The following is a 112,276-nucleotide window of genomic DNA, read 5'->3' as shown; positions in this document are numbered from 1 at the left end:
GGCTTAGGCAATCCACTCACCTCAGCCTCCCAAAGGTGCGGGATTACAGGCTGAGCCACATTTTAATCATTCTTTTTAAAGAGACAAGGTCTTGCTACATTACCCAGGTGGAGTACAGTGGATATTCACAGGATATTATGCACTACAGTCTTCAGTTTCTGAGCTCAAGCCATCCTCCTGCCTCAGCCTCCTTAACAGTTGGGACTACAGGCATGCATCACCGTGCCCAGCTTCTAGTCAACTAATTTTTTGACAGAAGTGCAAAAGCAACACAGTGGAGGAAAGATAATCTTTACAACAAATGTCACCAAAACTGAACCTTGATCTCAGTTTCACACCTTATACAAAAATTACCTTAAAATGAATCATACATTTAAGTGTAACATTTCAGAAAAAAAAGTAAGAACAATTTTGCTACCTAGGGCTTAGCGACTAATTCTTAGACATCAAAAGCATGATCCATGAAGGAAAAAAATTAACATATTGAACTTCATCAAAATTTAAAAATTTTGCTCTGTGAAAGATTACATAAAGAATACGAAAATACAAGCTACAGACTGGGAGAAAATATTTGCAGACCACATGTCTGACCAAGAATGTATCTAGAATACATAAAGTCTCAAAACTCAACGGGAATAAAACAAATAATCTAATTTTAAAATGGGCAAAGGACATGAAGTGACATTTCACTGAAGATGATATACAGATGGCAAATAAGCATTAAAAAAATATTCAACATCACTAAACATCAGGGAAATGTAAATGAAGACCATGAGCTATTATTATGCACCAACTGAAACAGCTACAGTTTTTAAAAAAAAAAATAGTGACAGCTGGGCTTGGTGGCTCAGCCTGTAATCCCAGCATTTTGTGAGGCAGAGGGGAGTGAATTGCCTGAGAATGCGGGTTTGAGACCCGCCTGGGCAACTTGACGAGACCTCATTTCTACACTACATCAAAAATTAGCCGGGCGTGGCACCGCGCACCTGTAGTTCCAGCTACTTGGAAGGCTGAGGTGGAAGGATCGCCGGAGCCCAGCAGGTCGAGGCTGCGGTGGCCGGGAACGGCCACTGCACTCCAGGCTGGGTGACAGAGTGAGACTCCAACTAAAATAAATAAATAAATAATGACAACAGCAAATACAGGTGAGAAACTGGATCATTCATACAGTACTGGTGAGGATGTCAATGGTACAGTCACTCTGGAAAACAAGTTGGCAGTTTCTTTAGACGCTAAGCACAATTGTACTCCTGGACATTTATACCAGAGAAATGAACATTTATGTCCACGCAAAGACTATACATGAATGTTCATAGCAGCTTTATTTCTAAAGGCCAAAAACTGGAAACAACCAAAATGTCCTTTAGTAGGTAGATGGTTAAATAAACTGTGGTATATCCATATCATGGAATATACATAGCAATAAAAAGGAACAAACTATTGATTCATGCAACAACTTGGATGATTGCAAGGGCATTGGGCAGAGTGAGAAAGGTCAATCTTGGAGATTACATATTATAGGGTTCTATTTATATGCCATTCCCCAAATGGCAAAATTATAGAGATGGAGAACAAGTTAGTGGTTGCCAGGGTTTAGGGGAGAGGGAAGTGGGTATGAATCTAAAGAGGTAGCATGAGACATTGTTGTGGTGTTGGGCTAGTCCTGTATTGTGAGTGCAGTGGTGGTTATGCAAATTACATAGGTGATAGATGGCATAGGCACAAGAAATTTCAAGGGCCCCATGAATAACCAAAACAATCTCGAAAAATAAGAATAAAGTTGGAGGATTCACACTTCCTGATCTCAAAACTTACTATAAACTTACGGTAATCAAAACAGTGTGGTACTGGCAGATGTATAGACAAATGGAATAGAATAGAGTACAGAAGCAAATTCTTACACATGTGATCAAAGGTTTTTTTCTTTTTTTTGAGTTGGAGTCTCACTCTCGTCGCCCAGGCTGGAGTGCAGTGGCATGCTCACGGCCACCGCAGCCTTGACCTGCTGGGTTCAGGTGATCCTTCTGCTTCAGCCTTCCAAGTAGCTGGAACTACAGACGCACACAACCACACCTGGCTAGTTTTTGTGATTTATTGTAGAGACGAGGGCTCACCAAGTTGTCCAGGCTGGTCTCGAACCCCTGGGCTCAGGCAATCCTCTTGCCTTGGCCTTCCAAAGTGTTGGGATTACAGGCTGAGCCACCGCACCAGGCCAAAGTTTTTCAATTAGGGTGCCAAGACCTTTCAAAGTGGAAAGGACAGCCTTTTCCACAAATGATGCTGGGAAAATGGGATATCAATTTTGTTTTGTAAAATATACATGACATAAAATGTTATGCTTGTCTAGAGGTGTTTAGCTCAGAAACTGTTTTGTGTCAGGCATGGGAAGGTGGTGCTTCTGGGTTTCAAAACTGGTTTGCTCCACTTCAACATAAGAAGATGTGGAATCTCATCTCGAAAGCACCAGGCCCTTGAGGAAGACAAAGCCTGGGACTCAGAGGGGTGATGTAACCAGCCCACATACACAAAATGAAATCGGTGTCAGCCCTGTCTCAGGAGCCTCTCACTTTGAGAGTGACTGAGCATTGCTGGTCAGAACCTAAGCTCTGTGCATGTGTGCTCTTACTGTTTGCCGTTATTTTAGTGTTAAGATTCAAGCAATGAAACTATATCCTTAAGCTACCTGCTAAAACCAAATTCTTTCATGGTCTCACCAAATATATGCCACCCCCTCAAATCCTTTATTTTAGGCCTACAGTGTTCAATACAGAAGCTATTAGCCACACATGGCTATTGAGTACTTGAAATTTGGCAACTGCAACAGAGACAGAGAGAGAGAGAGAGAGAGAGAGAGAGAGAGAGAGAGAACTGTGTCTATGACTTTTAAAAAAAAATTGTAGTAAAGTATACATAACATTGAATTTTTTTAAAAATTGTGGTAAAATATACATAACATTCAATTCACCATTTTAATCATTATAAATGTACAATTCAGAGGCACTAAATATGTTTGCATTGCTGTTCAACCATCATCGTCACTATCCATCACCAGAACATTTTATTTCCCTTTTTTTCCCCCGAGTTGGAGTCTTACTCCATTGCCCAGGCTGGAGAGCAGTGGCATGCTCACAGCCACCCCTGTGTCAATCTGCTGGGTTCCAGCGATCTCTCCGCCTCAGCCTTCCAAGTATAGGCACATGCTACCATGCCTGGCTACTTTTTGATTTATTGTAGAGATGAAGTCTCACCATGTTGCCAAGGGGTCTTGAACCCGCGGGCTCAGACAGTCCTCTCACCTTGGCCTCCCAAAGTGCTGGGATTATAGGCTTGAGCCACTGTACCTGGCCAACTCACCAGAACTTTTTCACCAACCCAAACTGAACCTCTGTCTCCCTTAAACATCAACTCTCCATTCCCCACTCTCCTAGCACCCAGTAACTACTATTCCACTTTGTCTGAAGTCTGTTATTCCAGGAACCTCATATAAGTGAAACCACATATTTGTTCTTTTGTACGTGGCATATTTTACTTAGCACACTGTTTGCAAGGTTCATTCATGTTGTAGTGTGTATTGGAATTTCATAGCACAAAAGGCTAATATTCCACTGTGTGCATAGATCATATTTTGTTCATGGATTCATCCATCAGTGGACATTTGGCTACTGTAAAAAAGTGTTGCTATGAACATAGGTGTACAAAAAATACCTCTTTGACATCCTGCTTTCAATTCTTTTGAAAGTGGAATTACCAGATCATATAACAATTCTATCTTTAATTTTTTAAGGAACGGCTATGGCATCTTCCATGTTCCTACCAGCAATGTACAAGGGTTACAATTTCTCCACATCCTTACCAACATCTATTTTCTAGTTTTGTTTTTATATTTTTTATTTTTATTTATTTATTTATTTTGAGTTGGAGTCTCACTCTGTCACCCTGTCGCCCAGACTGGAATGCAGTGGCACATTCCCGGTCACCACAGCCTCGACCTGCTTGTCTCTGGCGATCCTTCTACCTCAGCCTTCCAAGTAACTGGAACTACAGGAGCGCGCTACCACCCTGGCTAATTTTGGATTTATTGTAGAGATGAGGTCTCGCCAAGTTGCCCAGGCGGGTCTTGAACCCGAGGGCTCAGGCAATCCACTCATCTCAGTCTCCCAAAGTGCGGGATTACAGGCTGAGCCACCGAGCCTGGCTTTTTATTTTTAATAGTAGCCATCCTGATGGGTGTGAAGTGGCATCTCATTGTGGTTTTGATTTGCATTTCCTTAATGATTTGTGATTTTGAGCATCTTTTCATGTGCTTTGGAGAAATGTCTATTCAAGTCCTTTGCTCATTTTTTAATTGGATTATTTGGTGTTTTGTTGTTCCCTTGTGGGAGTCCTTTATATGTTCTGGGTATTAATCCCTTATCTAACATATGATTAGCAAATATTTTCTCCCCTTTTGTGGGTTGTCTTTTCACTCCCTTAACGGTGTCCTTTGATGTACAAAAGTCTTTAATGTTGATAAAGTCCACTTATTTTTTTCTTTTGTTGCCAGGGCCTTTGGTGTTATATTCAAGAAATTGCTGCCAAATTCAATGTCTTGCAGCTTTCCCCATTTTCTTCTAAGAGTTTTATAGTTTTAGTTCTTGAGTTTAGGTTTTTGACCAATTTTGAGTTAATTTTTGTATCTTGTGTAAGGTAAGGGATCAACTTCATTGTTTTGTAAAACATACATAATCGGACATTTACCATTTTACTTTTAAGTATACCATCCAGTGGTATGGTATACTTCATTGTTTGAGCTTCATTGTTTGAGTTTTAACAATAAAATAGTGGTAAACAGTAAGAGCATACATGAACAGAGCTTAGTTCTGACCAGCAATGCCCAGTCATTTTCAAAGTAGAGAGCAGGGCTGGCACCCGTCTCATTCTGTGCAATTTGGGTAGGTCATGTCATCCCTCTGAGCCACAGGCTTTGTCCTCCTAAGAATGCCTGCTGTCTTCTAGTGAGATTCCACATCTTCTTATGTTGAAGTGGAACAAACCAGTTTCTGACCCCAGAAGCACCACATTCTCATGCCTGACACAGTTTCTGGAAGCCAAACACCTCTAGAAAGAGATGACACAGCAGGGTGAAGGTGAGATGAGTTGCGGGGCTCACTCTGAAGGATCATTAGGTGGTGATGGGGAATGACTGGTGGGCAAGAGGTGGGAGGATGCAGAGCCAAGCTGGCAGCAGGCTTTGAAACAGAGAGGTAGTGGCCCAAAGTAGAGAAACAGAGGCTAAGCTTAGACAGAAGCCACCGGAAGGAAGACAGACACCAGTTCTCTTCTAACTCATATACTTACTTCCTACGGATAAATCAGCCTGCAGGACCCAGGGGAAAAGAGGGGGGGTGATGGCAGGTCCTCCAGTAGCAGAGGGTATCTGCACTGAATGTCAATGAACCCCAGAGGAACCAAGCGTGGTGACTGGGAATAGAACTAACCTCAATGCCATGGCACTGCTTGATCTGCACAGAGCTCCAGGATGGGGGCACCATTTGTGTGTGTGTGTGCGTGCGCATGCATGTGTGGCATGAATTAGGTGTGAGGTGGAAGGGTGGAGTGGAGGAAGAAAGCTCTGTCTGCCGAGGCATCTGCTCCAAGCTAGGATATACTTGTTCAGGTCATGCCCGAAGTCAATACAGAGCAAAAAATATGAAGGGGATTCCATCGCAAAACATGCTTTTAAAAATTTGATTTATAATTGACGATGTTTCATGATGATTTCAAGTCCTTATACAGAAACTACATCAGGAAAATCATAGCTTTGAGGCTGTGGAATAGAAAGAAAGCCTTGCACTCTGAAAGTGGGCACCAGTGGTCCTTGGCCAGGAAATGGCCTTTGATAGGCATTATCTCACAGGTACAGTAAAACAAACCAAGCAACTTTTTTTTGAAGACACAAGCATGTCTTGAGCCACAAGTACTCCCAAGTAATCATCAAGGATACCCATGTTCACATACACACAAATGTCAGGATTGAATGATTCTCTGTATGATCCTATGTGGTACCCAACAGGAGAGAGCTCAGTGAATGTGTTTCAATGACATTTAAGTGTATGCTTCTTTCTTTCACATCCATGCCCTGGGGAAAGTCCAGGGGCCACTGCCATGGAAGTAGGGAAAGAGGAGGGCTGAACTGGCAGGAAGATAAACTGGGAAGTTGGAGAACTGCACAGAGCAAGGGTTTTCAAAACCTGGATGTCGCTTAATGAAGTTGAGCAAAGTGGTACCACTCTGGGGCTCTGTCCTCCTCTTGGCAGATCCATCAGCAGGAAGGACTGAGGTTGGAAGGGTGGGGCTGGGTCCCGGAGACGAGTGCTATTCCTGCAGGCCAACTTCCCATCAAGGCCACCAGGGCGTGCTCCCAAGCCCCACAGCATAGGCACGTGCTACTAGAGGAATCCAAGCCTAGGATCGCTACTTATAACTAAAGTCAAAATAGCCAGACCAAGGATGCTCTACTACCCGTGGAGAAATGCTACTGAGCAGATAAAACATGTCACGGGGTGCTCAGGTTCTGACTGCAGCACTGGGCACAGGGCTGAGTGACTCATGCTGGGATGCAGAAAGCAGGAAGACTTGCAGAAAAGGTGGGTCAGGAAAGAGATGTACACAGGCGGACGCAGAGTGAGGCACTCATCCATGGAAATCGTGGCGTGAAGGTGTGAGGTTATCCTGGCAGGGCGGTGGGGACTGGCTAACAGATGTAACATCTGTACACTGAGAATACATCATCCTTTCCAGCAAGCACAGAAACCCCCTTCCCCCACACCGTCCAGGCCCCTGAAGTGGCAACTTAATTCTCTTTAAAGAGAGAACAGAGAGGGAATGGAGAGGGGAAGAGAAGACAGAAATTGTTGGAGAAAGAGAAACATGTAAATGAGTTCCAGGAAAACACACCAAAATTGAAACCACCGTGAGCCAGAGAAGCTAACGCCTGGCTACCATTTGCTTCAGCAGCTCAATTTCCCTGATCATCTTAATGTATTTCCTCTCAATAGCCTGTCATTTTCCACCAGGATATTTTTGTGGCCCAATTTCCCTGTTCTGCTCTGCAGTGACTGATAGGGCCAGCACCCTCAGGAGTCTGTGCACACGCAGCACTGCAGCGTGGCTCTGCCTCCCAGAAGAGGTCGTGGAATGACGAGACCACGAGTATCTATCTTGTTAGTACAGGCACCATGAGAATAAACCACACCACTAAATAAATGGCTTAATTTTATTTCAAAATTGTACAAAATGGCCATAAGCGGCTATAAAAAACTTTGTCTTTAGAACATGTGGAAATTCAGAAAGAACAACAAAAACAGGTATCGTTCACAGTGTAATGGAAAAGCTTTCTCTGAGACAGAAATTACAACTCTTCCTTCCTTTTCCCTAGTCTTTCATGGTCTCCCTCCCGGAGGGTTCGAATAAAATTGGTAAATCCCAATTCCTGCAAGGAAGAGGAGAGAAAGAGAAGGAACTCAAACCCTGGGTCTATTGTACACCCTTCCTCTCTCCCCTCCCCTCCCCTCTAGGTGCTCAATCCTGCAGCAGAGCAAGGTAGGCAGACCGCTGCAATGTCAGGAGGGCCAGCTTGGCTTCTGAGGCCAGGCCTGAGAAGCAGACCAGGGAACTCTGGGCATCCTGGGGTCCATCCCGGCTCTGGGGGCAGGACGTGTGGGACAACTCCTTAGGACTCTCTTCCAGGCCCAGGCACACTTGGACTCTGAGTGCAGAGTGTTCCAGCTGACTTCTGTGGCTTCTGGAAGCCACCCTGAGCTGCCCCTCCCCAGTGGCTGTTTCTCTGCCCATCAGCAGAGCGTGCTCCGGGCACTCACCGTGCGGTCGCTGTCATACTTTTCTGCAAACTTCCCATAGTGGTAGTAGTGGAAGGTGGGGTAGGCCTTGACGGCCTCCTGCTGACACAGATCTTGGTTCTTGTCTTTGACACAGTCGACAGCAGCACAGGCAATCTAGGGGGCAAAGTGAGGCCAAGTCAGCACAGGACATCTCTAGGAAGAAGCCTGGACCTCTCCACATAGACTACATGTCTGGCCCATGCCACGGGCTTGCTGTGATTTTTTTTTTCCCCAGTAGCAGGGATGAGCTGAACCAAAGCTTCTCAGCTTAAAGCTCCCTTGACACCGATGGTGCTTGTTTTCAATTTCCAAGGCAGATGAGTAAGGCTAGGGGACTTGGCGTGGAGTGTCTTCACACTACCTTTTGAAATTGAGAGTATAATGACCATAAAGGGAATGATGACTTGAAAGCATCTGCAAACCCCACAGGCTCTGTGATGTTTTCTGTGAGGCACTGGGATTCATTCGTTTATCAGCTAATACTTCCCAAATGGCTATTTGGTGGGGGAGTCTAATAGCAAGGTTGGGAGCAGGAGCTCTGCAGTTAGGTTTCCCAAGTACACTCTTGGCTTGTCTGCACATCAAGACTTAAGGAAAACCACTTAGCCTCTTGGTGCCTCAATTTTCCTGGCTGTAAAATAACATATAATAACAATACCTGGGTTATCAGGGTATTATGAAGATATTCTGCCCCATATCAGGATATTATGAAGACTGAGTAAGGGAATCCAAGTGAGGTCAATCAGCACAGGACCTGGCACAGGACTCGTGGTCAGGAAATGGCAACTACTATTACAGCCACTCCTTCCGGCCCCACCCCCAAGCTTTGTCCCTGCTAGGCTCAGCGTCTGGGCACAGAGTTGGGTAGAGAGACAATTCCAACACGGTTTGATGTGAGGTCTGAGGAAGGCAGTCCAAGTGCCAAGAGAACCCAGGTGAGTAGAGCAAAGGCACGTGGCAGATTTGCCATTGAGCTGAGGCAAAGAAGGAGGAGGAAGCCAGGGAGCATACTCAGAAACTAGGGAGGAGTACAGCATAACTCAAGCCATCCATTTTTGATTGGAAAGAGGTTCCCCCATTGGCCACTGGTCTCTTCTTGCCCACCTAACAAATCCCATGTGCTGGGTAGCTTTTCCTCATCATGTGTTGTTCTTTTCAAAATAAGAGGATACAAAGCAAAATGGGCAACTTTTTTCCTCTTGAGGGTCACAAACCAGGGAAGGGGGAGAAGGAAGGCAATTAATGACACCATTCAACACAGAAGCACCAGGGAAGAGGGCTAGGGCGGATTCTGATGAGAGGGGAGTCCTCTCTCCAGGCAGCACTGCCTGAAGCCCCATCGGGTGCCAAGCCTGCTCTAGGTGTGGGGTGAGCCATGGTGACCTTGACAGAGCCCAGCCATCAAGGAACAGTCACATAACAAATGAGATCATTTCAGATAGAGCCCAATGAATGCTTGGAAGGAATGAAAAGAGGGTGATTCAGTGAGATAATTTAAAAGTGTTGAATAACCATGATTCACACAGTTCTTTGGCTGCTGGTGATTCACATTTGGACAGAAGCAGGAGAGCCCTGCAGGCCACCGATGGCCATATTTCTGGTCCCATACCTGGTGTCCAGGTGAGCAGCCAGAGTGAGGAGCGAGGTGCGCCCTCCCTGCCACCCTCACCCTGCCCTTCTACTTTTCAGCCACATAACGTTCTGTGTGGCAAGGCTTAGAGCAGAGTTTGCAAACTCGCTGCACACAATCCGTATCTGGCTCTCAGTCCTGTTCTATTTGGCCCACATAGGATTTAACAAAAAAAATAAATCTGAATTAGCTGCCAACACAGAAAAGGAGCCAGGAGATTTAATATAAAAATGTGGCTTTCCAGCTCCTCTTTAAAAGTCAGAAGACTTGATGGCACTTACCCTGCATTCCCATAGGTGACAACCAGCTGGAGCAGAGAGGCAGCTGTCTCCTCCAGGCAGGCTACACGGGCCCTCACCCACCTCCACCTGGAGCTCAGTGCACCCAGGTCGCCTGGCTGGCTCCTCCAGGCTTCTTTCTGAGAACTGCAGCCCACCCTCTGAAGCACTTTCTGAATTATTTAGACACGTGAGGTGGACACTCCTCTGGCAGTCTGCAGGGTTCCATTCCATGGGGCAGGCGCTATGGGGCCCAGCCCAAGGGACACAGGCGTCCACGCACTCTCCCTCTGCACAGCCAGCGACTGAGAGGCCTCTGTGTCCAGCTGGGGCCAGGAGCTGATGCTCTGCCACACTGTGAAAGTGCTGGATGAACACTGCTCCAGGCTGCTGCTCTCCTGGCATCCGCTTTAAATAATGAATTTAATTTGTATACATGCCCTGGAGTCGTTGGAAATGTAATGTGTGGTTTTATAAGTCTACTAAATTAAAAATGTGTACTTATTCTGAATCACCTAAACTAGCTGCCCGCCACATACCTGGAATGCAACGTCCAGCTAATCCACATTCAGTTTCTACGGAAGAGGAGACAAACGCGGCCTTCCCCAAAGGCAGAAGTTTAGACTCTTTGGAAAGAAGGAAGCAGATAAGCCTCTTCCCAGCTGCCACAATTCCACCTGGCTACATGCCGGTCCCTCGCACCCAACTCAAGATCTGTACAGGTCAATCACCCACAGCACAGAATGAACAACTATGACTTCTAGATTTGTTCTGTGGTGACTGGCACATGCTGTCGGTGCCCTGCCACATGCCCTAGGCCCAGCACTTGCCACCACACCTGCTACGCTCGGCCTGAGAGCTTCCTCCCAGCCACAAGGAGCTGGACGTAAGGCCAATGACAGATAGGAATTGAGGTGCCCTGGCTTCCTCGACCTTCAAGTAGGACAACTCTGGAACAGTTCCTGGTGAGGCCTCTTGTGGGGCTGAGCCTCAGTCACCCAGTTACCTGCCACAGCACACCTGCTTTGGTTCCTTTCCTTTCCTGTCTCATGTCCTCATTCCCCTCTGGTACTTTCTGAGATCACCTCCCAAATACATTCCCTGCATACAAGTCCCAGGAACAGGGCCAGCTTCTGGGAGGGCTCACACTCTAACAATGCCTATTGATTCAATTCTGCCTCGGTTCCTTTCCAGCTGAGGAACTTTGGGCTAGTCATTTAACATGAGCTTTAATCTCTTCATCTGCAAAATGAGGAGTGTAATAAGACCTAGTTGAGCAAGCTGCCGTGAGGATGACATGACATAATGCTTTTAGAGAAAGAAGAGTTCTCAGTAAATACCAACTATATTACTGTTCCTTCATTCAGTCAACAGAGGTCTAAGGTATCCAGACTACAGGGAATTCAAGGACAAATGAGGTCCCTGCCCTCAGGGAGCTTTCACTCGTGATGGGCAGTAGCCAACCTTGTAAGCCAGAGGACCTACAACCACACGGCCAGATTCCAGTAGTGATGTGCGCTGACCACAGAGGAGGGGCTCCCACTGCCTCAGGCCTCCTTCCAGGGATGACCTTCACCAGGCAAAGAGCAGCAGTCCCAGCCCCACCCCACCCCACCCCACCCCAGGCTGGGGACAGCTGGATGTGCAGTGAAAGGTCAGCCCCACTTCACCAACCCCCCAGGGGTCCTTGTCCTCCCTGCCCCTTCAATAACACCATCCACCCCAACACTAACAGTTTGCAGCCCTTTCGCCACCAGCATGTCAACTGACAAAGTCCCCAAGTAAGCTCCCAGGAGGGGGTGGAGGCTCCCCAGCTAAAATATGGGCTGCCGCACACAGCTTTATTGATTCAGTAAAATAAATCTCTGCAGGAGCTAATATTGACTTTGGCTATGAAAATGGAAGTGAAAAACCAACTGCATATTGATTGGGGAAGAAACAGGGACCAGCTTCTGGGTGGAAAAAAAACACAGTTCCAGCGAAGAGGTGGCAGCACAGAGCACCAGAAGAAGCGGGAGTCAGGAGACCCAGTTCTGGCTGTCAATGACCTGCTGGGCATCCCTGGGCAAGGGGCACAGCTCCCCCTCTGGACCTGGGTACCTCATGAGTAAAGGAAGAGGTGGCCAGGCCAGCAGTCCCCACACACCAGCCTGTGGCAGCACAAAAGCCAGCTCTTAAAAACCACAAGCTTCCGAAACCGTCCCCCAGACACTCAATCTAAGAGTTGTAGGATGGCACTCAGCAATTGTAGCACCATGCCTGGAGTACAGTGATCACCATTAACTTGACCCGCCCCCACCCCCAGGCCAGATGGCTGGCTTCCTTGATGTTATGAGTCCCAACTCCAGGACCCCTAGGCAGGCCAGCTGCCTTGGACAGAGAAGTTAAGGAGTGTGTTCCTGAAAACGAGTAAGGGTGATCCCTGGCTCAGAATAAAGGAAGTTAGAAGGACTTAAAGAACATAAACCCAAGAAAAGCCAGTAACATTACTGGCCCCAGATAAGACAATCAAGCAAAGGTGTCAAGGAAATGGGACCCTTGTGCATTGGTAGGGGAGGTGTGAGGTGAACAGGGAAGAGAAGGGCTGGCTTTTGGCTGCCCGCTGTGGGCCTGGCAAGCCTGGCCTCACCTGGACTGACGTGGGTCAGGCCACAGGACAACCTGAACAGTGGTCTGGTGAGCAGAGGTGCCATGTCAGTGTGGGCTGTCCCTTCAGGGTTTCCTAGCCAACCTGGAACCTCAGCTGGACCATGCTCCCTGACTCGGCACTCCCCAGCATGGCAGGGAGAGGCAAGCACAAGCTCCATGTATCAGTGACGCCTCAGGATCCCTTCCCAGATCTTCTGGATCCCACAGCCTTTCTCTTGCTGCCCAGAGCATGCAGCGTCTGTGTGAGGGGTGGTGGAAGTGGACATGGGGTGACTGCTGTTCCCGTGCTGGGGATGGATAGCCCTGCTGTGCTGGATATCCCAGAGCCCCCTGAGCAAAAACAAACACCCTGTGGTGTGCACAGGTCCTGGGTGGTACCAGTGGACGGGAATGGTGTAGGACATGGACACCAGAAGCCCCTCCCGCCATACCCATTTCAGTGCAGAGAAGTGGCAGGCAGAGGAAGAAAGTGCTTCTGGTCCTGGTGCTCCTTCTAGTTGGGGTGAGGGTGTCTTGGAGGCATAGCCGGGGGCTGGATAACTACAGGACTCCCTGAGTCTAGGCAGGGTCCTGGGGTCTGGGCAAAGTGGGAATCTGGTCCCTAGTTGTTGTCCCTCCATACATGTGTCTGTCCCCAGGCTGGCTTCCTCTGACTTCCTGTCCCTGCACGGTTCTCATGATCCCATCTCTGCTACTTCCTCTGGGCCCATCAAGGTGGCCCTAGCAGTTCTATCTCTGCCTCCACCAGGCCTGGAGGAAACCTTCAAGCCTGACTGCCTTTTGGTCCTCATCAAAGTCTGCAAGCCCTGCCCTCCACTCAGCCTTTGGATGGTCATCCAGCTCTGCTTATGAGTGCTGCTTCTACGACACCAGCTGACCTTTTCTGCCTCAGATGAACCTCCATCTCCACCTACTTGGTCTGTTTATCATCCAGGACTCTCTGCTTAGCGCGTACCTGGTTTTGGTTCCTTCCAGCCCGCCCTGGTCCCACCTAAGGATTGCACCTAGGAAAGCAAGACACCCCCACACACGACTCTGGGTCTCAGTGTGTATGAGTACATGTCCCCACATAGCCATGGCCTCCTGGGGTCTGTTAAGAGAGGGTCTCAAGGCAAGGAAGAATCTTTGTAATCATCTGTGCCAGCACTCCGCCTGGTGCACGTGAGAAGGGAACTCAAGGACTGGGAGTTGATCTCATTTCCCTGAGTTCAGGGGTCTTTCCCTGCCCCAAGCCCTCTCCTGGCAGCAGCCCCTACTGCCCTGGCTGCTGGAGCTGCCCGGGGGCTGCAACTGAGGGCCGCGCCTGTAGGCCGGCACTCTAATCCAATCTGCAGCTCTAGCTTGTTAATTTTATGCTTCATCAGTCGGCAGCTGCAGGAGACTCACTTAGGCAGCACGAGGCTCCACGACACAGCCTTGCTCTCCTCCACCGTAGCCTCCTCCAGTTGACTTTTGTTGGATTTTTTAATTTGTATTTTTAATTACATAAGAAATGCATGACTATAATCCTACCGTAAAAATGTTCAAGCGCTAAAAAAATAAACGAATTGACCCTTTTTACCATCCCTCCCCTCCAAGTAAGTGCTGTAACGGTTCAGTGTAGCCCTTTGCGTTGATCTTGTAGCATAAATCCAACCTGCTCTAGCTTGCCTTATGAAGAGAAAGTCCCAGTGCCCAAGGAATCCCTACTTACTGGTTTCAGCAGAATTTCACCTGTTAGGGAAGGGACCTGAATGGCAAGGAGGAAGGTGCAAGGATCAGCTGGAGGCAGATCAAGAGATGAAGAGGCGTAGGTATCCTTACCTTTCGGTCATCTTTGAAGGTGTCAGCAGTAGCAGTAAAGTGCGGAATGACCTTCTTACAGTGTGGACACCCTGCATGAGGGAGAGTGAGAGCACACAGGATGGCGTTACACGTGCACAGAGGCTGCAGAGCCAGGGGTGTTTCCTGGACCCTCTCGAGAGGTCTTTCTGGGAGCCCCACCCTTCCTACCCCAGTGCAAGGTCCATGTGTCAACCCTGCCACTCTTAACCACCCTCATCCCCACCCGTGTGTGATTGATCTGTCAGTGCGCTCCTGCCTGGGCTGGGGGGATGGTCACTGTGGTCTGGTTCTGCCGGCTCCTTTCATAGAGGCTGTCCTCAGGACAGAGCAAGAGCCTGGTGCAAGGCGTAGAGGGAGCTTTGGGTTTGGGAAAGAAAGACATGTGCTTGGGATTCTCCAAGTCAGTTATCTTCTCTTGCTCCAGTGGCAATGGCACATCTCTCCATTTCATGATGGAGAGGAAGTGGTGCTGAGAAAGGTGAGGGATGGGTGGGGGTGGCATCCTTGTTTATTTGGTGATATATTCTGTCTGAAATGGGAGCAGGGGTACCTACTGTGCCAGAGCCCCTGCTGCTCTTGCTTTGCAGCTAGCTGCCACATTCCTAGTACTCCCACCTCCACCCCAACCCTAGGCTGTGCCAAATGAGGCCCCTGATCCTCAGGTTCTGTCTACCCTTTGCTTTACAATCAACCTGACCTTCAAAGCCAGGAATGGGGGCCAAGGTAAGAGAAAGATGAGCTAGAAGAAGTCAACGGATAGTCCCTGACACTTCCTGTTACAGGGAGAAGGCCTGTCACCCACCCCCATCTTGTCTCTTGTTCTGAGCTGAATCATCCTGAGCCCCCTCAGTTCTAACCACAATGTCTCAGGAGCAGGGCAGGGAACTGTGTGGGGCCACTTTCTCTTCCTGTTCAGGTGAGCCCAGGAAATTGCAGGCTGTGCTGGTGAACAGAACTGCCAAGAAGGCAGAAGGGCTCTGAGGGGAGGATTTCCATGATCGTGGGGAGGTCTGGCTCCACCTCACAATCTCCTGACGTCAGCGAGCGCACAGGCCTCCAAAGACAGAAATGACATGGTGGTGGGAATAGAAACGGCTTTGCTCATCTGCTTTCTCCTCTTAAAAATAAGAGAAGAATGACTGGCGTTTCAAAGGGTTTTGTGAAACCAAATTAAGGCTAAGCTACAAGTTTAATTTGAATCTAGTGCTTGAGCTGGTTCCTGGGATGGGCAGGACCACCCACATGGCCTGGCTGGTGGAGGGGCCAGCTGGCCCAGGGCAGCGTAGGGGGCAATGGGGAAGGGGTTTAGAGGGATTTTCCCAACATCTGTCGCAGAAGAGACCTGGGCTGGTGATGGATTATAACAGAACCAAAGGAAACAAAGTGCTAGGCACAGCCTAACTCAAGGCAGAGACTGGACAGATGATTTTTTTAATTGCCTAAAACGGTAATTACAAGTAATACGTCACTAATTTGACCTAACAGAGAGGAAAATAGCTCAAATTCATGAAAATATCACACTATAAAGGAATGATGTTATCTAATTTTCAGAACACTTAAAGAGCACAGTCTACTGGTTAACCAGCTACGTCCCAGATCCTGCAGGCAGCGGCAGGCCCCTCGCAAGGGGCATATGCCCATAACAGCATTAGGCTGGTTGAAAATAACCCCCCCTTCCTCAAAATCTAGTTTCACTATTAATTTTTCCTTTTTAACCTCTTTGCTTACTGCAAGTCTAAAGGTAACTGTCAGCCTAGCACAAATTCCTGTTACCATCAATTTAAAATATCTAGGCCTCAGATTAATGGCCTTCTGTTGCATCTAATTTTCTCATTATCCAAAAGAAAGAGCAGGGCCAGTAAATAATGGGAGGGAAGGCTGCTTTAGAAAATGCAAGAAGATGTTTCCCAGAGGTGTCAGGTGGACCAGAAGCTGGCACGATTTTTAAAAATTTGGCCTTTTTTTTTTTTTAAGGCATTGCCTCTTTGTAGCAGGAGACCAAGGAAACCTCCCAGACTGGGGACAGAGTAACAAAGACCGAGGACAGGATGGAAAATTCCAATTCTGGAGACTCAGCAGAGCTGGCTTAAGAAGGGCAGTCACCATGACCAGACCATTCAGAGTAAAGGGAACAATGAAACAGCAGGAGGAAGATCTGCATTGAAGCTGGGGAGGCAGGAAGTATGGGGCAGATATGGTGGGAGCGGGGATGGGGTGGGTGAAGAGACGTGGGAAGAGGTGAAATGTTAAGGGGGTGGATATAAGGGGAGCAAGAATACGGGGGCTGGCTTTTTAAAAAGTTATATATCTTTATCAGGTTCTTTACCGCCTGACTTTTCTGTAGCGTTTGGATTCTTTATACCTAAATAGCTATAAAAAAAAAAGTATCATTTTTTTTCACTGAAAAAATTAAAAGGTTTTTTTTTTTTTTGGTCCTCGGATAGTCTCCCCCCTTTAACCCGCTGATAAAGACGTGTCTCCCTAGACGTATTAGGGCAAGATTTAGGGACAGAATAATGCAGTAAGAGAAATGAAAGAACTCTAAGGACCAAGCCCTTTGCCAGGGGTTGAGTCACTTGGTGACACTGCTCGGAACAGGCTGCCTTGAGAATTTTGTCAGGGTCGACCGTGAGCCCCTTGAGGCCTGGCAGGGACAAGTCTCCTTCCTTTGTCTCCGGGCCCAAGACATGGCTCAACACAGAGCTGTTATTTGATGAAGAAAGGAAGGAAGGAAGGAAGGACATAGTCGTAGCACTTTAGTAGCCCAGCAGGGTAGGTGTCACTATCCCAGATTCCCTGGGGATTCAGGAACCTGCCTGCGCCAGCAGCCAGCGGGGCCTTTGTGTCTGCCGCAAATTCCATTTAGTCAGAAAGGAGCTGAAGGGGGATAGAGGGGGCAGTATTTAGTCTGGACTTTGTAAAGTCTACCCTGGGGCAGGTCAAGGATTCCCATTTCTGTAGCCAGTAATGCTGAGAAGACTCTCACTTGCTGAATCCTGCTTGTGACAGAGAGAGAAGAGTCTGTGGGAGGGGCCTGTCACTAACTTGCTACACAGCCTTGGGCTAAGCTCAGCCCTCCACTTCCCCTGCCCAGGACAATGTCAACATCTCAAAATCCACTCAGGGCTTCTGAGCACACTCTACGGACAGATGAGGACAGCGGGAAGCTCTCTAAGAAACTGAGAGAGAACAAATCCTGCCCCGAGAAGACAGAAAGACAGGGGCAGGGAGGCCCCCTCATGGAGGGGCTGAGGCTGTGGAAGGCCCCGCCCAGACATGGTGAGCCCAGGGAAACTTCACGGATTGCTGACACTCGAAGGGGGGGGGGCGGGCGCGCCAACAGGAGGGCCCGCTACAACTGAGTGGGTTTATGACTAGATGGAGCTGCCTGGCTTCTCTACAGACCTGCAGCTTTTATTATCTTCACTCCATTAAGCTGAGCTGTAACCTGGGGGAGAGAGAGAAGGGCAACAGAAGAGTGGGAAAGTCTAAGAACCTTTCCTTTTAAGTAGCAATTAACAACTTCCAAATGGGAATGCACAAGAACCCGAGGTCACAAACACCAACGCCAGCAGACGTGTCACTTCCTCAACTTAAGCTTTGATTAAAACAAGATCACAGGGGGACAAATGTGCCTGTGCCTGTACCAGAGCTCCGGGGCCACCTGGGAAGGCCAGGAGAGGGGCTCCAAGATGTATGGTCAGGAGACAGACTCCAAGGTGGAAGTCAGAGCGGGGGGGCTCCAAGGTGCAGAAGGTGAAGTTAGTAGCTGGAGGAGGAGGTAGCCGGAGTGTGGGGGGGAAGGGACGGGCAGCATGATGGAACCCAGGGACTAGAGGGGCCTGGTGTGTACCACAAACTGAGGTTGAAGGCTTTAGAACAGACATGAGAAAGGTTTCCCCACGTGAGGGAGCACCTGACAGAGTTAACAAAAGGAGGACTTGGGTTTTAGAGACCTCTCAGCCTGGAATGAAATCAGGGAGCCTGGCTCACAGTGCGATGATCCTGGAGCCGACTAGTGGTTGCCATGGTCCCTGGGGTGGGGGTGGGGGATCTCTTGGTTCAGTGGGACCAACCCCGCTTACCTCGTCCATGAGCAAGTATTCGAACTACTTACAAGGGGCATAGAACATGACCAAGGTGTGTTTCTTCTTCTTCAGGGTCTCCCGGAAGTTGTCCCCCACCAGATGCAACACACTTGTCTGCTGCTCTTCCCAAGTGGGCTCTGGGGGTGGGGGAGCCTCGGGGCTGCAAGAAGCCAGGGGTGAGGGGGCAGCCATGAGGAGAGACTTGTGGAGGGCAAGCAAATCAACCCCCCACATCCAACCACTCAGGGAACACGCATGATAAAGTCTGCATTCCTTCTAAAATTCCTAAATTTTGAAACCTCAGTTTAAACAGGAACAAATCTGTAGCATCAGCAAAGATACTCGATACTCTGATTCCCTCTGAGGAGCCTGTTAAGGAGGCATTTTGTAAAGATGTGAATGACCTGATCTCATTTCAGGGCAGAGCAGCCTCTCTAAGTATGGGCTACCATCCCCTGACAAGAACCTCCTCCACCCGGGCTCCCCAGCCCCTCCTTCCTGCCTCCTCTGGGACCCTAAGTGAGTGTTCAATATCTTCTGCTCCTAGGCCTTTGTTCTGGTGGACAGAGCATGGGCTGAGAAGTGGAGGAGACCTGGGTTCAAATCCAGATTACTTACCAACTGTGTGACCTTAGGTAACTTACTAAACTCTTCTGAGCCTCCATTTTCTTTTCTGTTACATGAGCACAACAGTACCTTCCTACGGGATCTTTTTGAAGAGCAGAGACAGTGCATGTAAAGCACCTAGTCAGTCAAGGCTCTCTTACTGAGAGCCTAGATGCTCTAATAAATGCCAGGCATTGAACAGATGTTTGCCATTTCCAGTATCTTGCTATCCACTGGGTCCCTCCACTCTGCCTTGCACAGGTATGGATCCTTAGGGTCTTTCAAAAGCCTTTGGTGCCTTGCACCACCCTACAAAAGCCCCTCTCTCTCCTTCCCTTTTCAGAGGCATCTCTGGAGAAGGAGGACCCCACGTCCTTCCCTCGCACTCAAGCCACAGCCCCAGCACAACCTGGCTTCCGCTGACCAGGCCTGGCACCCAGCTGAGTGTGGCCTTCTCTCTTCTCCTAACTCTACTCTGTGCCCCTGCAATTCCCAAAAGACCTCCTCTCCCTGCATGGCTCCAGCGATCCCTGTGGCTGAGGATAACCTGAACCCTGACCTCTCCTCCAAGTCCCTCTTTTCCAGGTGTTTCTCAGGCATTTCCAGTTGAAGGTCTCACTGTCGCCTCAAACCTACCATGACTTAGAACACATGACTCTTCCCTCCTCTTCCCCAATCAGTTCTCCTCTGACAACTCCTCCTGTGCTGATGACTGAGACTGGACCCCCCTAGCCTCCCTGTCTTCCTCCCTCCAGGTACCTGGATCCATGGTTGACACCACGCTTCTGACCTTTCAGCTTTGCCCATTCCCCGAATGCTGCCTCCCCAGTGACCCACAGCCTGCCACCTGTGCATGCCCATGAAAACATCATCCGCCTCACCCGGCACCGTCTGCTCGCCCTGCTTCTGGATGACAAGACTCAGTTCTCCATCCTGGCACCATCTGTTGTTCATGCTCCACCTGAAGGATCCCTTCCAAGTGTCCCTAGGCAGGGCCCTTAACCTCTCTGAACCTAAGTTTCTTCACCAATTAAACAGGAATAAAAACTCAAGCCTTAGTAGGACTTGAGGACAAAATGGTGCAAGAGATAGGAAAGCATTCTGTAGAGGCTGAGTGGTCTTTTCAGTTATACATTGACATTGTCAGTTAAAGCCCCACGTGACGGTTAGAATCAGACATAAAAACAGCTTCAACTTTTCTGAGTATTTCCACATCATGCACCGTGCTCATAAGTGCTTTTCACAACAGTCTCCTTTTATTTTCTATAGGAAAGCATTGTCTCCATTTTACAGATGGGAAAGTGGGCCTTAGAGGGGTCAAGTAAATGGCTCAGGGTCACGAGCTGAGCGCAAGTCTCTCAGACTCCAAAGTCCATGTATGCTCTTAACCTCAAAAGCACTTACACCTAAAAGCAGTTAGCCCAAGGGCTTTTCAGGCACTCAGTAGCAGCCACTACACACAGGAAGGACAGAGGCTCTCCAGGCTCGTTATTTGTGTCCAGGACTCCCCAGCACTGATAAGTACTATCAATGCTCCCAGTTCCCTTGGCTCTCTAACCACAAGGGCTAGCATCACGAGGCCCTGGCCTTTATCCCTCACCATACCCAGGCCCTTCTGGTGAACCAGCCCCAGCACCAGAGCAAGGCTGGAAAAGAGTCCATGAACAAACCACCTACTTCAGACACCAGACGGCTTCGAGGAGTGAGCGTCTCGGCTCTTTCAGTGGCAAACCACCACTCTCCTCTGGTCCCAACGACAAAGGCCTGTCACTTAGAATCTTCCCCCAGTGGACCAGCAGGACAAAGTGGGAGAAGCTGAGGCCAGGTCCTCACTACCCCACTCACCTTTTACCTGAGGCCTCTCCTGAACCGACTGGCAACTCTGCTCCCATTTCCTAAGATGGCGCTTCTTAGAACACCATGGGTCCCATTCATACCCCCTGAATCAAAGCTTCACGGACAGCAATCTCAGAATCTGCACTTTAAATACGCACTTCATACCAGGTGATGCTCATGTACAACTAAGCTTGAGGACCAGTGTCCTAACAAAGTAATTCAGACTGTATGGGTTGAATTTGTCTCCCTCAAATTCCTATGTTGAAATCCTACTCACTTCCTCAGGTTGGAATTATATTTGAACACAGAACTTTTAAAGAGATATATGAGAAAAACTAATACAAGATGACAGGGGAGGGGAATGCAATATGACCAGTGTCCTTATAAGACATACACAGGCAGAAGATGGCCAAGAAGAGAAGCCTCAGAAAAAAACCAGCCCTGCCAACATCTTGATCCTGACTTCTAGCCTCCAGAACTGTAAGAAAATAAACTGTTAGCCCACCCAGTCCATGTAACCTTGTTATGATGATCCCAGCGCACTAATATACAGGATGATGGGGTCTTTGGAATCTTTAACCTCGCCCCCAAACACCACAGCCTGCACTATGGACACTACAGGAGGCTCAGCCAATCACTAGAGTCTCCATTTGTCTCCTTCATTTGTTCAAAGAGATGGAACAAAACACACACGATGAAACCTTGGGCTGAGACAGGGACTGAGAAAAAAAACACACAGTTTAGTGGGTCCGATAAAACTGCTTCCAGAAGGGCCGCCAGTGATCTGCTGGCATAGGACACGTAGTCAGCACATCAGGAGTGGCTTTAGGGTTGAGGAAGTCAAATTCATCTTGGCTCCTGTGGCCCTGAGCCAAGGACAGCAGACTATAAAGTTTATTTCACCTCCTCAAGGTGGTCTCCAGTGGCTGCCAGCCAGCAGTCAAGACATGCTGTCCAGATAATCAAAACTTACTTTTGCATCCACTCAATAAACTTCTTCTTGGTTCTGAGCACAGGCACTGCATATTTCTCTCCATTCTTAAAATAATTCAGTGTAGGAAACTCTGAGATGTAGAATCTTTCTGCCAGGGCCTTGTTGACAGTGGCATCAACAGCTGCAAGGACACCAGAGCTCTGGGATGGGGGAAAGGTCAACCATGCAATACAGCCTCAGACGCGGTGCTAGTGGAACAGAGGAGCCCAGACGCTAGCCCTCCCACCCATCCTGGCTCTGCCAGAATTTAACTGGGGGTGGGCTCCCACATTCCAAGAAACAACTGAATGTTGGCATGTCCATCATTTCTCATTTCTGGGCTGAGGTAAGGCTTTCAAATCTGCCCCACCAACCATGTTAACTGAGGCCTGTTCCCACTAGCCAGGGTCCCAGAGAAAAGAGGGAGTAATTAGATGTCACCTGGACAGGCACAGGAATTGTGGTCCCATAGTCCTTATCACCCTTCTGTCCCTGGCAGGGACCCCACCTGTGTGACTAGGACATGCGTACTTGGGGACTCAGAAGGACCACAGGTCTCCAGAGACTGGGAGAGCTACAGCAGGATTTTTAGGAGACAATCGCTGTAGCAACTCCACATGTCAGTGATTCTTTACAAGAGAATGGTGAGGGGTAAGGAAAGGAAACTTACGTCCGCTTCTCCATGGAGGACTTCCGCTGCCTTCTCAAACTCTGGCTTCATTTTCTTACAGTGTCCACACCCTGCAGGGAGAGATTAAGAGAAACCATTTCCATGGCGTGGAAGGCTTGGGATGCTCCCCTGGCCACCTCTGAAGGTAGCTCCCCATTCCCAGACTCCGGGAGTAGCTGAGAGAATACCTGGGGATACCTGGGAGAAAAGAAAAATAAGTGCGCCTGATCAAAGAAATCCTTGCTAAATTCACCAGGATTAGGGTGGGGTAGGACGGAGGTATCCAGGAGTCAAAAATAAAATATGACATAAGCAATGCCTTTGTGTGCCTTAGTAGCCCATGGTACTAATCAGTGCCTTATATATTCATGAAAGCCTCACAAAGTAGGACCTGACATTATCTCCACTCTGCAGATGAGAAAAGTGAGGCAGCAAGACGAGCAACTGCCCAAGACTACCCACACAGACACAGAGCTGGACCGAAAACCCAAGCAATCTGGCTGGAGGCCTGGCCGCAGGCAGCATGTGCTTCCTGGCACCAAGCTACTATCACCATCATCAACTTCTCTGGGCAGAAGGGAGTATGGAGTACTTTGAGCTGGGAATAAAAACTGCCAGAAGCACAAGTATGGGAAAAAAATTAAGTTCCAATTGTTCCCACATGATATGATGGGATCTTCTTGGGACAGAAGGCTTTGTCCTTTCCTTACAACCGCATGAATACAGTAAGGTGTCATGAATAAAACATTTTTGATACATTAAACAGAAAATAAGCACTTTGTGTAGATGACGGATGCTGGAATTTGTAAACTGTTTTCATTTTGATAGAAAGAGTGCTTTCTGGACTTTGATGCCGGAGGGGCTGGGGGGTGAGGGGTCCAGAAACCATTTCCATGGCGTGGAGGGCCTGGGATGCTCCCCTGGCCACCTCTGAAGGTAGTTAGTTCCCCATTCCCAGACTCTGGGAGTAGCTGAGAGAACCTGGGGATACCTGGAGAAAAGAAAAATAAGTGTGCCAGATGAGGCTAAAGCTGCTGGAAAGATGAGCCTGGCTGTGCAGGGGCTACATGTTAACCAGGCTTAGTGGTTGATAGGAGGGTGTGCTGTGTCTTAGGAGCTAAGAACACTGCAATTCTACTACTGATGGATGGAAAAGAAAGAAGAAAGAAAGACAGAAAGTCAACCGGTATTACCAGAGGAATCCCCCCATGCCCTCCCAGAAGCCACCTGAGCCATGGAATCAGCTTTCCCGCCTCCATCTGAGCACTTGGCTGGGATGAATGCTCCTGTCTGCTCCAAGGTTGATCCTGCAGAGCACAGCTCCAGGTGGTACCAAGACATGAACATGTCTCATTCTGAATCTCTTCATCCCATTCCTGCCTGTATCTGACTTTCTTAGTCCATCCTCATCCTGTCCCTCCCAGGGACAAGCAGCTCCAGAGTTCCTACCCCTACTTACTGATAACAGAAAACCTAACTGATCATCAAGCTTCTAGGCAGTGTTGTCAAGCTCCTCCTCTGGACAGAGCATGACGCAGTCAAGGAAATGGACCCTGATGGAATGCAGTCCAGGGAGTGGCTACAGTTCTCAGCTGCACCAACATGTTGGTTCTTCCCAAATGGGCATAAGGAAGAAGGATGTGGGTAACCCTGAACTTGGAGGTTCCCCAGTGCCCAGTGGGCATGAAGAGGAGAAACTGCTGGGCATACAGGCACCCCTGCTATTGTTATGTAAGAAGCGCCTTACTCCTGTTGGGCTACAATGCAGAAGAAAAGAGAGAAATAGTGTCAGACCTTGGGATCTTCTAGCCTGATGGCTGTGGTCGTTGATCCACAGGGGAATGCAGTGCATACACAATGCCTTATAGAGATGAACGGAAAAGGAGTACTCTTTGTCCCCCAGCCTCCTGGGGAGCTGGAAGCTCCTTCCTTGTACTTGCACTGCACGCTCATCATGCTAGGCTCTAAGCACCAGATTGTGACTCCTTAAAGGTGAGATCTGGGGGATTTTTTTTAACCTTGTGCCTCCTCATTGGTGAAGCAAAAGGATCACCATTTAATAGTTACACGATAAATATTCACTGGCCAGCAGTGAAAAGAACAGACCTAATTAAATAATTGGTAGACACCTACTAGAGTGATCAGGGATTTGAGAAGACCTCCTGGAGGAGGCAGCCTAGAGGAACAAGGGTGTCCCTGAGCCCTATTCAGTGGGATCCTGCTGCCAGGGTGAGCAAGGTTGCCCCAAAAAGTATTCCTAAATCTCCTCTGGGACTGCTGGGCTCCTGCCCCACCCTTTGCTTCCTCAGGACCCTCCCTGACCACCTTGTCCAAAGGCACCTCACCCCATCACACCCTCTCCCATATCTTGTTTTATTTTCTGAATTGTACTCAAAAGAGTTGGTGTAATCTCACTTGTTCACTGCCCATCCCCTTACCTGGAATGCATGTTCCATAAGCACAGGTAGAGGCTCTGCTATCTAAGTCACCACCGCATCCCTGATATTGACCACACTGCCCCACGCACTTTCTGAATGAATTAACCTCATGCTTCGATAGTTAGGTTTACACCTGTGCATACAAGGTTTAACAGGAACAAATGCTTCATGGGCAAGGGCCATGGCTTGCACCCAAATTGTTGCTAATTTGACTAAACACCACTCGTTAGTAGAACTGGCAGCCAGGTCTGTTCCTGTGCACATCCCTTCCTCCCTCCCCCAACTCCCCCTATTTCTCACTAGGTCTGGAAAACGTCTTCAGAGATCTCCAACATCTAAGGATATTGCTCTAAACTTTTCCATGCATACCCCAGCGTTCTCTTGGTATCATTAAGGTTTTCAAGTCTAGCATCAATTCTCTCTGTCCCTTGAACAAGACATTAAGGCTAAGCAATAAACTTCTGCAAACAGAGTTCAGGATGAGGAGCCTGACCAGGCTCAGCAGGCTCAGAGGAGGAGACAGGTCTGGCTGAGCAAACGCATCCCTCCCTGACACCTGCCTGCCCGGGGGAGGTGTGGGTGAGGGATGGAGCTGGCCAACCCAAGCCCCAGTCTCCTGGGCCTGGCCTTGGCCTTCAGGATGTCCCTGGCTGTGTGGGCAGCAGGATAGCCAGAGGAGGAGGGTTACACGCGGGGAGCAGGATTCCGGCCCACTGCATTTAGTGTCCTGATTGTGATTTGATAGGCCATTAAGTTTTATTGCCAAACTTCCTTGTTGGGTTTTTATCATCTGTGTAAGTGCACTCACTCTTATTTCCATGATCTGGCATACAGGTCTGCACATCAACCCCTCCATCATGCTCCTTTCTGGCTGTGGGAATGCTGGCCTCCTGTCAACCCCAAGCCCTCAGATTCCTCTGGATTTCATTACAGTCAATTATACTTATGATTTTATTACAGACCAGTGATGGGGCTTTCCTGGATGCTGGGAAACCAGAGCTTCCTGGTAGTCCGGTAATGGGGTAATGTCTGGGCCTCGGGATGAGCCTGGTTCCTGCTTTGCTGGAACTTGGCTTAGGGCATGTCAGGGAGGGTGGGTTTTCTATAAATGCGTGCAGAAATGTTGATGTGTTCACGTTGTGAAGGACCCCATGGAGACCTTGGGGCTCTTTCAAGGCACCAAAGCAGACTCATGGCAAGCACAGGCATTTCGAGCAGCCTCGCGCTGCAGATGCCGCCATTTATCACACAGCCCCTCTTTCCATGCAGAGAGGGTTTGGTTTTTCCTTTATGTTAGTGCAAAATGTGGATAACAAGCTTTTAAAATTTTACTTCCAGGCTTCTATCCTGAGGAAATAATCTGACATGTAGACAAATATTTATTCATGAAAATGTTCTCTGTAGCATAATTTATAATGGAAAATACGGTAAACAACTCAAGCCTTCAACATTATGGCGCTGGTTAAGCAATTTATGGTGCCATTATACAATGGAATATTATGTGGCCACAAAAAGCATGTAAAAAAGCATTTTTAATAACATGAAAATACTTACAAGATAGTGTTAAGAGGAAAATGTAAAGGAAGAAGATGCATGGGAAAAAAAAGGCTTACAGAAATCAAATTAAATCCCATCCTCCCACCTGATACAACCAACAAATGAAAAAAATCCAGATGAGCTAAAGAAAGAAATGAAAAACCAACATTACAACAAAATATAGGGAAAATTCTTTTCATATTTTAGAGGTAGATTTTCTAAGCAACCCATAAATTCCAGAGATCAGGATGGGAAAAGACAGACTTGTAGAATAGCTCAGTGGTTAGGCCGTGGCCTCCAGGACTGCCTGGGTTTTAAACCTGGCTGTGCTTTTTGGCTGTGTGACCTCTGGCAAGTTTCTTAATCTCTTGGTAGCCTCCCCTTCCTTACCTATAAAATGGGAATAATGATGACATCAATTTCACAGGACTTGTGAAAATTAAATGACCTAATATATGGAAAGTTCCTAAAGCAATGCCTGATCCATAGTGTGATTAGGGATCAATAAATATTATAGGATGGGCACAGTGGCTCATGCCTGTAAGCCCAGCACTTTAGGAGACCATGGCAGGAGGGGTTACTCAAGCCTAGAAGTTTGAGACTAGCCTAGGCAACATAGCAAGACCATGACTCTACAAAAAATCAAAAAATTAGCCAGGTATGGTGGCATGTGCTAATACTTTCAGCTACTCAGAAGGCTGAGGAGAACAGTTTGCCTGAGACCAGGAGGTCAGGGCTGCCGTGAGCTACGATGTGTAGCACTGCACTCCAGCCTAGGCTAAAGAGTGGGATACAGACTAAAAACAAATAGATAAACAAACACCAGCCTGGGTAAAAGAGACCCCAACTCAAAAACAAACAAACAAATAAATATTATACCTATTACTTGGCTACAAAGCCTTTAAAGCTTTGTACAATGACTGGCACCATAGACAAAGCAAGTAACAGCCTAAGAAAGGGAATATCGAAAGCACAGAAAACAAGTAAAGATGAATATCCATAATTATAGAGTGCTAGGTCAAAAAGAAAAAGACAAACAACCCAATAGAAAAATGAGCAAAGGGTACGAATTGGTGATCCACCCAAGAGACATGAAAGGCTGATTATCACATGAAAAGATGCTCAACTTCCCTAGGGGCCAGAGAGATGTAGACGCATTGTTCTTTTGCCCAGCTTTGCAGAAATATAAAAGGTTGACAGTCCCATGGTTGCAGGGACACGGACTCTGACACACACTGCTGCACACAGGAAAACCCTTCTGGAGGGCAATCTGCCAGCATCTACCACAGCTCTCACACTCTTACTACCCGCCCCCACCGCCAAGCAACTTCACTTTTAGGCATTAATCACTAATGTTTAGATATGTTCCCATCCATACACACTCACAAATGCTCATTGTATTATTTGAAGGGTAAAAAGCTGGAAACAAAAGCCTATCAATAGGGGAATGGTTTAAGATGTATGACAAATTCAAATTATCAAATACTAGTAAGTGGTGAAAAAGATTGAGGTAGATGTATATGTCAACACCAACATTTACATGAAAAAAAAATCTATAAGATCTACTGGTAAGTGAAAAAAAGCAAATCATCTACCAACTGCTAGTTAGTGGTTGGCCCTGGGAAGGAATGGGGGAAGCAGCAAGGGAGTCTCACTGTTCGCACAGGTATCCCTTGAACTCTGCACTGCTAACTACAAGAATGCTATTAATATTATTCTTAAAGTATCTGTGCAATTAATAAAATAAAGTGATAGCATGAAAACATTTTATGGCATGATGGTTATACAAACTATATATGTGACAAAAAAAGGTCAGTTTTACTATATGTTAATTTTAAAGATAAGGGTTAACAACAAGGGGAAAAAATAAACAAAAAGAAAGACTAGGCTGGGTGTGGTGGCTTACACCTGTAATCCCAGCACTGAAGCTGAGGCAGGAAGATTGCTTGAGCCCAAGAATTTGAGATCAGTCTGGACAACATAGTAAGACCTCACCTCTACCAAAAAAAAAAAAAAAAAAAAAATTGAGCTGGGTGTGGTGGCATGCGCCTGTAGTCTCAGTTACTAGGAAGGCTGAGACAGAAGGATGGCTTGAGCCCAGGAGGTTTAGGCTGTAGTGAGTGGTGATCATGCCCCTGTACTCCAGCCAGGGCAACACATTGAGACCCCAACTCAAAAAGAAAAAAAAGACAAGTAAGAATGATGACAACAAGTTGCTGCCTCTGGATAATGGGATTATCAGCGGTGTTTTCCCTTGATCATTTATGTGTTCTCTGTACCTTCTAAATTTTCTACAAAGATTATATATCCCTTTCAGGATAAGACAAAAATAAAGTTACAAGATGAAAAACAAAAAAGATAATAGCAGAAAATCTGGAATCCCAGAGATAGCTCAGCTCCTGGAAGGCAGGCCAGGCTGCAGCCTCCAGCACACACCTAGTGGCGATCTGTGGTAAATAAAACATCTCACCTGGCACCTGCTGCCAAGGAAAAGGGGATAATGGGGCAAGTGGTCCCTCCAAGCCCCTGCAGCACTAGGCAGGGAAAGGGGAGGGGTGCTTTGGGACCCCAGCAGCTTCTTTCTTAGGCCCCAGCACCCACATGGGTGTCAACGGGCCCAGCAGAGAGTTAAGCTGCTCCTCAGAGACACCCTCCCTGGGACTGCCCACTTGGCTCCATGAACATGTCCACATGTATGATGCTTATTCAGGTGGTATTACAGCACTGTGTCCTTCCCCTGCCTTACACAGGCCTGGAGACACATGGGGAAAGACAACAAACTGTAAACAGTGACAAGAGAAGACCGGAGATGGTGGACAATCTGATTTTTCTCATATAGAACACTGCAGAAAAGCAAAAGGTACCATGGGGTAGCATCAGTCAGTCTCCTGCTGACACGCCCTTTGTGGACACCGTCTTTGTCCCCTGCGGGATGGAAGAACTGAGCCCGGTGCTGCACTCAAGGCCTCACACTGAGGGCCAGATGGCAGACAGGCACAAAGCCTCACTGACAAAGGGGGAGTGCTGAGAGAGGCTGCTCCGGGTTGTAAGGCCCAGGTCTGTCACACACAGACCATGTATGTGCCCCTTTCAGAGGCCTTCACTCACACTCAGCCTGTCCTCCCCAGGAGGCCCAGCCAAGCTGCTGGAGGGCAAGGTCTGGGGGGCAAACCTGGTTGTAAATCTCAGTGGGCCTGGGGCAGGACTGGAGCTCATCTATGTGAAAGGCCTAACACTGCCTCTGGCCCGTCTTACTTATTTAGGTGTACGGGTCGCTGAAGAATCTATGGAGGGCTTCCAAGGGGCTCCTGCTGAGAGAGAGAGAAGACTGAAGCGGTGAGAGAGGCTGAGGTGAGAAGAGAGTAAAGGAGCCCATGGAGATCTCAAGGTCAGTCCAACTCTAGGTGACGGGTAACATACAGCAACCAAGGGGATGGGGTGGGGTGGGGGCGGGGCTGCATGCCTTTCCTGCTAGGAGTCCAGCAAGGCGGCTCTGCAGACATCCTGTGAAACTTCCAGGCAGAAAAGCAAGTGACTAGCCTCTGGAGCATACAGGTGCCAGGGAGCACTCACCTGGGGCAGGCAGAGGCCAGGAGGAAAGCTGAAGACACTTTCCTTTCCTGGCCACTCTAAGCAGTACAGGGAGAGAAACCAACACTGAGCACATACTGTGTGCAAAGAAATAACACACAAAGAAAGACTGGGGTTCTCTCTGGGAGTCAGTATTAGAAAGCATTTTAATTTTCTCCTCTATACTCTCCTACATTATCCCTTGATACAATGTACATGCATTACTTTTATAATTAGCAAGGAGTCATAAAAACAAATTCAGTTTTTAGTTTGAGCCCTATTATTTTGGTCTGTTGGGATTTTTAAAATCTTAATACAATGTCTGATATTTTAACTGGCTCTCCTTCTTCCAACTCTAACCCTTACAAATGTAAAAGTATGCTTTTTTTTAAAGCATCAACAAAGTTACAATTAAAAGCAAGTACACATCCTCTAGACAGACCCAGGCCAGATTCACAGTCCCAATGCACCGAGGGGATGCTTTCCCCAGGGCAGTTCCATCCTGTTCCTTTCTCCTCATCACAGTCAGGAAAATAGCAACTCACTTTGTCAAATGTCTTGATAAAAGGATGACATGCTAATTCACCAAGCTAGTAATCCTGTAACAAGATAAACCAAACATATCTGGCCTCCTGGGTAGAATCTGTGGTGTACTGTGTTGACAGATCCCAACTTGTTTTTCTAAGTCTCCAAAGTTGTTTGTTTCCAAGCCGCCACAAACCTGGGACTGAAACCCATAATCTGTAATTTCCAGAATTCGCCCTTTCTGTACTTGGGAAACCTGGGATGGCACTGCCGGTCTCTGTCCTGACATTTGCTCTTTTCTCTGGGTCCCTCAAACACTGTAAAAGTGGTTTCCCAACCACTGGGAATTATCTGAAACCCTCTTGCACGAGTTACAAAGCCAGGCAGCTGAGAACTCTCTGTTCTCAGGTCGCCGGTCTTGAGTTCTGAACTCCTTTAAAACCACGTACAATCCATCTCTTCTCAGGCTAAACCATGCTCCCAGATAAAGAAGAAATGTGTAGGAAGATGATTTAATGCAGAGCTTTTACCATCTGATGGGAACGTTAACAGGCAGTTCCCCAGGATGTTAACTGTATGCTCTTGCCCTGATCCTTCTCACACACGCAGAGCCACGAGTGGTCAGGGGCTGGTGGGCTCTCTTGACTCAGACTGGAAGGAGATACATGAAGGTGAAGATGCTAGAGCTTCCTGGGGGGAGGGGGGACTGAAGACAGCCAGCCACTACCTGCCTTCGCAGCGGGGACAGGGATGCAAGCAGGAAGATTTCCGCTCTAGAGCCAACATCATAACTTTCTGCATGACTTGCTTCCAACAACAACTCTGAGACTGGCCAGGAGAGCGTATTTTAGCTAAGGAGACCATTATGCTTTTACCTGGCTGACCTAACTGTGGGCAGTTTTTCAGGCACCACTAACCTTGGGGGCACCCTCATTAAGGCCATAGCAGGCCTGGTGGTGACATGCTCCTAAGGCCTTATCTGTCACTGCCCTTAATCAGGAGAGTCCCACAAGACTGGAGGGTCTCTGACACTTAGTTCTGGGGGCTTGCCTGTTTTCTAAAAATTTAGAAGGAGAAGGGACATAGGAAATACCTTTCTTTTGGAATCTCTTAAGAATTCAGCACTGTAAGAAAGGAGTTTAAATCCACAGTAATGGTACCTTTATGAACAATTCTTGGACTAAGCAGACCCATGGACACTATGGGGGAAGGGAAGAGAGGCAAGTGACCAGGGGTCGGGCTTAGACCCTTTTCCTCCCAGATCCTAAGGCTCTTCAAGTCTGAAGCAGTTCAGGACTCACAGAGTAGTAGACAGTCCGCATTATTGCTCTGTGCCACAGTCTCCATATCCGTAAAAGAGGATTAATCCTACTCACTTTGTGGCACTGTGGGTAAAATGAAAGATGATCCTTCAGGAAGCCACTTGGTCATCACCATAGGGTGACACAACTGTTGGCATGAGGACCCTCAATGAGTAAGAGGATTAATAGCATTCTCTCCTCATGGAATATGTCTCTCTGTACTAGACTGTCCTCACGCACTGTGACATTGCGATTATGGCACTGATCCATGAAGCACATCCATCTTGCTTGTTGTTCTCCCTGCCCATCACAGTCTCTTCCTGGAGCGGCCGTCCCTGGCTCTCACACGGCCCTTGCTGGCTTTTCCAGGAATAGGCCTCTCCCTCTTGGAAACCAACTATGGTCAATTTTCCACTCTCTATGGGAGTAGAAGGGGACACTGGCCCAGAAAAATTCTGTGCTACAGACCATCCAGCCGTTATTGCAATCACATTTTGTAGCACTTATAACATTTTACTTCCCTGATTCACCGTGGTCATTTCAGGCAGAGACTGAAAGCAGGTGAAGCAGAAAAGAAGCCATTCAAGATGTTGGGACATCTGCGGCTCCAGCCTGGCCTCATTATGCCCTCTCAGCTAGGGGGTAGGTGCAGGCCACCCTCTCAGGGCTGTGGACCCTCCACTCCTTATAAGACAAGGGGTGGCCACTGTTCTAGGTAATATCTAAGGGTGCTTCCGGTCTAAATCCTCCTATGCAAGCTGACTTAGAGGAAGCCACTCAGACCCACGACTGGTGGGGCCTCACTAAGCTCCAGCTGAGGGACACGTGTAACCTGATCAGGACCTCTGTGCTGTGCTGACGGTGATGCACTGTGAGGGTGGGGACCTCACCTGTCACCACTGCATTCTCTGGCTTAGCACAGCTCCTGGCATCTAACAAGTAAGTGCTTGCTGGGCTTATGTGGCAAAGAGGCGGCCCATCCTATTCTGAGAGGGGAGGGTGTGGAGGGGAGGAGCAGAGTTCCACTCACATGGGGCGTGGAACATGACGAGGACAGAGGAGTGTTCCTTCACAAACTGGTCAAAGTCTTCATCGGTCAGGTGATAAACGGAGCCGCCCTCATCTGCCCAGGGAGTCTCGGGGACCTGGGGCTGTGGCGGCTGTGGACTAGAAGACCAAAAACAGGCAGAGCTCAGAGCAGGCCCTCAGGCCTGAGCAGCCCTTACAAAATCCAGCCCCCTGGACACAAAGTCCCCCTGGGCTTGGCATGACCCACTCCGGGGACTTGGCCCTTGACGAACTGGAAACTGTCCCTGGGGAGGAGTCGTGGGGTGAGTGGTATGGCCCTGCCACCTCCACCTTCCCTGCAAAGCCCCAGAGAAGAGCCTAGCTGGCATCCTGTTACAAATAGTGGCTTTTAGTTATAGCTCTCTAGGCGGTTTAGGAACCCTCACCTCCTCCCTGGAGTATGGGGGCTTGTTACCTTTCTCAAGCTTTCAGGCTTTCAGCAACCTGGAAAGACTCAAGAGCGCCCTTTGGCAAAGCTTACTGTTATGTTTAGAACTGCCCACAAGGCAGGGGAGGGAGGGAAGGGATGAGAGAGGGGAGTGGGCAAGGAGGAAAGAGAGAGGCCAGATGTTTGAGAAAGACCAAATCTGGGCCAGGCAAGGGGACGTTGCCACATGGGGGTGCAGAAGTGTTCACGGAGCAGCCTGGGAGGAAGGTCTAGCGAGGGACGCAAAGTTGGGGGTATCCTAACTATGCCAGTGCCTATGCTATGCCACTAATCCTTCCCCAGAGGCCAAAAACAACTTATCTGGTTCTCCCAGAGGCCAAATCGACTCTACCACTTGTCGGCTGCAAAACCTTAGGCCATTCACTGCCTGACCTCTCTGGAGCCTGTTTCTGCAGCATGACCACATGCTGGTATCTATGTCACCAGCTGTTATGAGGAGGGAGGCTCCTTTGCTCCAGAGTTCAGGAGGTGGCCAGTGACACAGGTAGCCAGTGACACAGACGCCCTCCTGCTTCACAGCCACAAGCACCTATGTTGAAGCGCCTTCACTGCAGCTTTGAAAAAACCCTTGAGGATGACAGATGTGAAAAGACAACCAACCATTGTTTCCTGGCTTTGAGAGCCCACAGGAGAAAAAATTTTAAAGTTCCAGCATCAGAGGGTCAGGGTCAGAGAATGCATGAGGGAGAGCAATGTGGCCGACACAATGGAATCTGCTGCACACACACACACACTCCCACCCTCTTGCCCTCTGCAGAAGCCTGGGTTTTGACATTGTGCTTTTGACTTGGGAGCTTCTGACTGAGCCCCACTAGTGGCCACAGCCTCCCTGGTCCCAAGAAATGGAAAGTGGCAGAGAGAGGGCAAATCAATCTCAGCCCATGCATATCCAATGACAGATGGAACTGGTGACAAAATAAAGCTTCAGAAGAATGAGTCACCAGCCAGACATGGTCTCAGATGAACATCACGAAATCTACTTTCCTATACTTGGGCTCAAATCAGTGACCCCACAAAACACCACCAATTCTACTTCAGGGAGATTTATCTTTACAATACATCTGTACACACACAAAATTATGTGCATTCAAAGGCATTCATTGTGGGTTACTTGTCATAGCAAAGCTGGAAGGACTGGTTAGGTAAACTGCTATCCATCCTCACACACTAGGGAGGGCTGAGCACTGTGAAGAAGAATTAACTGACATGGACAGAACAGTCTAGAGATTGCCAATTATTACATCAAAAGGGTAAGGTAAAATGTACTTATTCATATTTGTTTGTACCTGCATGAAGAAATACTTTAAGAGCATACAAAAAGCTAGTCAAAGTTGTTACCTCTGTAGGGAGAAAGAAGAGGAAGGAAGAAATAGGCGGAAGTGGGTCTTACCAATGTATACTTTTTAAGCATCTCTAAATTTTTTGCCACCATGGGAAAACCCGTCTTTACAAACAATTAAAAAAATTAGCCAGGTGTGCTGATACAGGCCTATAGTTCTAGCTATTCAGAAACTGAGATGGGAGGATCATTTGAGCCCAGAGTCCTGAGGCTGCAATGAGCTATGATTATGTCACTGCACTCTAGTCTGGGAGACAGAGCAAGACCTGGTCTCTTAAAAAAAAAAAATTGAACTGTAATACAAAATTTAAATGTAAAAAAATCCAGCAAGACCGTAAACACGGAATGGAAAAGCTGTGGCTTAGCAGGAGTCCAAGCATAGGAAAGCACCAGAGGAACTTCTAGTTAAACAGGAAGGAGGATACAATCCAACACCACTCAAATAACAGTTCAGGAGTTTAAAACAAAAAGTATGAACCCACAGGAGCAAAAAGAGCAGTAAAGACAAAGTAGAAGAGAGAAAAAGAGATCAGTTCAATTTTAGAAAATCAACTTAGCAAAACAGAAGGCAGAAACCTGAGGTGCTAGGTGGAAAAGCAGGTCGGGACCCAAGAACCACAGTCAGGCCAAAGACAAAGGCTCTGAAGGGCCTGGGGTTGCCACTCCTTAAAGCAGGGCCACAGCCTGGGGCACTGAACACAGAAGGTTTAGTTGAAAACTAGAGCAGTCAGAACCTTGGGTGCTAGGGAGCCCAGGAGTTTCTTTTCTGGAGAGGACCACAGAGTTGGGCACATTGGTAAGAGGATGTTCTGGAAAGAGAGGAGGGACTGAGTGGAAGTCAGAGCCCAAAACACTAAATTGTGCTTTTTACTGCCTGTCTCCCCTGACTGTGAGCTCCTTGAAGACTGGGCTCTTATCTCTACCTCTTATCTTAACACAGACACCCAATGAATGCTTGTTGAATAAATGACTGAATGAGAGAAAAGCAGAGAACTGGAGGTGTTTAATTTGGAGAAGAGAAGCCATAAAAGAGCACAGTGGCTATCTTCAAATATTTCAGACTGCATCAAGAAAAGAAACTAAGATGTATGGCCCCAAAGAGGAGACCCAACACCAGCAAGTGGAAGCTCCGAAGAAAGGAACTTCAGTTCAATATAAATAAGAACACTCTGTCTACAGCAGGTGAGGGGGAAAGAGAGCTGGGCTGGGAGCTGAAACACCTGGGGTTGAGTCCTATTTCCCCCACTATCCACTCCCAGAGCTTAGGCCATCAAACGACTTAAAACATCTACAAATAGTGCATTCTTAGTCCTTCCTTTATCTACCTACAGGCTTGGGTAGGTAGATAATGGATGTGAGGTGCTTTGTAAATGTATAAAGTACTACCCAAATATTCCTTGATGTCATTCATAACCTAAATTCTAAGAATCAAACATAATGGGCAACTTCAAAATGATTCAAATGGGACCAAGGAGATGCAGACATTCAAAGAGGGTTGCTGGGGCAGATCTGATGACTTTTCTGTTCCCTTCCAATCCTGAAAGTGATTTCATGTGCTCTGCGGCTTGGAGAGGGCAACTGTCCCAGCCAGGCTCTCTAGGATTGGGAGGGTTGCACCATCAGATCTTCATCTGAGGGAGAGGCATGTGCAATAGATGAGAGGTTGCAACTCTTAGCAACATGAGTCGGGAACGCTTGGTGTTTGTTAATTCAGTTCGTTTCTGGTTGGCATAAAATCCACACGGGCAGAAATGGGTAGCTGGGCCAAAATGGACTGCACCTATTGTGCCCCTCTACCTGCCTTCCAGCCCAGCTCACCAATGAGAGAGCAGTGAGGGGCAGGTGAGAAACATGGCCATTGGCAGCTCAAGGGGCACAACCTCCGTGGTCAGCACATCTACCCACCAGAGTCACATGTTGGAGGGCAGGATCCAGGTTCTTCTCTCCTAGGCATCTGAGAGTCATCGGGAGAATTCACTAAGTTGATTTACCCTCATCCTTCTATACTTGGCTGCACAGAACACTTGAGCAGCTAAGGGCCAACAGAGAAAGGCCCAGGGAAGTAGGAAAGGTGACATCATTCCTGCCCACCACGATTTTGGTAACAGCTTAAGACACGTGGGATGGGGAAAAACCACACACAGAGCTGGATATATGCAGGGAAAAAATCTGGAAGGAAATTCACCAAAATATCACAATATGTTATCTTTCAGTAATAGGGTGGGGGGATGGCTCTTCTTTATGTTTAACTATACTTTTTTTTTTAAAGAGATAGTGTCTCGCTCTGTTGCCTAGGCTGGAGTGCAATGGTGCAATTATACCTTACTGTAGCGTTAAACTCCTGGGCTTAAGTGAGCCTCTTGCCTCAGCTTCCTGTATAGCTAGAACTATAAGCGTGCACCACCATCCCTGGCTAATTTTGTAAACTTTTTGTAGAGACAGGGTCTTGCTATGTTGCCCAGGCTGGTCTTGAACTCCTGACCTCAAGTGATTCTTGGGCCTTGGCCTCCCATAGTACTGGGATTACAGGCGTGAGCTGCCATGCCTGGTCATCCTTTTTTTTTCTCTATAATAAACATGTCTTACTTGAATAACCCTAAAAATCAGAAAAGATTGCTAAAAATTAAGACAATTGGTAGCAGAGTGACACTGTTAGCTTGTGCAGAGGCTGAGGCTGTTAATAAGGGCTCTTTCCCGTGCGTGGGATAGGTAAGAGAGGGGGGTAGTAAGTGGCGGGGGGATGCCAGTCTAGGGCAGGAATCTGGAGGCAGCCATGGAGTGCAGGTCAGCCAGAGCAGCATGGTTAGGGGAGCCAGGGTGGGGTGCAATGAGAAGAGAGGGGTGGGAGGACAAGGTGGCAGACTCCAGTAGGGAGATAATAGCCTGTCTCAGAAATGCCATTGATGTGCTCTCTTTGTCTAGGGTTAGCAGGCAATTCTGAACACTTCTGAAAAAAAACTAAATCTCATCCTTCCAAAAAGATATGAGGGTGTTTTGAAATCAGAAAAGGTTAGAGAAGGGGAGGGAAGCAGACAGATTTTATGCTCTGGTGACAAATGAGATTGCTATTTGTTGAGATCTTCTCCCAAAGCAGAGTGAGATGTGTCTGGCTACAGAGAACACATGCTTATTATCAGATGAAAAAGGAAAACAGGAACGCAAAGGCCCAGGTTAAGACAATGAGCACATGATAATGGGCAGCAGCATCCCCAGGCAGGGGCTGGAAATGAGGGGTTGATGGGGACGGAGATGTGAGAAAGCTCCCAAGAAACAAAAGACGTGATGCAGATGTGGCACTAGCTTGTATCTTATCTCCTAGGCCTCTGGGAGTGGGCCGAACAGGAGGCTGAGATTTTCAACCTTCAGAAATCATAACAGTTTCTTGTGGGCTTTTTTTGGGGGGTACAAAATTCACCCTTTTTGCCTATTCTGAAAATACACATTTTCCATCTCCATGTCTTTGGATAACCAACTCTTTAACCTTGGAGCTGGCACACTGTGTCCCTAAAGGTAATGACGTCAATAAATATCTACCATGCTGGCAATCGAGGGAAGGGAAAGGGCTCCCAGCAGAGCTCGAGGGAGCTGAGCTGGGTTGTGGGGGCTACTGGGCAGCAGGGTCAGTGGCTGGGATCCACCTGGCCCTGCCACCACTTATCAGTGGCATGAGCCTCCTCACTGTGCCTCAGTGACCTTATTCATAAGATGAGAACAAAAACATCTTCCTTATAGCGCTGTTGTGAGATTTAAATGAGAATCCATGTAAAGTGCTTAGGATGGCATCAGCCACAAAGTAGAGTCCCAGAAATGTTAGCTGCTGTTATTCCAAGACCTGTACACAAATAACCATGAACCAGCCGTGCCTAGCAAGTGCCAAACTCGTGACACACAGAACGCAGTGCGAGCAGGGTACAGCAAGCAGGATGCGTGCTCAGCTGGGGTGGCCTGGGCTGGCTTCCGGAAGGGGACATCGTGAGCCCACCATGAAAGTGCTGGAAAAGTGCTGACAGGTGGAAACGGGGATGACAGGGCAGCAGGCCTAGCCCGGTAGGGACTCCAAGTGAGGGAGGTGCCAATGGGAGGTGGGGTTTGGATCCAATCACATTATAAAATGAGGATCATAGGCTGTTATAAAGCAGGGTCTGTAGGGAGTGAACAGTAAAGCACTCAGCAAATCTAAGGCACTTGAATATTTCTTATTAGTTTCTCAGCACCTAATACAGTGTTGTGTTTGAAATAAATGTTCAATTGGCATTTCTATTTTGCAGCGGAACCTCCCTCCAACTCGACATCCTAGGTGAGAAATATCTCCATCCATCGGATAGATAATGTGGGGGAGGGAAACTTGACATGAAATATGGGAAGAGTTCAGAGAGCCCTGACTATTCCAGTAGAGCTAGAAGGCTTGGGTGGTCCCTCTCCACCTCCAGAGTGTGGAGAAGGGAGGTGGGGGAGACAGACCCCTCAACCAACACATCAGGCAGGGTTCGAGCATCACAGGACAAAGTCACACCAAACCCTCACGACTCCTGCAACCTAAACTCACGTAGATGCCCACACTGACCTAGACTCAACTAGAAACAGCTATGCAGGCAGCATAATATTCTCTTCCCGAACCTCCAACCACAGCCCTGTGACCAAAGCGCCACCCCTGGGCCCAGCAGATGCCCCTCCCTGTGGATACACACCCCCAACACAAACACCTGACTTACTTCTTCATCCACTCCACGATGTCCTCAGCCGTGGACCCATAGTTGTCGTACTGGAACAGAAATTGTCCTTTCCTGTAAATCGTGGAGAAACAACGCAGACTCAGCTGGGGAGGCAAATGCCCTGATGAGATTATGGTCAACCTTCAGGAGGGATGAGAACTTTGGAAGGAAAGCGAGGGACGTACTCAAAGTAACAGATGGTTGGGTAGCCACGCACATTGTACTCCTCCTTGATGTTTTCAAATTCAGAGGGGTAGATGTTCATCCCTGCCAGCACCTGGGAGGAAGGAAAGAACAGACATGTAGAGCCTCACTGCCTGACACCCTCATCTTGTCTACATGCTGCCTGTACAGCTATCCCACCAGAAAGACATACAGGACAAAGTCTCACTGATTGATGTGCACCAGGGGCGCTGGAAGACAAGGCCAGCTAAGCCAGCAAGCATCGTGACCCAGCTCTGGAGAAGTCAGACAGCTGGGCCAGGCAACTGCACTCAGTACCTATGCTTGCTTTTGCCTCCCTACAGGAGGAAACACCCCAGGCAAAACCAAAGTTCTGAGGGTTGCAGAAGAAACTTGGCCTTGCTACCAACATGGAAGCAGTCTTAGAGGGACTACTGCCACACAAGAACATACTATGCCTTTTGCTCTGCCCATGTCCGTTCAGGTTGTATTCTTCTCCTAAAGTATGGAAATAAGTTAGTTTCATGTAGCACTCAGGCTCTGCACAGCATCCTCGGACACCTTCCTGGAAACCTCATGGCCTGCCTGCATCTGTCTACCTAGGCTTGATGTGCAATGTTCTCAGACCTCACAGCTCTTATGTGGCCAAGGAGACTGCATGGCTCTCACGATGCCTGCCTAACTCTCCTCCCTCTGGACCTTGCTATGCTTCCCCAGCTCTTTCCTCCTGTTGGTGACCATCACCAACAGTCTGGTTTGACTGTCTTCTCAGAATTCTGAACATGATTTGGCTCCAGGGGTCTGCATATCCACTACCCCTGAACTAGAGAGGAACATTTTAATAGCTGTGTTACTGATGACATAGTGGAATACTAAGAACAATCCCAAGAGAGAGTCCCTTAAAATTCCTTCTTTCCTAAAACAGGCATCTTCTTCTCCAGGGCTTGATGACAAACCAGAGGGAGGACTTTGAATCTGTTTTCACAAGAGAATACGGCTAGAATGGTCAGACACAGGAAGGCTGTTCCACAAAGTAGAGGTCATAGAAGTGAAAGGAAAGGAAGTTCAAAAAAGCCAGCAGCAGCTACAGAAGCAGAGAGAAGCCCAGGAAGCAGAATTTTACTGGACAATATATAAGAACACACAGGAAGAGAAACATGAAAATAATAATATTTCAGTGGGCAATGAACTTGATTCAGAAAACTACTTCCACACATGTAACCTTGGGCAAGTCACTCACACTCACTGCGGTTCCTTATTTGGAAGATGTGGCAATGAGACCATCACAGGGCTATTAGGAGAACTGAATGAGGTGACCCATGCTGCTGCTAACTGTCATGGTCTGTATTTCCCACCAGGTCTTCCTCATTACAGGAGCCACCTGTGCCTCTGGCCACTCCATCCCTAGAAGCATCTAAGCATGTCCTTCTAACTGTTTTTTTCTTAAGTATCTAGTGCAATGCTTGGCATACAGCAGACACGCAATAAATACCTTCTAAGTCATCAATTATTTTTTCAGCCCATTTTAGGATGCTAAAGGGAGAATAAACCTGAAACAGAACTTACTAGAAGCCCTGGAACCCTCTAAAAGCCATTCTGCTCATTTCCCAGACGGCTGCAGTGGCCTGTTCCCGTAATATTTGTCTACTTCAAAATTATTTTTTTCTGTCTAATTGATCTCCCCGTTGTCAGTGCACACTCAGCACAGATTAATCTTACACATCCTTCTCTTTCATTACATCACTTCCCTGCACAAAACCTTTCAATGCCATTGAATACAGGCTAAAATCCAACTCCACACTCAAAGCCCATATGGTCCCTATTTCATTTTTGAATCTTTCTTTCAAAACTCTTAATTGTACACCTGCTAGGATCTAGATTTTTATTCTCCCAGGAATGAGACAGTCTGAGATGTCTGCACAGGAAGGAAGTTGGACCACCTGCCTTCTCAGACACCTTGCCGAGCACAGTGGCACCATGTCACAGTGGCTAGAAGCGAGGGTTCAGAACACCTGGGTTAGAGCCCCAGCTATCACACAGCAGGTACATTTCCCTGAACAAGTCACAGTTGCCTCTCTTTAGCTCAGTTTCCTCATCTACAGCTGCCTCCTGTGGTGGTTGTGAAGATTAAATGAGATCATATAAGTATCTATAATATTCAAAATGTATTAGCTATTTTTATTTTTAACTTATTTTTTATTTTCTTGAGTCAGAGTCTCACTCTGTCACCCAGGATGGAGTGCAGTGGCAGGCTCACAGCCATAGCAGCTTTGACCTTTTGGGCTCAGGGATCCTTCACCTCAGCCTTCTAAGTAGTTGGAACTACAGGTGCGCACCACCACACCCAACTATTTTTTATTTATTTATTGTAGAGACGAGGCCTTGCCAAGTTACCCAGGCTGGTCTCAAACCACTGGGCTCAGGCAATCCCCTCGCCTCCACCTCCCAAAGTGCTGGAATTACAGGAGTGAGCCACTGTGCTTCACCGTATTAGCTATTTTTATTAATACTAATAAGAGGTTCTCTAATTCTGCCCACATTTCCAAAAGACTCACTGTTCTGGCCTGGCCCTCACTTGTGGTTTCCAGGCCCCTTGCTGAGGATGCTCGTTCCCCGCTTCCTGGCTAGCGCCAAAGACTCATGCTTTAAGGCAAATCAAATCTCACCTCTCTGGAAAGTCTTTCCAAGCTATCTTTGCTTGGAGTGAGCTCTTAATTCTCTGTAGCACTTCTGTGCCACTTTGGGGGCATCTTTTAGCAAATGAGACAAGTATTTTTTGAACAACTACACATACTTTTTGGAGTTGAAGTCTGTGAAGTCAAAGGAGGTGAAACACTTGATCTCAATCTAAGGAGAAAATAAGGCCACAACCACTAACTGAGCCAGGTGTGCTTGGGGCCATTCAGCTGGCACGACAAGCTCTTCTTCCTGTTTAGCCTTGCTGCCGGGAACAATCACAGAGGCTTCATGAGGTACTTAGCACATGGGCTAGTACTCAAAGGAGGGTAAGATTTCAGTAGATATCTCAGGAGGAGGAAATGGAGGCAAGGCAAAGCAAGATGTTGCCCAAGAAATGGAAAACACCTCCATCTAACTGGACTGTAGGATACACAAAAAGGAGAAGAGAGAAGGCAGAGCAAGTCAGCTGGGCTCACTCTGGAAAAGGCTTAAATGTTAAGAAATAGGGACTTTATTCAAGAGGCGATGGAGAATTGCTGAGAGTTTCTAAATAAGAAAGCAATAACCACCCAGCTGCATTTTTTGGTATTATTATTATTATTGTTGTTATTATCATTAGAGACAGACTCTTGCTCCGTTGCCCAGGCTGGAGTGCAGTGGTGCAATCACAGTTCACTGCAGCTTCAAATTCCTGGGCTCAAAGTGATCCTCCAACCTCAACCTCCTGCGTAACTGGAACTACACGTGTGTGCCATCCCACCTGACTAATTCTTTTTATTTTTTATTTTTGTAGAGGAAAGGTCTTGCTGTTACCCAGGTTGTTCTCAAACTCCTGGCCTCAAGTGATCCTCCTGCCTCAGCTTCCCAAAGCGCTAGAATTATAGGCATAAGCCACAGTGCCCGACCAAGCTGCATTTTTTTAAGTAGAAAGGACAAATTGTAAGGGAAAAGCTGTGGAAGGGAGCGAAGTCAGCAGTCTTCGGCAACTGCCAAGCATAGCTCACCAGACCGTGGACCTGGCTGGTGGGCAGGAGGAAGATGAAGGGAGCATGAGGAAGAGATGTCTGATGATGCCCCAGCAAAGGGATGTGGGTGGAGGAGCCAGGTCACTTGGGAAGGGTCTTGATGGAAAGCTGGCAGTCTGCCAGATGGAAAGAGACTGAATTTTATTTTAGACATCCTGCATTTAGGACACAGGGGTAAAAAACCCAGACCAAGATGTGAAGCAGGCTGTCTGATGTGTGGTACTGACGCTTAGGGGAAGGACTCAGGCCCCATGGAGCTATATTTTGTTGACACTATGGACAAAGATGAGATGGCTGAGGGACAGACCTTGCTCCAACGTGTTAGTAAGAAAGAAAGCAGAACCTTGGGAGCACCCCCATTTAGCAAGCATGATAAACATGGGTGCAGGGCAGCTGTGGGGGTGTCAGTTGTCTGTATCCATGAGTCATCTGTAGGTTACAGAGCTGTTTCTATACACCAGCCCATGCTCCTCACAGCAACCCAGCGAAGTGGGCAGGGCTGGCATTATCTTCTCCATTTTACAGGTGGAGAAATAGAGGCTCCAAGGCTAAGAGCTTGCCTAAGATTTTCCAGCCAGTGAGTGGGAGAGCCTGGTCTATACAAATCTATCACCACAAGGGTTCCACTGAATTTACACCCAGATGGTTATGGAATTTACACCCAGATGGGCCCCTCCTGGGCAAAGCTCAAAGGCTCAATGTAAATGTCGATAACTGGCAAGGTTGGGAAGAAGAGGCAGATGGGGACAGGGCTCGTTCTGATGGCTGCTCTGAGACGGGGGCAGCATGGCTGATGATGATGTCAATTAGCAGGAGTGGATGGGATGGATGCTGATGATTCACCAGACGTCAGTGACAGCAAAACAGAGGCAGATCTGAGTTTGGAAAATGGCAAAGTCTGTGCATCCCTGACCTGGCCTGGTGTCCTTCTTAATGACATCATCAGGTTGGATACCACCCAAGAAGTTTTGTAGAGGAGGAAGATTTTTGACCCTTGCCACAGAGCCAGCAAAAAGGGCTCAAAGATGACAGAGATGACGAGGAGACAAGAGGCCTGCATCCAGTTGGATTTCAGCAGTGGGGAGGGGGTGAACTTTGATTTCTGGGGAATAGCAGCCCATCTGTTAGTCCCATCTCTTCTCTGTGTGTCAGGACAGAAGCAACCCACACCTCTGGCCACCCAGCTTCTCCAGCCCCATCCCCAGTGTCTGAGCTTTCAGTCTCCTATGTAGGTGATGCCTGCAGTAGCCAGGGTGCTTCTCCCTTTTTGTAGCTGGGAGAGGGTTAGAACTTTTCCAAAGATGCTTTTCTAGGAGACTAAGGGAAAACAGAACAAATTAAGCCTCAAGTAAGAAAATACGCAAGCAAGAAGATATGAGTTCACACAATCCAGATGTCTTAGGCTGAGGTAACTAACACTTGGCCATCGCTGGGCATGCCCAGGTTCATGGACAGTGCCCCAAACTTTTCTATAATGCTGCTGAAGGAACTATAAGGGGTACCTTTTATATTTCTAAATCTGGGCCCAGGCAGGAGAAGCTTCTATTCTTTTTTTTTTTTCTTTATAGAGATAATGTCTTACTCTGTCACCTGGGCTAGAATATAGTGGCACAATCACAGCCTACTTTAACCTCGAACTCCTAGGCTCAAATGATTATCCTCTCTCAGCCTCCCAAGTAGCTAGGACTACAGGTGCACACCACCATGCCCAGATAAGTTTTTGTAAAGCCAAGGTCTCGCTATGTTGCCCAGGCTGGTCTCAAGTGATCCTCCCACCTTGGCCTCCCAAAGCACTGGGATTACAGCCATGAACCAACCCCCCGCCCCAGGCTGCAGCTGGTATTAGTACAAGTTATCTTCAGGGTTAACATTGTAAAAAAGCCTGCTATGAGCCCAGAGCCAAGGGAAGATCCCCATCCCAAAAATGCCTTTCCCACTACATCTCTGTCCTTAATAACAAATGCTCTGAATTCTTTTAAGAGGAAGAAACATCATTCTTAATATAAACATAGAGCTTAAAATAAGACATATCCAGGAGTTATAAGTTACACACTTACTCATTCATTCAGTAGCATGTATTGGGTACCTACTATGAACTTGGCCCTGTACTATGTGCTGAAGAAACAGACATGAATCGAACACAGCTCCTGAGCCCAAGAAACTCACATATCATAAATTGTATCAAATGGTGAACAGGGTGATCTGAAAAAAAAGCAAAGATGGATGAACCTGGCCATGCGTGGCAGGTACAAGCTCTGTGGTAGCATGGGAAGGGGCCCAGAGGAATACTGAATTTGGCAGTGGATATGGCATTGGCTGACAATGGCCCATAAGATGCATGCAACTGGCATCAAGTCCTCTTCTGCTTCAGCGGGGCTGGCCAGGACAACTTGTGATCTGATTTGGGGCTGGAGCTGTGTACCTTCCACAGCACCACAGAATCTAGCACAAGGTGCAGCCAGGGAGAACATGGTGGGTAATTAATTAAGTCTTTTCTCCAGGCTAAATAATCTTAAAATATGGTATCTATTGAGGCCCCTAAAATGTGAAGTGAAACTTCACTGGAGTGATGTATGTGTGCCTCAAGGCCAAACATCTCCAGGCAAGTTACTAAAAATTCATTAGTGGGAAACAAGCAGGACTTAGTGTCGCCCCAGAATGAGGTCAAAAGAGAAAGCTTGGTTTTTTGCAGCCCAATCTTGCAGCTGGCTAGCAGGGTTGCCTCCATGCCCAGGTGTTGCCACTGAAGGCTTTTTAAGTTGACTTTGAGCTAATCACCACTTAACTTGATCCATAAAGATTACGATGCAGTTTCAAGACCTCAGATCTCCGTTACTGGGATTCTGGCCAGTCCCACTGAGATGGCTCCTCTGATAACCTTTAATGAGAGGTGGGTGGATTTTTTCCAAGCTCCCTAGAGAAGCCAGCAGCTGTTTTTCTGTTGTCGCATATCCAGGAGTAAATGCAAAAAACAAACATATATCCAAAAAGAATTAAAAGCAAGATCTTAAAGAGATATTTGCACACACACATTTATAGCAAAAATATTCACTATAGCCAAGAGCTGGAAGCAATCCAAATGTCCATCGACCAATGAATTGATAAGCAAAATGTGGTATATACATACAGTGAAATATTATTCAGCCTTAAAAAAGGAAATCCTATGACATGTTCAACATGGATTGAACCTTGAGGATATGATGCTAAAGCAAAATAAGCCAGTTACAAAGGAACCAATACAGTATGACACCACTCATACAAGGGATCTAAAATAGTCAAAATCATAGAAACAGGTTGGATGCAAAAGTACAAACTACTAGGGAGGCTGAGTACTACTCAATACTACTCAAGCAAGTACATTGTGTATTGAGGCTGAGTACTGCTGAGCCAGAAGTTTGAGTTCAGCTTGGGCAGCATAGCAAGACCTTGCCTCTATAAATAAATAAACGTATTTTACTTACATATAAAAAAACAGAAGTAGGAAGGTGTCTCCAAGAGCAGGGGTAGAGTGGGAAGGGAGAATTAGTACATAGTGGGTAAGAATTTCCATTCTGCAAGATGAGAAAGTTCTAGAAAATGACTGCACAACAATGTAAACACACTCAACAATCCCTAACTGTACATTTAGAAAGGATTAAAATGGTCACTGGGTTTGTAGCTCATGCCTGTAATCCCAGCACTTTGGGAGGCTGAGGTAGGAGGTGGGGCCAGCCTGGGCAACATAGTGAGACTTTGTCTCTACAAAAAATAAAAAACATCAGCTGGGCATGATGGCACGTACCTGTAGTCCCAGTACTTGGGAGGCTGAGGCAAAAGGATCACTTTAGCCCAGGAGATAGAGGCTACAGTGAGCCATGATTGTGCTACTGTACTCTAGCCTGGGCAACAGAGTGAGACCCCCAACTCAAAAAGAAAAAAAATGATTAAGATGGTCAATGTAATGTTGTGTGACTTTAACCATAATTTTTTAAAATGGACAGACATATGGATGGCAGAGAACAAGAAAGCCTGGCAGGGTGGGGGACCAGAGATACTAGGGAGCATTCAGTGACTGGCCCTTGGCTCTTCCGGGAGAGGTCTGTTGCCTTTCCCATCTCTCTTCTCCCTCCTAAACACCCTAGGCTCCCCGATACCTTTGCCCCATCCTGGTTGCTCCTACTTCCCTGAAGGCCCGTTTCCTTAGTGGCTCCTCTTCCTCCTGCTGTCCGTCAAGGTGGACATCCCTAGGACACACTGGCTTCCGTTCTGTCTCCTCCCCTACTTTCCTGCACGCACTATACACTATTCTTTCTGCCCCATGGCAACCACAGAGTCTGGGAAACCTGGACAAGACACTGCCTTTGTGAGCCTGCTTCATGCTCCTAGTCTACTCTGGTGTCACCAAGCCCTCTGTTTTGCTACTGCCTCGGTCCACTTTAGAGCCCGGCCCCAATAATTCTGGACTCCTAATGTTCTGCACTTGGTTGCTAAACTCCTGACAATATCATATATGTGTCTTGCTGGCTTCCTATTTCATCAATGGCCTTTGACAAGTGCCAAATTCTCTTGGTCCCAGCAAGTTAGTGGCGTTTTCAACCTTCAGAGACTAGGTCTCTCACACCCTGACAAAGCTTCTATTCAGCAACAGTCCAGGCAGCAGGGTAGTCATCCTCATCATTTCAAAGCCTGCCCTCCCCACCCTGTCCCCAGCACCCTTTCCCCACCAAGCCTGAGAGTGACCCAGGGCTGCCTGGCACATGGGGCCTCACTTACGGAGTGGCCTCGCAGCTGGGTTGCAGCCTTCTGGAAATGCGGCATCATCCTCTTGCACATGCTGCACCCTGGTCACAAGCAGGAGAAAAACCACACCCGGTTACAGGGATGGCTGGGCACTCCACCCCCATGTTCTGTCTGCCTCCCCTTGGCTGTCCTCTACCCAACAGACACTCATCTAGCCCCGAGAAGCTCCCAAACCCTGGGAACACAAAAGGACTAGAAGGCAGAGGCCCTGGCCCCCAAAGAGCTTACAGTCTCGATGGCACAAACAAGGCAGTACCCGGCAGCCACTCTGTAAAAGTTGGACTGAATAAGAAGATGTGACACAACCGGAGAAGAGCAAAGCCTGGGATACCTTAGTGCTGATGATGAGCTCAACAGAAATCCAGGGAACCAGAACAGGTGTCAGGAGAGCAACCTCTCCACACACAGCTAAAAGCCACCCTCACTGCCCAGGCAGGGGCTGCAAATGAGCCAGAGTCAAATGCCATTAGGAAGAAAAATTTGTCACCACAAATACAATGACATTTGGAATTTCCATGCCTCCCTTCTCTTTCATTAACAAGGATAATTAGGCAATGGCTGGAGGCAGGCAGAGCATGAATGGTGCTGGCTTTGGCCCGTAGGAAGAGCACCGGGCCAGGATGCAGGACACCACATGGGCTCTAACCTTCACTCAACTTGCTGGTGGCCTTGGACAAGTCACCTCCTCTCTCTGGGTTAGTTTCTTCTGGCAAACAAAGGGGCTTGGACCAGACAACCTCAGGTCCCTTCTGACTCTGACAGTAGAGGATTCTGTGACAGCTTTGGCTCAGTCTCTTCTGGGTCTCTGCAGTCCTCTATGGTCACACTCCTCTCCTGGGGTGGTGAAGACCCCCAGCCCTGGGGGACTCGGGATCAGGATGACCATGTCTTAAGCATCCACTACAACTTCAGCATGACCTTAGTTTAAGCCCCTTCCCCTAAACTAGAGCAGGTAATGTTTCAGCACTGACCCCACGGGACATGTGTAGCAGTTTCCTCAGACACCAGAACTTCCAACATGCCAGGTTGTTACCCTTCCGGACAGTTGCTTTGCTGCAAAACTGTTGCTCAGACACATCTGAAGGCCACAGGAACCAAAGCTGCCTAGAACCATGTGTCAGGCTAGTTCTCATCTCAGCTTGGCACAGTGGGGACGGGGGCCATGTGGTGGCAGGCTGACCAGCTCTAATCTATGTTTAGCTAACGCTGTGCCAGGCCGGGAGCAAAGGAATATACATAGCTCAGGCGACTCTGACCTGTGACAGTAGAGAAGTGGGAGAAGGTTAACACTCCTCCTGGAGCACCAGAACCTCCCAGCACCAAGCCTACTGGATAAACGTAGATGCGAGACATCTGGACCTGAGACTCCAAAAATGCCCTGCAGCCCCCTCCTGACATTCCTGTCTGACAGACAGGAGGACTCACACACACACTGCAGCATATTAGCCCTGGGCTTAAGTACTACCATGAGTCCAGAAGGGCTAATGACCATTGTGAGGCCAGCCCATAGCTCGATCCCACAGCACCTGCCCCCGGAAGACAAGAAGCACCCCCTAAGAAGCTGCCACTTCAGTGTAGATACCACCAGTGGCATGAGGGAAGGAGGTAACACCTGTCAGGGAACATTGTTCCCACTGTGGGGATTCACAGAGAGGAGAATGGAAACAGGAACAGTGCTCCAGTGGGAAGACACTGGTGGAAGCTACGTGGTAGGGAAAACAGGAGGCTGCAGGTAGCACAGAGGAAGGAGCTCAGTTCCAGGAAGAATGACCCCGTCTCATCTCCCCTTGACACTTGCTGGCTGTGTGACCCTGGGCAAGTGACTCGGGCTCTCTGAGTCTCAGCTCCCCTATCTGTGCAGTGGAGACAGCACCTGCCCGAAAGAGCCTAATGCTCAGCAGGGGACATCTTAGTTCAACGCAAGGCCTGAGAGTCTGCTTCCCGGTCCATGGGAGGGGAAACACTTCTACAGAGGGAAGGAGATGGAGAAGTTATGGGGGGTAAGAGGTGATGGAGGAGTGATCAGAAACTACAGGCCATGCCAGTTTCCAATTTAACTTTACCAAAAATACAGCTGGCACTGTAATTCCTACCTGGGCTCATCCTCCAACCGATTCTGCTGGGAGGCAGGGGAAGAGGTAAGACTAATTATCACTCTCAAACCCCAAAAGTCAGGGCAGTCAGTCCTTTTATTTTCTTATTAATTCAGTGAGCAAACATTTACTGAATAAGCGCTAGGTCCTGGGGAGCGATTTCTTGTCACCACCAAAGGCTCCCACTGCTTTTGGGCCCATTCATCCCGCACGTGACCAAAGGATCACAGAATCCTAACAGACTTCCCAGTGGGGGCACTGCTGTGTATCCCAGGAACAGGCTTATGATGCCACAAAGGCTTGATGAGACTACTATTAAAAAAAGCACGGGTTTGTTTCATTTCAATACATGCATGCCTAACAAGAGTCCTGGGGTTCCCTGGGACCAATGAGGCCATCCAAGCAGAACCTCACCAGAACTTTAACTCAACCTCTGAGTTTTCTCCTCCCTCTCCCACTGCCAAAATGCTCTGTGACACCTGCGGTGCACCTAACGTCCCTATTCCAGCTTTCTATTATATAAAGATAATAACCGTGCTCCCTTATCTGCTGTGATGAGTAGATCGGCACCCTGCCAGACAGCCTAGGTGCATTGGGGAAGAGAGCACACTCAGGTGCAAACTGCCAGAGCACTGCTCTTTTAAATGATTAATGTCATTACACTGAGACCTGCATGGTTAAAGCATGATCCTGCCTTGTGACACAGGCTGCATACTGACATACTCTCCATTTTACAGCTTCATTTAACCAATGTGTTGAATCCTGAAGGGTTTTGAAATAAACCAAAGGCTGCCCCCGTCCCCAAGGGGCTATGTGCGCAGGATAATTCCTGAAGCAATTCATGGCTGGGTAGTTAATAAGATTCCTCCAAGAAGAAACAAAAAGGGGTGAAACCAACTAATGAACATTAATACAGAGAATGAGCTGGGGTTAAAGTGCAGGCCATTCTGGTCAGAGCCAGATCTATAGCAAGTGGGACACAAGGGCCTTTTCCCCACAGGCAGGCATACTCTGGGGCCTGGGGAAGAGGCCAGGGCTGGAGGACACCCAGCAATCAAAACAGAGCTGGGAGAAGCTGCTGTCATGGTGAATAAGCTACAAGGCTCAGGTCAGGCAGAATCACCACAACACCACAGAGGGGCATCTGGCTGAGGGGGAAGTGGGGGCTGTTGTCAGCGGGGTACGGATGAGAGGAGCCTTTGCTTAAAGAACTTAGGAAGCGGGATTTGAGACAGGTTTTTAAGAGTCAACAGAACCCTGATGCCACACAGCCTGTGACACCCGCCTGAGCCACACACACCTCGGCACACCCAGCTCACACCACATACAGCCCCTCTCTCACCAGCCTTCAAGCAGATACTGACACTGCTGGCTTCCCAAAGGGCACTGTCAGGATGGAAACGGGATTTTCAGTCTGTGGGCTGGGACTCATTAGACTGCAGGAATGACCAGACAGTGGCTATTTGAGGGATGCCATACTGTCTCTGTCACAACTATTCAACTCTGGTAGCATAGCTCACAAGCAGCCCTGACAATATATACATGTACGGGCCTGGCTGGGTTCCCATAAACTTTTATTTACCAAAAAAAAGGTGACCAGCCCATAGACCATGGTCTGCTGACTTTCTGTTAGAAGGTCATGAAGAAGTAGGAATAGCTGATAATTTTTAAATAAAACAGAATAGAAAATAGTGTACACTACATCTGGTAAAGAGCAGATGGCAAGTAGTGAAGGCAAGGATTGTTTCGTGAAACTTTTGTTTCAGCTTATTTACATATAATTTATATATACGTCTAGTACTTGCCTGCAATATAACGTATTTTTAATTCTGTGAAATGCAGTGAAAAAGTTTACAAGCCACTGCTCTGATCCAGTCCCTTCTCATACAGATGTGGAAACTGAGACCCACAGAGGTAATGGACTTGGCCAAGCTCACTCGGCTCACGGGGGGCACAGCAGAATTAGAGCCCAGGTCTTCTGGCTGTCATCTCAGTGATCTGCAGTTTCCCAGAGCCTCTTGCCTCATACAGGGACTGAGCCCAAACCCCAGGGCCCCATTTCTCCCCTGGTGGCACCAGCAGAGGGATGCGGGAGCCAGAGCTGGACGAGCTGCAACACACAGAGGAGACCCAGGTTCTGGATGGTGTGAGTAGCGTGAGTCAGGGGTGGCAGAACCACAGCAGCACCTCAGAGAATACACTCGACACCGAGGCATGGTGCCACCAGCAGGAAAGGGGACACATCGGGTGGGGTCTTCAGGCCTAGAGAAGGCAGGGAGTGGGGGAAGGTGGAGCTAACCAGACATGGTGGAGTGCAGGGTCAAGAGGGCAGAAGGACGTGATTCTAGTGAAGAGAAAGCCAAAGGAGAAGGTGGGAGCGGAGGAACCATATGAAAAGGCCAAGATGAAGGCAGAGAGGCATAGATGGAGAACCATGATTCAGAGTTGCAAGGAGCAACCCAGGTTTGTTACCCCCTTGCAAGCCCCAGCTGCCTGCCACTCACAGAGACTGGACCACTAACTGGCCTGAAGGAGAAAGTTCACTCACAGGGGGCATAAAACATCATCAGAAGTGGCTTCTCTTCCTTCTTCAGGAGCCGTCTGAAGTCCTGAGGCACAACGAGAGAATACCAGCAAGTCACACACAACATGGTAATGGGAACAGGATGCAACCCCCACCCCTGTGCCCACTCCCAATATACTCAACAGAAAACGAGGAGGGGAGAGGGGCAGAAGTGAGCACTTCAGAAAGCACGTGCATCTGACTTGGGGGTAGGTACAGAGCCATGGCACATCAGGAGTTGGAAGAACCTCAGAGAGGTTCTATTCCAGACCACCCTCATATGTTACAGATGGGAAAACTGAAGCCCTAAGTGACAAGTGATTTTCCCAAGGCCACCTGGTGAGAGGATGAAGTCAGGACATGGCTACTAGCTTTACTTTCAGCTCCACCTGGACCCTTAAAAGATGGCAAAGAGTTCTTTGTGTCCCGTGAGGCTGTGGAATAGACTGCCCCTTCTTCACATGGTTCATGGAGAGGTTTTGTTGTGGCGAGGTGGTTGTTTTCCTGTCTGCCCGACTTGGCCAGATGGGGATCTGCCATTGTGGGAAAGGGGGGTTAACCCATGCCCACTAATCTCTTGCTAATCTCTTCCCAGGCGCTGGCCCTACGACCTCCATTGATGTCCCCAGGAGTCCGCTGAGCCCACAGGGCGTAAGGAGGAGGGTTCCAGCTAAATGCATTGTTCGCATTTGTAAGATCCTTAAAACACTGCCTGGCATATTATTAAGCAATGTATAATGATCTTGTTAAATAAATACAATAAAGAGAAAAAGACAAATGATCACACTATGCTAACGTGAAGACTTAAGTGTGAGAGCTGATGATGGCCGGAAAAGGCAAATCTATCAAAGACTGCAAAGAAGCACGATGACAGAGCATATTTTGATTAAAATAAGCTGCTCTAACCAGTTTTTACAGAATAAAATTAGAGGGTTTTCTCTCTTGAATAATAAGGAAAACAAGAAAATTTCAAAATGCAGTTTTCTGGCAGCAGCAAGGCATTAGGTAAATAAATGATGGCACACCCGGCACAATGGAATATTACTGCATCATTAAAAGCCATGAAGAAGAATAGTTAATGTCACAATAAGATGCGCCTGTTACATTAAGTAGAGGGAAAAGCAAGTTACAAAACAGCATATAAAATGCAATGATGTCTTTGTGAGTAAAAAGACTATGTATGCATTACCTTGAAAGCCTGGAAGGCTACAAAAATATCAGCACTGGGTATCTCTCAACGGAAAGGTATGGAGTGATTTGTTTTTTTCTTTGATGCTTAAGCTGTCTTTTCTAAATTTTCGATAGCGAATGTGTGTTACTTAACATTTTTCAGTTAGGTAAAAAAGATTACACATTTTTGTGGATATCCAAAACATTTTATAATAAATTCTGGAAAAGTTTACTCTTGTTTATGTAACCAGAGGGTTATAGTGCTCATTTTATAATACAGAATTAGTAACCAAGATAGCTGACCCTAACTAGAGGTGGAGAATTTTCTTCTAGGATTCCTGGGGACAAAATCTAGTAAAAGATCTGAGAAGAAAAGATTTTTTTGAGACTGTAACAATTTGGTTTCATAACCTAAATAGTAACAGATTATTACACTCAAAAATGCTTAACTAGCTTCACAAAGTATGGAATTCCAGCCTACTGAATTAAATCAGCAATTCAAACTTATGTTTGGAACTTTTAGTTATTTTATGTGGAAATTCTATTAGCAGAAAAGCAGCTATACCTCATGTTTCTACATGAGAGAAAAGAGCACAAAGTGTAACAAGAGGATTACCTACAGGCATGAAGGAAGAATTTCTGGTTAACATTCCTACAGTCACAGAAAAACGAGCTTAGGAAGTTCAAGACATGATATCTGGGGGAAGGAGGCACCTGGCAATTCATTTCCAGAGAAACCACAAACATGACCATAAGAGCTGCACTTGGGTTAGGCTGCTTGTTCTGCATAGCCACGGGCACATGTGCCACCCTCTCCTGACACTTGTCCCTCTTCCCTGGCCCCCATGTGCTTTGTAAAAAGACTTTATCTTGGAGCCGACAATACTGGTACTTTCTATCCCAGGGAATGTTGATGCCCAACCACTGACCCAGCTGGTTGGCCCACGATGATCATGGGTGATCCCCCTCCAGAAGGTAAAAAAGGCATCATTTTCTTTGGGGCTAACAAGCATAAAAGTCAGTAATTGTAAATGAAAAGTGAGAGGAAGCAAAGGAAGATAAAAGCCATGTTTCATTTTATCAAGATAAAAATGAGCTGTCTCGCTCCACCTACAAAAAAGCTCTGCTGTCTTCACAGACTATCTGGAATGTCATAGAGGAGTTCTTGCCCATCCGAGGAAAAGGCGCAATTAAGCAAGATACCAAACACACACAGATCAGGTGGGCAGCCATGGAAGGAGGGGCAGGGTTGTGTGACACCATTTGAACTCTTGTTTATTTTATTTTTATAGAGAAGGGGGGGGTCTTGCTATGTTGCCCAGGCTGGCCTTGAACTCCTGAGCTCAAGTGATCCTCCCACCTTGGCCTCCCAAGTAGCTGGGACCACAGGCATGTGCCACCGTGCCCAGCCTGTCACAGCTTTTGTTAAATACTTGAGAACTAAAAGAGACTATAAACCAGACCCTCCCTTCCACACTCAACTCCTGGCCAAACCTGGAAATTGACGCTTAAGAGGGTAAATAATTTGTTCAAAGTTACAAAACTACTCAGAAATCCAAACCAAATCTCTTAGAGTACTCTTTTCTAAAAAACAAAATAAAATAAACAAAAAAATGCGAAGCCAATTCCAGTGACATTTGGATTACATAACAGATAAGAGGATATTTAAATCTACATTTATGTAAGGAAAATCTAAACATATTCCAATACATTAAATAAGGAGGGTAAAGAATGGAGAAAGTTCTCAGTCAGTCTGTGATCTCTTGTTGGTATATCATGGAGCTTGGCTGAAGAGTCAAATATTAGGGTCCTACCTAGCTTCCTTGGAAGAAAGTCAAGTGGTCCTGGAATATTCCCATTTCTCAGTTCCTCGGGAGGCCCTGGTACCAGGGAAGCTTCCACATACACCAGAAATGACAGGGAATAAATTACCTTTTCACTGTCAATGTGGACAACATCTTTGGCTCCAGGATCTTCTTCCCACAGTGGGGGCCCTTTTGGATCCTTCAGAAAGGCCACTATGGACTAAGGAAGAGAAGAGAAATGGTATTTCAGCCAGGAAAAGAGGAGTGGGGGGCAGGAACCTGCCCTGTTCCCCTGCCAGAACATCCAGGCACACCAAGCGCTGGGCATGAGACGGCATGCAGCAAAAGCTTGGAGGATGTGCTATTTCTACTGTCCACCCACATCACTGCTAAGTGCCCCAAAAATACACCTCCACCACTCCTACCAGGCTTTTTCAATCACATGACACCTTGCTCACTCTGGTCATCAGATTCAATCCTACTATGCTTCTTCATGGACAAAGAAGAGGAAACTTGAGGCAATGAGTTGTCTCCTTCACACCAAAGACACACTAGTGCTTCTATTAAATCTCATCTCCTCCAAGAAGTTTTTCTGACTAATTGAATAAAGGTCTCCAGTGTTGTCTAAAGGGGACATTTTCATATTCCTGCAGCCACTAAAACTGTCAATCTCAACAGCAGATAATCACACCACTTATTACCTGCTTGGTATTTCATGATCTAAACTGGTTTTGGAATGGATTAAATCCTGATCATCCTCTGCTGGGTGTGAATCAGTGGGGTCCAGGCCAGGAAGCCTCCAGGGCAGGGTGGTCACCAGTGTGGCCAGGCCCTTTTCTCTTTCTGAGGCCCCCTCCCTCTAGACTATCTGAACTACAGATCTGATAACTTGCCTTAAAGATAAAAGGCCTAGCTGGCTTTTGTTATGTGGACAATGTCTCAAAGCTCCACTCCCTTTGGGGGAGCCACATGGGGCAGGGAAGAGAGGGTACTGTCCTTCACTCACCCTCCCCATCTGCTGCACTTCACTGTCCAGGACAGAAGCAGCACTCCCTGTCCCCTCAGTCACTCTGGGAGATGGTAAACAAAGTCTGTGAGAACCAAAAACAGATACTAGACACTGGCAAAACCTGCATCCTTCCAACCCTGGAGGGGAGTTCTTGGCCCCTGTGTCAAAAGATGGAACCCTCCATGTCTCCCACTCTGATGAAGCAAGATTCTGCTACCTCTGTCAACTTTGACCAAGCTCCAGTGAGCAGATGTTGACCCGGGTGTGTGTGTGTGTGTGTGTGTGTGTGTGTGTGTGTGTGTGTGTGTGTGTGTGTGTGTGTGTGTGGTGTGTGTATGCATGTTTTGGGAGACAGGTAAGGAAAATGCCCTTTTAGCAAAGTTGTGCATTCCGCCCATCCATAGGTCACAGTCTAGGGTGCACAAGGGACTTCAGGTGTCTGTGAAACCCCAGACTCACATGAAAACATTTACTTTATTGTATGCACATGCACTGTTTTGGCGAGAAGGTCCATATTCAGTAGATACTCATGGATCAGGACCCAAAACAGGTTGGGAACCACAGCTCTAGGGGGCTCCTGTCCCCACACCCAGCACAAGTTGAGCTTGAGAGTCAGCACAGCTGCCTGTCCTCTACTCTCACCTTAGCATCAAGAGAAAAAGATGGATGTGGATGAAAAAAGGAAAGAAATTGTCTATTTAATGTGACAATGGACACATTCATGGTCACAACATTGTTTTTCAGGCAGGGATTACTCTCATGTAACTGAAGTTGAATAATCTCATCCATAGGTTCTAAGTTGATCTAACTGAACAAGACCTTGGGTGGAAAAGTCTACAGGGAGCAGTGACTGGAAGCCCACTCTCAGTCATTCTGTTCTGGGCTCTCTGAATCCCAGGGAAATTGCCAGACACTTTGCCTGGCCTTTGGAACATTTTCATGGCTATGAGCATGGCTCACAGCTAGTGGGCCTTGAAAGAAGGTCATTAGCCGGGCTCGGTGGCTCAGCCTATAATACCACGCCTTTGGGAGGCTGAGGTGAGTGGATTGCCTGAGCCCGCGGGTTCGAGACCCGCCTGGGCAGTGAGACCTCATCTCTACAGTAAATCAAAAAATCAGCCGGGCGTGGTAGCGCATGCCTGTAATTCCGGCTACTTGGAAGGCTGAGGCAGAAGGATCGCCGGAGCCCAGCAGGTCGAGGCTGCGGTGGCCGGGAGCGGCCACTGCACTCCAGTCTGGGCGACAGAGTGAGACTCCAACTCAAAAAAAAAAAGAAAGAAAGAAGGTCATCAGAGGGTCATCTGAATCTAGGCTTCCAGGCACCTCTGGCCTTCACCACTTATTTAATAAGGATCTGGGGGACACACGCTGACAAGCACACTGCGTATAGGAGGTTCCCCTCTTTGAGTGTCCTACCCTTTGCAAATGGGGAGTGGTAATAAGGTCTCACTCATCTGGTCTATGACCTCTCTAAGGGCCAGGGCACAGCCACTGTGACCTGGCCCCTGCCAACCATGCAGGATGACAGCAACAATAGCCAGAGCATGAGCCTGCAGATTGTATGCCCAACCTGTGTTCCAGAGAGGAGGTCTCCCATTTCCTGGGAGATAGGGTCCAGGAGAAACCCTAAATAAAAAGTTAATCAATGATTGAGGCAGGCCTTGATCTCAGCTGTCTTAAGCTGAAAAGGCAGAAGAAGCCAACAGGCAGTCAGGGAAACACTGCATCACCTTCCCCCAGCCCTGAAGAATTCCAGGAACTCTGCCCCAATCCCTCTTAGACCTGCAGGTTTTGGGGACCCTGGGACTAAGAACGCCCTCTCCATCTGAAGATGAAGACTCTGATCCCGTACAACGCTCAGTCCACTACTTCAGCTATTGAGGCAGAAATTAAAGGAAGGTTGAGAAAAAGCCGATTCCACACACCTGGTCTTTGTACGGAATGGGACAAAGGCCAGGATTCTGCCTCTCCCATTCAGACACTCAGTGACATGCTGGGGCCACCCTGGTTCCTTGCTACTTTCCTGCTACTACAGTTCTGAGCAGCCTCTACTTCCTGTTCCATGAGCCCAGGACAGATTCCTCAGAAGCCCTAGTTAAATGTAAAATAAACACAGCCTCCAAAAACAAAGCAAAAGCCCAGTCCCTTTTTCCATCATCATGTAAGCCCTCCCCCCATCCCTCCCAACTAAGCATTGTTCCTGGGGGGCATGTGTTCTCTCTGACGACTTCAGCTGACGTCTTAACACAGAATAAGAAGGGCTAAGCAATTCTAAGTGGAAGAACTTCCCAAGTTTCTGAGTAGGTGTTAAGATGATGAGTCATCAGGCTGAGTCTCTTTATAAGGCAAAAGCTGCAGTAACTTAAAAAAAAAGAATGAGTTAGTGGATACACAAGAAATGACCTGGAGAGTTGGTGGGGAGAGACAGAGGGAGCTGGACAGAGGAAGAGGAGCACTGACAGCTGCACAGACAGACAGACAGGAGAGAATGGAAGGAGACACAGATGGAGAAATGGGACAGCTAAAGCGACAGAAGCACCAGCTCTAATTCGGTCTGAGAAGGTGGAGAGTTAATGGAGTGAGTTCAGACATGTCGGGACCAGAAGAAACATGTGGTCCCAGCCAAGACAGGACAAGAAAGCAGAAGACAGGCTAGAGAGGAGAGTGCTGATGTTGAAGGAGGAAAGTCAAGAACAGAAGGACTCAGGATGAGGCAGCTGCTTTGTGATGACATCAGGTTACAGAATCTCCTATTTCTTTTCATTTATGCTTTTCCACCTAAATTGGATTGACAGCAGGGACACGTCAGTAACATCCCTACCTCATCTGGAACAAATCATATAATCCCAAAGGTTCCAACCTGCCCGTGTCCTGTACCCTGTGCTAACGTGGGCAACGTTCAGTCTCCTCAGCCTGGAGGTGGTCACTGTGGACACCACCACTGAGATGGTGGCTTTGAAACCACAGCAAAAGGAGACTCAGGCCTTTGGAGGGGAGAGGGGTGACATCACCTGCCTCACTGGACAACTGCTGATACATTCACAAACTTATCTCCATTCTGGGTCATCTCTGCTGTGTTAACAGTTGCAAACTTTTCCAGACATTCTGCTGACATATGCTCTAGAGACAAGAATCCCTCAGGTCATTCAGAAGAGCTATCTGTGCAATCTGCCCTTCCTTCTCTCAGAGAGAACCTGCTAGACTTTGGGTGTCCATTCGGACTCCACCTCTGCTGAGAACAAGGGAGGTAAATTTACCTTAAATGTCACAGCTCGGTTATATTCAGTATGAAATGCACCATCCCTGTCAAATGAGGAGAAAAAGGTGTTAACTTTAAGAATGTTGTGAAGATACATACTTTGGTTTCCTGTAGCATCTTAATAAGATTCAGCTTTTGAACATAGTTCAGGATTTTTTTTTTAAAGAAATAATTGTAAACACACACAAAACATCATTCTTAAATAAAATTAATCTAACTAAAACTTGCTGTTCCCTGAGAATACCAACAAGAGCTTTCAGCACTTACTCGGAAATTGGAAATGCCCATGTGTACTTACTGGTAATGGAATAATTCGACTTTTTTGTCCTTTGGGCTCAGGTCAACTTTCATCTTCTTGCACAATTTTCTACTCTCTGCGTCACTGAAAGACAAAAATGTCGGGAGTCGTTTATTACTTGAAGCCTCACAAAGGTGTTGACAGCAAAATCTGCTGGTGTCCTAAGAAATAAACCAGGTAGCTTGGAATTCTCAATAGCAGATGAGGACCTTATATCCACGGGTTCTGAGAGAACTGGAGGAGAGAGATTAACCAACAGGGGATGGGCTGATGAAGAAAGACAGGTACAAGCACAGGAGAGGAAGTACCATGACTCCTAAGTGGCAACATAGACAGGTCCAGACACAGGAAGTGCCCCAGAAGCTTAAGGGGTGGACAGCTCCCTGTGATAAGAGAAATGATCTTAAATCCTGGCTCTCTTTAGAATCACCTGGGGATGTTTTAAAAATATTGATTCCCTGGACCTCCCCAGATCATTAATTCAGAATCTTTGTGGGCACAAGGCCAAGCAAGACTTTTGTTTTTAAAGCTCTAACACACACCACCTGTTATGCACCAACTGACCAAGACAAGAGGAAAACATTCTACTGTGTTGAAGCAGTTACAAAATCTGATCAGGTATTGACAAAAGCCAAAAGGGGAAAGCTTTGGTTCCAGGAGTCCTCCTTGGCATCTGAGATGATACATTCTCGCAGCTCTTCCAAAAACAAATGTCTGTCAAGTGCCATTCCCTGTTTACAAAGCGCTCCTGCCCAATCTCATCTCATCTTGGTGTCCTTCCTATTAAGACCAATGGATCCCAAAATATGATCCCTGGTCCAGCAAGAACCTGTGAGAAATGCAAATTCTCAGCCCCATCCCAAGCCTGCTAAATCAAATACCCTGGGGGTAGCTGAGTAGTTGCATTTGAACAAGGCTGCCTGGTAACTCTGATGTATGCTCAAGTTTGGGAACCACTCAATGCATTAGACCAGCTTCCTGCACTGGCTCTTCCTCTTCTCCCCCTACCTCCACGAGGTTTGGCTCCCCCTGCACCCTAACCAGCCCCTCAGAGACCTGATCTGCTCTCACAACTTCCCTATCCTCCCTGCATTCAGTCAGTCACCCCACAGAGCCCTGCTTGCTACCTGAGGGCCATCTCCCCAGACCTAAAAGGACTCAGTGAGGGCATCTTGGCCAACCCATGCCCACTGGTCACCACGGACTACACAGCTGGAATCTCTGGGGGAACTATTTGGACAGGTACGACAGCTACCTGAGGCAAGTCCCTTCCTCTCCCACCTGTTTACATATCTCACCTCCATAGACAGCTGTCAGCCTAGCACAGCTGTGCACCAGCCCAGAACAGATGGGCTAATTAAACCATTCTGCTCAAATCTAAAAGCAACACTCATCAGTGGACATGTAAAATTATGGGGCTTCATTTTAAGTGTAAAGATGCAATTTGCAATTCAAGAAGCTTGTCCTGCTGGGCATAGAGGCTCACGCCTATAATTCCAGCACCTCAGGAGGCCAAGGTGGGAGTACTGCTTGACCCCAGGAGTTCAAGACCAGCTTGGGCAACATAGTGAAACCTCGTCTTTACAAAAAAATAAGACAAGCACGGTGGCATGAACTTGTAGTCTCAGCTACCTGGGAGGTTAGATGGAAGGATCACCTAAGCCCAGGAGGTCTAGTCAGTGGTAAGCTGTGATTATGCCACTGCACCCCAGCCTGGGCAACAGTGTATGGGTCAGAAAGGGGGAGTGCCACCCTGGCCCCACCTCACCCAGGTCCAGGGGTTGCCCTCTACCAGTCCCAGCTGTCCAGTTATCACTGTGGCCACTGCAACTTCCAGCCCTGGGCCTGGCAAACAGCAGGGCCTCAAGAAATGTATGAAGTACCCAGAAAGGAAAGGTTAATGGCATTGCAATGGTTTATCCCCAAGGTGGCAAGGGTATTTGAAGACAGGGAGAGTCCAGAGAGAAGGGTTAAGCTGAGAGGGGACACAAAGGAAGAAAGCCAGAAGGCGGTCCAGGATATCCACTGCTGGAAAGTGTCTTATCCTAAACCCTCTGTGGTGCCATACATACCTCTTCTGACAACATCTATTACAGTTTGGGTTTGCCCTGTCCACAGGGGCTCTGTGGTGAGCTGCACTGACAGGCGGTGTGTTTGTCTGAGAAAACCACAAATGAGATGCCCTTTCCCTGCCTGAGTTAATTCCCTGGGAGAGAGGGTTCAACTCCGGATGATTACAACTACTCCCTTGGCACTTTCCTTGTCGGGCTTTGTTCTGCTGTGCTCCACTATTTCTGTGACCACCTACTGTCCACCCAACTGCGGGAACAAACAGTGGCTGGGGCAGACACCGGGCCCTCCCTCAGCCCCATCCTGGCAGCCAGCAGGGGCACCCCAAGGTCTGCTCTCTGCCTCTCACTGCAGACACTGCAGCACCTGCCCTGGTGGCTCAGACACTTTGAGGCAGTCACCCCATGTCACCTGGTGGGAGAAATCCACCCCACACTGCCTCTCTTTTTCATCAAGCCTGGCTGGCAGCCTCTGCCTGTGACTTTCACAGCGGAAAGAGGAATGACAGGTCTAGGGTCATTCCAGCCCCAATCCCTGCCCACTCTGCAGGAATCCACACCATGGAAAAGTCCCGCCACTGCAGCCTTAGGTTTCCTGAGGGCCCAAGCTTGGCTCAGGAGCAAGTTGGCTGGTAGAGCTGGGGTACACAGGCTCCCTCGCCTGTTCCTTGTGTGGCCTCCAAGGTCTAGCCCAGGCCCACAGCCTTCCTCCCTCATTCCAGCTAAGAGGATTGCCCATCTCCGTCACAGGATTTCTTGTTGCATGCTCTGTGCAGCCTTCTTCCTCAGGTTATGTGACACTCCCAAGGATTCTGTTCGGCCCCTTCCCCCCATACACATACATACACACTCTCAGAGGGGTCGGTGGGAAGGAGGCTTGCTGTCCTGTCTGAGCACACTTTTGACACAGACTGGAGGGCCACAGCCACTGGTTCCAGCACTCCTGATCTTTCTTCCTCTGCTGTCCCCCTCTCTTTGGTGGTGACTGACACTGACTGCACATCAGAAATATGTGCTCCACAAGGGCACAGGCTTAGCTTTGCTCACAGCTATCTCCCCAGAGTCATAACAGCAGCTGGCACACAGTAGGCACTTTATAAATAACCTGACTGTGCAGGTGAATGAATGAAATGAATGATGCTGTCTTGTTGCTACCAGGATGAGGCTCTGTATTTCTGGCTTCCAGGGATCGCTGGGCTCTATCTGTGGTGCTCCAGGAATCCTGCTAGGTGACAATTCCTGACAGTGTTCTCTTGGCTCTTTTCACCTCCCTCCTACAATTCTGTCTCTCTGAGTGTATGAGTGTGTGTGTGTGTGCGTGTGTGTGTGTGTGTGTGCGTGCGTGCACAAGCGTGTACGTGCACATGCCCATGTACTAATTGTGCACTGCAGACAATGAAAGTCCTAAGAGTTGGAGAAGGGAAGAAAATTACCCAGGCTCAGGGACTTAAAAGGATCTGGGTTGATAGATTAAGTACAATTAATTGATCTGCTGCCTCCCTCCCTCCCCCAGCCAGTGACTAAGGCTCTAGGGGAAAGAGGAGACAGTGGCAGAGAGCAGGGAAATGAGATGCTTTGTTAGAAGGGGGGTGGGTAAAGAAGACCACTGTGGGGCATGGAGTGTGGCCTGGCCATACAGAGGCCCTCACCTGCTACTCCCCTGGCCCCCATCCTACAGGAACCCTCTGTGCACACACTTGCCTCTTGTTCTGGGGAATAAGGCATCAAGGTCACTGGTCTGTGACATCCTGCCCCTCCCTCCCTTGCTTGGCTCTCCTCCACGGAGAATGTGGAAGGAAAGATTCCAGAGGCCCGTACACACTTCTCTCTCCCCCCACGCCCTCACTCCCAAACCGGCACGTAGCCATGAGCATTTGTGTCTGAATCTGTCGTGGGGTAGCTGGTTGCTAGTCTGATGTGGCTGCTGTAAGTACATGGTGTTGGGTTTATTAGATCTTCCTATGCAGTAATAATCATCCAGGAGACTGGGAGTCAGACCCAGGAATCAAAGGTGAGGGTGAGAGAAGCAAGAAAGAGAAGAAGCAGGCCAGGTGTGGTGGCTCACACCTATAACCCCAGCACTTTGGGAGACAGAGGCAAGAGGATTGCCTGAGACCAGGGATTTGAGACCAGCCCGGGCAACTTGGCGAGACCCTGTATCTACAATAAATCAAAAAATCAGCCAGGCATGGTGGTGCACGCCTGTGGTTCAGCTACTTAGAAGGCTAAAGTGGAAGGATCACCTGAGCCCAGCAGGCTGAGGCTGTGGTGACCATGAGTGTGCTACTGCACTCTAGCCTGGGCAGCAGAATAAGACTCCTACTCAAAAAAGAAAAAAAAGAGAAGAAGCAAGGAAAGGGGACCAAGGAAGGGGGGCTCTGAGGTCTGTCACAAGTCTAGCCTAAGTAGCACAACCAGCTGGAATGACAGTTCTACATCTGGCTCTGCCACCAGTCTATGACCTCTGGTGAGACCTTTGGTTTGCAGGAGTTGTCCACATAAACTGAATGGAGCTTCTGATGTCTCAGCAGGGTCAAGTAATACTAAGGCACCAAAATAGGCCACCATATATCCTGATGCATGAACCAGGAGCCAGAACCTGGGACAGAAGATGGAAACTCAAAACAATCTGAACTCCTATTCATCTCTCTCCTTGCCTCCCACCTGGATCCTGACTCAGCCACATCAGCATTCTTACGTCCACGGCAAACCACGTGTGGCATCCTCCTGCTGGGGTAGAAAGGAGACTGCTCCAAAACCAGGAGGCAAGTCCTCTGCCTGTCTTGGCCACAAACTTTGTGCCTGTGGCTATCCCAGCTCTCTGGGCTCTGTTTCTCCATCTAAAGGGATAACTCTCTTCTTCCCATCTGTCAGGTCTCACATGGTGGGCTTCTGCACAGGTGACCTATGGTCCCCTAGGACAGGTAGGAGAAGGGTAGGAAGTGGCCTCCCCTCAGAGACATGAAAAATGGGAGATGAGTAGTGAGCAAGAAGCACTGAGAGTGACTACTTGGTGCCAGGTAGCAAGGATGACATGAAAGAAAGTGGTTGGGCATACAAGGCAAGAGACAATGAGAGAACAGTCCTGGAAGAGCTGAACTGTGCACTTGGATGCCTTTAGTGGTCACATAGCATACTCTGATGAAGAAACCCTCTCTACTAGGGCTCCTCCCCGATCCGGCTGCTCCTCCTGGTCCCCACCTCAAGAAGGTCCACGGCAAAATCTGAACTATGCAGTACAGTTAATAGGAGTAATGGGAATAAGAGAGAGAAGAACATGGCTTCCCCTCCGCAGACATGGAAGGTCCTCTCCACTCCCTCCCAGCCCAGCAAGTTTAGGGCTCTGCTCCTCCTGGGGACATGTCACCCCAACAAGTGCATGGCAATGCACCAGAAGGTATCTGAAGCTACAAGGTCAACACAGCACTTCTCCTGGGAGTCAATTTTATCCCATGGTAAATAATGTAGAACATCCTATATTTAAAGGAGCAAATGCTAAATTCAAATAACTTTTAGGAGAAAGTAGAAGATTTTAGAATATGTTATGCCTGCCCTGGCAGACCCCCCCAGTCTTGCATCTGGGAAGCCATCACTGCTCCGGAGAAATTAAGCAGATGGGAGGAGGAGAGCAGAGCAGAAAGCAAATGTGGTTAGGCAGTGACCTTAAACCCCTAGGAAAAGAAAGCAGTGAGCACCTGATAGGACAGTCTTGCCCCAGTGAGACTCAGCCTTAGGAATTAGCATGTCAGGCACAGCTCCATGCTGGCTTCAGCTCAACTTCCCAGACAGCAGCACTCCATGCCAAGGCCAGACCCCAGCGCCAGGCAGGCAGGGCACGAGGGGAATACCAACTCCCTTACACATAACCCACTTAGCTGGACAACCACCACCAGCCAGACTGAGCGTGGCTGTTGAGGTCTGAGCCAGGAGGTGGAGTGAGGGGGAAGGAGAGCTGACAACACCCTGGACAGAAGCCAGACACCGTGCAGACGCCTCACAGCAACAAGTTGTAGGGCCTGGGACCAGGGAGGAAACCAACAGAGAGGGGTATGAGTGTTCCTGCAGGTTCCATGTAGGAATAGGTAGGAAAGACTGGGAAAGGGTAAAAAGGAGGAAAAGAAATATGGATACAGACAGGTGAGAAGAAAAAAGAAGTCAAAGAAGAGGGTCGAGGGGAAGTCAAGAGTAGAGAAAAGGCAATAGGAGAGAGAAAAAAGGGAGAGAGAAGAGAGCCTTAGGGAGAAGGACAGGAGACACCCAGAAGGGGAAGGGAGACACACACAGAGAAAAAGACCCTCCCCTCAGAGACTGGAAGGCACATGTCTACCACTTACCACCATACTTGCACTATGCACACCAAGCCTGGCAGCTTCTAGCATTTTCTGAATCAGACTATTTAGGGATGAGAGCAACTTGGAAGATTCAACTCCACATTTCACAGAAGATTAAACTGAAGCCCAGAGAGGGGCAGTGACTTGCCAAAGGCCTCACTGCTACTTGATGTCAGAGCCTGGACTCAGCCAGGTCTCTTGTCCTGTAATCCTACAAATTCCACTGCATCCTACTTAAGGAATACAGCATAACACACTATGGGCTAGGGCTAACTCCTATGCCCAAAGCTTTGTTCAGGGTCATCCTCACAACAACTAAGGAATCTTCACCCAATAAAAAATTGTTAAATGAACAAACATACCATTTCTCCCACTCCAGCTTCTTCCTGAACAATCTTGCTCAGAAGAAAAAAACCAAGTAGAATGGTGTCTCACACTGAAACTGTGCTTTCTATTCTAGAATTTCCACTTATCGGACCCTTAACCATAGACCTAGAAAAAAGATAGAGTGTGCACCACCATCCCATTTCACAGGAAATAGACTCAGGGTGACTGACTTGTCCAAAGTCACAGGGCTTGTTAGAAGCGCAGCTGCCTTCAACATAGGCCTCCTCCCAAGTACGTGGTTTTTCCCTCATTCCATATACCTACGAAGATGTCTCAACACCAGGGCAGCCGCTTCTCTTACTTCAGGCGCTCTCTGTTCCCTTCACCTGTCCTTTAAAGGAAAAAGCAGAGTGACCTGTATACCCCTGACCCAGTCACCCCCACCCCAAGCCCTGTCCCCATCCTAGCCGCCAACCCTTTGTGGGCAGGGCAGGAAGGGGAGCTGGAAAAGATAGACGAGAGCTTTAGCAGAGCCCTCTGGAGGAAGACGAGCTCTGGCAGGCCATCTGCTGTTTAACGGCAGCAGGGATAAAGACAGCAGCATGGCTCTGTGCCACCCACCCACTCCTACACAGACAGTACCGGAAAGTGTCCCCAACAGCACTTTTGCCCATCCCTGGGAGTGTCTCATTTATAGACCCACAAACACGGACTGGGTGCACTTAGGAATACAGCAAGAGCTGTCATCGCAGGGCCCTATGGAGTTAACCCAGGAGCTTCCCATGCCCTACGGACTTACAGAACAAGTTTTGACATGTGGGCGTGAGAGTGGACAAGCTGGAGGACAGAACCAGCCCAAACCCTTGGGGAATCTCCTTGTATAACTGTGGTCTGTGAGAATGGCCACCTAGGGTGTCCTGCATGGACCACTGCCCGGAGTTCTGTCTTTGGGCTACTTGGGAAAGATCTGGTTGCACCCTGCCTCTAATTTCAAACTCAGACCCAGATACTCCTGTTTCCAACTTAATCCACTTTGGTTCCATAACCCACCTACTTATCTAAACTACTTTAAAAGCTGTTTAACATTTCAGATTATACTTCCACTTGCAGGGATAAATTCAATAAACTGAATAGCCATCCTTTAGTCTGCAAACTCTTAAGCTCTCAGGGTTTCCCTGCCCCAATTTTAATCTTTTTTTTTTTTTTGAGTTGGAGTCTCACTCCGCTGCCCAGACTGGAGTGCAGTGGCCACTCCCAGCCACCGTAGCCTCGACTTGCTTGGCTCCGGCGATCCTTCCGCCTCAGCCTTCCAAGTAGCTGGAACTACAGGCGTGTGCTACCACGCCCAGCTAACCTGCCCCAATTTTAATTTTAGCACATTGATAGTCACAGGATTTTCTCATTGGCACTTTTATTGACTCTAGACGTTATGTCTCCAAACTTTAGTACTGAATTCTAATCTTCAAAGTCTGTCTTCGCACTAACCCCAGGCCCCACTGGGTTCTGGCATCCTGCTCTGGCTATTCTCCAGGCCATTCAGGGGCTTTTACCTCCATGGGCAATGTTGGGGGGTCTACACCAAGGGAGCCACCTGCAGGGAGAAACAGGGCACTTTGAACAGATTGTACTGTGTTCTGAGGTCTTTGCACCAACTTTGAACTTCATCTCCTCTGTGAAGCTTTTCTCTACCTTTCCAGGCAGAATCAAGTGCTTTTCCCTCCATATATACATACAGCCTCTGTTTAAGCACCTTTTACCTGGCACTCCTGCCTCCTCCTTGCACACTGAGCTCCTTGGAGATGCAGATATTCATCTGTGCATTCTCAAAGCACACAGTACGTGCATGGTAATGGTGGCTGAATGGACCAGGTGGAGACAGCCACTAAATCAAAGCTCTTCTGTCCATGTCTGCCACCTATTAGCCTCCTAAGAATTCCCCACCAGAAGGTTCCATCACCTTGGCAGAAATGTTGCCATCTTCAGATATGGAAATTCCCAAGTGCTCTGTCCTATCTAATAGGCTTTGTTCACTTTGCCAGTCACACAGAACACTGCTGGTACAATATGGGAGGTGGAGCAACACGTGGAAGGCAAGAACACTTTCAGACCCACTGTGAACAAGCATTAGCCAATGGCTGAGATCTCTCTAGCTGCCTAGTGAGTAGTCTTTCCTGTTAGTATCTGAATGAACCTGGAGGTATGAGGCAAGACACATACACCCCTACAGCACACACCACTTGGCTCAAAATTATTCTCCTAGTCTCACTAAGTGCTTTGTCAAAATATGCATATGCAAAATATGAAAATATCTCCCTCAATTCTCTCCAGTCTTCAGGTAGAACAAGCTTGAGATCATCAACTTCTAAATCAGTCATGTCCCAAAAATTCACTTGCAAAACAGCCATTTAGAACTCAGACTGAACAGGAAGAAGATTACACAGGAGTAGACCCCATAAAAGCTCACAGGGCTTGTGACTCAGGCAAGAAGAGCTACATTAAAGATTTAGAAGAGCTTTTCAGGTCTGGGTCACCTCAGAAGCCATGGCATGGTCAGGTTGGCCAGCTGATTCCACTGCCTTTGCAGTGGGCAGCAGAGATATCTAGTGGTAATGACCTGGGGTAGAGGTAAGACTCATACTTTTTGCTGCAGACCTACCACAAGCAAACCTACTGATGATCCTGAAAATCATCTTGCCTCTCTGGGCATCAGGAACCCCCTCTAAAAAACAGAGAGGCCCCTCTGCTACCCACCTCCCTCAAGGAAGACAAAATTAAGCAACATGTGAAAACAGTAGAAAGTGAAAGCTCTATGGAAGAAGGGAAGAAAGAGGGTCAGGGCTGGAAAGAAAGGGAGGGAGAGCCACACCCTACTCCTTACAGCCCAGAGATGACTTCGAAGTATCAGTAGGGAGAATCTCTCCATCACATCCTCTCTTTCAGAGCATTAATCAAGGGAAAGATCCCTATCCCACCTACCAAAGCCCCAGTGCCCCCGGCCCAGCAGCCACTGCGCCCCATGTCCCCAAAACATACCCACAGTCCACCCAGCAGATGGTGCCTTGTCCTTTCACTGCCTGGGCCACCGTGGACAATAACCTGAGATGATTTTCAGCTGCCGCCTCTGTAGAAAAACAAAAAATTAAAATCTGCGCCCAAGGACAACAGACTACCCCTGTATCTTCCCTCAGGGCTGGGAAAGAATGGAAACCAATCCCAAAGGCAGTGGGGAAATCTTGAGCACCAGGTAAAACACTTATCCTTGCACACAACAATGCCAGGGCTTGTGCTGCAAGAAAGTCCTGGCTCTTTCTGAAACCCTGGATCCCGTCATCCTCAAGGGCCTTTCTCTTGGACACAGAACCCCCAACTCACCTCTCCTTTAAGTCACACCTCACACCTTACTCTTCCCAGTCGAACTTCTGACATATTTCTGGGATCAATTTTGAAAATTCCATAAACAAACAATTACAATCCTATAACTAAAGTAGTGAGTAATGTTGTCCATTCCACACTCATCTGTCCTGGTGCCCCACCTGGGAGCTGACAAAGGCTGGGAGCAGATCCTTCCTTTACTTGTGCATCACACGCTCATCCAGGAGCTCGGTACAGCCTGGAAATAAAATTAGGTCTGTGCGTGACACTTGTGTCTGATGGGCCAATGCAAGTATACCTAAGATATGTTTCACAGCCCGTTCCCCGAAAGCCACAGAGCAAGAGCCAGCCCTGGCAGCACCTCTGGGCCTCAGCTGCAGAAATGTGGACTACGCCTTGAACAGGACAGAGCGAACGCTAGAGAGGAAGAGTTTCTCACTGTGCAGGTGCCATACCTGTGGATTGGAGCAAAGCACCTGGATACTACTATGGGAAAGCAGGGTCTCAGGGACAGAGCCTCTGTGACCAGGATTTTAAAACTGCCAGCCTGCATCGGCCTGCTGCAGCATGGCTGCAGCCAGTGTTTAATACCTGCAGCCAGAAGACTCCTGCATCACCTTCCAGGTGATATCATGAGCTCACTCGAAACCCTGGCAGGCAGACACTGGTAGGGAGAGCAATCAGCTGCCTTCTCCCGCCAAAAACCATATGATACATCTCAAAGCCAAGCCAATATGATGTCTGAATTAGGTGCCCTTGCGGATCTCCTCTGCTGCTGTGGATAATGGTGCTGTTTTTGAAGACAGCATGCTGAGCCTTTCACAGAAGCAAATCAAAAGCATCACTCCAGCTCAGGCACAGAATCACTTGTGGGAGACACGCCCTGGGAGCCATGGCCAGCGCAGCCAAGGAGGGTGAGCCGCGGAGGTGGGGAAAGCCATTGTTCCACTGCTCCGACCTGCTTCTGGGAAGCAGGGGAGAGAGGAGCGGGGAGAATAAAGTAGACAACATAAAGCACCCCCTGCCCTACCCCTGCCTTTCAGCAACAGGAAGAGAGGCACTGTTTAGACAGATGGGAGGGAGGGAAGAAAATCCAGTCTCTGTGCTGCTCAGAAAACCTGCTGAAGGTCACCAGTCTCAGGCGGCAAGGAGGCAGGAAGGTAAAATAATCGCCCAGGCCTCCCTAGACAATTAAAAGCAGGAAGTAGCCTGGCAAGTGGGGAGCACTGGGGTTCTTCGCTCAATGACTCAAGTCAGTGCTTGGGCTCTGCCTCCTGCCCCACAAGCCCCTAACAACAGACCCACTTTCCTACTCTCTAACTTACCAGAATGATTTCCTGGTCTCAGCCCCATTCCGGTCTCAAAGCCCTTCTGTTCCTGCAGAATCAATACATTCCTTCCTATCCTCCATCAGAGGAAATGAGAGGCAGGGTGTCACAGGGGACTGACCAGCTCCCATCTACTGACCAGCTAGTGGATCAGATGGGTCGGTGACTCTCAGCTTCAATTTCCTCACTTGTAAACTGGATGTTCTCGAACAACCTGCACTGCCTCCCTCATGGCAAAGGAGCAAATGAGACTGTACCATAAAAGCAAATCATAGAGTCCTTATAAGATAATAACCTTATAGGAGGGAATTAAGTCCAGAAAAGGAACAGAGTGCGTTCCTTCACTGACAACCACCCCAGCTCCAGGAGTATCCAAGGCAGCGAGCCACATTTATTCAGGGCCCTAGACCTCAGGCCTCAAAAGTAACACTGCTCCCCTCCTTGCCTCAGTTTCCCCCCATCCCTGACAGCAGAGAAATTCCAGTCACATGCTGGGCTTCCAACAACACACTCACGGAGTGTGTGCCAGACCCTCAGAAGGGGAAAGAGCAGCAACGAAAACAGCCATGTGCCAGGAAAGCTTGGTGGATGTAGGCTTCAAGAGGGACACACATCGAAAGCATCCATCAGTCCCAAGTGCCCATGAGTGTCCAGGAAGAGCTGTGCCCGGAACTGGCCCAGCCACCGGTTGCTGCTTCTCCAGGGCCACGGAAAATTGGCATCCTTAGAAGCAGCAAAAACACTTAAGTCTGCTGGAACAGCTTCAACAGAGTCAGCATTTACCCTTCCCCAAAGTGGCTGCCAAGAGCCAAGCAAGCCTCTCTCTATCCATGATGCCCTCACCACCCTCAAGGTCAGAAGAGAGGCAGGCCACGGTTACTGCCCCCAAGGAAGTGCCCACTTCAAATTCAGTCGTGTCTGACTCTAGAGCAGGACAGATGGGCCAGGCAGGGCCAGGGCTGCCAGCCCGGGTGAATGCCCCCAAGCCTGGGACCAATTCAGCTGGGACCAATTCAGCTGGCAACATGCCAGCCCGGCCAGTTAATCAACAGCTCTGGCAAAGCATGCCCGGGCAGGGTTCAGACCCGTGCCTGTGCAGGAAGCCAAACCGTCAATCCCTGATGCCCACCATTGTGGTCATCTGTCTTCCACCACATACATCGTCTCCCTCTTGAGATGATAAGGGACTCCAGAGGATTTTTCCTAATACTCATAAAAAGTAACTGAAAAGTCCCCTGGGGATCCCAAAACAGCAGAGTGCCCCTGCGTGCATCTGCCTCTGTCTTCTGAAGAAAGCTGACCAAGCCAATATCCCTCAGACCTTCCCTGAGTGGTTTTAGTCCTAAGGTCTCCTGCCTCCCACCTTTATCCTGCTTCTTCCTTTCCATCCCATCCCAACCCATGGATGATCCCAAAGCCAGGACAGGACACTCACCAGATTTGGAGTAAAGCACCAGTACATTATTCCGGGTTCTGAGAAGTTTTTTCAAGTCCTTGGGGTCAGAGATTTTCTCAATGAGTGAGGAGACTTTTGCGGAGGACAGCCAAGTCGGCAGGACCACCTGGGGACCAAAGAGCCAAGACTGTGAGTCCCAGCTTCCAGCCAGGCCCTAGGAAGAATCAGTGCCCACAGATGTACTGCCTTGAGCACATTTTACTTCTGGAGAATGAGGGCAAACCAATAGTTCTCACGTACCACACCTACCTCTTCACCTCTAGGGACACTTCCCAGCCTACTCCCAGTCTCCAATGCCCCACCCCTCCATGCATTTTTATAAGGCTGTATGGACTGTATACGTATATAGTCCTATATATCCGTGGGTTCTGCATCTGTGGATTCAGCCAACCGTGGATCAAAAAATATTTGAAAAAAATAATAATACAATTTAAAAAATACTAATTTTAAAAAGCAGTATAACAACTATTTACATAGCACTTACATTGCATTAGGTATTATAAGTATACATGACTTAAAGCACACAGGAGGGTGTGCACAGGTTACATGCAAATACTGTGCTGTTTTATATAAAGGACTTGTACATCCATGGATTTTGGTATGCTGTGGGGGGAGGGGGAGGTCCTAGAACCAATCCCCTGCAGATACCAAGGTTGACTGTACAAGCATTCTAAGTTGTTACCCGTCAATCAAGAGCCCCATGGGCAGTCAATGTCTCTATTCTATACGTTACCCCCAAATGCCATACACTAGTCTGTGAAAATTCCATCCCATTTAAAAAATTTTTTAAATTGTATTATTATTTTTTTCAAATATTTTTTGATCCGCGGTTGGCTGAATCCACGGATGCAGAACCCACGGATATATAGGACTATATACATATACAGTTCATACAGCCTTATAAACACAAAAGCATAAAATACACGAAATAAGATTACCCCTTAATGTTTCAGATGGGAATAAAGGGGTAAGAAGTTTGTAGCTTTTCTCACTCAGACAGTGATCTCAGAAGGTCAACCAATATGAAATGAGCCAATTCTCCCCAGAGAATCCTGGAGAACTGTGGGAACTGGAGGTACCAGGCACCTCTGCAGGCACAGTGAAGGGTGTGGCTGAAAGTAATTGCGAGCGGTGTTAAATGTCTGAATAAGAAGCAGACACAAACCTGATCCTATCATCCAGTCTGTATAGCCAAGCAATGGCCCCTTCCTCACCTGGCAGAAGACAAGTAGATTACCATATGGATAGATAAATAAGAAAAGCTCCACTGGGGACACCAGGCAGAGGGTAGGAAGATAGCCCTCAGAGAAGATAAGAGGGTTAAGGGAAGTCTACAAACTGAACTTTGAGACCACCCATTCCTGCAAGCTCCTTGCACCCAGCATCTCCCTCCCCTTTTCCAGAATGCTGCCTGTTAGTCTTATTCTCCAAGCAAGAGATTAGAGAATATTTCTCTGGGGAAACTAAAGAACATAAGAAAAACAACCAAAAGGCAGTGATTTGGATATCCTCAAGTGAAACAACCAAATTCCTGCTCAAATCTCTACTGTGTGGCTCTCTCAGTAAACAACCACTCCTATCTCACACAGCCACCAATCCACATGCCAATGCCTTGCTCCTCAATAGATAGACAGGCAAGGTGTGGTGGCTGGCACCTGTAATCCCAACACTTTGGGAGCCTGAGACAGGAGGACTGCTTGAGCCCAGGAGTACAAGACCAGCCTAGGCAACATAGTGAGACCTTGTCGCTACAAAAAAAGAATCAAAAACTTAACCAGGTAATGTGGTGTACACCTATTGTCCCAGCTACTTGAGGGGCTGAGGTGGGAAGATCACCTGAGCCCAGGAGTTTGAGGCTGTGGTGAGTCATGATGGTGCCACTGCACTCCAACCTGGACAACACAGTTTGACCCTGACTTAAAAAAAAAAAAAAAAAAAAAAAAAAGATAGATAACCAAGTTTCACAAGAAATCTTTTGTCTCAACACAAAAGGCAGGGATCAAAACAAATTAATGGAAAGATGAAATTGAAAAAAAAAAAATTAAAAGTACAAAAAAAAATACCAAATTGTAAGTATTATTCTCAGATAAATAAAATGGAACACACATTAAATAAGACTAGAATGCTATTAAAAATGTATAGTCAAAGAGAATCAGGAAGAACTTTTGGAAAGTAAAACTATCACAGAAATATACTAGGGTTGGAAGCAGAATTGAAAAAAAATCTCCTATACAATAAGCTAGATCAAGAAATCTTTAAAAAAGACATAAGAAAAATAAAAAAATATATCCATTAAGTGCAAGAGCCACACTGAAGGAATCCCAGAAAAAGAAAAAAAAGAGAAAAAATAAAACTAAATAATTCAAGAAAATGTCACAGAACAGAAGAATGTATATCTCCAATAAAGAGGACCCAGCACTGTTAATTAAAAAAAAAAAACTCTCACCAAAGCACATCACTGAAAACTTTCAGAAAACTGCTGACAAAGAGGAGAGCCTAAAAATTTCAAAGAGAGAAAAAAATCACATACAAAAGATCAGGAGTTAGAATTGGTTCATCAACATAACAGAAGACAGTCAAGTGCTGCCTTCACAATTCTCAAGGAACATGATTTCCAACTGGAATTGTATACCCAGCCAAACTATCTGCCCATCATGATAATATATTTACTCAAACAGACTAAAGACATCAGATGTGCAAAATTTACAACCGATGCATTCTTCCTCAGGAAGATACTGGAACCTGTGCTCTACCAAAACAAGAAGCAAATGAAAAATCAGAGTGACACGGAACCTGGGTAATAAAGGAACCAATGGAAGAGAGAGGCAGAAGAATTACCATGGCAATGATGAAGAGCATCCCAGAACAACAACCATTTAACAGCCCACAGAATAACTAGACCAGAATGCGGCAAGGGCAGAGGTCATGGAGGAATATGGCCAATAAAAAGAGACAACTGGGCTGGGCTCGGTGGCTCAGCCTGTAATCCCAGAACTTTGGGAGGCTGAGGCAAGTGGATTGCCTGAGTCCACAGGTTCAAGACCCACCCAGGCAACTTGGCGAGACCTCATCTCTACAATAAATCAAAAATTATCCGGGCATGGTAGCAGGTACCTGTAGTTGTGGCTACTTGGATGGCTGAGGCGGAAGTATCACCGGAGCCCAGCAGGTCGAGGCTGCGGTGGCTGGGAGTGTGCCACTGCACTCCAGTCTGGGTGACAGAGTGAGACTCCAACTCAAAAAAAAAAAGACAACTGTAGATTATTTGATATGTTTAATCATACTGAGAGGAATTTTAACTTCTGCCAGAAAAATTTTTTAAAAAATAATCTGACCAAAATTATGTAGCTACTAAGTGGAGACAGCATTTGAATCCCATCTCTTAAAGGTAACCTCATGCCTTTTCAGTCCCCTTTGTAGCCAGAAGTCTTCAGTGGAGTCTGAGTTCTACCACTCAATAGTTATGATGCCTAAGCAATGTCACTCAACCTTTTAGCAGCTAAGTGACTCACGTCTGACATGGAGATAATAATACTTCCCTCACGTGATTGCTGTGAGGATGGAATGGGATAACTTATTGAACGTGATTTATAAATCATAAAGTACTTTAATAGTATCCGTTACCACAATGTAGAATACAAATTTCCATTTCAGCAGAGTAGAGGACGGAACATGACCGTACTCTAGTGTTTCTAAATATAATCTGCCACTGGAATTCAAAGGTTCCTTCTCCCCGAAGTAAAACCATTCAGGAGGAAGAGTCAAGGAATAATTTCTCCCTCCTTCTACCCAGCCAGAGCTGGGTACAATGCCTGAGGACTCACTGCCCTTACTCAGGCCACCTAAGAGCTCACCCAAATCTCATGGGACTGCATTATTATATGTTATCCTGCTATTCCCAGGAAGCAAATAGACTTTAGACTAGAAAGTTCACAGCTCAATGTGTGTGATTAGAGGGGAAAAAATAAAGAATCTGCTGGAAAAACACATTGCTTCACTGCTCTGTTTTTGATCCTCAGATAATCTGACCAGTCAAGAGAAACAACTGCCTAGCCCAGTGCATTAGGACTCTGACCTGAAGACCAGCCTCTCCTGACACTGGTGGGCAACTATACTTCTGGAACTGAGGAAAAGGGAAGGCAGGAGGGAGGGTGAGCCCAGTGCTCACCTGCCCGGGAAGCATGGAACACAGTCGAGCCGCACCGACACCCAAGTATCTACAATAGAAACCACAATTCATCAGTGTCTTTTTTTTTTTTTGAGTTGGAGTCTCACTCTGTCACCCAGACTGGAGTGCAGTGGCCGCTCCTGGCCACTGCAGCCTCGACCTGCTGGGCTCTGGCAATCCTTCCACCTCAGCCTTCCAAGTAGCTGGAACTACAGGCGCGCGCTACCACCCCTGGCTAATTTTTGACTTATTGTAGAGATGAGGTCTCGCCAAGTTGCCCAGGCGGGTCTCGAAGGCTGAGGCGGAAGGATTGCTGGAGCCCAGCAGGTCGAGGCTGCGGTGGCCGGGAGCGGCCACTGCACTCCAGTCTGGGCGACAGAGTGAGACTCCAACTCACAAAAAAAAAAAAAAAAAAAAACCACAAGAGCCTGAGGCTCCTGGCATACCCTTAGCTTCCTTCCTATAAAACCCAGTCAGTTCCTCAGGTCATCTAACCAAGGGCCACCTGAGATTAAACAAACTACTTTCCAGCCAGCCACCTAAACCTCTGACCCAATGTTCAGTGTCACACAATAGAGAATGTACACTCAACCAGAAATCCACTAAGAAAATTTTCGCTCGAAAACCATCACTGGGCATGCTGCCACTCAGACTGCCAGCCTGGTTTTGAAGCCTTAAGAAGGGTTCATCTCCTCCCTACCCTCACCCCCACCCCCAAGATTAACAGCTCTGGGGAACACAGCTGGCACAGAGCCTGGCCCATTGAAAGCCCTCAGGAAATATTTGCCCAGCATAACAAATATGACAAATTACACTAGTTGCCACACTCCTGACCTGTCCAGAGGTCACTTACTATGAGCATGTTACAGAGTGAGTCCACAGCAGCCCTCAGCGCAGAGACGATCTGGGTTGGAGCATGGCTGGGGGAGGCCAGCTGGGGTCTTGAATGCCTGGTTGAAGGGTCTGGCCTTGGGCAGGAAGTGAGTGGGAAGCATCATGGACCAGTTAGCGGGGGAGTGAAAGGATGAACGCGTGATTGTGGAGACTCATCTGGCCGTGACCTCAGACTGGGCAGTAGCCAGGGAAACTGGAGGTGGAGGGCCCAGCTGGGAACCTGCCCAAGTGGACAGAGATGGGTCAGTCAAAAGCCTCTGAGGGGAAAACAACAAAACCCAATGACTATTCATAGGTAAACGAGGAAGGAAAAAAAAAGTCTAAAATGCCTCCCAGGATTCTGGGCTGGGAGACTGAAACGCCAGCCAAAGATGGAAGAATGGAGAAGCAACAGCGGAGGAGGCTTTTCTCGTATGTGGAGCAAGATAACAACAGGCTCAAGTTTTAGACATTTGGACAATAAGGCATCAAACACAGGCATCCTCCAGGCTGCTGGGTGAGCCATCGAGTCAATGAAGTCCCTGGGGGCCGGACTAAGAGGAGACAAGGGACACCCTCAGTGAAGGAGGTGGGAAGGATTGCATTCACAGACCAGGGAGGAGTCCCTTACGAAGCAAAATGGGGAACCCACAGGCAGGATAAGTGGGAAGAGGCTGGGAAGGGGCCAAAGGCTGTGACAAAGTTCCCAGGAACGTCAGTGGTGTGCGTGTGGTAGGGATGGGAAGACGGGCTGCTAAGGAGACAGCATCTCCAGTGCAGGAGTTGGGGGAGACAGTGGGAAGGACCAGGAAGGTGCCGCCAGGGTCAGGAGAAGGATGAGCTGTCTCCACTCAAGACGGGGCACGCAGGCATCTGTGGGCATGAGAGAAGCAGAATTTGCCTAGAGAGGCAGAATGTGTAGATCTGAGAGTGAGAGAGAAAAAATAAACAGGACAGCCAGGTCCAGGAAGAATCCAGAGAGATGGGGTCCAAAGAGGTGAGATGCTAACTACGCTTCTACGAAGGGGAAGGATGAAAGGCCCCTCTGTGTCAGCCTCAGACAGACCCTCACCCTGGCGAACAACCACACAGGCTGCCAAGGAGGCCCCTTCCTCCCTCCCCTTAGGCCCAAGGGGACTTTCCTCCAGCCACTTAGCATTCTTCTTTCTCCTCCACTTCAGTCTATTTTAACCTTTCCAATGTGCACGCTCTTGCCTTTCCTTAAGATACAGCCCCAGCAAGCCTTGGAGTGCCTTGCCAAGAGCCTTCCTACAGACTTCGTAGGTCACAACCCACAAACCTTGATAACAACAGTAACTCCAGCAACAATAACAACCATAATGAGGCACGAATGATCTGCTCCTTTGTCAGGCCCTCAGGGGGGAAAGGGCAGGACTGGAGAATTGCTTCCAAAGCCAAAGCCAGCCAGGTCTGGCCAGCCACCGGATTGTGCCTGGGCTTGGTAGGATCTTTACAGTCTAAATCAATTGCTCTGGAGGTAGAGGAGAGAAAAAAAAATCCCCTTTGTTCACCAAGCAAACTCCTTCTCCAATAATTGCTTTCTTTCTGTTCACCGCCCGCCCCCCCCCCCCCCAGCTCTAACAGTTTTTACATCAGGGTTCAGCTGACCCCGTTGGCTGGGCTGAGACCCATAAAATATCTCCCTGGTACAAGGCAGAATGCTGCTGGGAAGGAGGGCATCCCCCTTCTCTGCTGCTGGGAAATAGAGGACCCCAGTGCCAGGTCCTACCTGGATCAGCAAACCAGCATCCCACCTCTATCAGAGCACTAGGCACCCCAACCCCTGACCCTCTCACAGAGCCAGCGCCCCCCTCAGAGCACCGGTCCCCTTCCACCTCCATTAGAGTACAGGCTCTCTTCAGAGCCCAGCAACACCCACAGTGTGGCACAGAGGTCCTCACTCCCACCCTCCACCATGGCTGAAGGCAACAGGGTGGAGGCCTGACCCCTTGCATCTTCCAGACCCCCTGCAGTGCTCTTGTAACAAGTATCTACCCATTCAGGGCCTGCATGCATACAGGGGACCAACCCACTCTCTTCTCCCTCTGCAGTCTTCCAGACACCACAGGAAGAGCACTGGCTCCAGAGTCACACAGACCCTGGGTAAGTGCAGGTGTCATCACTTATAGCATGACGACCTCAGGCCTGTTACTAGACCTCTGAGTGTCAACTCCCCACCTGCAAGGTAGAGAGGGCAAAACCGATGCCCACCTTGCAGGGCTGGCTCAGCACTAAACAAGGGGTGGGGAAGGGTACAAAGAACCCAACATGCCAGGCGTGGCACCTCAAGTCAGTAATCCCAGCACTTTGGGAGGCCGAGATGAGAGGATTGCCTGAGGCCAGGGGCCTGAGATCAGCCTGGACAACTTGGTACAATAAATCACAAAAAGTTAGCCAGGCATGGTGGTGCATGCCTTGTAATTCCAGCTACTTGGAAGGCTGAGGCAGAAGGATCGCCTGAGCCCAGCAGGGCAACACTGGGGTAGCCATGAACATGCCACTGCACTCCAGCCCGGCCGACAGAGTAAGACTCTTTTTTTTTTTTTAAATTATCCACACAAAAAAAGAAGAAGAATCCAACATAATCCTTGTTACATAGTAATTGTAATTATCTTAATTAATGCGACAACTCACAAGTGGAGCAAGAACAGTAAAATGGGGACCACCTCTTCCTCTCCAGGGCCTGCCTGCAATCAGCAGAACAGCAGATCCAGGCAGGAAGGCATGGACACGTACACACAGTCAGTACCAGAAACCCTGCAGTCACCACCCAGCTGCACGGCGACCCAGACCAAGAGGTCACGCAGCACATTTACAGCGCTTCCCAGGGTTGGTACCCATTAACTTGTTCACCCCTCACAAAGCCCCAGCAGGCAGGTACTCGCCTCATGCTACAGATGAGGAAACTGAGGTTCAGAGAGGTTAATTTACTTACCAAGGTCACACACTAGAACTTGGGCCTTCTGACTCCTGGCTGGAGGAGGCCTGCTTCTCTTAGCCCCACAGTCTCCCTGCATTGCCGCGACAGACAGGACAACCCAAGCCAAAAAGAAGTACCTCTCTCCCAGGAAGGACCTATCTAAGCAGCCATAAGTCCCCATCTCTCAGAATCTCTGGGCATGGAGGGTCCCAGCAGAGATTTACACTAGCCCTCTGCTTTCTGCAAGCCCAAAGGATCCTGGGGTCTGCCAGAGTCCCCCGGGGTCAAGAGCAGATCCCACATATGGCAGTGAGCCCGGGTCTGTTCCCAACCAGAGAATGTGTGCAGGATCATGTGCCCCACCTCCCCCCTGGCTCTCACCCTCATGCTCCACTGCCCACCCACCTGCACACACACTATTCATGTCACCTCACTCAACCAGGCCCATCCCCAGGCAAAAGGGGTAAGAGTCGCATGCACTGAAAAATCTCAGGGAGAACAGTCCTTGCCACATGACACCTCAGCTTTAAAAATTTCCCCGTCTCTGGAGCGCGTGCCAGCACCCTCACATTCTCCATCACTGGCAAAGCCATCTGTCATTATAGATTTACTACTCAATGCAGATCAGGATGCCAAAGATACTCGATTACATATAAGTAGCTTCTAAAAGAAGAAGATTTGGGGACAGAATCTAACATTTAGGTAAAAGGGTGGAGGTGGGACTCAACCTTTTCTGCTCTGTCACCTGATAGACACCCTTCTTATGCTGGGAGCTGTGAAGAAACTGGTTTAATTTAGTTTAACCCACATTTTGCTCAAAATAGTTTTGAAATGTCAGAATCTAAGTCTAGACACTTAAGAAGCTGGTGGTAAAGGGACTCGGGGAAAAGGTTCAAAACAGATGAGGGCCTGAAGCCAAGGTCAGAGAACCTGAGCTGACTGAGAATTTAGAACTCGAGGTCTGGTAGAAAGAGCACTGTACTTGGAGTCAGAAACTGAGTTTTGCACTAACTTTGCTCATTACTGACTGTGTGACCTTGGACTAGTATACCTTTCTTTCTCCAAGCCTGTTTCCTCTTCTGTAAAATGGAGGGGCTGAAAGTGATTTCCAAAGTCCTTTTCAATAGTGACATCTGGTAAACCTACTCTCATGATCACTACCAGAGAAGTACCAGTAGGTAATTACACCTTGTGAAGGAACCGCTGAGTTTCCCTGAACATGTGGCCACACATTATAAAAGCCTCAGCTCTCAGTCCCCCTTTCAGCGCTTGTGGCCATGTGGCTAAATTCCAGACCCTGGAATGCAAGTATAAGTGTTATGTGGCAACTTTTAGAAACTATCCTTAATAGACATCTCATGTGAGTCTTCTTAGTCCTCTCCTCATTTCTGCCAACTGGAATTTGGACAAAATGGCTGGAACTCAAGCAGCCACCTTGAGACAATGAGAAGGAAGGTCCTGCTAAAGATGTGGAGACAATAAGGTAGAAGATACCTGGGTCTCTGACACCACAGAGGGATATACTGGCCCTATTCAGGCTTCTACATGAGTGAAATAAATGGTCTTGCTAAGGCACTATCATTCCAGATCTTCTGATACATGCACAAATAGATTTTGAGTACCTACTAGAACAAAAGCTTTAACTAGAGAGAGATATGAACATCTGTTCCAGTTGGGACTTTTCAAAGTGCCTAAAGCATCAAATCATGCATTATTCTTTAGATAAATTGTTTATGAAGGAGACAAAGAGACTGCCAAGGGATTGATTTACTCTGGGTTCCTCCCAATAACACAAATTTTCACTGCCTGCTCTTATCAGGTACCGTAGTCACTTGGGGAAAGTCACCCACAAATGAAACAAGCATTAACTGGGAACTCTCCAATCTCCCTGGTTCAGCCCTTTTCCAGTAAGGGGACCACTGCAGGGAATGGGGAGCCCAGGGCATCTCTTGCAGTTCCCAGGGTTGGGTTGGGCTAGTTGGTTTCCCCTACACAGAAATCACTATTCCTCACATGCCATCTCCAGCCTCCAAGTAGCCCTCTAGAGACAAGGACTCAACATTTGCCAACACTGCTCAACTCCGCTGGGCCCAGAGGTTGTGGAAACTCATTATGTTAGTATATGGAAATCCATGTGTTCCACCCTACCCATTTCATCTTGGATGGCTCCAATCATTAGAAATGTTAAATTCCTCCCCTTCCCACACCCATCTGTCAGCCTATGACACTCTAAAAATGCCAACACACCCCCTCTTAGGATTCCCTAGGTGAAAGATCCTAATTCCTCAAACCCCTCACTGTCCTGAGTGAGCTTCCCAGACACAGCCATCTCAGAGGTTTCTCAGAGCTAGGAAGCAGACTGTTACAAACTTGAAAAGAGTAATGTGTTATTTTATACCATGAATTTATTTTTAGAAGTTAATACTCATGCTTTCATAATTCAAAATATAAGAGATTAACCTCATCACAAATCTTCACTGGTGGGCCACAGTTAAATAAAAATAAAAAAGGCTGAGAAATACCACTAGTAAATCTCTTAAAATATGGAGCCCACCGACACACTGCTGGCAAAAATCTCAACTAGTACAATTCTTTTGGAAAGGTATTTGGCATAATTTATCAAGTACCTTAAAAGTATTTATGCTCTTTGACATGGTGATTCCACTTCTAGGAATGTATCTTGAGGAAATTAGTAGAGGTCTGACACAGATATGACTCACACAATCCTACTCATAAGAGTTAAAATTGTAAACAACTAAAATGTCCAACAGCAGGGGAATAGTTATGCAAATTAGAGTAAACCACTCAACTGAATAACATCATTTTAATAATGTTTTTAAAGACTGAGCAATACAAAAATGTTTGTTTCAATGTTACTTTTTAAAAACAGAATTCAAAATACACATGGTATGACCACAGCTATAAGCAAACAAAATTATGCTCAGGAAAACACTGGAATTAAAAAAAAAAAACGCACCAAAGTAGGATTTTGCCCTTGGATAGTTTTTATTCTTCCCCTTTATCTATGTCTCTGTCTCACCATAATAAGCATTTCAATTAAAATATTTTTTTAAATCACTATTTGGCTACCATTATGGAAATAACAGTCTCAAAGTATCTTCCCACCAGAAAATATAACTTTACAGTGCAGAAACAAGGCAGAAACCCTCTTAACAAAGAGACCAAGGTTACCACCATCAGTAATGGTCAAATCAACATCCTGTGCCTCCTGATATGACACACTCAGTGGAAACATACATCATCAAAAATCAAATGGAGGGAAATTCTTTAAAAATGTCAAGGTCACAGAAGACAAAGGCTACAGAACTGTTCCAGATCGAAGGAGACCAAAGTAAAGACAAACAATGAAATGCAATATGAGACTCCAGATTGGGTCCTGAACCAAATACTACCGTCCTGATTTGATCATTGATCATTGTACCATGGCTATGTAAGAGATTGTCCTTGCACTTTAGGAAATACTCAAGTATTCAGGGGGTAAAGGAATGTCATATATAAACTTCACATCTGCAGAGGAAGAGTATGACAAAATGAATGTGAGAAATATTAATATTGTGGAATCTGGACACAGAGCATATGACAACCCTTTGTATTCCCCTAGCAACTCTTCTATAAATCTGACATTATTTCCAAACAAAGATTGGGGGGAAAAAAACCCTACCTTGCCTAAAGAAAGAAAGAGGTGCCAGAACACAACCAAACATGGCCTCCAGCTCCTCCATAGGCCTTCTGACACCTTCCCACATGCTTTCTCAGCATACTTTCCCATACACACTTCATGCTTAGCTACCCTTCTTCACTGCTAGCTGGACCGTATATTCCTCTGCTCATGTGACACTGCCTAGTTTTTTGTTGTTGTTGTCATTGTTGTTTTCCCCAGGAACTATTATATGGAATCTGCAAAGTACTTGGCATGCAACACATACCTTGTAGAATGGCTTCGATGAAAAAGAGATAGGAGAATGAATGCTAATTTTAAAATATGGGTAATTTATGCCCCCTAAGAGGGCAAATTTAAGCATCTGTCATCTACCACCACAGCTGAACACCACTCTTCACAGGGAGTAAAGGTCTAGCCTAAAATCAAGTTGGGGGGGGTCGTCTCACCTCCAATGCTTCCCAATGTTCAAATGTCTATTCAGCAACCTTCAAAATAAAACTGAGTACCATGAGTCCCTGAAAGCGTGTGTGGGGGTGCGGGGTGGGATGGCTAGCCCTGGGATATGAAACCCTTGGGACAGCTGAGGGAGCTAAATGTGCTTATCAATAAAGAGAAATGGGAAAGCACTTGGCAAGAAACAGAACCCAAAAGGGGATTCTTTAATTCCCAAATCCAGGACCTAGGGATTAGCCCATGAGAATGCTAATGGCTAAAAGTCCAGAGTGCTTATCGCATGACCAGCAGCGAGCTGAGCAGTTCACATGCTTACCTAATTTAATTATTTTGATAAGTGTATAAAGCAGAGACTTCTATTGTACCCATTTTACATATACAGAAACTGAGACAAAGAGGAGTTTCAAAACTTGTTCAAAGTCACGCAGCAAGAGAGCTGTGATTCAGACCCAAGTCTGACAAACTCAAGCGCCAGAGTTAGAGCCTAAAGCAGACAGATTCTGAGCCACACACATCTCACTACTTGCTCCTAGAAATACAAGGCCAGTTGTATCTCTTCTATTTTGCTTTATAAAAAAAAAAAAAAACGCCAGGCTCGGTGGCTCAGCCTATAATCCCAGCACTTTGGGAGGCCGAGGCGAGAGGATTGCCTGAGTCTAGGGGTTCGAGACCAGCCTGGGTAACCTGGTAAGACCTTGTCTCTTCAATAAATAAAAAATTAGGCAGAGTAGTGCACGCCTGTGGTTCCAGTTACGTGGAAGGCTGAGACGGAAGGATCACACCTGTAATCCCCATATTGGGAGGCTGAGGTAGGAGAATTGCTTGAGCCCAGCAGGTCAAGGCTGCGGTGGCTGGGAGCGTGCCACTACACTCCAGTCTGGGCGACAGAGTGAGACTCCAACTCAAAAAAAAAAAAACAAAAAAAAAACCCCACCTTATATTTGGGGCTACACAGTACAGTCTCCCTGCCTTGTATTCCCCACAGTACAAATGTGACTGTCAACAATGGACAATTCAAGGCAGGGCAACTTATCTGAGAACTTATAAAAACAGATTTTCTTATCCTGAAATTGCAACTGCAGTGCATTTAACCAGGCCTTAAGTCCCTAAAGCTTTTAATGTTTTGGAAAACCTCTTTTAGAGCCAAGAGGGCTCTGGATGGCTGCCAGCCTGGTATGCCAGGCCTGTTAATGAGGAAGACCTGGTAGAGGGAACATTGAATTAGGCAGCAGGAAGGGAGGAAGAGCAGGTGAATTCCCACTCCGGAAATCCAGCTCTGCATCAAAGCTCCATTAACTGATAAGAAAAAAACAACGCTGTGCTCATGACCAGGGGGTACATCCATGCTTTTACACACATTATCTCATTGGATCCTCTGAAGTTTAGAAGCCAAACCAATGGTTTCCACCCTTCACTTCTCAACCCAAGAGCCAAGTCATCAAACTAGTGGGTCATACCAGCATCTTTTAAAAATTACATTAAATATAAAACATCATAAGCATTATAGGTAGCAAGACTGCATTCGGTGTACCCAATATGTGCTGGATTGTATCATAAAATGCATGATTGTTCTTGCAGGGGTTAAAAAACTGCTAAAACAATCTGTGTTTATAGGTGGAGGTGGTACAACTCCTACTTCAGAGATGTGAAAACTGAGGCTCAAAAAAGTTAAGGGACTTACCTCGGGTCAAACCTAAAATGGCAGAGCCAGGACCCAGACGGAGGTCTGTGAGCACAGATCTGATGTTCTCCTCTTTGCCTGTCCATATGGATAGCTCCCACAGATATACCTCGAGCTCTCGCCCACTCCCTGCAGCCCCATCCGGAACAACACCCGAGAGGCCGGCAAGTCTGCTTCCCTTCCAATCTAGCTATTGAATGCGATCTACTGAAAAGAGCTGCAATGACAACCTGATCCATCTTTCCTCTGCGACCAGCATGACTGCAATCCCCCAAATGCCTTCAGCAAAAAGCAAAAACAGCATGTGCACTGGTCAAGCGATGCCACGGCAGACAAGGGCGAACCAGCCCACGATGTAAGCAGAACTCATGCCATACACTTGGTCGAGAGCAGCAACTTTGGCTGGCAAAATACTATCTGCCACATAAAATTAACGTTGCTGACTTAAAAATATGCCTGGTTTTGTAGCTGCTCCAGCTCCTAGTATAGGCTTTTTGGAATATAGATCCCTGGAGCTTCTTCTTGAAGAAAAATATTTTAAGGGCCTAAAAGCCCAGGAATCCATTTTTACACATATCTCCTTAAGGTACAAAAATTCTACCACTGATTCATCTTTTAAAACCTCTCTCTCTGGCCAGGCAGGGTGGTTCATACCTGTAATCCCCATATTGGGAGGCTGAGGTAGGAGAATTGCTTGAGCCCAGGAGTTTGAGACCAGCCCAGGCAACATAATAAGACCTCATTTCTACCTACATAAACAAACTAATAAATAAATAAAAATTAGAATGGTGTTGCACACCTATAGTCTCAGCTACTTGAGAGGCTGAAGCGGAAGGATTGCCAAAGTCCCAGAGGCTGTGGTGAGCCCTGATGGTGCCACTGCACTCCAACCTGGGTCACAGAGTCAAAAAAAAAAATCAAAACCCTTTTTCTGGACCCCATGTCATTCCCCTCTCCATTCACAGTCAGAATTTTTCATCTCTCTCCCTTCTCCCATTCATTCCTCAGCCCTCTAAAATCTGCCCCCCACCCCCCACCACCGAAAAGGCTCTCAGTGAAGATTCAACAATGACTTCCCTGTAGATAAACCCTATAGGCATTTCCAGTTCTCATCTTGTTCAACCTCTTGAACCAGACAGGACACTCTTGGTGTCCCTCCTGCCTCCCTGGCCATCTTTCCTGTCTTCTTCATAACCCTTCTGTCCCCTACACTTCACAAGTTGAAGTTCCACAGGGCTCACTCAGTCTATCTTCTCTTAACACCCCACTCCCTCACCCAGGTGATCTCACCTACTCTTCTGAGCAGCACCCCTAAACTAACATCTCCAGCCCAGACCTTTCTTCTGAGCAATACATCTTTAAGTCCTGGTCACTCAGCAGTTCCAAAACTGGGGTCAAGTATAATTCTCAAAACTGAATTCTCACACAAACAGATATCGAGCATATTTCAAAGTTTTATTTAACCCATTAATAAGAGACTCCAAAATAGAGGATACAAGAAACTAATATGCATATAGTCAATGAAAAAAAAATCCTGATATAAGATTGCTAAATTAGACACCAAACTGATGAATGTTGTTCAGGGCAATAACTTTTGGGTTTCTTTTCTCTACCAAACAGAAATCAGTGGCAGCCTACCTAGCTTCACAGGGTATAAGCCCTAAAGAATGATAAACAGAGCTGAAGCCCAAAGAGCACCAGATGCCCCTCAGTTGGCTTCTTAGACAATGCTCTAGTATGACATTAAAAAGCCACACAATAATTTTTTATATCCAAGTTTTGGATATTTTTTCTTCACAGTGGGGCTTATGAATTTGGATGGAGAAAAATTACATCTTTTTTTTTTTTTACTAAACTCTAACTGGAATTTAGCCTTTGTCTCATTAAGAATGTGTTTATGGCTGGGCTCAGTGGCTCAGCCTGTAATCCCGCGCTTTGGGAGGCTGAGGTGAGTGGATTGCCTGAGCCCGTGGGTTCGAGACCCGCCTGGGCAACTTGGTGAGACCTCATCTCTACAATAAATCAAAAAATTAGCTGGGTGTGGTAGTGCACGCCTGTAGTTCCAGCTACTTGGAAGGCTGAGGCGGAAGGATTGCCGGAGCCCAGCAGGTCAAGGCTGCGGTGGCCGGGAGCGGCCACTGCACTCCAATCTGGGCGACAGAGTGAGACTCCAGCTCAAAAAAAAAAAAAAGAATGTATTTATGAATGTATACATTCTACATTTATGAATGTGGGTAACAAATTGCAGCAGTGTCTGTGACTTTGCCACAATAGAAATCATATTTTCTTATCATACTACAAGATATTTTGCACTATTTATGCTCACCACTTAAAAGTATGAAAGTTATCAAACCTGTAACTTTGATCTTCTTGTGATACATTTAAACATAAATATTATTTTGTCACTAACTTGTTGTTACAATCTTTTAATAACTATATTTCAATATAACTGGTTTCTCTATCATTCTATGCTTTCTGTATTATACATTTAAAAATATTATTCTAAGAATGGCCCATAGGTTTTCAGAGAAGGCTTTCCTGACTCCTGAATTAGGTTAGGGATTCCTGTTATCCATTCGTACCACATCATACTTTCTCTTTCCAGCACTTACTACTTGAATTAAATAAATCAGTGGCTATCCCACTAGGCCATGGGAGAAAGGGATAGTGTTCATCTTATTCATGGTTATCCCCAATGCCTCAGCATGGGGCCTGGTTCACAAAAGATTCTCAAGGATATATCCATCTGTTGAATGAATGAATATCTGTGGCATATACAGGATGCTGATGCTGGTCCACCTTCCTTTGAAGTAGAGGGCATATGCAAACTCCACCTAGGACCCAGCAAGACAAGCCTCTTTGATGAGAACAAACCTGCTTGTTCCTGGGGACCCTGTTGGGCATAACATCAGAACTTTCCAACCAAGCCCACGTCTGGGCTCAGGTACTGGGTCACTCTCTGTTCCAGCCCCAGCTTACAGACCTCAGACTCGATCTTCACTAATATCTTCCAGCAAGGATTCAAGGACCTGCTCATAAGTTCAAGAAATCTGCTTGGACAAGGGGCTAGAGGAATTATAGGATTCTTTGGGGGAAATGGATACTACACTCCTGCCCCTCGCAGCTGTAATGAGTTGGAAACTCTGAAGCCAAGCACAGACATATCGCCATACCATCTGGGAACAGAATGCGCATCAAACTGGGGCCTCAGTATGACTGTGAGGAATAAGACACAGATAGGCTCCATCTGAGTGTCTTTAACCCCCCACTGCATGATCACAAAGCTAATTATTTAGAAGTGGTTGCAAACTGGTATGTGGAAAGAGGCCCTGTTGACGTAGTGCAATCATAGAGGACAGCAAACGGGTGCTGCTCGGGAAGGACACAGCCAGGGAGTGCCCAGCTGGACGTCTCTCCACCTGTGCCAAGGCTGTCAGGGAGCAACACAGCAAGTTTCACAGACGCTCCTGGAAAAGGGCTGCCAACATGCTGTTTAATCATTCAAGCAAGTCTTGAACTGAGAGCCACAACTGTGTGTCCCAACCTACCCCTCTACGCCTTTACCTCCTAGGCCTCGTACACCCCTGACCTGGTCTAATGACAAGTTACTTCCCACCTCCACCCATCCTGCTCCAGGGACAATGGTCCTGAGCTAGCTCCCCTCACCAAGTTCATTTGGGGCTCAGAACCACACAGACAGAAGTCTGTGAAAATGCTTTGCAAACTCTAAGCCCTCTGCAACAGTATCCAATTTCTTCCACTTTGTGTCAGCAGAGCAAATGGGTAGCCAGAGGCTCCAGTCAGTGCTGCAAGACAGGCCAGGTCACAATGGGTGGGCACTGCTGGTTCTTCCCTCTCCCATTGGGGCTTAAGAAACCAGATGTTAAAAAAAAAAGGTGGGGCCGGGCTCGGTGGCTCAGCCTGTAATCCCACCACTTTGGGAGGCCGAGGTGAGTGGATTGCCTGAGCCCACTGCCTGGGTTCGAGACCTGCCTGGGTAACTTGGTGAGACCTCATCTCTACAATAAATCAAAAATTAGCCAGGTGTGGTAGCACGCACCTGTAGTTCCAGCTACTGGGAAGGCTGAGGCGGAAGGATTGCCGGAGCCCAGCAGGTCGAGGCTGCGGTGGCCGGGAGCGGCCACTGCACTCCAGTTTAGGTGATAGAGTGAGACTCCAACTCAAAAAAAAAAAAGAAAAAAGGAGGGTAAATGGTAAGGGTGGGGGCAGACAAACCATCCAAAGTCCAAGGAATGTAAAAGAACTGGAATTATTCTACTTCACACATTTGTCTCTGGCCCTCTGTCACTCAGCCTCAAAACCTACCACAATCACCAGGTAGGACACGAGAGCTCCACAGAGCAAAACCACAAAGCTGGGGTGAAACCCTCCAGAGATATGGTGTGATTGGTGTCTCTGTTCTCAAGAGAGGATCCACTTTCAGAAGGGGAGAAACATGGGGCACTCAAGCATGTTAAGTCCTTAGCGCCTCTGTACCCCAGCCACCAGGGGGCAAGGGGGCAAGAAGGAGTCAAAAGCCCAAGGAACTCTGAAGGGGAGAATCCAGCAGGATGCCCCCACCACCTGACATCCAAGCCCCATGGCCTCCCGCTCATACCCGCTCTGGCCCTTCCCTGCTCACCCCTCCTCTGAACTGACTTCCCCATCACCTCTTATTCAACAAGTCACAAGGACTAATGAGACTTCAGTGACAGCACTTTTATGTGCCAAGCTCTGTGTTGGGTGCTTCCTGTGTTTTTTCTGGTCTTTTCAGCTCTGTAAGATGGATAGTATTACCACCACTTACAAACAAGAAGACTGAGGCAGGGCCCAAGGTCACACAGCTCCCGAGTGTCTAGCTGGCTAAAAGCCCATGTTCTTTCCACCACATCACACTTGAATTTATCTTGTAGATAAGAGAGGAAAGGAAGGGGACAAAAGTGTTGTCCTGGAAAAATTAATCCAGTCTCTGCCTCTCCAACCCAACCCTACATGTGGCCTGATTGATCTTGTTATTAAAAGGGCAGCTTTCATCATGCCTCTCCATTACCTACAGAATCCAGTCCCAGCGGCTCTGCCAGGCATTTAAGGTTCTTTATGATCCACTCTTCCAGTCATATTCCGCCCACCCCCAGACTTCAAGCCCCCTTCTGCCCAGCCCACCTATCAATCCTTATTGCTCAAGCCTCTGGCTTGGAAGGTTTTCTCCCTGGCCTGCAACATTAATTCTGCCAGTCAAACACGGACCAGGGCTGAGGTTAGGTGCTAGGGACACCAGAGCCAGAACAAGAGGATCCTGCTGCCACAGAGCTCCAAGTCTGCCCTCCTTGTGAGGCCAGCTCACACCTCACTTTTCCTGGGACCTTCCCGGGATGGTTGGTGCCCACTGCCTGGTCCTGTCCCGAATCCCCAGCACTAAGGGTTTGCAATCACAGAGCGTTCAGCCATACTTCCACCTTAAGCGCCTGGTCTGTTTTAAGACTTCCGTCATAATGTGTTTATCTCTGTGGGAAAAGTGCACTCTAGGTTCCAAACAGCATTCTAAATGGCAATTAAGTCCCTGGGCCAGCCCACAAAAGCCTATTAAATAGAGAATGGTCCCAGAGAAGTATAGAACCTGAATAAGTGTTCCTTAAAAGCAGCTCTGCAGGAGAGACCAGGGACAAATGTCTGCCTCCTGCACCTCCACCCACTGTTGTCCAGGGTCTGAGCTTCAAGCCACCATCAGGGGCAGAGGCAGAGACGCATGCGGGAGATGGAGGAGTGGGAAGAACCCAACTCATAATTCAGCAGTCCTGGCTCTACTCCCAGCTCTGACTTAACTAACTGGGTGGCCTTGAGTGAGTCCCTTCCCTCTCTGAGCCTCACCATTCTCTTATGAGAGGGCCGAATTAGATCCATTCTCAGACTTCTGAATCTCACATATGGGCAGAATATTTTTTAAATCTATTTTAAAATATAAATATACACAATGTATTCTATACTATTTTTAAAAAATAGATGTAATCAAGAAAAGACTTTTTTAAAAGAAATCACAACATAGCTTCACCATTTCAATTTTCTTTCTTTTCATTTTCTTTTCTTTTCTTTCTTTTTTTTTTTTTTTTTAAAGAAATAGGGTTTCCCTCTGTCACCCAGGATAGAGTAGAGTGGCACAATCAGCGCTCACTGCTGCCTCCAACTCCTGGGCTCAAGTGATTTTTCCGGCCTCAGCCTCCTGAGTAGCTGGGACTAAAACTGCATGCTACCACACCTGGTCAACTTTTTATTTTTTGTAGAGGTTGGGGGGGGGGGGTCTCACTATGTTGCCTAGGCCGGTCTCGAACTCCTGAGATCAAAGGATCCTCCGGCCTCAGTGCTGGGATTACAGGTGTAAGCCACCCACGGCCAGTCACTTTCATTTTCCAAAGGACCCTGTAACCCTCCCCTGCCAAAAGACTGCCATCATGTCAGAAAAATAGGCAAGTCTTAAAACTGAAAATATTCACCTTTCACCATTGTTATTTTTCCAATCTGTATGCAAGTCAGTGAAAACTTCCTCACAGCCCGGGTCCAGTCTGTGGCCTGATGTTTAAGAACCACGAAGCTTGGAGACCTAGAGTTCTCTCCAGCTCCACATCTCTCCGTCCTACAGACTGCATGGGGACTACCCAACAGTCAGCATGGTTGGCCCCTGGGAAGGCTAAGCCGCCGGGAGGAGCTGAGCTGGAGCCCAGAAAGCAGGCGGTCAGCACAGGGATGAAGGCAAGACAGCACAGCCCCCCCAGCTACAGCCCTGAGGGCAGAGACTCCCAGCCTGGAAACTCTTGGGACTTGTTCCAAGTGTTGACTATGACACTTTCTATCCCAGTATTCTTCTGGAAGGCTGAGGGGCCCCAAAGGAACCTTTTTAAAATTTTTGATTAACTTTTCAGATTATAAACCAATACATATTCATGTGAAAAACTTGGAAACCACAGGAAAGCATAAGCAAAGAAGCAAAAGTCATCACAGCTCCACCTCCCAGAACAATCATTGTTAACATTTTGGTGCACTGCTAATTCTTCATACGCATAACTCTAGCCACCCTGGGATTTGGTTTTGTATCCTGTTTTTTCCCTAGTTATCACACTTGAGCATTTTTCCACATCCTTAGATCGTCTTCATAACCATCACAGAATATTCTAATAAATACAACATTCTAGTAACCATAAACATTCTTTATAAACATTGCAATAGAGTGAATATTTGTGTGCCCCCCCCCCCACCATTTATATACTGAAATCCTAACCCCCAATGTGATGATATTTAGGAGGTGAGTCCCTTGGGGAGTGATTAGGTCAAGGAGGGTGGAGCCTTCGAGAATGGGATGAGTGCCCTTAAAAAAAGGAACCCAAGAGAGCTCTCTAGTCCTCTTTCCAGTATATGAGGACACAATAAGAAGTCGATAGTCTTCAAATTGGAAGAAGGCCCTCACCAGAGCCCAACCTTGCTGGCACTCTGATCTCAGACTTCCAACCTGCAGAACTGTGAAAAATAAATTTCTGTTATGTGCCATCTAGCCTATGGGATATCTGTTACAGCAGGCCAACCTGATGAAGACAAACATCTCTTTCCATGGTATGGACAAGACCAGATACTATTTAACTATGTATTTAAGCCATTTCCATATTTTTGCTATTATAAAAAATGTGAGCCGGGCTCGGTGGCTCAGCCTGTAATCCTGCGCTTTGGGAGGCTGAGGTGAGTGGATTGCCTGAGCCCGCGGGTTCGAGACCCGCCTGGGCAACTTGGCGAGACCTCATCTCTACAATAAATCAAAAAATTAGCCGGGCGTGGTAGCGCACGCCTGTAGTTCCAGCTACTTGGAAGGCTGAGGTGGAAGGATCCCCAGAGCCCAGCAGGTCAAGGCTGCGGTGGTTGGGAGTGGCCACTGCACTCCAGTCTGGGTGACAGAGTGAGACTCTAACTCAAAAAAAAAAAAAAAAATGTGGTGGGGGCTGAGCATGGTGGTGCAAGTCTGTAATTCCAGCACTTTGGGAGTTCAAGGTGGGAGGATTGCTTGAGCTCAGGAGGTCGAGACCAGCCTGGTCAACATAGCAAGATCCTGTCTTGACAAAAATAATTTAAAAATTAGCCGGATGCAGTGGCTCACACCTATAATCCCAGCACTTTGGAGGGCCGAGGTGGGAGGACTGCTTGAGAGTTCAGGAGTTTGAGACTAACCTAGGCAACATAGCAAGAACTCATCTCTACCAAAAAATAAAAAAATTAGCTAGGCATGGTGGCACATGCCTGTAGTCCCAGCTACTAGGGAGATGTGAGGCCTGAGCTCAGGAGGTTGAGGTTGTGGTGAGCTGGGAGGAGTGTGCCACTGCACTCCAGCCTGGGCAACAGAGTGAGACCCCGATTCAAAAAAACAAAATGTGGTGGGTGTGCAACCCTGTACACAAATCTCTTCAGATGCCTTTATACTTCTTCGTGCCCTTCAGGTCCACAGTTCAGTGCTGTGCACCTATCAGCCCTCCATAAATATTGAGTGAACAAAGAAATCCAACCGGCTCTCAGAGACCTGGAGAGCCTTATCAGATGGACATAGCATTTAAGTTTACAGAGGCCCAAATGCTGTCCAACAGCCACTCACCACTGCCCCTGTTGGCACACTCCCTCCACCTCCTACCTGCTAAGCTAACTCTAGGGATTAGGGAAAGGAGAAGGTATGAATTGCTTGCTCAGGACACCCAGGTTCTAGCCCTCTCAACAAGACTACCTGCTCTTTTGTACCTCTCCGTGGAGGGTGCCTGCAGACCTCCACTGCCTAGCTAACCACCACACCCCTCCAGACACTGTACAACACACCCACTCAGGAAAACCATGGCTGACACTCCCTCTCGGTCAATACATAGCTCCCGTTCAGTGGGTGCTGAACAGGCACTTAAAGTATTATCACTTGCAGTTCTGTCATTATTTGTTCATAGGACTGAGTCCTCCACCCAATCCAGGGTAACATCAGCTCCCCACCCAAATGCAACCCAATGCCACACAATGTGGTTGATAAATGTTTGCTAAATGAAAGTTCAGATTGCAAGCCCTTTGTTTTCACAGGAGAAAGGAAATGGGAAGAAGGAAGGAAAGTAGGACCTCCCCAAACAGTCCAAGTGCAAAGACCTGATGGGGGTCTCAGGAGATGGTCTCGACCTCGGCACAGTCCTTCCTGGCCCAGCGACCGGCCCAGACCAACTGGCTCCAGGGAACTGAGGGCAAATGAACCAGCCAACACACCCCGATGCAGTGCAGTGGCACTACCCCACTACAGCCTGGTTCTCTTGCAGAGGGAGATGGCAGACCTAAGGGAACAGGGAGCTTCCTTCCCAACCCACTTCCAAACAACCAGAAAATATGGGGCCACTCCTCACTCCTGATCCAAAAGGGCAGTGTATTGGGAGATAGAGGTGTTTAAGGAAATTAATTCCACACTCTCTTCCTCCTCCCCTTTACCCAGCATCCTTGCCACACCCAAGTGGGAAAAAAAAAACGTGAAAATCTGGGTTGGTGAGGGTGCCAAGAGCAGGAAGTTCCCTGGAACGCCAGGAATAAAGGAGACAGGATGGTCCTAAAGCAAGGGACACCAGACGTTATGGAAGAGATCGGGCAAAAGCCCACAATACCCCATCACACACCCACAGCACCACACCAAGGCCAAACAAACCGGAGTCCTGGACCGGTGGGCACACCCATTCCAACCTTTCTCTGGGAGGCCTGGAGGCCACCTGAAGTGTAAAAAACTCCACTTGGAGCCCACCCCTCCCCCACTCTTGCAAGATTCTGCAGTTTACAGAGCTTCCTCCTCAGATACCTCGTCTGACCCTCATGACCACCTTGTAGGGGGTATCTTTATCGTCCCTATTTCATGGATGAGGAGACTAGCTCAGATGCATGAAAAGCGCCGCCGCTCCACACAGTAAAAAAGAGGCTGAGGCAACTACACCAGTTTCAGTTGTGCGTAGGAGCAGAACTCCTCGACGACCCCACCCAGCCCGCCGAGCCCGGCCTGTGGGCGGAGTCCCCAGGTGGTGCCCCGCAGTTTCCCAGCCGCCCGGGGTCGATGCCGAGAACAAGGTGGCCCTAAAGCACGGTTTCCGGCGGTGCAGGTGGAAATCACCGCCATCCCACCCTACACTCACACAGGTGCAGGGCTCAGAGCCTAGAGCCGGGCGCCGCCCCCACCGCCCAGAGTCCCGGTGTCCCGCCCTAGCCGATGGCCGCCCCCGGACCCGCGTCCCCGTAAAGTTGTGCCAGTGGCGCAAGCACCCTGCGAAGGACTGTCCAGCGCCCCAGGGCTGCCTCCTGCCCCAGCTCCCCGGAGCGCTTCGCAGAGAGGGGACGGGGACCCCCAGCTGCCTCCCGCGCCTCCACCGGGTGCCCCCCTGCCGGGCACGCACGCCCTGGTCCCGGCGCCCGGAGGCAGCCCCGCACTGGTCCCGGGCAGCGCCGGGAGCAGAGCGCGCAGAAGGGCAACCAGGGCACACGTGCCAGCCCCGGCCCGGACCGGACCCCTGCCCTCCAGGCTCACCCAGATCGCCAGCAGCAGCCACGCTGGCCCGGCCCGCGCCATCCCCGCCGCCGCTGCCCACCGCTGGCTGTTGGCTTCACTCGGGCTCGCGCGCCCGCCCGCCCGCTAGCTCCACAACCGCCAACCACCACCGCCACTTCCCAGCCTCTCCCCGCCTCCGAGTTCCCGGTGCCACGTCTGCCAAGGCATGCGCAAGCCGGCCGGGAAGGCGGCCGAGAAGAAGTGCCTGCTGGGAGTTGTAGTCTGCAGTGAGGCCGAGCTGGGGTCTGCGGGTGTGGACCTGGCTCCAGGGTGACTTCGCCCAGCTGCAGGAGCCAAGTGCGAAAGGGCAAGGTCAGGGAGTTAGGGTAGGCAGTGAATCTGGGGCTTCCCCTGTGCCTGGAGCTTCAGAAACAATATCTCACTCAGCTCAGAGAACTTCAGTTTTATTTTCCCCAGTTTGAGGATTAGGAGGCAGCCCAGCGATTTTAAGGAGTTTAACCGACCCAGATCACACAGTCCATTAATGAAGACGAGTCCAGCGCTGCTTTTGAAGGATAGGAAAAGCCCTCATCCCTGCCTCCCAGGCTCCCACCTACCTTTTCTTTTTTCTTTCAGGAAAACAGTATTGAACTCCTGGAACACAGTTTGATAGCACCCCAAAAAGTTCAAAATAGATTACCATATGACCAGCAATTTCACTCCTTAGGTATCCATGTACCCAAGAGAACTGAAGACAGGTATTTAGCCAGGCACAGTGGCTCATGCCTGGACTCTCAGCACTTTGGAAGGCTGGTGCAGAAGAATCACTTGAGCTCACGAGTTCCAGACCAGCCTGGGCAACATAGCAAAAGGCAAACAGGCATGGCTGTAGAATAAATAAATAATAAATAAATAAACAAATGGTATTCAAATACATTCTTGTTTATGCACCAGTGTTCATAACAACACTATTTACAATAGCCAAAAGGTGAAAACAACCAGATCTCTGTCAAGGGATGAATGAATAAGGAAAATACGATATATGCATTTAATGGGCTATTACTTAGCTGTTAAAATTATTTAGCTGTTAAAAGAGAGGAAGTGTTGATATATGCTATAGGGATGAATCTCAAAAATATTATGTAATGAGAAGCCAGGCATAAAAGGTCACATGTGGTGTGATTACATTTATATGAAATATTTAGAATAGGTAAATCCACAGAGCCAGAATGCAGATTAGTAGTTGCCTGGGGTTGGGAGGAGAAGGGAATGGGGAGTGACTGCTTCATGAGTACAGGGATTCCTTTGGGGTGATGAAAATATTTTGGAACTAGATAGAGATAATGATTACACAGCATAAAGATTGTAAACTATGTACACTTTAAAATTATTAATTGATGTTTATGAATTTTATCTCAATAAAAAATTAAAAAGAAAAAACCCTTTATTGAACCCATTTAATGTGTCAGAACCTTTATGTATGCAATCAGTTATTCACTCAAGAATACCTATTGATCATCTATTGTGTCCTGAGGCTCAAGATATACAATCGTGAGATGGATAAGAGCAGTGCACGGTTGGGGGTTGGTAGGTTACAGCTGAAAGATCCTTGCCCACTGCCTGGAGTCCAAAGTTCAAAATCTAGAAGTCATCCTCGACTTTTCCCTTATTCTTCACAAGTCCATCCAAGCCCTTACCATGTCCTGTCAGTTTTATCTCCAAAATATAACTCTGCTTTCACCTCCGGAGTCTAAGACACTGACATGTCAGTGACAGCAACTCAGGCAGGGGTAACAGTCTCCTAAAAAGTGTGTCATTTGTTAAGGTCAACTGGATCTTTTTTGTTCATCCTCTGAAACCCTCCAATGGCTTCCCATTGCTCTTAGAATGAAACCCCAAATCCTCTCATGACAGGCAAGCCCGTGTGGTCTGGGCCCAGCCCTCTAGGCCTCATCTCTCGCTTCTCCCCCACCTTTGCCCATTTGACTCCAGTTACACAGACCATCATCTCCTGCCCCCAGTGCTCCTAGAGCTGCTCCCACCTCAGGGCTTGTGCTTTCCCAATTCTTTCTGTCCCAACACCTTCCCTGGTCTTTTTTTTTTTTTTGAGTTGGAGTCTCACTCTGTCTCCCAGACTGGAGTGCAGTGGCCGCTCTCGGCCACCGCAGCCTCGCCTGCTGGGCTCCAGTGATCCTTCCACCTCAGCCTTCCAAGTAGCCGGAATTACAAGCATGTGCTACCACGCCTGGCTGATTTTTTGATTTATTGTAGAGATGAGGTCTCGCTGCCCAGGCGGGTCTCGAACCCGCGGGCTCAGGCAATTCACTCACCTCAGCCTCCCAAAGGCGCGGGATTACAGGCTGAGCCACCGAGCCCGGCTTCCCTGGTCTTTATTGGACTGGCATCTTCTCATCCCTCAGGGTTCTCCCGTGATAGTCAGGGACTTCCATCGTCAGAAAAAAGATGTGGATTCTGGTTTACTCATACCATATACATTTGTGAGTTTATATAAAAGCTATTTTGTAGCTCTTTCTTCCTGCCAGCCTTTCTGCTTGTGCTTTTCTTTTTTTCCCTTTGTCACAGCAGTCAACTACACGGCCAGGTTGTGAACACTGGCTAGGGACAGCAGGACACCCGTAACATAACTGTTCCCAAAAGAAGTTGACCAACCTTGGTTTTATCTTACGCAAGCAGCTGCAGCATGACTCCCCTACATCGAAAGATGCAGACATCAGAAGATTATCAAGTTTGGAGTAGATTTGGCAAGTAATGGAAAATAATACTGTGTCCCTTTTGCTCAGGCAGAAGCCTCAATACAGCCCTGCCTGTTTGCCTTTTGCTTTGGCTTAGATGCCTTTCTATAGTTTCTGTTCTGCAAAGCCAATCTGTCCCCCTCAAAGAGGCCCTTCAGGGTCTCCCATCTAAAGGCAATTTTACCCTCCCCAACCCCAAACTCCTTATTCCCTATCTCAGTTTCTCCTCAGGCTCTGCTGTGTCCTTGCCCAGCACTTAATACAATCTGCAATTACTAGTTGTTGTGTTCATTATCTGTTGCTCCAACCTGAATGTGAGTTTTCTGTCTCTCTGTTCATCACTTCACTTCCAGAACCTAGCACAGGACCTGAGCCACAGGTGGTTCTTAGTGTTCTTTTTGATGAGTGACTGAATGTTGGAATGAGGTAATGTGTTGGTGAATTTCAGAAATTCCTAAGGCAGGTGGGGGACAGGGCTTCCTTGGCACACTTGGCTCTGCAGCCTCAAACTCATGATCTGCTTATGGGCAAGTGAGCCTTGCACTTTCTCTCTGTGGGTCTGCTTCTCATCTAAAATGAAATGACTGGAAATTAAAACCACATTGAGATACCACCTAACCCCAGTAAGAATGACCATCATTAATAAAACAAACAACAACAGATGCTGACGAGGGAGTAGAGAAAAAGGAACTTCCACGCTGCTGGTGGGAATGCAAACTAGTGCAACCTCTTTGGAAGACAGTGTGGCAATTTCTGAAAGAACTAGAAACTGACCTTCCATATGACTCAGCAATCCCCCTATTGAAAATATACCCAGAGGAACTCAAGTCATTCTACCAGAAAGATACCTACACATGCATGTTTGTTGCAGCTCTATTCACAATAGCAAAAACATAGAATCAACCATGCTGCCCATCGAAGCTGAACTGGATTTTTTTTAAAATGTCAAAAGAGGACTGGATTAAAAAAATGTGGTACATATACACAATGGAATATTATGCAGCCATAAAGAAGGACAAACATACGGACTTTGCAGCAACTTGGATGGATTTAGAGTCTATCATACTCAGTAATCAATCACAGAAACCAAGAATAAAATACCATATGTTCTCATTCATCAGTGGACCCTAAACATTTACCATAATACTATAAGAAAGGGATTGGCAGTAGTGGGAAACTGCCAGGGGATGGGGAGTAAGATTGGCAGTCGAGGGAAACTGCCAGGGGAGGGAGGGGCACACCCGATCAACAAGGGTACCTGCATAATGAACATTTGTATACCTAACCCTGAATTGTACCCCACATCTTTAAAATAAAAAATTTTTTAAAACTGAAGTGGCTGGTGAGGAGATAGAGCAACCGAAACACTCATACTTTGTTGATCGGAGTTCAAATTGGTTCAATCACTTTGGACAGCTGTGCATGTACAACATCTGCACAAAAATGTTCGTAGCAATTTTATTCATAGTAGCTGTTATGGACTTAATGGTGTCCTCACCCCAAAACTTCTACGTGGAAGTCCTAAATAACCCCCTACCTCAGAATATGACTTTATTTGGAGTTTTTAAAGAGGTAGTCATGGCTAAGTGAGGTCATTGGGGTGGACCCTAATCCAATATGACTGTTATCCCTATCAAAACGTGGAAACCAGGACTCACATACAGAGGAAAGACCACGTGAAGATACTGAGAGAAGATGGTCATCTACAAGCCAAGGAGAGAGGCCCTCAGAAGAAACCAACCCTACCAACACCTTGATCTTGGACTTCTAACTTTCTGAATCATAAGAAAATAAATTTCAATTGCTTAAGCATCCAGTCTGCAGTACGCTGTTATGGCAGCCCTAGCAAACTAGTACAGTAGCCAAAATGGGAGACAATCCAAATGTCCTTGAACAGAAGACTGGATAAATAAATGACAGCATATTCTGCGATAAAAAAGAACCAATTACTGAAACATGCAAGAACACAGATTAATTTCAAAACCCTGATGTTGAGCAAAAGTAGCCAGACACAAAATAATCCATAGTGTGGCTTCATTTATCTGAAATTCAAGAGCAAGCAAGTATGATCTATGATGACAGGAGAAAACAAGTAGAGGAGGAGAAGGGATTGACTAGAGGAAATTGAGAGTGAACCTTCTGGGTGTTAGTAACATTCTACCTTTCTGTTTGTTTGTTTTTTGAGTCAGAGTCCCACTCTGTCACCCAGGCTGAAGAGTAATGGCATAATCACGGCTACTATAGCCTTAACTTCCTGGGCTCAGGCAATCCTTCTTTCTCAGCCTTCCAAGTAGCTGGGACTACGGGCACCTGTCACCACACCAAGCTAATTTTTCTATTTCTTGTAGAGACAAGGTCTTGCCATGTTGCCCAGGCTGGTCTCCAACCCCTGGTGGCAGACCTCTTTTCTCAGCCTTCCAAAATGTTGGGATTATGAGCATGAGCCACCGAACCTGGCCAACATTCTATATCTTGATTCAGTGATGGTTACATGATGGTCAACATATGAAAAAATTAATTTATTAACTGAGTTAAATAATTAATTTAGCTGTATGCTGAAATCTGTACATTTCACTACACGTAAGTTATTAATATAATATCTCAAAATTCTAAAAGCCCACACAATGAAAATTGGGGTGAATTAGCTCATCTTCGGGATTCCTTGTAATGTGCATATTTTCTGAGTCCAAGACTGGCTGAAAGTTCCTGGGTACAGGGTAGGCCTAAACTCCGAAGAAATGTAACTGCCAAAAGGGGAAAGCATTGAGGAAAGGAAGGAAGCAAGGAAGGAAGTTGTACTCCTGAGAGCCAGGGAACTGAAGGGCAAGGGACTGGGAGGGAAAAATAAAAACTGCCAAGAAAACAGGCCGTTTCACTCTGCAATTGAAACAAGCTAAATGCAATGTATGGCCCTTCTGGGAATGTTTAACAATTCCAAGCTTCACTCTTCTTGAAATATTAGGAGACTAGCGCAGGGCAAGTGCTGTCCCTCCTCCATTATAGCCCTCACTGGGAGTCATCCATTTTCTAGCAGCAGCCTCGTGGGGCCAGGCCAGAGAAAATCCTTGTCCTGAGGTTTATTGAGAATTGTGACACTACTTTATATTTGTGTAGCCAGTTCCACTCCATCATCTCGGCTGGGATGAGGACAATGACCATTTTCTGACATTTGGGTAGGGTGAGAATTGGCCCAGAAAAAAAGGAAGAATGTAGTGCCAAAGAAGCCAGACACAAAAGAGTATATTCTGTATGATTCTATCTATATGAGGAACACAACGAGACAAAAGTAGTCAACCCTGTTAGAAGTCTGGGTAGCAGCTACCCCTTAAGGGAAGGGTGCGAAAAGTTACTGGAAGAGGTCTGTTGGGGCACTGGTAAGGCTCTGCTTTGTGTCTGAATTAGGGTACGTACACTCATGCTGTGAAAAGTCATCACACACATTCATGGATTTTTGAGGTACATATGTTATATTTCACCAAGAAATTTACAATTAAAAAAAAAGAGGAGCAATGAGATAGATGGAAAGGATAGTTGGAGCAGCTCTGAATAGAGAAGGTGAAAGGAAGGAACGGGGGACCCCAAAGAAGAAACAGGAAGGAAATCATTCAATAACCCCGACGCCTGGGTGAGCAGCTCGTCCCTCTGAAGAGGGACTGACCGTGCAGAACTCGTTGTGCCCAGAATACCCCAAGTTGCATCACAAGCCTTTGCCTCTGCTCATCCTGCCTGCTAGCATGTGGTTCTTCCCTCGCTCCCTTGCTTGGCTGGTACCTACCCAGCTTGAACATTCCTTTTGCAAAAGCCTCCTGGAACGCGCATTATCCTCCCACCAATACCCCCATCAGTCCAAGCTAAGTGTCCCTCTCTGTGCTCCTGCAATTTTCCATATAGAACATGGCCCTTAAGAACATGAACTGTTAGCTGGGCATGATGGCGTGCGTCTGTAGTTCCCCCTACTTAGAAGGCTGAGGCGGAAGGATCACCTGAGCCCAGCAGGTCGAGGCTGCAATGGCCGTGAGCATGCCACTGCACTCCAGCCTGGGAGACAAGAGTGACACACACACACACACACACACACACACACACAAAACCATGAACTGTGGCAAACTCGCAGAGGTAGAAAGTAGAACTGTGGTTTGCTGGGGTCGGGGGTTGGGAAAGATGAATGGGGAGTTACTGGTTAATGGGTACAGAGTTGATTATGGGATAATGAAAAATTCTGGAGATGAATGGTGGTGATGGTTGCCCGACAACAGGAATGTTCTTAATGCCACTGAACTATACATTTAACAATGGTCAACAATGGAGGACCAATAAGTGGTGTTGAGAAAACTGGATATCCACATGCAAAAGAACAAAATTAGATCCTCAACATCACACTATATACAAAAATTAATTTAAAATAGATAAAAGACTTAAGGTAAGAGATAAAACTATAAAAAAAACTCAGGAGAAAATACAGGGAGGGAAAGTTCATGACTCTGGAATTGGTAATAGTTTCTTAAATATGAAATCAAAAGCACAAGTAACAAAAGTAAAAATAGATAAATTGGGCGAAAAGCATGTGTGCATCAAAGGACACAATCAACAGAGTGAAAAATCAGCCTATAGAATGGGAGAGAATACTTGCAAGTGATATATGTAATCAAGGGTAGATATCCAGAATATACCAAAAAATCCGTCATAAAAAAATCAGCCGGGCTCAGTGGCTCAGCCTGTAATCCTGCGCTTTGGGAGGCTGAAGTGAGTGGATTGCCTGAGCCTGCGGGTTCGAGACCTGCCTGGGCAACTTGGCGAGACTTCATCTCTACAATAAGTCAAAATGAGCCGGGCGTGGTAGCGCGCACCTGTAGTTTCAGCTACTTGGAAGGCTGAGGCAGAAGGATCGCCGGAGGCCAGCAAGTCAAGGCTGCAGTGGCCGGGAGCGGCCACTTCACTCCAGTCCGGGTGACAGAGTGAGACTCCAACTCAAAAAAAAAAAAAAGACAAATACTGTGTGATTCCACTTATGAGAGATACTTAGTGTAGTGAAATTCACAGAGACAGGAAGAAGAATGGTATTCGCCAGGAGGTAGGGAGCGGGCAGTCAATGGGAGCTTGGTGTTTAACAGGTACAAGAGTTTCAGTTTTGCCAGATGAAAGGCATTCTGGAGATTGCAGAACAATGTGAATGCACTGTTACATGTACACTTAAAAAATGGTTAAGTTGGTAAATTTTAGGTGATGTGTATTTGCAACAATAAAAATTTTTTTTTTAAAAGACTGTGACCTTAGAAAGGCGTGGATGAGTCCTGGCTCTGCCACTTACTAGCACTAGGTCACTAGTGTGACGTTAAAGTCACATGATTTCAGATCTCCTTTCTATAAAATGGGGATAACAACAGTACTTTCTTCACAGTTATACTGAGGAATAAATGAGGTGACGTGTGCAAAATACCTAGCTAGTGTTTGGGTTCAGAAAACAATACCTCAAAAGGAAGACCTAAGCAGAAGTTTCAGAAGCAGAAGTTTTTCTTTGACCTTCTCTGGCCCTGTTGTCTCTCAGTTCCACTCTCCCCCAGGCTAGGCGTAGAAAGTAGAATCCTTCTTGCCCAAGGAGGGTCATAGAAACCAGAACCATTTTTCCTGAAAACCAGTCAGGAATATTTTCCTCTGCCCTATCTGAGCACCTAAAAATATTTTCCCTCTGCCCTACCTGTATAAAAAGGTATAGAAAGATATTATCTGACCTACCTTGTTTGACTATCGGTCCTAAGACCCCATTCAAGAGAGGGCCCTGACCCACACCCACAAGATAGGAATGCTGCTCAGAGAGGCCAAGAAGAATCTAGACAGACAAGCCTTGCTGGGGTTCCCACTCAGTCTGTCAGCATTAGATCATAGCCTTTTTGTCCCATCATATTTCTACACTGCTGTCCACACTTGGTTGAACCTAAGCATAAAAGCGGACAATTGCCCCTATATATTTTAGTCTTCATTCTGAAGGATCCCGTGTATACATGTTAAATAAATTTGTATGTATTTTTCTCCTCTTTTTTTTTTTTGAGTTGGAGTCTCACTCTGTCGGACAGACTGGAGTACAGTAGCCACTCCCGGCCACCGCAGCCTTGACCTGCTGGGCTCTGGCGATCCTTCCGCCTCAGCCTTCCAAGTCGCTGAACTACAGGCTCGCGCTACCATGCCCGGCTATATTTTTCTCTTATTAATCTGCCCTTTGCAACGTGATTTTTCAGCAAAATTTTAGGGGGCCTTTGGCTCCCGCACTTGAACTTGTACTGGATGACTATTTATCTCTTCTTTGATAGTCCTCTTCACACGATATTATATTTTCCTATAGTACCCAGTTTCTCAAACACCTATATCCCAACACTCACACACAGTGTGAACTTTTGAGGACAAAGATGGCATCTAGCTTACTTTGTTTATCTTTGTGTCCCCCAGTGCCTGGCATACAGTGGGAGCTCATTAAATATTTGAAATGAACTGTAGCAAGAGATTTGACAATACAGATAAGAAAACCTTCTCAACATTAATACAGACAAAGAGCAGAACAAGCTGATCAAGTAATTATTTTTATATTATTATTATTATTATTATTTTAGTCAGAGTCACACTCTGTTGCCAGGCTGGAGTGCAGTGGCACGCTCACAGCCACCCCAGCATTGACCTGCTGGGCTCAGGCAATCCTTCCTCCTCAGCCTTCCAAATGGCGGGAACTACAGGCCCATGCTACCATGCCCAGCTAATTTTTTGATATATTGTAGAGACAAAGTCTCACCAAGTTATCCAGGCTGATATCGAGCCCCTGGGCTCAGGCAGTCCTCTTGCCTTGACCTCCCAAAGTGCTGGGATTACAGGCTGGAGCCACCGTGCCCAGCCTATTATTATTTTTTTACTTACTCTGCTGTCCAGGTTAGAGTGCAGTGGCACAATCATGGCTCACTGCAGCCTCAAACTCCTGGGCTCAAGCAATTCTCCCGCCTCAGCCTCCCAAGTAGTTGGGGCTACTGGTGCAAGTTGTCATGCCTGACTAATTTTTTAAAATTGCTTGTAGAGATGAGGACTCGTTGTGTTGTCCAGGTTGGTCTTGAACTCCTGACCTCAAGCAATCCTCCCTCCTCAGCTTCCCAGAGTGCTGGGGTTACAAGGCATGAGCCAGTGTACGCAGTCAGATAATTTTAAGTCCAAAAAAGAAGCCGGGCTCAGTGGCTCAGCCTGTAATTCTGCACTTTGGGAGGCTGAGGTGAGTGGATTGCCTGAGTCCGCAGGTTCGAGACCCACCTGGGCAACTTGGCGAGACCTCATCTCTACAACAAATCAAAAATTAGCCAGGCGTGGTAGTGTGCGCCTGTAGTTCCAGCTACTTGGAAGGCTGAGGCAAAAGGATCGCCGGAGCCCAGCAGATCAAGGCTGCAGTGGCCGAAAGCGGCCACTGCACTCCAGTCTGGGTGACAGAGTAAGATTCCAACGCAAAAAACAAAAAAAAAGACCAAAAAAGAATCTTCACAAACCTGGGTTAAGCTATGTCCTTTCAAAAATGGAAGTACAGAAGGACAGCTTCTGAGTATCTCTGTCAGCCCTTTGTTACCAGGACAGGCCTGGAAAGAGTGCAGTTGGTTATTGAATAATAATTAGTAACTCGTTATTGGACATTGATTGCACATTCGTCATCGACTCATTCATAGGGCCGCTGTCTGACATTTCATTAAGAAAGCATCACATTACAAAGCTCAGGCCTCACTTTCTGCCTGACCTCTCCAGTCTTGATCCTTATCTCTTTAGACTTTCTTGCCCTCCTTTCCATCTACCTATCCTGGTGCCAACTAGTGGGCTGCTTACGCCTGTGGAGCAATGACTCTCTGCAAGTGACTGGTGTCCCCTGACAAACCCTACCCAGTCATGTCCCCTGGACCTGTGCTCTCAGGTGACACCAAAGAACCCTGAGGTAGTGCATTCTGTCTTCATCCTGGTCAGAATATCTTCCTTGAGAGCTATATCCCTGACCCATCTGCTTTTTTTTTTTTTTTTATTTCCTCCTTTTTTCTCAGAACTTAGCTCTCTAAGTGGCTTCACCTACAAGGCTCCAGGCTCTAGCTCATTTAAAAAAACAAATTGCCTTGCTAAAAAAACAAAATCCAAGGTTGACCTTAGAAGACACCATTCTCTTCTTTAACAATAGCATTCACATTACTAAAGACTTCAAGTGTATATTTAAAGCCAAGTGTCAGAACCCAGGATATCCTCATATCCTCTATTTTGTGGGGTCACCTTGCTGCTAATAGTTATATTTAGATGATTCAAAACCTCATCCCACATATGATGGGAAATCCAGCAACTTCCCCCCACTAAATGCCTCTGAAGAGTCTGGGGACTCTCAGAGATAGGGTCTGGGGGGCTCAGGAATGGGATGTTTTCCCTCGTCATCTCCAGCTCCAAATCTTGTTCCCACTGAAGCATATGCATCTCACTGGCACTTTGGTTTCTCTCCATCCTGTGCTGACACAAGCATGCTGCAGCTCCTTAACCAGCAGGGTCTGCACTCACTCTGGGAGTCAGTGTCAGAACTGAATTGAATTGTTGGACAGCCAGTTGGTGTTGGCAAATCAGACAGGAGCCCTTCTGTGAGGGGGATTGCTACTGTGGTGTGTGTACATGTATGTGTGTCTAGGGGATCTGCAACTATGTAGTCTTGGCGTGAGTCATATTTGCAGAATCTCCAAAAGTCATATTGCAGCCAAGGTATGGACACAGTGATCCAAATTCAGCCAAGCAGCTACTTAGGCCAGAGATTGTCCTGGTGCAAGTGCTACAAAAAACACAGGGAATGTTAGTTAGTAAGAAAGGTAACCATGTGTGGGCAGCAGGGCCTACAGTGTCTATCCCTAACCAGGCTATTCCTTGACATGACCTCGGTTGGGCACTCACTGTCTAGCTTTCTGCCTGTTTTTCAGGTCTAGTTCTCCAACTTTCCTGGGATGGTTTTAATTTTAACATATGTCCACAAATTATATGATACTCCTCCCCCTTCAGGAGCTGGGACTTAACTTCCCTCCTCCTGAGAATGGGCTAGACTTAGTGACTCACTTCTCATGAACAGAATATGGTGGAAGGGATGATGTGTGGCTTGTGAGACCAGGTCATGAGAGGCATTGTGGTTTCCTCTCTCTCTCTCTCTCTCTCTCTCTCTCTCTCTCTCTCTCTCTCTCTCCCCCCTTCTCTTTCTCTCTCAGATTGCTGCATAGCTGCATAAGGGCCCCTTGCCAATAGACAATGATGTACTGAGGTTTCCTGTCAACATCCAAGTGAGTGAGCCATCTTGACTACAACCTAAGAAGGCACCCCAAACCACAAACACCCACCTACATTGCTCGGTAATGCCTGACCCACATAAACTATACATTTTGGAATAATTTGTTACATGGCACAAATAGCTAATATATTTCTCCCAGGTTCTTGGAGACTCCCAGTGAATTCCTTTTCTGCTTAAGTTAGCCAGGGTTAGGGATGTTTCTGTTGTTTATAGCCAAGAGCCCTGGCTGGTACCACTCCATATCTTCTTCCTCTACTAATGAAGCTGCCAATTTCCACCCCCAATCCACAGCCCCAACCTCACAAACCCTGACCCTTTGTCAGGCAGGGTAGTTAGGGTTTTCCATGATCTCACCAGTATATCCAAGTTATGTCCTGGAAGCTTCCCCTTTCTCATTAAACCAGCTGTCCAGATATTTTTCTAGTAGTAAAATCATCCTTACCACTCCCTGAGAAGGCCTCAAAGCAGCTGCAGACTGCTGTGGCACTAATTTCTTGCAGCCCCTCTCCCCAAGACACTGTTATCTGTCTTCTATCCTCACCAAGTCGCTACTTCCTTGGCAGTCTCCCATGATCTCCTCCTCTGTGAGTTAAATCACCTGGTCTCAGTCCCCCAGAACTGTCCTTTCTTGGCCTGTATGCAGTTTCGAGCACTATTCACCACGATCCCCTGCTAGAAACTCTCTCTTTCCTCTATTGCCTCAACATAGTATAAGCTGCATATCTGCTCTACCTCTCAGACTGCTGTTTTGCTATTTTTTAGATGATTTCTTCTCTTACTTTCTAAATAATGTGATCCCCACTACCGGAGTTTTCTGCCTCTATGCCCTGGGCCGCCTTGGTCTCTCTCACAGCTCCAGTTCTCAGCTAAGGATGACTCCCCAATCTCTGTTTCTGCAGCTGACTCCTCTCCCATTTCTTTCTGTTCAGTTACTCTAATTAGCTCTGTCACTGGTACCTCAGCTCAACATTGGTCTGCGAGAGCCGGAGCCTGCTCGTCTTCTCTCCCGACTTCCCTCCTTCTATTATTAATGGTGTCATCCTTCTGGAAACCAGGCTCAAATTCCCAGTCATCTATGACACCTCCTCCCTTTTTACTCCCACATCCCCTCGGCTGCTGAGTCCCACTGGGTCCTTCCCTTTGGTATGCCTCACTTCCCGTCCCAGTTATTCAAGCCCTCTCCCCTCTCATACTGACCTCTGTGGGTACCTCTCTATTACCCCTACCTCCCACCTGTGTTCCCCCAATTCATCTCCCCTCAACACAGGCTCTAGAACAATAATCCTAAGGAATAGTCTCCATCCTCTTTACCACCTCGCTTAAAAACCTCCCATTATATTCAACAGCTAGTGAGCTCCTACTGCGTGTGTATCATTTATGATCCTTTGCATGCAACCTACTGGAACCAACTTGTGCCAGTCTCAAGTGGAAAGGGAGGTGGATTACATGGACGCGGGGAAAATGCAGCCAAGCCTCAGAACTGGACTCCACAGTGTGCTTTCTTGCTATCCCCTCTATGCTTTTCTTGGCATCTGCTGCCCCCTCTCCCCCTGCAGGGCCCAGCTCTCTCTGGTACCCAGCCTCTTGGAGGAGATTCCTGTCTCACAGGAGCCAAGGTTTATTTTTACCCTTGCAACTCAAGAGACCAACTCCAAATGGAAATGGAGTATTTCAATTCGTTTCCAATTTGCAGGTGTGCTGGTTAGGAATCTTCTGCTCACAAATGACAGAAACCCAACATAACTAGCTTGAACAAAAGCATCATTTATTGGGCTCTTGTAAACAAGCTTTAGGAAGGGCAGGGTTGGGGCTAGGCCTCCTGGACAGAGAGACAGGGGCTGGCTGTCATCCCCATTCCTCGTCTCTGACTGTGAGCATCCTTTCTTTAATGCAGACCTGCCCTTACCACATGTTGAAGGCCATGACCTCGGATGACACCTGATAAATTGTGCCACCCAAGAAGGTTGCCTCTTCTTCTGCAAATTCCAATTTTTAAAAAATCCTTAGTGAGGACTCTAATTGATCTAGCTTGAGACATGTCTCTACCCTTCATAAGCTCTGAAATAAGACTACCTAGGTTTAAAACCTGGCTCTGTTTCTTAACAACTATGTGACTCTTGGCATTTAAACGTCTCTGAATCTCAGTTTCCTTGTCTTTAAAATAGGGATAATAATAGGACTGATCTCATACACTGTTATAAAGGTTACATTTAGAGTGCTTAGAATAGTGCCTAGAATAAAGTAAGGCTGTTGACAGTAATGACGATGATGATGATGACAATGAAGATAATGACAAGGGAGGAGATTAGAAAAGGAGTAAACTCTTCTTGAACCTTGTGCTTGAGGAGGAAGATGGTCACCAATAGGAGGGTATCTTAGTTTCCAAGGATTGCTGTAACAATTGCAAACTGGTAGCTTAGAACAGACACTTATTGTCTCACAGTTCTAGAGGCCAGAAGTCTAAAATCAAGGTATCAGCAGGGTTGGTTCCTTCTGAGAACTGTGAGAAAGGATTTATTCCTGCCTTTCCCCTAGCATCCGGTACCCTCAGGCATTCTTTGGTTTGTAGATGATGTTTTTCCCTGTGACCACATTATTTTTCCTTTGCATACGTCTGTCTCTGTGTTCAGATTTCCTCTTTTTTTTTGAGTTGGAGTCTCACTCTGTTGCCCAGACTGGAGTGCAGTGGCCGCTCCCGGCCCCCGCAGCCTCGATGTGCTGGGCTCTGGCGATCCTTCCGCCTCAGCCTTCCAAGTAGCTGGAACTACAGGCGCGCACTACCATG

General features: G+C 47.4%; 1 protein-coding gene across 1 annotated transcript; it reads right to left on the bottom strand.

The window, feature by feature from the left end:
* Positions 1–7,241: 7,241 nt before the first annotated feature.
* Positions 7,242–97,661, bottom strand: PDIA5 (protein disulfide isomerase family A member 5). Its single transcript, XM_008052803.1, has 17 exons — positions 97,468–97,661; positions 73,097–73,223; positions 69,995–70,082; positions 60,235–60,318; positions 59,935–59,980; positions 55,796–55,888; positions 52,679–52,739; positions 48,011–48,078; positions 39,557–39,648; positions 39,372–39,443; positions 32,835–32,971; positions 22,435–22,505; positions 21,765–21,925; positions 18,379–18,509; positions 14,241–14,311; positions 7,860–7,994; positions 7,242–7,471 (listed from the first exon to the last, which is right to left on the bottom strand). Exons 1-17 carry the CDS (start codon positions 97,507–97,509, stop codon positions 7,391–7,393), a joined length of 1,560 nt encoding a protein of 519 aa, XP_008050994.1. The 5' UTR covers positions 97,510–97,661; the 3' UTR covers positions 7,242–7,390.
* Positions 97,662–112,276: the final 14,615 nt, after the last annotated feature.

The sequence above is a fragment of the Carlito syrichta genome, unplaced genomic scaffold (genome assembly GCF_000164805.1).
Source record: "Carlito syrichta isolate Samal-C Ts95f unplaced genomic scaffold, Tarsius_syrichta-2.0.1 Scaffold287526, whole genome shotgun sequence".
Classification (NCBI taxonomy): Eukaryota; Metazoa; Chordata; class Mammalia; order Primates; family Tarsiidae; genus Carlito; species Carlito syrichta.
This window is presented reverse-complemented; position numbering and strand designations above follow the sequence as displayed.

Bases quoted from the DNA above. Each gene is read 5' to 3' on its own strand.
- PDIA5 (XM_008052803.1), bottom strand. From the start codon at position 97,509: ATGGCGCGGGCCGGGCCAGCGTGGCTGCTGCTGGCGATCTGG. The intron at 22,506-32,834 runs GTGAGTGGAACT...CTCTCCCTGCAG, and splicing joins CGTCATGTTCCACGCCCCAT to GGTGTGGACACTGTAAGAAA. The intron at 7,472-7,859 runs GTGAGTGCCCGG...TCTTCCTTGCAG, and splicing joins AGTATGACAGCGACCGCACG to GAATTGGGATTTACCAATTT.